Source organism: Phacochoerus africanus, chromosome 7 (assembly GCF_016906955.1).
Source record: "Phacochoerus africanus isolate WHEZ1 chromosome 7, ROS_Pafr_v1, whole genome shotgun sequence".
NCBI classification, from domain to species: Eukaryota; Metazoa; Chordata; class Mammalia; order Artiodactyla; family Suidae; genus Phacochoerus; species Phacochoerus africanus.
Genome location: NC_062550.1, coordinates 3,418,890 through 3,549,711, shown reverse-complemented (window position 1 = coordinate 3,549,711; position 130,822 = coordinate 3,418,890). Strand labels below are relative to the sequence as shown.

General features: G+C 60.0%; 1 protein-coding gene and 2 long non-coding RNA genes across 4 annotated transcripts; all 3 read right to left on the bottom strand.

Moving 5' to 3' along the window:
- Positions 1–14,762: 14,762 nt before the first annotated feature.
- On the bottom strand, positions 14,763–65,302 carry WNT7B (Wnt family member 7B). 2 transcript variants are annotated; one of them, XM_047785987.1, is made up of 4 exons: positions 65,174–65,302; positions 38,716–38,938; positions 22,797–23,068; positions 14,763–17,511 (listed from the first exon to the last, which is right to left on the bottom strand). In XM_047785987.1, the coding sequence occupies exons 1-4, from the start codon at positions 65,267–65,269 to the stop codon at positions 17,032–17,034; spliced, it is 1,071 nt and encodes a 356-aa protein (XP_047641943.1). In that variant the 5' UTR covers positions 65,270–65,302; the 3' UTR covers positions 14,763–17,031. The 2 variants fall into 2 exon arrangements, with proteins under 2 accessions (XP_047641943.1, XP_047641944.1); XM_047785988.1 differs by having other exon boundaries at positions 38,712–38,938; positions 65,174–65,287.
- Positions 65,303–93,499: 28,197 nt separating this feature from the next.
- On the bottom strand, positions 93,500–96,518 carry LOC125131639 (uncharacterized). Its single transcript, XR_007135997.1, has 2 exons — positions 96,447–96,518; positions 93,500–94,008 (listed from the first exon to the last, which is right to left on the bottom strand). It is a non-coding gene; the product is annotated as an uncharacterized LOC125131639 (long non-coding RNA).
- Positions 96,519–124,275: 27,757 nt separating this feature from the next.
- Positions 124,276–124,788, bottom strand: LOC125130539 (uncharacterized). The gene is made up of 2 exons (XR_007135727.1): positions 124,634–124,788; positions 124,276–124,529 (listed from the first exon to the last, which is right to left on the bottom strand). It is a non-coding gene; the product is annotated as an uncharacterized LOC125130539 (long non-coding RNA).
- Positions 124,789–130,822: the final 6,034 nt, after the last annotated feature.

Here is a 130,822-nt window from a genome sequence, read left to right as displayed (position 1 = left end):
CATCTTCTTTCCTGTTTTCTCTGCCTCCCTTCTTTCCTGGTTTTGTTTTCTTTCTTTGTAGGGCCGCACCCGCAGCATATGGAGGTTCCCAGGCTAGGGTGGAATCAGAGCTGCAGCTGCCGGCCTACACCACAGCCGCAGCAACGCGGGATGCGAGCTGCATCTGTGACCTACACCACAGCTCCCGGCAACGCGGGATCCTTAACCCACTGAGCGAGGCCAGGGATCGAACTATGTCCACATGGATGAGTTCTTAGCCTGCTGAGCCACAGGGGGAACTCCTTTCTTCCCTGTTTCCCCCCTCCTTCTTTCCCCTTCCCCCTCCCCTCCCCCCTTTCCCCCCTCCCCACTTCCTCCTTCCTGCCTCTGTTCACTGATAACCTCCCAGTTCCTCGGAGCCAGCCCCCTCCTCCTGCTCACATGCCAAATCTGTGGAAAAGCTCGGCCGGCTCTTGGCCGTCCTTGAGTGCCTGCCGTGCGCTGGCCCTGTGCTGGGCCCCGAGTCCTTGGATGGGACTCTCCCCCTGCCCAGGGACGGAAGAGGACAGGGACCAGTTGGAGAGCTAGGCTTTGCAGCCAGCCAGGCCACCTGCTCTGAGGGCCACAGGGGGGGTTCTTGCCCTGGGGGCTGGTCTCCGAGAGGCTCGGCCAGTCCTGCCCCAGGAGGAGGAGTTGTCTGGGGTCGGGAGGGGGTGTCGCCTGTGTGGGGGCCTGCCAGGCAGAGGGGGCCAGCCCCGGCAAAGGTCCAGGGCCCTCTGTGGCCGGAATGTGGCCACAGGAAAGCGTGCCTCTGTGGTGGCGAGGGCTCCAGGGGGACCAGCCAGGGCGGCTCAACCGGGCTCCGAGGGGCAAGGAGGGAGGGACCAGGGGCTGAGCAGAGGGCCTGGTGGGGCAGGGAGATCAGAGGGCAAGCTGAGTCCCCGCTGGGTTCCCACGCTGGACAGCAGGGCAGGTGTGGCCTCGGGGTCAGCGAACGGCGGGAGGCTGGGGAAAGCCGGGTGTCTGGCCGGGGCGGGTGGCAGGAGCATCAGCCAATTAGCCTGCCATCGCCCAGGGAGATGCTAAGAGGATTTGCCTTTTGTCCGGCTAATTATCCTGCATCTCCGCTTTTCCTTTCCCGGGGGCGCTCAGGCCTCTGCAGAACTTTAATTAAAAGGAAGCCGCTTTCTCAATTACCCCAAGGGGCGGGGCAACCAGTGAAAACCCCAGGGGTCACCTCCCTGGGCCCAAGCGGAGGGTCTGGGGCGTCTTCCCAGGGCCTGGGATTATCAGGCCACAGACGAGGAAGCTGAGGCCCCAGAAGGGACCGTCTGTGCTAAGGCCAGGGCCCCCCAGCGCCAGCTCTCCTGCCTGGCTCCCCACGGCCCCACGTCCCCCCCCGCCCCCGAGCTCCGAGGCATCCCCGGGAAAAGGCAGGAGCCCCAACCGCTCATCCGAGTGGGGTCCTGGCTGGGATGTGGCTGTGACGGCCGTGAGGTCCCACGGAGAGGACCCAGGGGACTCCTCGGGCCCAGGACAATAAGGCCACTTCCTGGCCCCAACCAGAGCCGGGGGGTGTGGGGCAGGAGTGGGTCCAGCCTGTGAGCCTCCCACACGCCATCCGCAGCCCTACTGTCACCAGGAAAGGTCAGCGAATGTCACTGTTCACAGGGAATGATACAAGGCCATGGAGATCAAACCACTCTCCCTTCTGCTGACTGTGACAGCAGCCACCACCGTGGGCACCTGGGACCTCATGGGCCCGTGACATCACCCTGCAGGGCAGGTGCAAGTCCCACTGAACAGGTGAAGAAAAGGCCCAGGCGGTAGAGGAACCACCCAGGGTCCGGCCTGTCCTGTGTCCCCCCGGGGTTTCCAGCGGGCACCAGGCTGACCGTGAGCGCCCCCTGCAACCCCAGGGGCTCAGGCCCGGGTGAGGCAGGCACTGTGGTGCTGAGTGCAGCGGGTCTGGGGCTGGGAGGAGGAAGATGCTTTTGACCGGCAGCCTCTTGTCCCGAGCGGCGCGTGGCTCTCTCGCACCCTGGAGGTGGGTTTCTGGGTTCACTGGCCGCTCTCAGCAGCAAACACCAGGCCGAGCGCCTTCTATGTACCTGACACTGCGCCCTCTAATCCTCACGGAGGAGAAACCCCCACTTTACAGAGAGGAAACCGAAGTCCAGAGAGGCAGGCGGCGGGGCCTCAGCCCCAGGCGGTGACAGGGGAGCAGCCCGGGATGGAGGCCACGCGCTCCCACGGGCCAGGCCCCTCGCCCCACCTGTCCGGCTGGGCGTGGCAAGAGCCCTGGGAACCAGTGTGACAGGAGGATGGCGTAGCCCCTCACGGCCGCTGGGATGGGTCAGCAGCCTCGTCTGCGCAGCACCCGAGGCTTCCTGGAGGAGGTGAAGCGGGAACTTCTCTCCAAGGATACGCAGTGCACCCAGCAGAGGGGACCGGAGGCTCCCCTTGCGGAAGGAAAGGTGAGCCCCCAGGGCTGAGGGACCAGTGGTGCCAGGGAAGGGAGGGGCCTGAACCCTGAGGGGTTGAGGGTGGGCCACTCGGGCCGCGTTCATGGGTCCTGCGGAACCCTAGGAACCACTGGGCTGTTCAAAGACCTACTGGCCATCAGCTATCGAGGCCCTGGGGCCGGGGGCCAGGGCTGACCCCCATCTGGCCGCCCAGCATGGTCCTGCCTGGGCGTGTGCCCCCCGCCCCACTCAGGCGGTCGGCTCTGTGGCCAGGGCTTCTGCTCGTGGGTTTGCTCTTCCTCAGATGATCCCTGGCTTGCTCCTTCCTTCCTTCCTCTCTGATGCTTTCAGCGTCTCCTTCATTCGCTCACTCATCCTTCTGTCCATCCATCCTGTAGCTCATTCTTTTACTTCCTGCCTTTAGGAGTCCTGGGACAGGGGCTGGGCGCGGGCCCAGGAGGAGCGAGCTTCCTGATGACATTGGCAACCATCAGTGACAAACACCCCGAGAGCCTGTCCCTTGGATTGGACCCCAGACGTCACCAGGCCCTGCCAGGGGGCTGCCACGCTTTTGGGATGGGAGCAGAGTTGGTGCTTTCAAGCCCTGCGCACCCTGGACTGACCCTGCTGGCCTCCCAGGGCTCCCCGTGGCCCCTGTGGCCACCCAGACACTCAGCGGCCCTGGAGCTCCCTGGGCTTTCCTGCACAGGGCTTTGGCTCCTGAAGTCCCACCCTGTCGCCACCAGTTGGATCTGGAAAGTTGAATTAGGCCATAGGAGGCCGAGGGTGGCTGGTCCTGGGACTCCTGGCACCCTGTCTCCCCCTGGATGCTTTTCTCTGGCTCTGTGTCCAGTCTCCTTGCTGGGCATCTCCTTCTGGCTCTTTCTCACCCCACAAGGTCCAAGCAGGAGTGCTATAGTCGCGGTGGTGTTGGCTGGTGGGCTGCACTGTCCCCTCATGAGATCAGTCAGTGCCGAGGCCCCCACCCACCCATGGGGCACAGGGGGACTCCGCCCGTGTGCCCAGCTCTGGCTGGAGGACCTCCCCTCTGCAGAGGCAGACAGCCAACAGAGGACAGCAGCGGCCAGACCTCCTGGGAAATGGCAGGGGGTCATGCCCAGAAGCCCAGGTAAGCCGACCTGCACCAGGGAACAAGGCTTCCTTGTGCCACCTGCCCTGACCCACATCCTCAGTGACTAATTAGCATGCCCAAAGGCTCTCCAAGCATTTCTGGAACTTGTCTTTCTCTTAGGAACATTCAAGCACAGAACCTCCTGGCTTTGGTTTCCCACCAGGACCTTCCCCCAGGGTCCCCGGCTGAGTGTGGGGTGATGGGACCAGTGCGGGGCTGCTCTGTCCCAGGCCACCCCCGTGGGTTTGCAGAAGCTGGGAGGCCAGCTGCAGGGAGCCCGTGCTTGGCGGGGAGCCCCTGGGTTCTGGCAGATGGGGGCCAGGGGACCAGTGCAGCTGTCTGGCCCATGGAGCTCCAGGGCCGGTGAGTGTCTCGGCGGCCACAGGGGCCATGGGAAGGCTTGGGAGGCCAGGGGACCAGGGCTCCCCTCTCTGAGCCTCACATACCTTCCATGAAACTGCGGGGTTGGGCTTCCTTCGTGGTTTTCAAACATTTCTAATGGCAGAGACCTTTCTCATACGGAGTCTCCTGGGGAACCCCAACTTGGAAAACTCACTTGAGAGCTGCTCTGCAGAGGGGGGTCGGAGGGCCCGAAACCCCTTCCCCGAGCAGCACCTGGACCCCTGCCCTGAGCCCCGGGCCACAGGGGACACACCCCCAAGGTCTGCCCCTCGCTACCCCCTTCTGGAAATAAGGTCCGGGCGGGAAAGCGCTGCTGGTTCTGTGCCCGCCGCCCAAGTTGGCCACGCCTGTGATTCCACGCCCCAGGCCCTTCTCCCTGCACACACGCTGGCCGTGAGGTGGAAGAGGGTTTAGGATTTTAATCACTGAGGACACATCTCGGAGTTCTGCCTGCCTGTGTGCACGACGATGGCGGGGTCTCGTCTCGACCTTCTGTTTGATCTGGTTTGAAAAACAAGGCGTTCCCCGGTGGCCTCGTGGTGAAAGAATCTGATGTTGTCACTGCGGTGGCACAGGCTTGGGTCACTGCGGTGGCACGGGCTCGATCCCTGGCCTGGGAACTTCCACATGCTGCAAAAAAAAGCCCAGCCAAGAAAAGAGAACCAAAAACAGCCCTGAGCCCTGTGGTGTCCTTGGCCCCAGGACACGGCGGGAGATGGCCAGCCTCACATCCTTCTCCAGAAAGATCTCTTGGGCCCTCGGGATGGGTTTAGGACCTCGTCAGGGTCTCCCACCCCGGGAGAGTCCCTGGACCTGGCACTCAGGACAGGGCAGTCTTGGCATACAGTGGCGCTCAAGAGATGCACTCACTGGACCAAAGCTCCACCTGGGCTCCTGATCGTGTAGTTATCTGGCCCCAGCCAGGACCGTGGGCCCAGGGGGCGGGGCATACAGTGTTCCCAGGGTTTCTGGAGTCTGGCTGGCTCCTCTGTTAGCCCCCCTTGCGGTTTTGGTTTTGTTTTTACGAGTTGTTGTTTTCTGGTATTTACGGCATTTTCTCATTGAACCAACGTCTGGAAAATATCCATCCACTGATTGGGTCAACAAAACATGGTCCTAGTCCTGCTGTGCCCTGGGCCCTGTCCCTGGGCCTCCGTGATGACAAGCCAGCCATGGGCCTTCCAGATACATGCTTGTGGAAGCAACCAGAACCCTGGGATAGGAGCTCAGTGAGAGCCAGCTCTGTGGACATGGCCTCTGCAGTTGGGGGCCCGGGAGGGTCTCTCTGAGCAGGTGACCACTCAGCAGGAGGACAGGCAGATGGGGGACAGGAGGGATTCCAGAGGGCCCGGGCAGACCCTGACCAAGTCAGAGGTGAGCCCGACAGAGATGGGCAGGAGGGGCTGGCTGGGGACAGAGCAGAGTCAGGAAAGTATTTAAAGCCTCTGTTTATTGGAGGTTCACTCCCCACCAGCACCGAGGAGGGCCCTTGGCACCCGACCGGCCTCAGGTAAGTTCTCCCCTGCACACAGCCTGCGAGTGTGAGCCGAGGCGGAGCAGACCTGCACCTGGGGGTGCAGCCACGAGCTCTGCATTGCTCCCCCAAACCCCAATTCTGGAGACAGCGGCTGCCCTCTGCCATGTGGAGCACCCCAGCTTTGCCCTCTTCTCAAAAGGAGCTGCCTCTGGGGGGCTCTGGGGAGTCTGCCAGCCAAAGCTGTCTGGAGGAGGCTGAATAATGGCCTCGGAGACATCCAAGGGCTAATGCTGAGCTTGGATGTGCTTCCTTATAAGGTTTGTGTGATGCAGGTAAGGATATTGAGATGGGAGGTCATCCCGGGTTATCTGTGGGCCCCCAAGGCCAGCACAGGTGTCCTTCTGAGATGGAGGAGCCGGCCATGTGACAATGGGGCAGAGAGAGGTTGGAAGATACTAGCCTCCAAGCCTGGTGTGATGCAGCCACAAGTCCAGGATGCTGGCAGCCACCAGGAGCTGGAACAGACAGGAAGGCTCGTTCCCTAGAATCTTCAAGGGAGGCGCCCCTGCCCACACCTTGACATTGGACTTCTGGCCTCAGAAGCGTGAGAGGAAATGTCTGCTGTGTCAAGCCGCCCAGCCGTGGTCCTTTGTCAGCGCAGCCGTGGGAAGGAGCTCCCGTCCCCCTTGCCCAGCACCCGGGGAAGCTGGGCTGCACCCTCACTGCGGCAGGGCCGTTCCTGTGCCCCGCCCCCTGAGGGCTGACCTCCCCCGGGTATCTTCCTCGTAAAGGATGCCATGCATCAGCCAACAGGGGCAGTCACGGTGGCACCCCCAAATAGGGCATGTCTGCACCCCACAGGGCTGACAGATGGCCAGTCCGAGGGCAACAGGGGATCCCGAGCAGGGGGGATGTCCTGGGAGCCTGGGGTCTCTGTGGCTGCTCCAGGGGGTGGGGCAAGGTGCCTGGGCAGGAGGCAGGAAGCTGCCTGCTCACTCCGCGGTTCTGGTTCCCCAGGGGACAGCACTGGTGGGTGGGGACCTGGGAGGCAGGGTGGGGGCCTCGGGAGGGAGCACTGGCTGGGGCGTGTGGGGACAGGCGAGCCTCCTCTGAGCCAGCGTGGCCCAGCCAAGCGTGCGCTGCAGGCCCCAAACCCGCCACTCGAGCCCTTTTAAGAATAAAAACAAATATTTGTGTTGCATGTATGTGTTGGGGTTTAGTTTTCTTCTCCAGGCTAAAAATAGGCGCATCTGGGTCCCTGCGGGGATCCCTGCCCCACCCGCCCGGCGGGCCTAGCCTGGCGCTCCGGGTCTCCTGCCAAGTTTTGACTTAACTGCCGGTGACAGGAGCACGAAGGTATCAGAAAATGATTATGGGATTAAGGTGCCCATTACGGCTGCGCGGGAGGCACGTCAGCGCTGGGCTGGCAGGCCAGGGGCACGTCGGGGGTGGGGGGCACCAGGAGGGGCTTGGATACTGTCCTGGCCCCCCCCCCCCGCAACCAGATAGTAATCGTAACCCCTCCCCCACTAACAAGCAGACAGCAGTCACACAGCCAGGGTGGGGGTGACACAGACGGGGTGCCCTGAAGGAGCCTCGTCCCAGCTGAGGGGTGACCAGGAGCCAGTAGGGGAGGGGGAGCATCAGGAGGGCGGGGGATGGAGCGGGGCACAGGTGGAGGGCGAGGTAAGGACGCGTGACCAGCTCCAGGAGGGTCTGAGGAGTCAGGGAGGGGTGCTGCCAGGTGGCCTGGTCCCACCACGGGCCGGGGTGCCCTGGCAGCACGGGGCAGCATTCTGGGTGGATCTGAGGCTTCCCAGTGAGGGAGGTTGGCCAGGCTGTTGGGGGGTTGTCCCGGGAAACGGCCCTGGGGAGTCCCCTGGGAGGGAAGGGCCCTTTGGGGACATGCCGGGTGCTGCCCGCAGGAGCCCGTGGGTCAAAGACGTCAATGACCACTTGGCCAGGGAGGCAGAGTTGGCATCACAGCTGGCCCCATGGCCATGAGACACCTGTGAGGCACACAGGAGGGGGCCGTCCACAGGAGAGAAGCCCCCAGGAGCAACCAGAGACCGGAAGGGCACCAGCTGAGGGGACCCCGAGGGCAAGGGACAGGTCGGGACCTGGGGCTCTTGGCCCGGAGGCTGAGCCAGATATGCTAATGAGGAGCCAGGTACACTGGGAAGTCGTGGGACACCAGGGCCAGGCTCTTGTCTTTCCAAGGCCTGTGGGGGGGTGGGGGGGGTGCAGGCGGAGGCTGGCAAGGGCTCTGTTCACAGGCAGAGCTCCCCAGGGAGACAGCGCTGCTCTCACGAGCGGGAGGGGGAGGGGATGCCCACCCCTACGGCACCCTCTTTACAGCCCCTAGACGGGCCCTCACGTCCTAGCTTACAGAGGGGACCTGGGGCACAGCGGGCGAGGACACCAAGACAGGTAAAGAAGGACCCAGAGGCCCTGTGGTCTGCCTGCTCCTGGGCTCGGCCGCCACTGCTCCATCCGCAGGCTCCCCAGGCTCTGAGCAGAAGGCAGGCCCGCGTCCTGGTCCCTCCCCAACCCCGCGTGCCCTGGAGGGAGTCCCACCTGGGCCACTTCCGGCCTTCGCCTCCCTGGGGTTCCTGTCCAGGGCCTGGTCACCTACGGAATCGGCCAGGTCTCCCACCTGTCTGCTTACCTGTCTCCTTGCTTCCGCCCCGCCCCCTACGTTTCCCACGAGGGCCTAGTCCATCCTTCTGGAGATAAAGGCACTGATCACGGCAACCGTGCAGCACCTGTCACTGGGGAGGAAAGCCCCCCCACCCCGCCCCGGCCCCGCACAGGGGCTCATGCACCCCAGCCTGCCGCCCGTCCACCCAGCCGTCCTTGCCCTCCTGCCCTCACTCTGTCCCAGCCATGTCAGCCTCCTGCAGCCCCCGCAGCCCACAGCCCTTCTCTCTCCTCGAGGCCACTGGTCTGCCTGGTCCCTCGGCCTAGAAGATTCTCTGCCGCTTCCTCTCCTGTCCCCCTGACCCTGCTCCCCGCAGCTCAGGCTGACCACCCGCCCATCTTACACATCACTTTCCTTAGCCCCGAGGGCCTTCTCCCACGCCCAACGCTGTAGGGTTGATGATGTTTAGTACGTGATTTTGGTCACGCCCGTGACATGCAGAAGTTCCCAGACCAGGAACCGAACCCGCACCACAGCAGCAAGAACACAGGATCCTTTGTTTCTTTTCTTTTTTTTCTTTTCTTGTTCCCAGGCTAGGGGTCAAATTGGAGTTGTAGCCACCAGCCTACACCACCCTTATAGCAACAACAGATCGAAGCCACGTCTGCAACCTACACTGAAGCTCGCGGCAATGCCGGATCTTTAACCCACGGAGCGAGGCCAGGGATTGACCCTGCATCCTCATGGATTCTAGTCAGGTTTGTTACCACTGAGCCACAACAGGAACCCTCAATAACACGAGATCCTTAACTGGCTGAGCCGCCAGGGAACTCCTACATTTCTAATAGATGCTTGCTGTCTTACACTATCTCCAGACTGTCAGCTCCCATTAAGCAGGGGTTTCGCTGCATCCCCAGTGCCTGACCCAGGCGAGGCACTCAGGAATATTTGTCAAACAAATGAATCAGGGTGAGACAAAGCACTTCTCGCCTCCAGAGGACACTCCGGGGTCAAGGACAGGAGAAGGGGACCTGGGCCAGGCGGCCTTCCCAGAGCCCCACACCCCCATCACCACTGCACCCGGGCCCTGGCCCAGAACTCAGACCTCTTCCAACCACAGAACCAGGGCTCCAGGAAGCCCAGACAGAAAGTGCAGACTCCCAGGGGGTTCCCGTCGTGGCTCAGCAGTAACGAACCCAACTAGCATCCGTGAGGATGCAGGTTTGATCCCTGGCCTTGCTAGTGGGTTGAGGATCCGGTGTTGCTGTGGCTATGGTGTAGGCCGGCAGCTGCAGCTCTGATCCGACCCTTGGCCTGGGAACCTCCACATGCCACAGGTGTGACCCTAAAAATACAAGAAAAAGAAGAGGAAAAGCACAGACCCTCAGCCTCTGAGACTCACAAATCAGAGCACCTTGGGGGCTGCCCACCTCCTTCTCCATCACACAGCGATCAAACCGTGCTTGAATTCTTCCATCGACAGGCAGCTCCCTCCTTCCAGTAGCTCGGGCAGCGAGAAAGTCCTAACGTGGCCTGAGGCCCGTCCCCCACTGGACCTTCGAGGGCTGCCCCAGAGTCTCCTCTGTGAGCGGTGCTGGCAGAGCACAGTGACCCGGAGGCCTTTCCACACGGTGGGGCAGCGGGGATCAGGGAGTGCCCCTCCCGCAGTGGGCACGCCCCCAGCCTCTGCAGACAGTCCTGGTGACTCAGATCTGCCACCACCCGCCAGCTGCCCTCCCTCCCCTAGAGTGTTTGCTGTTGAGATTTAATCGATATGTCTTCCTGGGAACCCAGGAGGGGAAGAAGGCGTGAGTCCCCCTGTCTGTGTCAGGACCCGGAGACCAGGCCACCCCCGCTTCCTCAGCAGGCAAGGTGCCCCCTCCCCAGACGAGTGGACAAGGAGAAGCTCAAAGTCCCGGCATTGACCTTGGTAGCTCAAAGTGGGAGGCCTGTGGAGCCCAGGCGGCCTGATCAGTGACCACCAAGTCGGGGCCATCCTGGGTCTGAGAAGGATCCTGGGAGCAGCCAGCCACATAGGGCAACTGGGCAGCCCTGGCGAGAGGGGTGGAGCAGCTTCAGGGCCCAGGCCTCATCTGCACACCCCTCCCAGCCCGGGGCTCTTGTTTGGGAGATTTTTCTATGCATTCGGGGGGCTATAGATAGCAGGTGCCAGGGAAGCCAGCTGGCTTTGCCCAGGAGGCGCGGGACCTCGTTGGCCCTGGGGAAACGAAGAGGGGGCAGTGAGAATTCCTGACACCTGCTGGAAAAGCTGAGGCTCAAGGGCAAGCTTCCCTTCTGTCATTCCAGAAGCTTCCAGAGCCTCGTCTCCACTCTTCCCACTGCCCAGTCCCCGCACACTCCACGTCCCTCCAGCTCATCGCAGGGTCACCCCAGACCCTCATGCACCTCCGATCCTGGGCCCGAAGCGTCTCTCTTCCTCCGGCCTCCCTCCGCGTCTCTTCCATCCTTTCCTTTCCTCCGAGGCCTCAGCCAGACGCCTGCTCCTCCAGGAAGCTTTGCTGACAGCCCTGTGTCCCCCCAAGGCAGGCATCCAGCCCCTCCTCTGTCCACCCCAGCCTTGGGAATGGTGGGTGGGGTGCGGCGGGGCCAGCGAGTCGTTATTCGGACCCCCCTCCCGGCCTGGGGCTGTTGAGGGAGGACCTCATTCCAAACCCAGCTCCAGGACCCTCCAGGCCCAGGCCCAGCCAAGCTCCAGGCCCTGGGGACATAGCAGTGACGAGGAATGAACGGAGGGAAGTGGGGATGGAGGATGCACTGTCCCACCCTGCCTGGGCGAGAGGAGAGGCTGGGCTGCCAGAGTGAGGCTCTGAGCCAGAAACCAGGGGAGGGATCTGGGCAAAGCCCCCCAGGCCTCTCTGGGGCTGTGGGGGGGAGGCACATGGCGGAGCAGCAGGATGGCCCCGGCGGTGGCCCAGCCCCGCCGGCCCAGGCAGGGGTTTCCAGAGCTGCAGACACCTGCAGGGGCCTCCAAGCGGTCCTGCCCAGTGCTGCCAGCAGGACCCCACACTGGGCGAGTCTGGAAGGTCTGGAGTCCTAGAGGCCACCCTCGGGCCTCAGGGTGGGTGGGCTGGCCACCCACAGGGGACGAGCGAGCCCACCTGTGTCCAGCACCTGGAGGGTGGCCCAGCCCTGGCTGCCCTGCCGGCCACTGGCCTCTGCCTGCAGGTGGAGTAAGAGGACTCCCAATCTGGGGCCTGCTCGGTCTGCATCTGGGCGGCCTCCTTGCGAGGCCGTGCAAGTTTTCTGTTCTACAGCGTCCCAGGGGGCTGCAAGATGCTGATGGTGCTCAGAGAGGCAGGGAGACCAGGCCACCAGAGGACAGGCCAGCCGGGGGAGCTGGCCAAGCTGGCCTGGCCTGGGCATTGCTCACCTCTGGCACCCTAGGAGCAGTGCCCACCTCCCAGGCAGCTGCAGGTGGGCCCCTAAACGTCCCCACCAGTGCATTTGGCCAACCCCCTGTCAACCTCCAGGCCTCTGCCGGGCACTGCTGTGGGTACCAGGCCTGTGACTTCCAGGCCCTCTAAGACCTACAAGTTCTGATTCCCCAGAGTCTGGGGAGGCCCAAGCACCTGATGAGCAGACCAGCGGCATCACAGACAAGGGAGGTGGCAGCAAGCTGGGACTGGGGGCGGGGCTACAGCAGGTGAGATTCCAGCTGACATTCAGCCCGGCCTCCTGGCTCGGGGTAGGGGGGACCAGCCCCAGGGCCCTACTTCCCAGGGGCAGCTCCCGCTGCTCTGCTCAGCCGACCTCACCCCCTTCCCTGTTTCTCCCACTCACCCCTCCCCCTCCTGGGCCCCTCCCTCCCCCTGGGCCACAGCTCTGTCCCCCCACAATCCACCCAGCCCTCTGCCCTCCTGACCCCTACCCTCTTCCGGGCTCTGGGAGTTGGAAAGTTCACCCAGGGGTCTAACCCAGGTCCTGCTTACTGCTTTTTAGCCCAGCCTTCCCTGTACTGTCCTTGGTGATGAGAGGGTGTTGCTGTCATCCCCTCCCTCCCTGAAACAGCCTTAGACAAGGTCCTGGGGCCCTGGGGCATGTGAGTTAGGTAGAGGGAAGATTCCAGAAGGCCTGAATTCAAAGCCTAGTTCTGCCTCTCCCCCACTGTGTGACTTTGGACACATCCCGTTATTCTCTGTGCCTCGGTTTCCCCCTCTATAAAAAAGTTAGTGCTGAGCTCTCTGGGGAAGGGGCGTCGTCAAGGTTGAAGGTACCATGGACCAGACCCGGTGGCCGGCGATGTTCAGTGTCTCACACAGCTGCTCCCTTCCCTGGGCCCTCAGCCTGCCCAGGCGGGTGGGGAGGGCAAGGCCGTCCCCGCAATGAGACCTGTGCCCTTAGGGACGAGAGCTGGGACAGAGGGCAACCGGAGCCCCACGGGCTTGCTGGGGAAGGTGGCGTTGTGGGATCCAGGGCTGTGGGCGAGGGATGGGAGAAGAAAGATTAGGAAGCCCAGCTGGAGCAGAGGCCGGGCAGGAGGCTGATGGGCAGCAGGGCCGGGGGCTTGGCGTGGGTGTGGGGTAGGGGTTAGCTGTGAGAGATGAGGCGGAGGCTCAGGGAGGCCTTCGAAGGCCACAGCGAGGAGAGAGTCTCTGCCCACCACGGCCACAGGGCTCCCTGTGGGCTCAGCCACCAGATGGCCTGGGTAGGCCTGTGGGGAGACAGTGGGTAAACCCCATGCAAAAGCTCGGCCTGGGAGCAAAGTGTGGGCAGGGGTGTCCTCCAGACAACAGAAGACAGAACTCTGCCCTGGCCGGACCGAGCTGGCTCCCCTGGGTCCATTCTACAGAGGGGGACACTGAGGCTTGGCAGGGCGGGGGACAGAGCCAGTCCAAAGCCCTTTCCTGTCTCCCAGGCTGCCTCGGTCCGCAGTTGCACCCCTAGAATGGGGTTGCACCACTTACGGCAGCAGCGGAACAAAGATCTAGAGCCCCTGGAGGTCAAGGCCAGGTGTGAGCCACTGCTGTCCCTGGGGCCAGATCAGGGCCTGGCCTCCCGCAAGGCTGAATGAGAGAAAGAGCAAGCGAATGAATGAATGAATGAATTGACAGGTGGCAGAGATGCGACCCGGCACCTCCAGGCTCCCCCTGCTCGTGTCCCTGGTCCTACCCAGGGAAGCCCATATGACCCGCTCCTGCCCTGGTGACTCTGAGAGCAGCGGGCAGACAGGCCTGCAGAAGGCCCCTCCTGAGCAAATGCAGAGGCAGGAAGGCAGCTGGCTTGCCCCGGGCCAGCTGAGAGAGAGGGGCCAAAGCTGGGGGGCACAGGTGTCACTCAGAGTGCCACAAGCCACCGCACTGGGGGTGCGGGGGGCTTCCAAGATATCAGCCTGGGGGTGGGGGTCAGGGGGCCCCCAGGTGGGGCCAGGCAGTGTGGGCCTGACGCTTCAGGCAAGGCCCCTTGGAGGATGTGCTGGGCGGCCCTGGGAGGCCGGGGCTGGGGTTGAACCGTGGCCAAGAAATAAGTATAGTCTGGGCACCGGGGCCGGGGCATTCTCTGCGCTCTTTCCTCATTCCTGGCCCTGTGGGAGTAGCCGGACCCTGACGCTCGGCTGCAGCCACCGCTGCGGATTCGCTTACCGTCTCGCGGGGAACGGGGCCTCCTGCCAAACTCCCCGGCCCGGGCCTGGCTCGGGTCCCACAGATCCCATCAACCACAGAGTCCTGGCCCTGGCCACCTCCGGCCCTCAGATGGGGAAACTGAGGCCATATGTATGGGGAGGGCCATGCCAGAGGCTGCCGTGCCTGGGGGGCTGGGAGGGGCAGGACTTGGACCAAGAGCCAAGGAGAGCCAGGTCCAAGGCTCTCTCCTGAGTGCCCCCCTCCACGCCCTGAAAGGGCGTGTCCTCCTCCCAAAGCCCACCTGATGGCCCCTCCGCTGGGATCTGGGTTTGAGGCCAGGCTCCGTGGGTGCCCAGGCAGACGGGGGCTGTTTGATCAGCGGTTCCGCCTGATGCCAGGCTGCTGGGACAGCGGGCAGTGGCCAAACCGGCCCCGCCGCATGCCTTCCGGCCCTCGGCAGGAATGCCATTCATCCCCCCTGCTCACACGGTTACCGCAGGCGGAGGCCGGGCCTCTGGGGAGAAGCAGCAGGGCCGGGTGGCCAGCCAGGGGCCGCTGAGCTCCCAGGAGCCCCGGGCGGCCTTCCCACACCTGGAGGGGGCGAGGACGGCCCCAGGGGGACACTTGGGTCAAAATCCACCAGACTGGACAACTGGAAAGACACATGGGGACCTCCCTGGGGTCAGAAGGGGAAGGGAGGCGCCGAGGGAGACAGATGGGCCCTCCTGGCTGCCGCTTCTCCTGAGAGCAGCCCCCACCCGGCCCCATAAGCCGCCCTGGCACCAGGCCATGGCCCTCCTGTCCCTGCACTGACCCAGGCTGTCCAGAGAGCCCTCAGAATCTGTGTCCAGTCCCCACCAGCGGCCTTTGCTAGACGGGGACAGACCTAAGGGTCCCTGGAGGCAGGCCTGCCAGGGCCCCTACCCTGCACCATGGGACCTGGGCAAGTTGTGGGGGACGGTGGGGGAAGGACCGCCAGCCCAGACCCCGGAGAGGGGCCAGGAAGTCAGGTGGGGGCCACCAGGGGGTGGAGGGGGATCCGGGGCAAGCGCCGCAGAGACGTCACGGGGCTCGACACACTCAATTCTCTGATTCCAGCTTTATTGGAGCTGAGCGCTCCCCTCCTGGGGAGGCCAGACACAGCCCGTGAGAAACCCGCCAGCTCTCCTGAAGTGGGGACACTGCGGGAACACACAGTGCCCTGGCCACCCCCGTCCCTGCCTGGGCCACACTGACCCCCCCACGCCCACCCAAGGGAAGGGCTGCGGCTGACATACCATCAGAGGAGGGTGGGGTCTCGGTGGGGGGGGCACCTGGTGGCCGAGGGACAGTGCGCAAGACTTGGTGGCATGGGGGGCCCCAAGGGTCCAAGGGTCTGTTTCAAGCAGAAGGAGGAGCCTGACTCGGGGACAGCACGGCCATCCCCCCGCCCCCCAGTACCCAGTGTAGGTCATAATAATTTAAAAGACACTATAGACATTTTGACACTATATAACAATATAAGTTAACCAGGTTCCTTGGCAGAGGACGCTAAGCCTGTGGACTCAGGGGTGTCCCGGGACCCGGGACAGGGAAAGGGGACCAGGGGGCATTCACAGTGGCCTGGAAGCGCCCAGGACAGCAGCTGTTGGAGTGTTCTGGCATCATCAGGACAGACAGGGTGGACGCCAGGCCAGGGCCCAGTGTCACTCACCCCAGGCTAATGTCCAGCCCACTTGGCTGCTCGGTAGCCTGAAGACACATGTCCATGGGTTTCTGCGAGAGAAGACCCTAGATCCAGGGCAGGGATGAGCACGTGGGCAGTGGGGGGCACCAGAAGCCGTCCGCACACCACCCTATCTGGCCCCAGACCGTCGCTCCCTCCGTGCCAGTTTCCCCAAGGAGGGTGGCAGCATCAGCAGAGGACACGTCCAGCCCCGAGTCCCAGGCTCCCAGGCAATCCCACCCCACACACAGTTGAGGACCGAGCAGAACCCTTTCCATTCCTGTCTCCCAGGTTTCGGGACGATCCGGGCTTCCAGGGAGGGTCTGCCTGGGGACCATGGGGGAGGGTCCAGAGGGCAGACAGCTGCTGGGACAGCAGGTGGGACCCTGGCAGAGCAACACCCTGGGTCCGAGTTGTCTCGGCATAGGGGTCGGGGCGAAGGACGAGGCCTGGGCAAGGAGACCACCAGAGAAACTCTCAAAGGCACCTCGAGGGGAGCGTGCACCCCAGTGAGGCTGGCAGCGGGGGAAGGGCGCAGCCAGGTTTTTCAAGGCAGCGGGGTACCTCTCACCCTGGGCATCGCCAGAGCATGTGTGTCAGGGTCAGGAGTCCTAGGATGGGGGTTCAGAAGCCTCCACTCACAGCCTTGGGGTCTCCAGACTTGTGCTTGAGCCATTCTGGGCCTCAGGGTCCCCAGTAAAGCAAACACCCCCTAAACTATCCCTTGTCCTACCAGCCTGCCCCGGGCACAGCACTGTCCTGGGGGTCCAGCTGGCTCCAAGGTGGGAGGGGGCTCCGTAAACGAGGGGGTGCCAGGCTGGTGGGGGGCTGGAAGGGCAGCTGCGTTAGGGAGGGGACGCAGCCCTCCTGGAAGCTGACATGGGTGACATTTCGATTGGCTAGATATGATCTTCAAAAGGAAGGAGAGAGGGGGTCCGAGGTCCCTGTCCATGGCTCTCCTCAGAGGCCATCTTGGGCCATGGCCGCCACCAAGCCCAGCTCACATGGGGACAACATGCACCGCCACATCCCCCGGGACAGGGCCATGTACAGGGATGCTCTCAGGGCGTACCCAGAGGCCAGAAGAGGAAGCAGAGGGCGGCAAGAGGGGATGTGCTAACACAGAGTACAGAGTTAGGACCGGCTATGCCTTAGTGCTAAAATCCTCTTCTGATACTAAGAAAACATAAATAATTTTTGTCAACATCTGTCCAGGCTGCCCCTGAGCCCAGTGACAGATGCGGCCTGGGAAAGAGTCCTTCAGTGTCCACACCACCAGGAGGGGGAGGAGGACACTCCGTGTCTTGTCATTTTGCTTTCCAGGAGATGTGTCTGTCCTTGAGGTTCACTTTCCCGGAGAAAAGAAAGGGAATTCACTGGTCGGTCCAGGACACCCATGTCATTGACCTAGGCCAGGTGATGGCCACTGTTCTGCCACGGGAGGGGACAGGAATGGCAGGAGGGAGCCCCTGGGGGGCAGGGAGAGGGTGACCCCCCCCTCCCCCGTGGGAGCCCTCCTGCGCCAGGCGCTCCCACCTGCTCCACCCACTCTGCACACAGCCGGAGCAGATGTGCAAAGGGCCGCGGGGCGGGGCCGCGGGGCGGGGTGGGCGGGGCCTCGGGGCGGGGCGGGGTGGGGCGGAGCCGCTCACTTGCAGGTGAAGACCTCAGTGCGCTCGCTGCACGTGTTGCACTTGACGAAGCAGCACCAGTGGAACTTGCAGTTGCACTGCCAGACCTTGGTGTACTGGTGGGTGTTGTACCCGCGGCCGCAGCACATGGTGTCGCAGCCGTCAGCCCCGGGCGAGGTGCGGTTGCACAGGCGGCCCTGCGTGCCCACGCTGCCCGTGGCCGCGTCCTCCTCGCAGTAGTTGGGCGACTTCTCGATGTACACCAGGTCCGTCTCCATGGGCTTCTGGTAGCTGCGCAGCTGCTTGATGCGCAGGAAGGTGGGCTGCCGCAGGCGGCTGGCGCGCACTACCTCCACCTGCACCGCCACGTTGTACTTCTCCTTGAGCAAGTGGCCCACCTCGCGGAACTTGGGCAGCGTGGTCCAGCACGTCTTGGTGGTGCACGAGCCCGACACGCCGTGGCACTTGCACTCCAGCTTCATGCGCTCCTCCAGGACCTGCGGGCCACAGGGGCGGGCTCAGTGTGGGCGGGGCCTGGGGCCTCCCAGCCGCCGCCCGCCACGCCCCCTCCACCTGACGTGGCACTGGCTCCGCACTTCCCGCTGTGGGACCCCTCGTCTGGGTTCTTTTCTCTCCGAGCCTCAGTCTCCTCATCTGCTAAACGGGGCTGCTGAGGGGAGGTCCCTACCACAGAGGACCTTGCAAGGGTCCCACGAGAACAGTCAGAACTAGGCAGGGCGTGGTGTACCTTTTCCAAACTGTACGGCTAAATTCTCGCAACCCTTCAGGGAGCTGCCGGCAGATGTGCTGATGAGGACACTGAGGCGCAGGGGGCCGTGGGACTTGCTGCAGGTCACAGAGCAGCGGGTGGAGAGGTCAGTGGCTGCACCTATCCAGGCTGGGGGAGGCACCTCTTGGTGGTACCAGGTCCAGCCTCAGCAGGTGCCTAATAGGTGTGGATTCTCCACTCCTGTCTCCCCCACTGCCCACCCTCATGCCTGGCATGTAGTTGGCGCTTAATAAAGGGCTGTAGAGGGAAAGCCTGGTATGCACATGGATCTCTGTATGCCTTTGCTGAAGGACGGAGTGGGGCGGGCACAAGGCGAGTGCACGGATCAGTGAGACCAGGCGTGCCGTCTGCTGGGAAGCCGCTCTCGGAGGGGTGTTGTTCTTTCTCCCCAGCTCCTCCGAGGGCCCGAAATGGGTGCAGCCGTGTGTTTTCCTTGGGCCTCCCTCCTTGGCCCCGGAAGGCCAATTCCCAGAGCCAGCCCTGACCCCAGGCACTCATTTACCCGGATCGAAAGAGCCCTGCCAGCCAGGCCTGATTAAAGATGGAGAATCATTAGCTGCCGCCCCACCGCTGCTCAAGGGCCATTTGTCAGCTGTCCTGGCACCCGCTGGCCTCACTTTGACAGCCCAGCCTACAGGGTCTTGGCCACCCTGTGCCCCCTGGGCCAGAACCCCAGCCCTGACCCTCAGTGAATGAATGAGGGAAGGAAGGAAGGAAGGAAAAGAGAGAGAGAAACATCCCACGAGGTTGGCTACTGCTGCAATCAGTTTCCCTGCCCAACCACACGGGGCTCTGGACCAAGGCGAGGAGCTCCGGGGCTCAGAGTCCAGGTGGGAAACAGACGGAAACTGAGACACAGAGCAGCGAAGGGCAGGGCCCGTGAGAGCCTGTCTCTTGCCTGGGGAGAGGGTGCTGCCTGCAGGGACGGGGCTTCCTGGAGGAGGCGGTGCCTGCACCAGGTGTTGCTGGAGGGGTGAAGGATTGTTCCAGGAGAAGGGGCAGCGCAGCCAAGGTCTGGGGCGCTGTCACCATCACCAGGAAGGGACAGTCCGGCCCACATGGGCATGACATGAGCGCTGGGTGGGCCCTGAGGCTGGCCGTCTGGGGTTTGGAAGGTGAGGTTCTTGGCCAGCTAGCAGTGGGGGAAGCCGTGGCAGGGAGCACCCCAATTCCGGGGGAGGGGCTGGGGGTCAGGTCTGGGGAATACTCAGAACTGGAATTGCAGGGCTTGGTGACTGTGTCCTGGGGTGTTTGGATCGAAGGCACTGGCCAGAAGCCTGGTCTGGGGGTCTGCGTGAAGGGCGGAACCCTCTCACCCCAGAAAAGTCCATCGGGGCCCCTTCTCGGCTCCCTGTCCCTCTCCCCCCACTCTTGTCCATCCCATAGGACCTCTCCTTCCCCTCCCCCACCCCAACCCCGTGTTCATTTTTGCTTGGACATCCCCTCCCCCATAGCCCCTCCCCCCACCCATCTGCCCTTCAAGGCTGGGAAGCTTCTCCCCCCCTGGCCATGGATGCCCTCAGCCCAGGGAGCAGTTCAGCTCTCCCCATGCTGCTGGCCCAGGAGGTTCCTCCTCAGATGGGCAGTCATGGCCAGGGACCTGACAGGAGTGTCCAGGCCAGCATTTGTGCAGGCCGGGTGGCCCAGGCTTCATTGCCACCTCTGCGCCCACTTCAGCCTGCTGAACAGCTGTCCCCACACCTCGCCCCGAACCCCTTCCCTTCACGCGCAGATCCTGTGTGACCAGGCCAGGGACAGCGGGCAGATGACGTCGATTGGGTAGCCGTTTGCAGAGCAAGGGGCTGAATCCTCGCTTGGCTGGCTCCCCTAGGCCCGAGCCTCTTCTGAGAAGTGATCACAGGATTTAAGAATGTGCTGTTTCTGTCCCCAGCGCCCTCACGATAAGGGCGACAGCGGCGGTGGCGCCAGCCCCTCTGCTCCCAGAGACCACCTGGGAGGGTGCAGTGTGACCCACCTTGCCCAGGGGAGCTGGTGGCTGAGCAGGGCCCCTCCCCTGGGCCTCACCCCCACCCCCCAGGCCTAGGTAGTCAGGGGTGGGTAGGGGCGCTCTAGAAAGGGCTGATGGGGTTCTTTCCAGAATAAGGGATGGCCCACGATCTGGGGACAGTGTTCAGTTACAGCCAAGGTCCGGGGAGTCCCAGGGTTGGCGAACCGCCGTCCCGAGGGAGTCTGGACTTGAGCAGGTCTCCCCGCCCCACCTGTCTGACCCTGGCCACCAGGACTGCTAGTCTGGGGTGGGCTGAAGGATGTCCCCCAGAGATCCGGGTCCATGCAGAACCTCAGAATGCAACCTTATCTGGAAACAGGGACTTTGCAGGTGTAACTAAGGCGAGACTCATCCTAGATCAGGATGGGCCCCAACCCAAGGACACGTGTCCTTACAAGAGACAGAGGAGGAAGGAGCACAGACACAGAAGGGGCCTCTGAAGACGAAGGCTGAGACCCCAAGAGGCGGCCATGAGCCCAGGAGCGCCCAGCCCCCAGGAGCTGGAAGAGGCAGGAAGGCTCCGGAACCCTCGGAGGGAGCTCGGCCCTGCCCACATCTTGAGTCAGGACTTCCGCTCTATGAAGGCATACAGTTCTCTCCCGTTCAGCCACCCTGTGTGCGGGACTTCGTGGCAGCAGCCTTGGCTTCCTCTCCATCAGGGATGCCGAAGCCCAGGGCCCTGGGCAAGTGGGAGGGGGTTGGGGGTGGGCCCGGCTGCTCAATCATGGGGCCAGGGCGCCCCAGGATGAGAGGGGGTCTCTGAAGGTCTGGACTCAGTTCTCTAAAGCCACATCCACGCCACCTCCACCCTGCACTCCTGGATGGACCCCGGCCCGCAGCGTCACTGTGCAGCCACACCCATTGGCCTCTTCCCAGGGCTCAGACCCCACATGTGCTGCACAGCTCCATGGGGTCGGGGCTATTGGGGGGAAGTGGGGGGAGGGGTACCAGGTGCACCCCTCCGACAGTGCCAATGAGGGGATTGACTCAGCAGAGGGACAGGGCCAGCCAGGGCCTCAGAGACAGCTGGGGACAGCGCTGGCGGGAGAACCCTGGCTGCTGGCCATTCCTGTGGCCGCCCTGTCCCTGACCCTGCTCACCTGCTCCCTTGGCCCCAACGGTCTGCTTCTCCCCAATTCACGGCTTCACCTGAGTCCCAGACCCCCAGCGTGCTGAGCCTCCTCCATCCTTATCCCCCTGAACAGGTCGGGCCCCACCCCCAAGCTCCTTGTTCTCCTGCCTCCCGACTCCCCCAGGGCCCAGCTCTGCTTGCCTACATTTCCTTACGCCTTTTACCACCTATTAACTGCCAGACACCCCACCCACGCAGCCACCCACCCTCTGAGTCCCCAAGTGTAAAGCAGGGACAGTGAGCCTGTCCTCCTGGAGATGTGGGAAACCTCAGGACCTAAGCCGCTGCAGGGCCATGGAGCAGTTCAGAGAGAGGCAGCGCCTCCTCCAGGGAGCCCTCCTGGTTTCTCCCTGTCACCGAATCTCTCCTTCCCCTGCCCTCCCGGACACAGACCACCATTTGCTTCTGCCGAGAGAGTGGGGTCTAGGTGCTCCCTGCAAGCTCCTTGGAGGCAAAGACAGGCACTCATTTCTTCACTCACGTGTTGGCTGGACAATAGTTTAATAACCACCTGCTGCGTGGCAACCTCCACGTCTACAAAATGAAGTCGCACCCTGGGCCTGGCATTCAAGGCTCACTCCAGGCCAGCCCCTGCTTACTTCTCAAGCCCCGTCTCACCCCCACCTCGTGCTCCCACCATCCTGAAACATTTGCAGCTCTCCTCCTACCCCTGCTCCCCTGTCCCTGCTCTCCCCAGTCCTGGCACGTCCTTCAAGGCCCCACTTGGACACCACTGCCCCCAGGAAGCTACTTCCTCAGGTCCCTGGCTCTCACTGTCTCTGGGCACGGTCCCTGCTCCCCTGGTGTGGACTCCATCGGGGCTTGGGAGCTCCCACACCCAGGGTCATGTCTCACTCCTCCCTGGTCCCTGTGCCCGGCATTACGCTTGGCACACAGGAGGGGCAGGGAGCAGTGTTTGAGTGAAGGAGCTTAGCTACGGGCCCTGGGGCAGAGGGCAGCTCTTTGCCTGGAGAGGCAAGTCTGCCCCGGGTCTGCTGGAGCCCCACGGCCCTGGCGCCCTGGGTGCAGCCCCCCGGCTGCAGAGCCAGATCCGAGGCGTTCCGCTTGGCTGGCTGCCCTATCTCGGGCCATCTCGCCGCCATGGCGGCCGCTCCTCCCAGCCCAGTATCTGGGGCCCTCATCTCCCTGAGGCGGGGCTGGACTCGCCCTGACTTCTTCCCCAGTGCGTCCCGACTTGCATGTCCTCGTTTATCACCCACTGCGCCGCGTCCCACCCCACGCGTGAAGCTGGCTGCTCCGCAAGAGCCCCCAACTCACTTTCCGCCCTTCCTCAGCCTGCTCCTGCTTCCCGGGCACACCCCTCCCTCGAGTCTCCCATGGCAATCTGAGCCAAAGGCCGTCTCCTCCGGGAAGTCTTTTCGGATGTATTAGCATGCTCCCTCTAGGAGCAGGTCAGGGACATGGACTGTGGCCCAGGGGTCTCCCCCACCCTTGGGTTCCCCGCCGGCCCGGCTCCCACCTTGTGTGCAAAGAGGGTCCCTGTCTCATCCCTGCCGCCCACCAGCTGGGGGCGACGGGCTCATCACTTCATCACTCCCGGACTCAGTTTTCAAACCTCAATAATGGGAACAGTAAGGTCCACCTCTTAGGGCTGCTGAGAAGGACAGAGTGACGGCCTGTGCTCAGCACTACCCACCTAGCACCTTCGGGGTTCAGTGGACCCATTCCCTCTGCTGGGAGAGGCGCCCAAATCTCCGAGAGGTCCAGGCCCTACCTGGGAGATGCCGCGGTCACGCCTGACTCAGGCCTGCCCCGCCCCGCCAGCCCCGCCCTCTGATCGCCCCGCCCCCTCTGTTCGCCCCGCCCCCTCTCCCCAGCGCCCCCCGCCTACCTTCCTGCCCGCCTCGTTGTTGTGCAGGTTCATGAGGCGCCGGGCGTTTTTCTTGATCTCGCGGGCGTCCACGAAGCGCCGGGAGAAGTCGATGCCGTAGCGCACGTCGGCAGAGCAGCCGCCCCACTTCCAGCCCTCGGCCTGGTTGTAGTAACCCTGCTTCTCGCGGTCGCACCCGCAGTTGCTCAGGTTGCCCTGGCTGCAGGCGGCGGTGACAGCGTGGGCCACGCCGGCGGCGGTGATGGCATACGTGAAGGCGGCCTCACGGCTCCCTGCGTGGAGGAGACGAGTGCAGACGGTGAAGCCCCTCGGGCGCCCGGTGGGCTCAGGGGACCCAGTGTCTGGCCCTGGTCCTGCTCCCGGCAGGCGGTGTGACCTGGGCTCAGCCCTTGCCCTCGCTGAGCTTCTGACTCAGCCAAATGGGACTGATGGAAGGCACCCTTGCAGGGTTCTGGTGAGCACAGTACACAGTGGGCGCTCAGTGCATGCCGCGGCCGTGCCCCCAGCACGTAGGACACTCCTCTTCCTGTCCTAGGAGCCTGGGGTGGAGGGGCCCAGGGTCCTCCTGGGAGACAGCAGTGAGGGGATCCTGGGGGGTGCCTAGGGTCTGCACCTCTGCCAGCGTCCCAGCGCTGCTCTTCGGGAGCCAGCTCTGATCCCAGGCCATGCTGATCCCTTTGGGGGCACCCCACCCCACCAGCCAGGAGCCAGGCAGAATGCCCCCAGCTCAGCGGACCCCCGTTCTCCATTGCCAGCTCTCTCTTTCTAACCACTGTCATCCCATCACCAGGCCCAGGGCTCTGGAATCTCTCTTCTCCAACACCCCTGCCTGCTTCAGGGGCCCCAAAGTGCCAGACTTGAATGCCAGGCTTTCCTGCCTCCCTCACCCCCCAGACACCATCCAGGTTGGCACAAAGTGTAGTTCTGCACACATATGCACCACACGCACACACACATGCACCGCACGCACACACACACACACACACACACACACACACACACACCCCTTCTCCCTCTCCTCAGCCTGACCTGGGAAGGGGAGGCCTGCAGGCCAAGCCTGAAAGTCATGCCCAGATGGACCCCCCAGCCCCCTCTCCCCATCCTCTACCCAAAACAACAGCTCAAATTCTGGTGCTGCTCTCATGCTCCTGGAGCTTTCCTGGTCTTTGTGATGGAATCACCTTCCCTTCATGCCCCAGTTTGAACAACTTTCCAAAGCCAGTCACAGAGTCTTCTCCTCCAGGCAGCCTTCCCAGACCACCAGCCAGACCCCGCCTCAGTGTAGTCCCTGTTCCCTGAGGGGCTCGCTTCTCTGGGGTCCCTGTTCCCTGGGGTTTCTCTCCCATTCAGAGTGAGGACAAGGGTGAGACCCACTGGAGGGCAGAGGAGGTGGCCTCTGCCGTTACAGAGGGGATTATAGCTTCCTGGAAACTTCTAACGTCTGGGAAGAGCTGAGAGGAGGTTGGTGTCCCGTGTCCCTCCCCCCCCACACACACACCCAGAAAGATCAGCGTCTGCAAAGCGCACAGAGCGGCCCTGCCCTCCAGGGCCCTGCTGCCCGTCCAGTGTTCCCCCCTCCCCGGGGGGCAAGGGTGGGAGGGGGCCTTCCTGCCCACACGTTCCAACTGGAGGACTGCTTCATGAGAAGCTATCTCGGCACAGTGACTGCCTCTTAGAGGAGCACCCAGGAGCCCTGGTCCCCTGTCCTGGTCCCTGCACTGTCGAGGCCACCAGCCAGGAGCCCCAGACAGACACAGGGACAGAGAGAGGATGGTGTGACGTGGCTTACTGACTTCCTTGCTGCTGGCGTTGATCTTGCCCCAGCCCAGCAGGGCCTGCCGACGAGCTCACACACGGGCATGCGCAGGCAGAGGAGGCAGCGGAGAACTGGTCAGGGGTCCCAGAAGGGGAGGTGACCGGAGCTCCGAGGGCAGGGGCACAGGGAACCATGGCACCTCAAAGGATGCCTTGACCTGCCTCTCTGGGGGTGGGGTGGGTTGGGGGGGTGGAGTCAGGGAAGGCTTCCTATAGGGGGTGACATCTTAAATGGTCTTAATGAGAAATATGAGTTAATCCCTGCGGGGCCCGTGAGTGTGTGTGTGTCTGAGTATGTGAGTGTGTGTGCACAGTGTATGTTGTGTGGGGGTGTGTGGCAGGTGTGCACTCCTGGTGCACAAAAGGGCAGGGACAGAAGTGTGAAACAGCTTGGTGCTGCTGGTGCTGGAAGCACGAGATCTAGAGTAATAAGAGGTGGCCAAGGACCAAGGGAGCCAGAGATGTCCCTTGAGCAGATGGCACTTTCTGCGCAGGTGCGGGGGTGGGCGAGAGGCTGTAGGACTTGGATCTGAGAGCTCACTCTGGCAACACGAGGGATGGGGGCCGTGTGCTTGCGTCATCATCACCGCAACACTCAGCTGCTCTGGTCGCGCCAGCGCCCCTCTATCCCCTAGCACGTGCTCTCATCCAAACTTGACAATCGTGCCAGAGGTTTCCTTCTTATTCCCATCTCACAGGTGAGGACACCGAGGCACACAGAAGATATGAAACTAGGTGTTAGTGGCTGAAGCAGGATTTGAACCCAGGCAATGGAATCAAAGACCAGCGAGGCAGAGGGAGGGACTCAGGGCCTGGGGCGCGGGTCAGCGGAGGCCACCCTGCCCCCAGCTTGGCCCCTTTTGCAGCTAAGTAACCTTGGGCAGGAGGCCAGGAGAAGAAGCATCCCTCCTTGCGGAGGGGGATGCAGGGTTGGGACCACCTGTGGGCTAAGGCGTGGGGGGGGGGGCGGTGCTCGCCCTCTGTGAACGCTGATTGGACGCTGAGGGCCGAGGGGGCGGAGCTAGCCTCGGAGTGGGCGTGTCACAAGCTAGGCGCCCCGCAGAGGCTTAGAAACCCCCGGGGTTGTGTAATCACACCTAGAGGCCAGGCTGTCAGAGTTAAAAGTCCTACCACCAAGCCCTGCCTGAGCTAGGATGAGGTGGGCGTGCCCTCGGAGGCCCTGGACCCACCGCAGCCCTCGACTTCCTTCTTCCCCAAATGCCCTTCCCCAACAGCGGCCAGGCCAGATCGGGACCTCCCACGTCCTCCACCCGAAAGCCCCCAGGCTGGCAAGCAGCGCCGAGGCCAGGCCTGTGTGTTTGGAGGGCATTCCCCCAAACCCTCCCTTCCCGCCGTGCTTTCTGCTCCCGCCTGCCTTCTGCCCGGGCCCAGCTCAGACCCAGTTACTCATCAGTTACTCACCAGGCTGCCACTCCCGCTAATTCCTTTTTTATTTGGTTTTAATGAGCCAAACCCTCTCATCTCACCATGGAGACAAGGGGGAGGTGAGCAGGGAGAGAGTCCTAGTGCAGTTTGGGAGAATTAAGGGGGATGGCCTGGAGTCCTGGATGGAGGGGTCCCCCCGCGCCGGCACCCAGCCCGGAGGCCCCATTTCATGGCGCCGGCTCGGAGGGCTTCCCAATGTGCCCCCCAGGGTCACGGTGCACTGGGGAATGAGAGAGGGAGGAGCCAGTTCCCTCCCCAAATCACCACTGGGGCCTTCCTGCAGTCCCAGTGAGCCACCTGCTTGTCCTCTAGGGTGCGACCGAGCAAGTGCTTAGATTTAGAAAGAAGCCCCTTGAAACTGCGAGCCTTGCCCAGCAAACACTGATGGCTCCCCGGGCCTCTGAGATGCCCTCAAGCCCACTCGTCTCACCCACCCCTCCCTGAAGCCCCGCTTGGCCAGGTCCAGCAGTCTGTCTGCCTGTGGGCAGGTGCAGCTGCCTCCTGCGCACACGTTTCTGGAATAGAGAGCAGCCTGGTTCCCCCCTGCCTGCCCTGGGGGGCGCAGGCCCCCTTTCTGCTGGCATTCCCAAATGTCTGCCACTCGCCCAGGCCTGGGAGGCCCCCTACACCCAGAAGCCCCACCCGGTGAAGCCCTCTCTTCTGGGCTTCTGCCAGGTGCCCCAGGGGCTGTGGAGGGGAGAGGGTAGGATCCCTGTCCGATTCTTTGGTGTACCCCCACCTGCGGCATTATTCCCTGAGCCTGCAGGTTGAGCGGGGCTGGGGCTGGACCCACGACACCCATCACCTTCTTTTTTCTCCTTGACCACCCCATGGGATAGATCCTCTTGATGAGACCCATCTCACAGATGAAAACACTGAGCCTCAGAGACAGGAAGTGCTTTGCTCCACAGAGTAGCAGTAATGGCATCTGAGCAGAGCGGCTGCTGCAGATGCGTCTGGGAAGGGGGTGGGAGTTGGGGAAAGGCAGCGTGGACAATCTATTTGGGCCAGCAGCTGTCCTGGGGTACACTTTGGTCTTGGGAAGCCCCTAAGGGGTCCCTCTTGGGATCCAGAGCCCATGCCAGCATGGATCTGCACCCTCGGACACCCCAGAGCCCCCAGCAGTGTCCTGCAGTCTGTGTCTGATGGCTGGCAGGTCAAGGTGGGCTCCATTAGCCATGCAGGGCCTCTGGCCCGAGGTCTTGGGAAGGCAGAGAAGAAGGTACTGGGAGACTTGGGGCGGGGCAGGCAGGAAAGCCCTGGACTCAGTCTTGCACCAGGCAAGTCACTAACCCTCTGGGAGCCCATGTCCCCATTTGCCCTAGGGCCCCAGGAGCAGCTCTAAGAGCAAACAAGACAAATGGGCAACGGTCTCACCATCACCAAATGCGGAGCGGGCCAGGGTGGGCCAGTGGATGACCAGGCCCTGCAGGGCTCCGAGGACAGGCCCTGGCACTTCTCTCTGCTGTCCCAGAGTATCCTCCTAGTCAGCCTACCCAGCTGCCCCTTCTGTGCGTATTCTGGATAAATCCCAACCAGCTCCGCCCTCCGAGACCACTGCCCCATGGGAAACTGAGGCGCTGGCCACTCAGGGATCACCCAGCTCTGCTCCCTGTCTCCTACTGGTGATTCAGTCTTAAGCCCCCCACTGGGCACAGCCCCACCCCACCCCTGCTCCATGGCCTCAGTGAGGCCAGCCAGACTGGACACACAGGGAGAGAGGGTCTGCCTGGGTCAGCAGGGCCTGGCGCACCCTGCTGTCCCCTCACTCTGCCCCTGAGGAGGATGCTGGGGACCAGGCAGGTCTTTGCGTGCAGTTACTGGAGGGGAGCGATGTGGCTCCTGAGTAATGGGGGCCTGGGCAGAAGAGCACCCCTCACGCTCCCAGGAAAGAGCTGGGCTATGCCCATCCTCCCCAGACACAGGCACACGACCCCCCCCCCGCCCCCCACCCCCGCATCACTGTCCACTCAAAGCTACCTGCCACTTCCGGCATCCCCAGGGGGCTGGCACGCTATCTTTAGAAAGTCACAAAAAGCCTTAATTGAGCTTGTAATGACCTGATTAGCCGCAGGCCCTTAGCAGGGGAGGCAAGGTGAGTAAGGCACTTGCTTCTCTCTGAGAAGGGGAGCTGGGATTCTGGAACCTCAGTGCTGGGAAGGGAAGAACTTGAGGGGGGCGCTCGGGACCATCTGGGGCCACCCCACAAGAAGCCTGAGGCCCAGAGAGGGGCAGCATGCTGCCCAAGGTCACACAGGGGCTCAGGCAGTAGGGGAGCCCAGACCTGACATTCTGAAATGATAGGGTGAGGTCAAAGGTCTGGGGGCCGGAGAAGGGGCTCAGAGGCTGAGACCTTGAGTTCAAGTACAGACCCTAAAATTGGTCAGTTGGGTGAGCTTGGACCAATCAAGGGAGCTTTTGGTGTCTCGGCGCCCCTACCTGGCAAAATGAGGGTAATTGCCCTGCCATGCCAGAGGACCCCCTGTCCCCGTCCCCAGAGGAGCCGTCCTTGGGGTCAGGCCAGCACAGAGAGGGTTGCTGAGCTTCATGCTCACACGTGTGGCAGACACCATGCAAGGCTCTCCGCGGGTGTGCACAGGACGGCATCCACGTGCCCGTGCCTCCACACGCGTCCCCAGGTTCGAGTCCCTGGGCCTTTACCTGGACTTATGCACAAATGCAGTTCCCAGGACGGTGAGCCAGTGTGTGCACCGGTACAGACGCCCCTGCTCGTGGCCAGCGCAGCCCAATTCTGTCAAAGGCTGCCTCTCTGCCAACTGGTGCTTGCCCCTCTTAAAAAAACACAGAGGGAGCTCCCGTTGTGACTCAGCCTAGTATCCCCGAAGATGCGTGTTTGAACCCTGGCCTTGCTCAGTGGGTTAAGATCTGGTCGCAAGCTGTGGTGGAGGTCGCAGGTGCATCTCGGATCTGGTGCTGCCATGGCTGTGGCGTAGGCCGGCAGCCACGGCTCTTAATTCGACCAGTAGCCTGGGAACTTCCCTATGCTACAGGTGCAGCCCTAAACAAACAAACAAACAAACAAAATCCATAATTATTATTATTATTCTACAATTGAATAATGAAAAGACAACCAAATTAAAAATGGGCAAAGACCTAAATAGCCATTTCTCCAAAGAAGGTATAAAAATGGCCATTAATGGGAGTTCCCATTGCGGTGCAGCAGAAACAAATCTGACTAGAATCCATGAGGATGTGGGTTCCATCCCTGGCCTTGCTCAGCGGGTTAAGGATCCAGCATTGCAGTGAGCTGTGGTGTCTCGGACATGGCTTGGATCCTGTGTTGCTGTGGCTGTGGTGTAGGCTGGCAGCTGCAGCTCCAATTCAACCCCTGACCTGGGAACTTCCATACGCCACGGGAGCAGCCTATAAAAAAAAAAAAAAAAAAAGCCATTAAGCACTTTTAAAGATGCTCCGCATCCTTAGCTGTCAAGGAAATGCAGATCAAAACCACAATGAGAGAACGCTTGACACCCACTGGGATGGCTAAAATAAAAAGAGGGACAATAGCAAGTGTTGACAAGGATGTGGGGATATCCGAACCACCAGTGGGAACGGAAAGCGGTGCAGCCACTGCGGAAACCATGCGGTGGTTCCTCAAAAGGTTAAGTACAGAGGAGCTGGATTTTTTGTTTTGTTTTTGTCTTTTTGCCTTTTCTAGGGCTGCTTCCACAGCATATGGAGGTTCCCAGGCTGGGGGTCAAATCGGAGCTGTAGCCGCTGGCCTACACCACAGCCACAGCAATGTGGGGTCCAAGCCACATCTGTGACCTACACCACAGCTCAAGGCAACGCCGGATCCTTAACCCACTGAGCAAGTCCAGGGATCGAACCCGCAGCCTCATGGTTCCTCGTTAGATTCGTTAACCACTGCGCCACGATGGGAACTCCTTTTTTTTTTTTTTTTTCAGAGTATCTGTTTAACCCAGTGAGCCCCCTCCTTGACCTGGACCCAAGAGAAATGAACAGGTGTCCACACAAGAACTTGCATGTTGCGTTAGTCACAGTAGCCAAAACGTGGAAGGAAACAACCCCAATGCCCATCAAAGGAGGGGTGCATAAGGCAAATGCGGCCCTCTTCAGCCCTATAAGGACCTCAGGGCTGGCGCACCGATAAACCTTGAAAACATCACACTCAGTGAAAGACACCGGGCGCAAAAGACTGCATAGTGTGTGATTCCACGATAGAGAGTGTCCAGGACAGGTAAATCCACAGAGAGGGGAAGCAGGTAAGGGTTGCCAAAAAAGTGCTTGGAGGATGACGGCTAAGAGGGACGGGCTTTCTCTTTGGAGGGATGAAAATGTTCTCAAATGGACAATGGAGATGGGTGCACAGCTAGGACAATGTGAAAACTCACTGAATTGTGCACTGCATTTTTTTACTTATTTATTTTTCATCTTTCTAGGGCCGCACTCGCAGCATATGGAGGTTCCTAGGCTAGGGGTCAAACTGGAGCTGCAGCTGCTGGCTACACCACAGCCACAGTAACACTGGATCCGAGCTCCTACACCACAGCTCATGGCAATGCTGGATCCTTAGCACACTGAGCGAGGCCAGGGATCGAACCTTGTCCTCATGGATACAAGTCGGATTCATTTCCATTGCATCACAATGGGAACTCCGAATTGTGCACTTTTTAATTTTTTTTTAAATTATTGTTATTATTATTATTATTTTGCTTTTTAGGGCTACACTTGTGGCGTATGGAGGTTCCCAGGCTAGGGGTCTGATTGGAGCCATAGCTGCAGGCCTACACCACAGCCACAGCAACGAGGATTCGAGCCATGGCTCACCAGCTGCCTGAGCTGCACCCCAGCACACACGGGGGTCCTGGGCAAGGCAGGGAGTGGAGGCGGGGCAGGTAGGTGAGTCCAGAGATGCCTTGGGGCCCCGATTCCCTCTTGGTGCCCTTGAAGAGTCAGAAGCCAGGGGCCGCGCCCAGCCAGGCCCCCAGTCCCACCCCCACCCCCCCACCCCCCCCCCGCCGCCAGCCTCATCTCTGGTTCCGGGACGGGGCCCTGGACCACCTGGGTCCCATCCACGCTCTGCTGAGCGCTGACTGGACAGGCTGGCCCACAGCCCCGGGCCTGTTTCCCTACCTGCAGGAGGGAGGTAATAGCATCACCCGCCTCATGGGTCCAGCGCAGCGAGAGGGGGCAGAGCAGCAGGGATACGGGCCGTGCTCAACATGCACAGTGGCCTGGACCCTGGGCCTGCGGCGGCCAGCGGGTGGGCAAAAGCCAGCGCTGGCACTGTGTGTGCGGTGCACCTGGGCGGAGCTGTCCCCTCCTGCGTGTCTCTGTCCTTCCCTCTGTTTCTGTCTCTCTATATCCCTCTGTCCCCCTGGCTCCCTCCCGCCCACCCCGGCCCCCACCCCGGCTGGGCCCCGGCTGAGTCAGTGTCTCCACGCTAAGCTCTTCCCTGCCGTTGTCATAAACAGAGCCTGGAAACAGCCCTGCCAGGTCCCAACACGCCGGCACACCCGTGCCCGCGGCAGCCCTCCGGGTGGGTCACACTCCAGCTGGGCATGAGGGCCTGGGCCAGGGCAGCACATCCAGAGCCCAGGGGCCCGCGTCCCCAGCCAGGCTGGCCTTCCAGCCGCTCCCGCCCTGCCCCGCAGCCTGGGCACGGCCTGTCCTGCAGCCTCTGGGGAGGGAGGCCAGCCCCCCGGCCTGCCTGCCCTCGGAAGCAGCAACTGCCCAAGAGGGGGACATGGTGGAAACAGAGCCACCCTTCCCGCCTCCGTCCCCGGCCCAGCCCCCGCAGCTGCCCTCCGTCCCCCAATCCTGGCACTTGGACTCCCACTGGGGCACAGGGCTGAGCTGTGGGTTGAGATCCGTGCTTCTTACGTCTGAGACCGGCTGCAAGCCTCAGTCGCCCCATTATGCTGTGTGGGGCCAGGAGGTGATGGCGGGGACAGGGCCCGGCCGCAGCCACCTTGGGAAAAACGGTGCTCCCACAGTGACGGCAGGAGGGGTCCCATGTGGAGACAGGCTGAGGTCCAGGCCAGGCCTTGGAGGCCGAGGGTGGAGGCCACCCACCCTGTGATCTGGGTCCTACTGGGAGGGCCAGAGCCCCAGAGTCCTGGACCCCCGTCCATGAAGGCCTTGGGCAGAACCCAGGTGTAGGCCTGAGGAAGCAGAGGGCCCCCCCCCTATTTTGAGAAGAGCCCGCGCAAGGCCTGGTAGAGTTGGGGGCCCAGACAGAGCCCTGGCCCAGAGTGTGCGGCTGAGCCCAGGGCTACGTGGTGGGACCCGGGCAGCCAGCCCTGTAGGGTCTGCACCCCACAGGGTCCTCTCCCCTGCCAGCCCCCTCCCCAGCCCTCGGCCTGTCCTGTCTGCTCCGGCCCTGCAGAGAAGGATGGAAATTTCCTGTCCTGGGTGAGTTCCAGAAGGACCTCAAGGAGCCACGGGGAAGGACACTGCCACCTAGCCAGAGCCCCCAGCAGGTCACCACAGGGTCCAGAGCCAGCTCCCTCAGGAACCACGGCACCCAGGGGGCAAGCTGGCTCCGGTGTGGGGGCCAGAGCAGGGCCACCTGGAGGGACCCGGGCCTCATTACATCCTGAGCCAGGCACGGCTTGGGGAGCTCTGCCTCTAGCAAAGCTCGATGACTCTGATATCCGAGACCCCAGTGGTCCCCAGTGTCCTGGCTGCTTTTGTCCCTAGTGTCCTGGCTGCCTGGACCCAGAGCTCGAGGCTTCAAAATGTATGTTCTGCAGCTGCCACTCAGGCTGGTCCCCTGGGATGGGGGTGGGGGTCGGGAGTGACCGGGACAGACAGAACCGAGATGGGTATCCCCCCAGAGCTGGGGCCTGCGGGCCAAGAGGGCACTCCTGGTGCAAGGCTGGGGCCCAGCCAGGCCTCCCAGCCCCCTCCATCAGCTCATCCTGGGTGCAAGGCTCCAGGAGCGGGCCCAGATGGCCTTCTCTCCTGCCCCAGGCCTGACATACAACAGGCACTCAATGCATGCAGGCTGAACAGTAACAGGGGCTGCCAAAGGGAGCCACCCTCACACCTCCGCTACCCCAGGAACCAGACGGTCAGGGACCCACTGCCCTCAACCAAGCTGGGGGACGGTGTCCTGGGAGGAGGAGTTAGATCTGGGTTCAAACGTCCACTCTACCCCTGACCAGGGTGACCCCTCCCCCCCCTTAAAGCAGTGCCACCAACAGAAGTCTCACATGAGTCATACAGGTCTTTTTAGTCGGCCACGCCCGTGGCACTTGGATGTGGGATCAAACCCATGCCACAGCAGTGACCTGAGCCCACAGCAGTGACCACACCAGGTCCTTAACCCACTGAGTCCCGAAAGAACTCACAGGGTCATTTCGAATTTTCTAGTTGCCGGAGTTTCCCCTGTGTTATAGCAGGTTAAGGATCCGGCGTTGCTGCAGCTGTGGCACAGGTCACAACTGTGGCTCAGATTCCATCCCTACCCCAGGGAACTTCCACCTGCCGAGGGTTCAGCCAAAAAAAAAAAAAAAAACCCACCACATTTTCAAGGTGCCGCATAAAGAAAAAGGATTTAATTTGGGGAACATTTGATTTAGCCAGTGTATTAAACATCACCCTCTCAATATCTTACTGTAAAGATCATTAGATATCTTACTTGACTTCTTCTTTCAAAGTCTTTGAAATCTGCCGCATCATCTCACACTTACTGCATGTCTGCTGCACGCACTCTATTTCAAGGGCTCCCCTGCCAGCTGTGGCCTGTGCCCCCAGAGTGGACAGTGCCACCCTGGAGCCCCAGGCAGGGGCCAAGCAGGCAGTAGGAGCTTCCCTTTTTCCTCCAAGGCCCCTGCCAGCAGCAGACAGAAGCCTCCAGACCCTCGCCTCACAGACATGTGGAATAAGTCTCTCTGCTCCCTCTGATGGTCCAGAAACAGACGGGTCCTCGCTGAGCCCCTACGGCCTGCAGCTGGTAGGCTCAGGGCTTGCTCTCAATGCAAACCCCACCCACAAGGCAGGTGGGAGCAGACACAGCCCGGGTGCCACGTGAGGCAGGATTAGGGGTGGCCCTATGCCTGGTCATGTCCGAGTGGCACATGATGGGCGGGACTCAGTGTTCCATGGCAGCTTGCGGTGCGGGCGGGGCCAAGTACACACAGCCTTGGCCCGCACGCCCCGTGCCCAGGGGGTCCCAAGGGCTCTGGGCTCAGGCGGGGCTGGGGCAGTGGGTGGAAGGAAGCCCCTCTCCTCCTCTGGGCCTTCCAGAAGCATCTGTGCCTTCCAGGCCTTCACAGCCCTCCGGCCCCAGCCCGTCCTCCAGCCCCGGCCCTCCGCACCCTCGGGTCTGCTCTGGGCACTCCCACAGCTCCTGGAAAATACCACCCACTTTCCGGCCTCTGGGCTGTGGCACCTGCTGTTCCCTCCACCCGGAGCCCCCTTCCCTGCTCTCATCTTCAGTCTGGTCTGGGTCACTCTGATCCCCCCTAGGTCTCAGCTGACACATCACACCTTCAAGGAAGCCTCACCAACAGCCCTGACTCCATTATGCCGCCTGTTAGAAACGCGCTGCCTTGCTCCGGGGGGGGGGCCCTGGGGCCCTGAGTTTCGAAGGGGTGTCTGCGGAATATGAGGTTCAGCCTGATTCTCCTGTCTTCCTGTCCTCCTCCTGCACCTCATGGAAGAAGACAGCTGAGCTGGACACAGCCACGTGCCCCACCCCCACAAACCCGCTTCCAGTTTGTCTGCTTTTCGCCTTTTAGGGCCCCACCCGTGGCAGATGGAGGTTCCCAGGCTAGGGGTCCAGTTGGAGCTGTAGCCGCCGGCCTACGCCAGAGCCACAGCCACGCAGGATCCCAGCCGCGTCTGCGACCTACACCACAGCTCACGGCAACGCCGGATCCTTAACCACGGAGCGAGACCAGCGATCGAACCTGCGTCCTCACAGATACTATGTCGGGTTCTTAATCCGCTGAGCCAACAAGAACTCCCTCAGTTCCAGTAAAGAGAAGGGACAGGTTGCAGGGGTCAGGGTGGGCCAGCCCCACGCTGGGATGAGGAGCAGGACTGGGGTGAGCTCTGGTGGCCAGAGAGTGGAGGTCAGGCACGAGGGGAGGCCATGCTGGTGGAGGGTGCCTGAGGGTGGGCTTCGACTCCCCAAAGGAAGCAGAGCAATGGGCACCCAGAGGGCCCCAGGGCAAAGCTGGCATAGGGTCATCCTAGGAAAACTCTGTCTTATGTGGAGGGGTGAGCTCCCCATCCCTGGAGACACACAAGCAGAAGCACCGTGTGCGGGGAGACTTTGGAACTCTGCATGGGGGTTGATTTGCACCTTGAAAGGGTTTCCCTTCAGCTCTCAAGATTGAGACATGGCCCAAGGTCACCGGCAAGGCCTGAAGCGGGCCTGTCCCACCCACCCAGGCCATCCCCCCGCTCAGGGCCAATCATTAATTGGCACCGCTCGAGTGGCTGCTCCCACGAGTGCCCCCGGCTGCCTGCCAGCTCATGGCCCAGCTCCCATCCCATGCCCGGGCCACCCGCATGCCTCTGACGTGGGCCGGCCCCTCAGCCTGGCCCCTCTTCCTGCCTGTGATTCCCAGCAGCCGAGCCCCGGGAGGAGCAAGGTGCCTGCTCAGACCCCCATCACAGCACCCGCGGGGTTGGGGGGGTGTTCCTGCTGCCTGTGGGACTCCGCCCCGCTTGGCCGGCAGCCAGAGCCCTCCTGGGCGAGGGCAGGGCCTTCCTCAGAGCAGCGAGGAGTCAGGGAGGGCGAAAGGCCTGTGGGGAGGCAGCCTGGGCCTTAGGAAGCCTACCTCCCGGAGCCTTAGCTGGTCCAGGGCTGAGAGATGCTGGGAGGATGGAGGAGGAAGAGCTAGGGAGGGTGAAAAGGGGGAAGTCAGACGCGAATGAGCAGAGCGGAGGGGACGGGCCTCCAGCGTGAGGAGGAAGAGAAGGATGCCCAGAGCAAGTTTCCAGAAGGGATAGGGGCCGGCGGCAGGGGGAGCTCGGGCAGGGGCTGCTCAGACTGCAAGCTGAAAAGTGAACTTTGTCCCGGGCAGCAGGGAGCTTCTGCAGGTTTTGGAGGAAGGGAGTGGCATGGCACGGCCGGCGCTGGGCAGGAGGCAGAGGGAGGAACTGACCGCCGCCAGAGAGGCAGGCCCTGCAGTGACCACGGGGCAGAAGGCAGGGATGGACCGAAGGGGCGCCACCAGATTTCTGCCGAGATGACTGGGTGGTCAGGCCAGTGGCGGGGGGTGTTGAGCATGGAGACTTAAGCCACAGGGTGCTGGGGTGCCCAGCAGTCAGCCTCGCCGTGCAATGTGCGGGTCCTGACCCCCTGGGGTGGAGGGCTGGCTGGGGCGGGGCTGGGAGGGAGCCACCAGAGTCAAGAGGAAGCCCAGGCTGCCTGGGCCCAGCCTAGGAAGGGGGTCAGTCGGCCACACGAAGGTCACGAATGGCCTGGACGGGGTGGTGGGAGTGAGAGAACGTGAGCCCGAGAGCTGGGTGCAGGTGTGGGCATCTCTGCCAAAATGTTTGCCTCTGAAGCAGGTGAAAGTGAGAGAGGGCCTTAGGTGGGCTCCCTAGAAGTAGAGCCTGAGATGCCTGGTCCTACGGGGAGCTCAGGGCGTGAAGAACTTTGCAGAGCAGCCCCACCTGCACAGGGTCTATGTATCCTGGCATCAGCCCGCCCCTGGCGTAGCCAGCCCTCTTGGTGGGCAGAGGGCTAGTTTCCGAGGAGGAAGAGCTGTGAGCTGAAAGCCGCCATCCTTATAGGACCAAGGGAATGTGTGACTCTCAGGAGAAGTGATCTGTGTCCACTAAGAAGGCCAGTCGCTGGCAAGGCGGTAAGCACTGCTCCTCTGGGCTTTGCAGGATGCATAAGAGCCTGGCATTTACAAGGTGCTGTTGATGCACCTGTTGCCTGGGGGCCCCGAGGAGAGGCTCAGAGTGGCTGGGTCTGGAGGACCTCCATGAAGGGCAAGCTTCCACCTCCCTCCAGGCCGAGGGACCACTTCCACTGCCCACCCCCCTTTGCCCAGCACGGCCGGGAGGACCACGGGAAAGCCGGGAGGAGGCTGGATCTGAATCCAGCTCCACCGTGTGGCCACAGCAGCTGCACAGCCTCCCCTGGCCTCCGTGTCCTCAGCTGTACAGTAGTGATGCTCACGGCTTCCTCAGAGCCCAGAGTCTCAGGGGTCAGGGTTGGGGGCCAGGCAGGCAAGTGGGTGCCTGGCATGAAGCGGGCACCGGTGTTGACACCTCCTAACTGCGGTGGCTGGGGAAGGCAGCCCCGCCCTCTCCTGCTGGCACCTGGAGGGAGGAAGCTGCACTTGGGTGGTGGGGCCCTAGGGAGGGGGCGGTGCCACCCACACGCTGCTCACCACAAAGGGGCCCCCGGAGGCTTTCCCTGTGCCTCCCCCTGCCCCACGCAGGCGTTCCAAGCTCTGCAGAGCTCAGCTCTGGCCTGGGTCCCGGCAGCTGTGGCTCGGCTCGGCAGGCCCAGGCTCCTCGGCCCTCTGGGAACGGAAAGACACCTTATACTCACAGGTAGAGTCCCACCTGTGCCTGCAGGCCAGGGTCCAGGCTAACAGGGCCCCCTACACACCTGGTGCTGTGCCCCCATTATCACGCTCTGCCCTCTGACACTCACAGCAGCCTGGAGGGGCCGGTCTCACCATTCCCCCCCCCCGCACCTTGTTCAACAGCTGTTTATTAAGCACCTACTGCACGCAGGCACCAGGCAAGGCACTGGGGGTCCCAGATAAGGGCCTGCTTGATCTGAGCTCATGTTACACGTGAGGACACGGAGGCCCTGATGCCCCAAGTGCCAGGCTCAAGGTCACAGCTATCTTCAGATCAGGTCAGATTCCACCAGTCCCATTTTTCCCTTTAACTCCTCAGTCTCCTTCCCTGTAAAGTGGGCACAGTGGAGTCTCATGCAAAGCCATGAGGACAGGGAGCAGAGCGAGTGGGCCGGGGACTGGGAAAGGCTCAGTCGGGCACGGCCGGCAGAAATCTGGTCCCCCCTGCCTGTGCTTTGGTGGCAGCCACTGCCCGCGGAGTGGGAGGCCCACCTCTTTCCCCCAGCCTCCTCCCCACTCCCCTGGGCAACCCCGCCAGCCGGCCTCCTCCCTGCCCCCACATGTCACCCTGTAGTGGTCTGCTCGCTCATACTGTTCCCTCTGCCTAGTATCCCTTCCACTCACAGGTACCATAGCCCTTTATCCAGCCCCTCCTGCGGGCCCGGCACTTTTTGCATCAAGCCCCCCACCAAGCATCCGCGGCAGGAACTACTGCTGTCGTCGCGTTTTAGACACAACACGCAGACACAGAGACACGGGCCTCTTGCCTAGGTCCACACAGCTGTTGCACACCACCAGCCCACTGGCTCACATCCACCCTGGGATGGTGTTCCCCAGCCTGACAGCCTGGAGCGAGGGCGCCTATCAAACCTCCCTTGTCCCAGAAGTGGCAGTGCCCCAGAGGGCCGGGCAGGTCGGGAACTCCTGGGGTCCTGAGCCTCCAGCAGGCCAAGCCCAGAGAAGGGCTGTTACGGCCAAGAAACGGGCCAGTAGGTGTGGAAAAGCGGCCTGGACTGGTCTTCCGTGCGTGGGAGAGGGTGGCCTGGGTCCCAGGCACCCAAAGGCCCTGGCAGGGTCCCCGCGAGCCCAGAGGCACCCTTACCTACTCGGAGCTCTTGCCCGAAGACCGTCTTCTCGCCGAGGGCGGAGCAGTTCCAGCGTCCGAAGCGGAACTGGTACTGGCACTCGTTGATGCCCATCTGTGCCCCCTCCCCGATCACGATGATGGCATCGGGCCGGCTCTGGCAGATGGCGCGCTGCCGCGGGGCCAAGCCAGGGATCTTGTTGCAGATGATGTTGGCTCCCAGGGCCACGACGGATGACAGCGCTCTGCGGAGAGGGGTGGACACGGGGAAGGTGAGACCCTGGCGGGGCCCCTCCAACCCCCCCCCCCACACCCGGTCTCTCGGCCGGAGAACGTGTTCCAGGAGCCACTCCACCCTCCACCCCATGCCAAGCTCTGCCCACTGGGCACAAAGCCCAGACCCCTGCCCTCAAGGGGCCACTTCCACTGACCCACTCGCGGGATTCTAGCTTGAAAAGGCACACACCCCAGGGCCCTCTTAGCCTCAAAGTCACAAGAAGGGGAGTCCCAAGTCCCACGGCACGCAGGAGCCACAGTTCTCCACGCCTCGGAGTCAGACACACAGACCCCGCTGGGATTTGACAGCCATGACCTTGGGACGGTCCACAGCTGCCTTCCGGCAGCAAACCCCAGCTCCCAGATACAGGCTTTCGCATCATGAGTAGACCCTCCCCAGGGAGCCTGCGCCAGGCAGGCTGCTAAGTGGGTCACCCAGGCCAGGAGCCAAGCCCACGGAGTCCTGACTCCAATCACAGGACCTTGGAAAGACACGCTGCCTGTCCGAGCCTCAGGTTTCACACCCATGACATGGAGTATAAAACACCGGATCCCACCAGCACCACGCAGGTTCAGAACAGAGACCCACAGGGAGAGATTCGGCACCTGTGAAGAGGACCTGCCATTCGTCCCTCTGGACCACTGGGTGCGCTTGGAGGAGAAACAGGAGCAATGTGAACTGAGCACCTACTGAGTGCTGGGCCCAGCAGGTGCCTCACGGCAGCGTGGTACCCCGAGGGTGCCTTATAATTGAGCCACTGGCACCTGCCAGGAACAGAGGCTCGAGATGGGAGGGCACCTTGGCTGGGCTCAGGTTTTTTTTTGCTTGGGTGTTTTCAGAGGGACTATTCATCTGTTTGTTTAATGAGGTGCAATTCACAGAGCAGAAATTTAACCTTTTTTTTTTTTTTTTTGGTCTTCTTAGGGCCACACCCTCAGCATAGGTACATTCCCAGGCTATGGGTCGAATTAGAGCTACAGCTGCCCGGCCTACACCACAGCCACAGCAACACCAAATCCAAGCCACGCCTGCAACCTACACCACAGCTGACGGCAATGCCAGGTCTTAGACCAGTGATCGAGGCCAGGGATCAAACCTGCATCCTCCTGGATACTATTCCAGTTCAGAACCCACTGAGCCACAGTGGGAACACCCCCTTGGCCCAGTGCTAAACTGGGTTGTCTTCCTGTTGAGTGGCAGGAGCTCTTTGGGACATAGGCCTTGAGAATTTGCTCATCTTCATTCATTCAGCCATTCCACAAACACTCATGGCCGGCTTCGTGGGGCAGCCCCCGAGGCCCCAGGGTCGCTCAGACCTGGCACGGCCCTCAAGGTGCCTTCAGGCTGGTAAGGAAGCCGGGGGTGAAAACTATGACCCCGAGACCGGGGGTGAGGCTGGTGCTCCAGAGGCAAGTGGGAGCTGTGTGTGTCCGCAGCGCCCGGGGCCAAGGGGTTCAAGCCCGGTGGGGCTTGCACGCGGGCCTGGGAGGGAAGGAGAGTTTGCCAGACAGAAAAGGGAGGAGAAGAGCATCCCTGGTCCCTGGACCAGCACAGGCCAATGTGGCCAGTCCTTGGAGGCCCATCCCAGGAGACCTCCGGTTCTGGGGAGGGAGCCGGGGAGGTGTGGGGAGGCGCTGAGCACATGGTCAGATGGGGAGTGAGGCTGGGCTAGGATGCTCTGTGTCTGCCCCCAGGTCCCACCGGGGTCCCCCAAGTGCACTCCCATTAGTCTGAATGCCTGCTGCCAGGAGTGGGGAGGCTCTTTCTGGGGGCAGCGGGGCCTGTGCAGCCCTGAGCCTTCTGGAAGAATTGGGGAGTGTGCTTTCAGCGGCCAGCCGGGCTCCGACCCGAGGCCTGGAGGCCGCTGCCCGGCAGGGTTCCCATCCGTCTCATTTCCCCAGCTCGGTTTTCTGAGCAGCTACAATTACTTGGGGCTGAATTCCCCAAATTCCAGCCCGCTCCCAGCCCCACCCGCCCAGATGCGCTTCCTCCACGCCAGCCCTGGGCATTTCTGCCCATTGTGCCCGTGGGAGACCCAGGGGGGTCTTGGCCAGATTAGGGGGCGGGGCGGGCGGGCCACGGGGATTGAGTGTCGCCGGGCATCCTGGTCACAACACGTGCTGTGGGCTCACGCCACACGGGGAGTTTCCCAGCTGGCTGGGGGTGCCCAGCTGTCCTGGAAAAACACTGACTCGTTTCTCTCAAGAAAGGGGCTGGCAGGCCGTGGGCAGAAGGGGGGAACGCACAGTGCCAGGAGGCCAGGGCCTGGGCATCAGCTCTGGGGAGCCCCTTGTGGCCACCCTGCCCCCATGTCCTGCCCCCCAGGCTATTGTCTAGAAGCCACACACTGTCCTTAAACCCAGCCGGGGCCCGTAGTTCTGCCGAAACAGCCCCCTTCTTTCTGCTGGCTGCGCCTTCTCCTCCGGGTGCCCCAAACCAAACAGTTGGCGCAGCTTCTGTGGGAAACGGTCTGCCGGTTCCTCCACAAAGCCAAACAAGTGCCCCTGTGACCCAGCAATTCCACTCCGAGGTACATGCCCCGAAGAATAGAGAACAGGGATGCAAACAAAAACGTGTGCGCACACGTTCAGAAGAGCTCCGTTTACGACGGCAGAAAAAACCCAAGCATCCGCCAAGGGTGAAAAACGATACGCAGAGTGTGGTTTCGGCCCAGTGGAATATTACATGGTCATAACACGACGGACGTGCCGACTGGGGCCACGGCGAGGACAGACCTCGGGTGCATCAACGCCCACGGAGGAAGCTGGACACAGAAGGTCACGTCCTGCAGGAGCCCCTCCGTAGCCGAAGTCCGGGACCGGCACACCCACAGGCACAGAAAGCAGGGGAGTGGTGGCCCGAGGCTCAGGGAGGGGGGGTGGGGAGGGACTGCTCAGCAGAGGGGGTTTGGGGGACGGTGACAGCGCCTTGAACTTGGGAGAGGGGCTGGTTGAATGACTTCGGGGGTGCACTCAACGCCGCACAACTTTAAAATGGTTAAATTGCTGGAGTTCCCATAGCGGCTCAGCAGGTTAAGAATGTGACTGGTATCCATGAGCATGTGGATTCGATCCCTGGCCTAACTGGGGAACTTCCCTATGCCGCAGGTGTGGCCCCCAAAGTAAACAACAACAAACAAACAAACAAAAAACTGGGAGTTCCGTCATGATGCCATGGAAATGAATCCGACTAGGAAATATGAGGTTTTGGGTTCGATCCCTGGGTCTTGCTCAGTGGGTTAGGGATCTGGTGTTGCCATGATCTGGGGTATAGGTTGCAGACGCGGCTCGGATCCTGCGTTGCTGTGGCTGTGGCATAAGCTGGCAGCTGTAGCTCCGACTGGACCCCTAGCCTGGGAAGCTCCATATACCACAGGTGCGGGCCTGAGAAGCAAAAAAAAAAAAAAAAAATGAGCGAAGGACTTAGACACTTAGACATTTCTCCAGGGGGAGATCAATGGCCAGTGCGCCCGTGAAAAGATTCTGAGCATCACTCATCATTAGGGAGAAGCCAGTCAGATCCACAGCGTGGTGCCACTTCCTCCCCGGCCAGGATCGCTGGGAGCAGGACAACAGAAAATAGCCCGAGTGGCCGAGCCTGTGGGGACATTGGCACCTTTGCACGTTGCTGGTAGGGAGGTAAACTGGTGCAGCCACTGTGGACAGCAGTCGGGAAGTTCCTTGAAAAGTTATGACCACAGCCCCCAGCAATTCCAGTCCTAGGTGTATATCCAGCAGAATATAGAAGACGTGTGTTTAAACAAAAACTTGTGCGTGAATGTTCCCAGCAGTGCCCATCACGAGAGCCAAAGGAGGGAATAACCCAGCTGACGGATGGATGGACGGAATGTGGTTTTTTCAGACAGTGGAATATTATGTGGCCATAAAAAGGAATGGGCAGATAGATGCTCCAGGATGGACCTCAGAAACAGAATGTTAAGTGAAAGAAGTCAGGCCACCTGTTGTAGGATTCCTTTTCTAGAAAATGTTCCACAAAGGTAAATCCAGAGACAGAAGGAGGCTGGTGGCTGCCAGAGGTTGGGGGAAGGGGAATGCAGAGTCACAGCTCATAGGTGTGGAATTTCCATCCGGTGCGATGGAAAAGTTACAGAACTAGAGAGAGGCGAAGGTTACACAATATTGTGTATGTACAAAAGGCCACGGAATTTTACACTTTAACGTCATTAGAGTGGAAAAGTTTATGTTAAATGAATTTTAAGCATAATTTTACCTTTTGTTCTTTTGGCCACACCTGCGGCATGTGGAAGTTCCTGGGCCAGGGATCAAACCCTCGCCACGGCAGTGACAATGCAGATCCTTTAACTGCTAGGCCACCAGGAAACTCCAAACACAATTTTAAGGGACTATATCTATATGCAGGATTTCCACAGCCCCTGCCATAGGTGGGACCCGTGGGAGGGGACAACAGGGGACTTGCCCAGCTGGTAACCCTGCTTGCCCTTGCCTATATGCTTGCAGGGCAAGGGGCACTGAGGGAGTAGGGGGCCTCGAGCCCCCAGCCGTCCCCCCAGCATGTCAGTGCCCGGATTTGAGATGCAACAAAGGCTTCAGAGAAGAGAGTTGCACGGTAGAGGCCAGGAGCGCAAATCATCAGACGTGGCTGATACTTCAGAAACGATTTCAAAATCATCCCCTGAGAAGGCAGAGACTTTTTTCCCCCTAAAGATATTAAATCCTCCCATTCTGAGCACTGGTCTTGACCCACACAGGCATCTGCAGAGCCTCCTTCCTCCCTTCGCCAGGTGGGCCTCGCCAACCCCCTGTTACCGGTGTGCAGGCTGGAGCTCAGAGAGGCTAGGGGACCTGGGTGTGGCCACACAGCCAGGTCTCTGCTTCCAGAACTCAGGTGGAGGCAGCACTGTGGCTCCGAGCACACAATAAGTGCATCATTTAGAAAGAAGATGGCCTTTCTTCTTAGTGTAGAAATTTCTTCGTAATACAGAAAGAAGGAGCTGGGAACCACGCCCCCTCTTCCCCCTCAAAACACAGCTTACATCCTTCCCTTGCTGAAATGCCTCCCGGCCACTCGTGAATTCTTCCGGCTTCTGTTGCTAGGGTTCAAGGCCTGGCAACCCATCGCGGCACCGTGTGCATCCCCACAGTGCCCACGGGCCCCGCCAGCCTGGCTGGGCCACACCCCAGGACCTGCCTGCATGGTACCTTCCGCCTGGAGGGGAGGGGGCTGCAGCCGGGAGATGCTGGCCAGCATCAAGAAACCGTCGGCGTGCAGGGCACGAAAGGGGCCAAAATACATCATCAGGAGACAGCTGGTGCTCTGCGGGCGGGAGGAGAGTGGACGCAGGCAGGTTCTGAGATAACCAGCGGTTTGGGGGTGAGAACATGCTTGCGGCTCCCTCAGCCAGATGCCCCACAGGGTGGGCCCAGCTCTTCCCTCAAAGCAGAAAGAACTGCCAGGAGGCTGCCCGCCCAGGTGCCCCCAGAGGGGCTGGCTCTGGGTGGCCCCGAGCACAGAGAAGCCGGGCGGGGCACTCGCGTTTCAGTCGCTGCCCTTTCCATGGAAAGTTCTGCTCCGGGCTCATCCCCCTGTGCTATTCAGGGGCCTCCGGACATGGGCAAGATGCCAGGAGCAGTGGGCAAAGCTGAGAGTCTGGAACTTTCCTCACCCCTGGCCTGGACAAGCCTTGAGAAGGGAGCTTGGGGGAGGAGGTTTCCAGGCCCTGCAGACGAGAAGCCCTCTGCTGTCCTCGGGGCAGTGGGCAGCGCTCTCAGGTCTCAGACCAGAGGGCTGACAGGAAGGGCTTCCTGCTTCCTAGTGCTGGGTTTGAGCCTGGTGATGTGCGAGGAGGGGCTGCCGCAGAACAGGAGGAAGGGTCTTTTACCTGCCAGAGCAGTCAGGGCAGAGGGGGCTGCCTCTAGCCCCAGGGGCTTCCAGTCGGGGGGGGCAGGGGCGCAGGTGACCACTGTCAGGTGATGGATGGGCAGACACATGGCCAAGGGGGTGGGAGCTTTGCTATGTCGCTATGTACCAGGCACCCACCTGGCAGCCCTGTGGGGAGGGCTTAGGAACATGAGTGCTGGTGTGAACCAGCTTGGCTGGCTCTGCCCTTGCCTAGCTCTGAGACCTCAGGCAAGTTTCTTAACCTCTCTGGGCCTCAGTTTCCACATCTGTAAAGTGGGAATGATAACAGCCATGATACACCCCAGAGCTGCCGGCTTGTACAGGGTTCTAGGCACACAGCACTTTGTAACTGGCCTGTGGTGAGAGGGCATCGCAACGCTCGCAGCCTGAGACTGGAGACCCTCAGACTCGCCAGGATCCGGGTCCCCTGTAGGGACCCGGGAAGGACCGCTGGGTCCATCTGGGGGACCAATGCTTAAATCGGCAACTCTGAAGCCAGGGGGTGTCCACATCAGCCGCTGCATCCATCCATCCATCACCAAGGGGTTCATTCCTGGACCAGCCCTTCCCCCTAAGCCAGCAATTTCAGCCTGGGGTCTATAACCCAAGCGAGGCCAGCGCTTCTATCTGCCAAAGGACAGGCACCTGTATCTCCTGCTCAAACTGGAACAACAGCATCCGTCCCCAGGAGAAAGGCAGAAACACTGTGGTTATTCCCGCTGCAGGATGCCACCCGCTTGACAGAGACCCCCCAGACTCCCTGTGGAGTGAACGACACGAGAACAAGGATGCTCCCCATCCAAGAAGCCCCAGCAGGACTCAGCTTCAAGAGGGACGTCAGAGGAGCGTTACCCGGGGGTGGGAGGGGGAAGGGGGAGCCGGCTGGGGGCCAGAAACGTTGTCTGTCCTGAGCCGCTCAGTCACTGGTGACACAGGGGTCCGCGTCCGTAAAAATGCCTCAAACACTCCACTTGAGATTTCTGCACTTTATGGAGGTTATGCCTCAACAAAACCCTAAACTGTTGCAATACGAATCTTTACAGGGCTGGCAAGAAGAAGGCAAGAAAACTCCAAGTATCCTTACGAAAGTCAAAGATAGCACCCTTAAGAACATGTGAACATTAAAAATGCTTCCTGTGTGCTTTGCAGGTCCAGCCTTGGGAGGTGTTAACCCCTCGTACAGCACAGGCTCATGGGGTTCGCTGCGGACGGGCCCCCCCTCCTACACGCAGAGCTGGGGTGGCTGAGCACAGCCCAAAGCCAGGCTCCCGGGGGCCCCAGGATCCAAAGGCACCCCAGCCTGGCACTGCTGAGGGCCGCCCATTTGCCACCCTCTGACCCTGCCTGGACTCCATCCACAGATGTCCCTAGGCTGTCCCCACAGGCCCTGGGTCCTCTGGGAACACGGAGTTAGGGAGTCAGGGAGTTCCTGCAGCGGTACACGGGATGGTGGCATCTCTGCCGCGCTGGGACGCAGGTTTGATCCCGAGCCCAGCACAGTGGGTCAAGGGTCTAGTGTTGCCGCAGCTATGCTGTCCCGGAAACTCCCGGGGAAAATGAGAGAGGGCATCAGGCTGCCTTAGCAGCTGCGGGGGCAGTGAGGAGGGTGCACACAGGAGACCCTGAGGACTGTGGGGGCAGAGGGTGTGCTTCGTGGGCAGGGGCCGCAGCAGGCAGCGCCTCCTGCTCTTAGCCTGAGCCCAGTCCAGCACTTGGGGCCAGTGGGCAGCACTGCCCACCTGCTAGCTGTCCTCTCCCCAGAGGAGCTGAGCCCACCAGTGGGGCCAGGCCCCATTGGGCAGCCTAAGTCCTCCCAGTGCTGCCTGAGCCCGGAGGGGACAGAGCTCTGGGCCGCGGCCACTCCAGCTAAGACCCCCCGTCTGGGCCAAGCCCCACTCCAGCCAAGGCCCACCCTGGGACTCCCTCAGGGCAGCACTGGGGCCACCTTAGAGTCAGGGAGCCAACCTGAGAGGTCAGCAGGGGGGGCCAGGATCTCAACCACACCAAAGCCTGGAGCCATCCCGCCCGTCTCTGCAAGGGACACCCCTGCTTCATTCAGGAGCTAACCTCCTCCAAAGCCAGTCCAGCAGCTGGGGGTCTAACTTAAAGCCCACGTGCTGCTGGGCTCAAGGCGGTGAGAGCACCTACTGTGTGCTGGATTCTGGGCTTGGGAGGCTCTCGGTGAGGAGGCAGATGTTATAAGAATAGGAATAATAATTATTGTTGTTGTTATTCCTCAGAACAAGAGCTGAAAGTTCCAGAAGGTCCGGATACCTGCCAAGTAGCTTAGGGAGGGAGGGAGCAGAGCTCAGGACCCGTAGCTCCTGGCCCCAGACCCCTCAGAGTCTCATCACCCCTGTCCCCACCCCTCAAAACAGCTGGAGGGGTCACGGGTCCATGTGGAGACTCATTCTCCCCCATCGGTCCCTGGGGGCAGGGCCGCACTGGGGGGCCTCCCAGGGGGCTGCTGAAGGAAGCCCCCGACCTGTGCCAGGCCTGGAGCATGACCGGAGTCCCTGGGCCCTCCCGGTGCTGCTCCAGAACAGCGAGCCCGTCTCTTTCCCCACCGTGCACTCCGCCCGGCATGGCCCAGGCCTGGCTGACCCTCAGCGGTCACCGTGGAATGGCCAAATGAATGACGGATGTCACGCATCTGCCAGGGCCTTCCAGGGCCGGTGACCCCGCTCCTGAGGAGAGCAGGACAGCGCTGCTGGGACATCGTCAGTGGGGCTGGGGACACAGGCACTGCCCATTTTCTCGGAGACTGTTACACGTATAAAGCAGCTTTTTTTTTTTTTTTTTTTTTCACATGGCCACACCCGCCGCATATGGAGGTTCCCAGGCTAGGGCTTGAATCAGAGCTGCAGCCGCCCGCCTGCACCACAGCCACAGCAGCACCAGATCCTTAACCCACTGAGCGAGGCCAGGGATGGAACCCAGGTCCTCATGGATACTAGTCAGGTTCTTAACCCACTGGGTCGCAACCGGAACTCCTAAAAAAGCAGCTCTTACCCCCCCTCACGCATTATTGAGAAAATAGCCTCCACACATGGGCCGGGCATGTCAAGTCCCAGAGGTGGGTAGGACTGGCACGAAGGGGTTGAACCCACCCTGAAGTGCCCTCCATTGGGCATGGACGCAGGGGCATCACCAGTGACAGGACAAGCTGTATCTTTCCGCTTAAAAAGCCAGACAGAAGTGGAGCCATTGCCAGCCCCGGTCCACGGGACAGAACAGCCTCGCAGACGCGGAGGAAGCCTCGAGCCACCTGCTCTGTCCACGGAGCCTTAAAACTAGGGCCACGGCTGCAGCCACAGGAGTGAGGCACCCCCCACCTCAGCATCTGGTTTATCCTACAAATTCCCCAGCCGCCGACCCCACCAACCACAGCTTGCGATGGAGATGGCCCAGCCGAGGGCAAACGGCCCCCCCACCCGGCCTGGTCCCAAGGGTTCTCCTGCTCTGTGCCCACTCACTGGACTGTGCGCCAGCGCTAATGCAGCCTCCCCACCCCAGACTCTGGGTTGGAGCAGCCCCTGCCCTATCCAACCACAGAACCCCGGGAACGCTCGCGAGGCTAGGACTGGGGCAGCACGCCGTGGGGGAGACTAGGATCCAAGTACTCTCAGGACTGAGCCTGCTGGGCACCACACCCCAGACTCCTCCCAGAGACACAGGAGCTGGGAGGGAGGGGGTCGCTGGGGGGCACCTGACCCCTGCTGTCTGGGGAGGAAGCTTGTGCCCCGCCTTGGGAAGGTGAGCAGTGATGAGAAAGGACTTCCCCGCAGAGAGCCCACTGGTCCCCTCTGGGGCCACCCTCCCGTCCCCCAACCTTGCCTTTGCCCCCGCCCCCAGCACCAGCAGGGCGTGGCCTCAGCGTGAGCCAGTCCTCCCGCCCCGCCCCAGGCTGTTCCTCATTGGCCCGAGCTGGGTGTCAGTCATAAGGCTGGCCTCAGGCACGCCCCTTATCCCTTGGTCTCACTCTGGGCTCCCTGTCTGCGCCTTCGCCCGCCAGGGCCTCTTCCCAGCTCAGAAAACCTCCTTCGAGAGGCTCCCCCGAGGGAGCCAGGGCTCTGTGCTTGACGCCCTTGGACTTTTCCTGATGCCATTTAGGGGCAGCGTCTGTGCACCACGGCCAGCTGGGGGATCCCCAGCCCCCGCATCGCCCATCCCCTAGCCGGGCCCTGAGCTGGCCTTGGCTGTGAGCCCCCAGCCCCCACCCCAGCCCCAGCTTCTTGGGAGGCGGGGACAGGCTGGCTGAGCTAGGCCGGATCCCCAGCCTCCCTCCAGGCCCCCATCCCTGGCCTGGCCCTGGCGGCCCAGCTGCCCGGAGCACCTCCAGCCCACGCTCCTGGCCTGGGGCATTCTGTAATCCTTCCTTCTCGTGCATCCTCTGGCAAAATATTTGAAGAATGTTCTAATTATCTGCGATCAGCCAGGGAGGCGAGCCTGGGTTCACTTGTCCAGGAAGTAACTGGGCAAACACCTGGGAGGGTGGCCCCTGGACCTCATGCCCACCCAAGGCTGCCTCAGGGGGGCAGGGGCTGGCCCAGGGCTTTCCAGCCTCAGATGGACCAGAAGAGGCTCTTCTGTGGCTCTGGAACCAGTAGGGTCCTGGGGGGCAGAGGGGGTGCCAGGGGCTAATGGTGGCCTCAGTGCCCCTGCCTGTCAACTGGGGAGAAGAACTCTTCTGCGGACCCCCTGGGCCACCTTGGCTGTGCCAGAGCTTGGTGCCAGCAGCGTCCCCACAGCCTTCCTCCTTCAGATGGGTCAGGACAGAAGGGAGCAGAAGCGGGAGGACCTGGAGCAGCGGGTGCGACGGCCTGGTGGCACACAGGCCACTTGTGCCTGCCCTGATCTTCCTTGAATCTGCTCATCTCCTTCCCCCAGGGCTTCTGGGCCAGCCGGGGGGAGCACGGAGTGTGAAGTCATGGCCAGACCTCAGGAAGGCTGTTCCGAGACTCAGTTTCCTCATCTGGAAGTGGGGCACAATCAGCCCTCTGTGGGAAAAGGGCTTCTCCCTCTATGGGGTCAGAAAGTACCTGAAGGCCTTGGGGCAGTGGGGCGGGCATGTGCAGAGGGCAGACCTGCCCCTCACCCGCCCAATCACAGGGCCTGCCCCTGCAGGCGACAACGAGCCAAAAAGCAGGGTCCCCCACCCTGTTCCACTTCAACCCCATGTGGGCTTTTCAGGGTGGGCCTTGCCAGCCCCCTTTACAGATGAGGCTTAGAGAGGACGCCCGAAGGGAGCTCCATGGTGGGGGACAGGGAGGAGCATCTCCAAGTGGCCTGGAGAGAGGCCTAGAGGCAGGACGGGGCCCCGCTGGGAAATGAGGCTGTCCCCTGGGCCCTCGTGGCCCACCCTGGCCTGTTTCCCCTCCGCGGGGTGAGGGGCTGAGGGGACATCTAGGTGCCTGCAGCTGCACTTTGAGCAGGTTCTCTGGCTTTGGGGCCCTGGGTTCGAGCTCTGCCCTGCTGGCTCTCACTGGCCTCTGGGAGCCTCGCTTGCCCGTCTGTGTGATGCGCGGAACGGCCCCTGCTCGTGGGCCGGCTCCCTGCACCACCGTCCGCCTGCTGCAATCTTTCCAGACCACTGCCCCGCTCAGCTTACTGCCCGCAGTGTTCCCGGGCAAGGGAGCAGAGCGTCCGCCTGCTCCCTCGCGCCCCCGGCGGGCGGCTGCCCGCCCGCCCTCCCCACATAGCTGGCATTCCTGGCCTGGCATCCTGGGACCCCACCCTGGAGAGAAACCTGGGCATCCTGGGAGAAAGCAGGTGGCAGGCAGGGGGTCTGGGCAGGGTGTGGCCGCCAGAGGTGGGCGGGCCCAGCCCCAGGGTTCTCCCGGACCCCTCCCTGGCACAGGGAGTTCACGGCTGAGGGAGCACAGGGGGCTGGAGGACCGGCACAGTCAGAATCTCATTCAGTCAGTGTGACCTTAAAACCGCAGGGCACTGACTTCTGACCTCAGAAACTTCCAGACTTCTGCCAGGCCATGAGGCCCATCATGACACTCCTGGGTTCTAGCCACAGTGGACCAGCAATTCGCCCTCCAGGGCCACCCTGCTCCCTCCAGCAGCCAGGCAAGATCCAAGGCCCAGATTGGTGTCTCCTCCTCCAAGAAGCCCACTCAGATCCTCCTCCGTTCTCCCCCCCGCCCCCCAGCACCGTCCCAGGTCCCGAGGAGGCCGCTGGAACTGACGCTCAGCAACACCTGTCTGGCTAAGCCATGACCACACTTCTGCATCCTCTGCTGTGCCCCAGCCCTCCCCTCGGCCTTACCCTTGACCTTTCTCCTTGCTTCCCATCGTACAGGGGGGACACCAACCCCTCAAGGAGACCCCTGCCCTGGCCTTGGCCTAGGCTTCAGCCCTGAGCTGTCAGATGCGGAGTCACCTTGCAGGCTTGAGCGACCAGGATGCCTGTGCGAAACCTCAGGACAGACGGATGGACGAACAGGCAGGCGGAACAGGTGGGAAGAAGCTGGCAGGCCCCGCTGGCCCATGGCCAGGCTGGGAGTCTGGGCTCCCAGCAGCTTGGCCAGAGCCTCGGCCTTCCCGACCACTCTGGACACAGTCTGAGCAGCAGGTCTGGGGACCAAGTCCCTGGGACAGTGGACAGTGAGCCACCACCTCTGTGCCGACTGCCGGGCCAGGCGGACTGAGCCTCGAGCAGGCATCCTGGAGGAAGGACCCCTCTTCTGGGAAGAGGGGGCGGGGACCTGCCTGGGCCACTGGGCCCCTCAGAGCAGAGTGTGAGCCTGAGTGGAGCCCGGCCCCAACCAGGCTCCCCCCAACCCCCTTGCCCCTGTCCCATGCCATGGCCCCGCTCTGCTCTCACCGAGGCCAGATGTCCCCCGTACACAGTGGCCTCACCACCCCACCCACCTCTCTTTTCAAGCAGCCCACTGTTCAGGGCTGCTCCCTGCAAGAATTCCTGGGCCACCAGGCCTTCCTCAACCCAATGCCTTGGCTTGAATGCCTTTCGGGATGGGGCGCTCCCTCTCCCCGGAAGCAGGTCCCCCTCCCCCTGCCTGGCTGTGATGATCAGAAGGATTGGTCGGTGTTCCCCGGGGGACCAGCCCCTTCAGAACACCTTCCCAGGCTCGGGGGTCCCCAGGCACCACCCTGGACTTCCACAGCCTGTCCCCTGGTTAAAGGAGAGGGGCCGTGCCTCATCCCCAGCCCCGCGGCCACCTGGCAGGGATTTGGTATCAGAGCCAAGAGCAGGACAAGGTTTAGCAGCCTTGCTCTGCCCCAGGCCCTGTCTCCTCAGCCTCCTGCCTCCACTGCCACCGCAGTCCGCCTGCCTGCCCCTCTCCGTCCCCTCTTCCCCTGGCGGGAGTCACCAGCACCGACGGAAGGCCAGGGGTCGGCTCTGGGCTCATGCTCAGACTTGGCGCAAACCCTGCTTGCCACGCCTCCCTGGGACAGACTGGGAAACACGCAGGTGGGGGCCCTGGGGTCAGCCAGAGCCTCCCCTCCGACGCCCGCTCCTCAGGGCGGCAGCGAGAGTTCAAGGAGGACCTCCCCCGGCAGTGGAGTCACCGGCCCTCACACCCCGCCAGGCCCCTGGAGCTGCAGGGAAGGAAATAAAGGAGCAGGGCCAGGGTCAGGGGTCCACTGGGACCGACAGCTCTGGGAGCGAAGCCCTGCCCAGCCACACAGCGCTTCCAGGCCAGTGTCCCTGCATGTTCTTACTGGGAACAGAGTGAAGGACCACAGGCCAGAGGTGCCGATTCCCTGGCCGGTGCACCATGACACCAGCCTGCATGGCCAGCCCTGGGCTCCCGGCCCTGCCACCCCTGCGCACACTCCTCGAGCCTCCCCGTGGGCTGGCCGCCTGGCATTCCAGCCTATTTCATGGACTGAGGCGCAGGAGCATCTCCCTGGGAAAGCAGGTGTGCTTCACCCTGGGCTCCATCCCGCAGGCAGTCATGCTCCTGACGGGGCCGTGCCCGGAGCTTGGACCCTGGGACCAGCGAAGCCAGCACTTCAACCTGCTGCAGAGCCCAACCTGGGCGGATGTGGCCCAGAGGACACAGGACAGGCCCAGGAAGATGGGGGGCAAGGGGATGGGTCTGGCTGCTCCTGGAGGGGGCGTGTCAGCAGCATCTGGCAGTGCCCAGCATTCGCAGCCAGTCACCTCGGAAAGACTGGAATCTGGGGGAGCCTGGAAGTCATCCAGCCCCCAGACCAACCCCTGTGCCCACCTGTGTGGAAACACCTGGGGTGTGAGGCCTCTGCCACCCCTGGGCAGCGAGCCCTGATCAAGTCAGTGGACCTCGCTGGGCCCCAGACACACGAGTGGCCATCTGACCAGCAGACATGCATTTACTGGGAATCAGCTGAGAGCTGAGTGCTGTGCTGGGCGCTAGGGGGGCAGCGGTCAATGCCACAACCACAGGCCCAGCCTCTTGGAGCTTGGGTGCTGACAGGGCTTGTCTCCCACACTCTGCCTCCCATCAGCCCTGCAGATCCGTGCCCTCCTGCCCCCAGCACCCCCTCCACTCCAGGCGGCAAGACCAGCCTCCTCCCCTCCCCCTCCCCTGCCATCTGCCCCACCCACTCTCAGGCGTTTCCTTAGTTCTGGACAAATCTGCCCATCCCCCGCCCCGCTTAAACCCTCCCCATCCCCCAGGGCCCCCACCCCCGCCACTGCCCCACCCCACTCTAATCTCCAGCACCCCCATCCCTCCACCAGGAACCCCTTTACCCTCCCCCCACCCCACATTCTTTAGGAGCCAAGTCAGAGGCCATCTTCTATGAGAGGTCTCCCCTGGTACCCCATCACTGCAGATGGATTGGGTTCCTGCTGTGGGTACCATGGCGCTTTGAGTCATGATGGGAAGAAGGGGCCTTCCCAATTACACCTGCACACACAGCCAGTCCGCTTCTCCTGGCACAGGGGCTGCTGCTGGTGTGAAAAGCCAGCTCAGACGGCTGGGGAGGGCTGGCGGGTGGGAGGCGGGCACCAGAGGGCCCCCGAACACCGAGGTCCATCACCCAGATGGGGAAACTGAGGTCCAGAAAAGGGGGGCATTGCCCACAAGGTTGCCTCAAGTCCATGGCACCTGGCACCATACTCACGCTGACCCAACAGAGGTCACAAGCCGGCCAGCGGGGACCACCGTCTCTCTCTGCTCAAGCTGCCCTCAGAGGAGGTCAGGACTCAAGGCAGGGAGGGACCAGGGACAGGAATCTGAGTGCCCCTTGGCTCCCCTGCACCCACTAGGAAAGCTGCCCCGCTGGCCCCAAATCTAAAGTGGAGAAAGCCCTCACTCAGAGCCTCCTGACTCCTGGTCAACGGACAGTTCTAACCCGCCGGAGTAATTGGGTCTCCCTCCATATGAGGTTACAGCAGCGAATTCGAGGCCAATGGAGTTTGCAAGAGGCAAGAAATCTGCATCAGCAGGACGCCCTGAGAAGCAACACAGACCTAAGATTCAGGCAGACCCAGGTTCGAATCTGGGTTCACTCCCCTTGAGAAGGACCTGGCGGGTTATCTGATGCTCTGACCTTCACGCCCCTCACTCGCCACTTCCTGCAGGTGGCGCCTCTTTTCCCGCAGCCCAGAAGGAGAGAGAGTGAGAGCAGACCCCGGACATGTGCTCACATCCCCTGTGGGCGAAAACTCTCCCAGAGAACCTGGACCCACGGACAAGGAATGCAAAGCCCCATGTCCCCAGCCAGGGGCCCCGGGGGCAGGTAATAACGTTCTGGAGGAATGACCACAAGAAAGGGTTTCTCATCTTTTTTTCCGACTTGGGGCAGCCAGGGCCTAAGTCTCAGCTCTGGAGCCCTCAGCAGCCGGCCCTCAGCAGCCTACGTGCTACAGCAGGGCAAGCCGAGCCACCACTCATCCCGCCCAAGGCTCCTGCCCTCTGGGGCCCCCTTCAAGGTGCCAGCTGTGCAGGGCCTTTCTAGCACAAGGGACGCCTCTGGTCTGGGGGCACGTGGAGAAGGGTCAGGAACAAGGATGGCCATGGGGGAAGGTTCTGGAAAGCGATGGAGGCCCACAGGTGTCACTGGGGTGAAACTGCCAAGGCCTGCTGACTTGGGCTCTTCCAGACCACAGTTCATGCCAGGGAACTGCTTGCTGGAGGGTGGGGTTCCCATCCCTAGGGGGTCCCACTCGGTCAGCTGGCAGGCTTTAGGGTCTGCAGCAACAGTGGCTACTTGGGGGCTGCAGAACTGTGGTGTCTCAGTCCTAGCCTCAGCTGGAGCCCTTCTGTCGTCCCCAGGGCCTCAGGCCAGCTGGTCCACCCCGAGGCTTGGGAGAGGCGCTGGTGGGCAGGGTTCCAAGCCCTGCTCTGTGCTCTGCTGCTGAGGCTGTGGGATGTCGTGCCCGGGGCCTCAGCATCCTCATGCGTGGAGCAGACCCAGCACACCACGCAGCGGCCTCGCACAGAGGACCGTGAGGGCCGGATGGCTTCCTTCCGGGCAAGGCCTCCCCCACCATGCCTGGCCCTCACTCCTGCATCTGCTTGTATGCCTCCAGGGCCGGAGAGCTCACTACCTCCCTGCCAACAGCAGGGCTGACCCAGGCCCCAGGCTCCCCACTCAGAGCGTGAGGTTGCCCTGGGCAGGCTGGAGGCAGGACTGGGAGGGGTCTAGGCCAGCAGAGCGGCTCTGCGATGGAGAAGGGAGATGGAGAAAGGGATGAGGGAGCACACCTGTGCCCACCCCCACCCGCCGGCTAGCCCGAGGGGAGGCCCCAGCCCCGAGCCCGAGAAGGAGGACAAATGGTGGTTTTGTCCTTGGCCAGCGGGCGGCCTACGCCGCACAATGACCCTTTCATCAGGCTGAGGGAGCCCTGGGCTGGGATTTCATCTGACAAGGGAGGGCGCCGGCCTCCTGTCCCCTTGCTGGGGGAGTGGGGCGGGGGGGGCCTATCTGAGCCGGACCCAGGGCCACGCAAAATGGAGGCCTCAGGGGAGCCAGCTGAAGCCCTCCATCTGTCCCAAGAGGTGAGGGGGCTGCCAGAGCCACACGGAGGGGCCCTGTTCTGAGGACCCCCCCCTCCCCACAATCCTGAGCTCACAGGAGGGCCTGTGACTCTGCAGTCAAAATCTCCATCCCCTGCCTGCCACCACCCTCAGGCTCTGCCCAGGGTAGTCAGAGGGCATCGCTGGTCCAGGTCCCAGCAGCAGTTCTGGGCTTCCCGCAGGCTGGGCCTCCCTGACCCTTGCTCTCCAAGGCTGGCATGAGACTCCAGGGGACATGGTGGGGAGGGACAGAGGCAGGGAGTGCAGTGTCCCCAGAGAAGCCGGATAAAACAATATGAAATCAGGGCCTCAACACCCACCTCGCTCTGTGGTGGTCTCCCCTCTCCAAGGGCGCCTCCAACTGCTGCCTGTACCACCCGGAGACCCCAAGACCCCAGGACTCCTCCCTGCAACATGGGCCATTACCCTGGGCTCTGAGGGACCTCAGGAAAGGGCCTGACGGACCCTGGCATTCTGTCTGGCCACCCGGTGCTGCGAGGCTCCCTGGAGAAGGACGCTAGGTGAGTATGTTTGAGGGCAAGTATTGTTCCTTGTTCTAGGCGTCTCATGCTCCTAGGTGGTCTGGGCAACTCCTATCCATCCTTCAAAACCCTGCCTAGGAAACAGGTTTCCTCCTCCTCCTCCTCCTCCTCCAGGAGCTGCGAGCGACCCCATCTTCTGAGCACTTAGTGGACACAAGCACCCAGGTAAGCACATCTCTACATTCATTGGTCGAAGTCTCGCATGCCCTCTAGAAGGTTCATGTTCCTAGGTGCCCATTGTACAGAGGACACGGCTGAGGTCACGGGCTGCCCCCAGGCGGTAACAGAGATGAGAACCCAGTAGCTGGGTCACTATCAGGCCCCTTGGCCTCACAAGGACCGAAAACGGGCCCTTCTCCCACGGGCCTCCATACAAACCCGCAGAGCCTTCAGCAGCCCCAGGAGGGAGCATATGGGGACCCGCCTGGCCCTCCCACCCCAAGCACAGGGGGTCCAAGGAGTCACGTCCAAGGGCGCCTCCCCCTTTAACTAGTGGTTGATGAGCCTCGCTCACAGGCCAGTGATGTCCCCAAGTTCTCTGTCATTAGAACAGCTCTACTTGTACCTCTTGAGCAGGGCCTGGGGGGGCCTGGGGGCTAAGGTTTTGTCCGTTTCCCCCGCCCTGGTGGCCTCTCCACTCCACGGAGCCACACGCGCTTTAGAAGCCCATGTGTGGGGGCCTGACCTGAGCCTGCAGTAGAAGATTTCATCCCCAAGAGACCAGAAGAGACTGCGGCCCAGAGAGGCCTACCGACCTGCTCGAGGCCACACAGCAGGGCTCTTCCCACACCTGGACAGACACAGTCTCTTAGGCTGGGAGCTGTTCCTCCCAGGCGCGACCTGTCCACGCCTGAACCGGTGGCCCCGTTCCACCCCCACTTGGGCTGTGGTGCCATATGGGAGGGGGCCTGATTCAGCACCCTCCCCTCCCCCCCAGGGTCATGCCCACAGCGCTTCTGGGCCTGCGGTTGGCACCACCAATAAAGCCACAGCGGCAGAGCCGGGAAGAGGCCCAGCCTTGGCAGGGCAGTGGTGAGCGCCCCTCACCCCCCACAGCCAGGTGGTCGGTGAGTAACTCTGCCCTGTCACCATGACTCACTCGGCTCCCCAGAGCGGGCGGTCACCATGAGAAACTCCTACCGGAAGATCTGGGGGGATCACTGCAGCCAGCCCCCACATCTGGGAGAGGGAGGCCGAGACGGGAAGGGACCTGCCCAGGTCAGCAAGCCAGCCTCGCCCGGGCACAGGGCCTCGGCCAGGCCCGGGCACCAGCTGACCCCGGCCGTCTGACACCTGCCCTCCCTCAGGCCCTCGCTGACAACGGGGGAGAGCAGCGCTGGCCAGAACTGCCTCCAGAGGCCGGCTGGGCCCAGCGCAGAGTCCAGCAGGGGCTCAGGGCGCTTCCAGGCCAGCACACCCGTCCGACCAGATCAGCGGCAGGGGCCCAGGCAGGCATGTGGGATTCCCTGTGACCGGACCGCAGCCCAGGATGAGGAGCTGGGAGAGCAGCCCAGGTGAAAGGGGTGGATCAATTGACTGCCAGTGTTTGTGATCCCAGCAATAGAGGCTTTCTGGAAAGTTCTCTGGAGCGGAAAGCAGCCTCCGCCCAGAACTCCCCCACCCCAGCCGGTCCCCCGGCATCTTCAGATCCCACAGGGCCAAACTCCTCGAATATTCATTCTGAGGTGGCTGAGGTGGGCTTACCATGGACCCCCAACTGTGATCAACACACTTGGCGCCGGCTGCATTTGGGCCTCAGTTCAGAGATGCCCACAGTGTCTTCTCACCGCACTCACATTCATCTACGTCCTGGGCTCCAGCTACCCATGGCATCTCACATGCCCTGCGCCCACCAGAGGCAGGGAAACCCAGAGCTGCCTGTGCCTCCCTCCCTCGCTCTCGGAACATCTGCTTTCTTTTCTGCTCGGGGAAAGCCTGGCAACAGCACTTTCTCCCCCTGCCCCCCACCCAGGGGCTGAAGGCCAGGCTGGGCTGTTCCTGGGGCAGGGGGTGCTGAAGGCAGGGCAGGGGCAGAGCCCTTGCCGCCCGCCTCACCATCCACTCCAGACCCCAGCCCTGGCCTAGGAACGTTGTGGAAAGCCATCGCCTTGGGAGAATTTCTGCCAACAAAGCTGGCAGTGCACACTCGGGGAGTGAGCCTATGTGGGCACAGATGGTAGTCACCGGCAGGCCTGGAGTTGGGGTGCCAGCCCCAAGGGAAAGCTTAGGGCCTGTGGAGGTTATGCTGGCCACCACCTGCCCCAGAGGGGCTTCAGCTGCCGCCCTGGCAGCCCACTCAGAGGCCCACCTTCTCCTTTCAGGTTCTTACTCCAAACCACCCTGGGGAGGGGGGGGGGACTCCTGATTTCCCACCCGGGACACCTCCCCATTAGCGCCAAACCTCAGCCAGCTGGCTCCAAGAGTGATTTCTTGAGCAGAGAAGCTGCCAGTTCTCTAGCAAGGCTTCAGCTTGAGATGCTCAGGAGTGGGGGCGAGGGTGGGGGTGGGTCACCTCCTCCACCTCCGACCTCTGAGAACCCGAGGCTGGAGATGTCCAGACCTCCTGGATGGCTCCATTTCCCAGGAGGAACGCCAGGCGCAGGACTCTCTGGTCCGGCACTTTCCCAGCCCGAGTCCCCAACGATCAGGCGTTCCCCACCCGGCTCCGCGCCCTGCCCGGGGCGGCCAGCACCCCCCCCCCCCCAACCCCAGGCGATGCCTCCGCAGCAGCCGGGGCTGCCCGCCGGGCCTGGAGCGCTCTCTGCGCCCGGACCTTGTAATTATGTCCCACAGCCCGGGAAACCGCGGGCCTCGCAGCATCTGGCTGCGGTTGCGAACTTTTGTTTCAAGATGCGCGACTATTTATAGAAGGAAAACTGGTAGGATAGTAATTTCCTAGGAGCTGGAGAAGAAATTGGCTGCGTCTCTGTTAAAAGGGGGTGGGGGCGCGGCGATTTATTAGGACTGCGGCCGCGCTGGGGGGAGGGGGTGGCGCAGGGAGCGCGAAGGCGGCGGCTGCCCCCTCTGGCCGCGTTAGGCGACCCCGGACGTGGCCCGCGTGTAAAGGAGGGGGAGGGGGAGGGGAGGAGAGAAGGGGAGGGAGAACTGGCTCTGAGGTTTAATCAGTAGCATCCAGCTTAAATTCCCCCAAACGGCGGTTCCATAAATCAAACTTCTTTTTAAATCGGAGGCCAGAGCATATGCGTCCCATTAGGAATCCGGCGAAGCCACCGCTGCGCCGACGCGCCCCTCGGCTCCCTGGGCAGAGTCGGGCCCTGCCCGGAGCTTCCCGGAGCCCGCCGGGCCCTGCCGGGCCGGGCGCACCCGCGCTCCCACTCTCCTCGCGCTGCCTTGGAGCAGACACCTGGGCGCGCCTCCGCCGGCCGCAGGCGCGCAGTGCGCGCGCCACCAGCCTCCGCCCCCCCCCCACTGCCCCAGGGGAGCAATCGGCTGCGGCTGGGGTCAGGCCGCTCGGCGGGGCAGGAAGGCGCGCAAAGCGACAGCGATCTCGGAGGACGGCTTGGGTGCTGTCTGGTGGGACGCAGCGTGCACGTGTGTGTGCCAGTGTGTACGCGGGGCAGCAGTTGTGTGCGTGAGGCTCTCTCGAGTGTGGCACGGCCGGGCGGGCTGCGTGTATTTATATGGGGCGGGGGATCCGGTTGGTCCAGGCGCGGCTGGGATGCGCAGGGAATCTCCGCGCTGTCCGCGCGCCCTCCGGCCCTCGTGCTCGGTGCGCGCAGCCAGGTCTACCCGAGCCATCAGGCCTCTAGCCGGCCACCGCTTTTCTGACTTCAAAGCAGAACTCACTGCCTCAGCTCCCCCCACCCCGCCCCCGATTCCTCAACCTCGGCCGCTCAGGCCGGCAAGGAGACCCAAAGTTCCCCCGCTCCCTCGCGCGCCGGGCACCAGGCGCCCCGCCCAGGGACCTCGCTGCCCGGTTCCCTGCTCGCCCACTTCCAGGGCTGTAGGCCGGGGAGGAGGGCCCCCCGCCCGCCCACCGCGCGCGCGGCCCGCGGCACTCACAGGTAGCTGCCGCTGGACAGGATGAGAAAGATCTGCGGGCAATAGATGGAGAGGAGCGCGCTGCGCGGCGACAGCAGGAGCATGGTGGGCCCGCGCTCCTGGCGGGGCTGGGCAGGCCCCGCGAGCAGAGCGCGTGGGCCAGCTGAGGCTGGGGTCTCCGCGGCCCTCCCCCAGGTAGGGCAGCGGCACAGGGCGCTAGGGACCACAGGGCGCTAGGGACCGGGGCGCGCGGGCCCCGGCGCGGTGGTCGCCTGTGCCCCGCCGCCAGGGCCGCGCATCTCGCTGGGGCTGGGGTTGGGGCTGGAGTGCCAGGAGAGGGAGCGGGCAGTGGGCAGCGGGTCCGTCTCCGCCGCAGTCTGGCCCTCCGTCCGTCGATCGGTCGGAACCAGCTCTGTCGCTCGCTCTGGCTCACGTCTTCCAGTCTCCCGAGGCGCGCAGCTGCCATTGGACGGGCCACCCCTACATCCGCCTCCTCCGCGGGCGGGTTTTTTAAAGGGGAGGCTGACCGAAGCGTGCGGCGGGAGCCGCCTCCAGGGCTTGCCCAAACTGCCTTGGCTCCCACAACCCCCCCCACCCCCACCCCGCCACCAACATCAGCGAGGCAAACGGCTCCAGCCTGCTCCGGAGGGTGCACCTCGGGGGGCGGGGGGGGGGGGGCGGGGAGAGAGAGGCACCGCGGGATAACCGTGCGGGGGTGTGCGCTTCTCTTGGGGGTTGTGCTGGGCAGTGTGTGTTCCTGTGTGCATGCACGTGCCTTGCATATGCCTGTGTGTGCCTGCGGGAGCGTGGGCGCTCTGTGAGGGCGCAGGGTGTGCGCCCGAATGCCCCCTGTGCGCTGCGTCTGTGCCTTCGCGCCCCTAGGTTTGGTGAGACTGGCCGCTGCCGCAGCCAACCAGGCCCAGCGTGGTTGGGCTCACCTGTGCGCAAGCGCACTGGCCTCTGCAGGGTCCTGCCTCAAGTCTCTTTAGAGACGCGAACCGTGGGAACGCGCCCCCAACAAGTGCACAGCAGCCCCCAACTCTGGCCTGCCCTACCTCACTTCTTTCGTTCTCCTTTGAGGAGTTGGTTGGCATAGGTGTGGGGAGATCGCAAGAACACACTTTTCTTTCTTTCTTTTCTTTTTTCTTTTTTTTGGGGGGTGTCTTTTTAGCGCCGCAGCCACAGCATATGGAGGTTCCCAGGCTAGGGGCCGAATCGGAGCTGTAGCTGCCAGTCTACACCACAGCCACAGCAACGCGGGATCAAAGCTGTGTCTGCGACCTACACCACAGCTTATGGTAACGCTGGATCCTTAACCCACTGAGCGAGGCCAGGGATTGAACCCACGTCCTCATGGATGGTAGTCAGATTCATTTCCATTGAGCCACAACAGGAACTCCCGAAGAACACACCTTTCTGAACATCCTCCTTCCAGGGATTTTTTTTTTTTTTTTTTTAAGCCCAAGTCACATTTTTGAGTCCCACCTCCTATTGTCTGCCCAGCCTGGCTACATAAGAATATGAATGTCCCTCTAGACAGCAGTGCAGACCCCTTAAGCAGGAGAGAGAAGATGACCACGAACAAGTCTGTGCAGTGGTCTCCAAGGAAGTGGATTCCCTGGCTTCTCGGCCTGGCCTGGAGATTCTTCCAGAGCTTCCTGGGGGAGGTGGCCGCCTCCCCCACCTTCATCCCCCTGGGGCGGGGCCTCTCAGGTCCCTGAGGGCCCTTCTACCTCTCCTGACCCCAAGAGTGGGAGGCAGGTGTGGAGCAAGGCTGGTCCTGGAACTTCATGACCTCCGTTCTGGGGGGGCCAGACTTCAGATGCCTCCTGCTGGCCCTGACTCAGAGTCCTCCAGGGCCACCGCTTGGAGGCGGCTCAGCTCCAAAGTGAGGAGCAGAAACTCCTCAAAGCCATGTGTTTCCAAATCGCCCTGAAACCAAGGCGCATCTGCTTTCGAAGCCCTGATCTGCCAAAGAGTCTCAGGGGCTGAGGGCTCCATGCCTGCCGGCCCAGGGGCTCCCCTGGGGGCTGCACATCTGCACCAGCACCCAGGCTGGGGGCATGGGGCTGTGGGGAGGGGAGCAGCCCCTGAACACCCATAAGCATGGGCGACTGGGCTGGGGTGGGGGGTAGAGCTATAATCACGGAAAAGTCCCCCAACACCTACAATCTCAGATACTTTCTTAAAACTTTTGTGACCCTAAAATCCCAACCCCTGGAATCCAGGTGGCCCAGAATCCGCTCTCTGGAGGAGTCCCTGGGTTCCTGCCATGGCAGGGACCTCACTAACAATATGAAAGGGTTGATTTCATGGGGACACCGTCCACCCCACCCGCGGAGCACAGGCCCCCAGGACTAAATTCAGCATCCAGTGAAAGAGGTGCTACTGTTACTTCGTGTTCCCAGCGAACAAAGGTGGGCTGGGAGAATAGAGAGCTCACCTGAGGCCACCCAGCAAGGAGTGACAGGGAGGATGGGTCCCCAAACCTTGTCCTTGAGGCACTAGGCTTCCGGGTCATTTAACCCCTTAGGTCACATCCAGGCCGAGCACACTCCCACCCTGTGTAGCCAAGATGGGCTGCAAAGAAAGCAGGCCCACTTCCCCCTCCCCCATGCAGGCACCTCAGTGTGATGGTGGCAGGGGCTGAGCCCCCTCCCTGCCCTGCCCTCCCCTCTGCAGACCCCAGGGTGGCTCTCTGGCTTTCCCGGCTGTGGTTTCACAGGGATACCTAGGAGTGAGAGGGTGTGTGTTTTAGGGGCCGCCAAGGGGAGGCCTTTCCTTCCCCAGGGCTCCTTGGCAGGGACAGAGGAAAGAACCAGGGCCACCACCTGGCGGGTCTCACGCGGTCCCAGGGAGGCTGGCACAGGCGCCTGGGCACACAGGCTGGGTCTTGCCTCATTAGATTCTCTCTACATAGACACTAGCCACCACCCTCCCCAGGGCGGTCAGAGCTGCAGTCCCACATACAGGCGGGAACCGGGCTCAAGGAGGAGCGGGGAGGGGGCGCCTGCCCGTGGTCTCGGCAACCTGGAGCCCTGGGAGTCCAGCCTAGGCATCACCTTCGGCTTCTCCTACTGGCGGAGACCGGGGAGATGGGGCTGGATCCATAGAGCTCTCCCCACGGCTGGAAGCGCACGCGGGTGCTCCCCGATGACTCCTGCTGAGGAGCTGGTGTTCGGAAGAGCAGCCGGTGGTGGAAGTCCCAGCTCTGCCACTTACTCTTGTGGACAGTCACTTGGCCTCCCCTGCCCCATCCCTTCCCAGTCCTTAAAACGAGAAAATTGAAAGCACTTACCTCCAGGGTTGCCTGGAGGCAACAAGGCCTCAGTTCGAGAACCAGGTGGCGGAGAGTAAGCCTCCTTGGGGGCTGCCCATTACTTTAGGGGGCACAGGGGGCGAAATCGTAACCTCAGGGGCTGCTGAAGAGTCTGGAAACCCATGCCTCCCTCCCCAATCCCCCCCAGCGCCCCACCTCCCCAGCAGACTCAGCACAGGGCACCCTCACCTCCCATAAACAAACACCCAGGGACACAGCCTACACACAGACCCACAACAAACAGAGCCACCAGCCGCCGCAGACACGCCCGCCCAGGCCTGCAGAGCTGAGGCTAGGACAGGGAGCTTCCAGCCCTGCCTTTGCCTGGCCTCGGTCTCTGCGGGCCTGGGCCTCAGTTTCTCCTTCTGTAAAATGGTGGAGAGGGCCATGGAGGGAGGGGCGGTGGATGAAATTATTCTCCGGTCGGCTTCTGCCTCTCCGCCCGGGAGGCGAGGCCGTGACTCCGGCCCTCCCTCGGGGCTGTTCCCCAGCTCTGCCCGCCGCCGGGACCCGGCCTGCCTTCCCGTGGTTGGCAGCGCACAGTAGGCGCGCAGGGCGCGTGGTCGGGGCGCGGAGCCGTGGGCGCCCAGGGCGAGGGGCCCCGCACCCCCTCATGGTCACATCGCCCCCCACCCCCACTTCGAGCGAGGCCGAGACAGATTCTGTCTAAAGGAGATCGCAGCTCAACAGGTAAGGACTCGGCTGGGTTCAGGAATGTGGAAATACGACTCGGAGCAGCTACTGCAGCGAGCAGCGAGCGCGGCCCGCCGGGCGCCCGCCCGCCCGCCCTCCGGGCCGCGCGAGGGGGAGCGCGGCGAGAGGGGGCCGGGCAGAGGGCCCCCGGCGGGCGGGGGCGCCGGGCCGGGACCGAGCCCGAGGCGGCCCGGCCGCCCGCGCGGCCCATCCCGAGCCAGCCGGACGAGTTGTCAAGGTAATTTCAACACGTCCGGGTGATGGATAGAGACGAAGGGCCGTGGCGAGTGCCCAGGCCTGCGCGCTCGCTGCCGGGGTGCGCGTCCCCCGCCCGCCCGCCCGCCCGCCCGGGGCCCTCGGCCGCCCGAAGCCCCCCGCCCCCCGCCCCGGCGCGCCCTCCAGGCGGCGAGCGCTCGGCCTGGGCTCGGCGCCCGGCGCAGCCCGGGGGAGGGAAGGCGCGTCCCACCCCCGGGGCCTGGAGCCCAAACAGGTGAAAGTACGCGCCGGGCACGCTCGCCGCTACCCGCGAGCCGGGCCGCCCGCGCGTCCTGCTCTCCCTCCTCCAGCCCTGGGCCGGGCGCCCCTCGGGAGTGCCCAGGGCTCGAAGGGCTTGGCTGCATCTCTGCCGGGCCGGGACGAGGGTCCAACACTCAGGCCAGCCTCGGATCCCCGAGAGCCGCTATGCCCCACTCCTGTCCCCATGGCCCCCTGGGGGACCCTACGGAGGCGGCTCCTGCAGGCTGCTCAGATCCCGGGCAGCGGCCCCTGCCCACTGGGCTACTCACCCAAGCTTCACGTAGAGAACGCCAAAGCAGAGAAACACGTAGAAAATCCACTTGCGAAAGTTTCTGTGCATGATCCAGGGAGGGGGGCTGCGCCATAGACAGCGGCGGCCGGAGGGGACGCGCGGGCCGGGCGAGGATCGGGCGGGAGCGGGGGGCGGGGGGGGGCGGCTTCGGTGGACAGCTCTCAGCCGGCGCTGCGGCTCCGGCGGCCGGCGACGCGCGGGCACTCGGCGCGCGCTGCCACCATGGTGAGCCCGGGCCGCCGCCGCGTGCGCCTCGGGGAGTGACCTGGGCCGGGGGCCGTCACCTCGGAGCCGGGCGGAGTGACCACAGGGCCCCACGGGCGCCGGCTGGGGCCGAGGCGCGAGCGCAGCGGGCGGGCGGGCTCTGCCGCCACTGGGGGCAGCCGCCTGGGGCCGTGCGCGCCTCGCTGAGCGCTGCGGCGGCCAATGTGTCCGCACTTGTCGGCCTCCCCAGGTGACTCGCGCCCCGGCAAGCGAGCTGCGAGCGAGCCCCAGGTAGGAGGATCCGCCTCCCGCCCGCCCTCCTCGCTCGCCGTGCGCTCTCTCTCCCTTGCTCCCGGGCTCTCCCTCCCTTTTCTCCTCCCTTCCCGTGACACACAAACGCATCTATCCCCCGGAACCCCCTCCCCAGGCCGGCTCCCTTCCGATTGCCCTCCCGGGACTCAGGGCGGGGGGGGGGGGTTGGGTGCTTAGAGGCGGGGGGCGGGGGGAGGGTGCGGCCGGGAAAAGACACCTGCGGAGGGCCCCGCCGCTCCTGTGCACCCGTGGGGGTGGGGACCGGGGGGAAGGGCCGACTCAGGTTGTGGTAGCCATTTGGCTTCAGTGTTTAGTGGAGGGGGGGGAGAGACCACCCACCCCCATCGCGTTCTGGGCGCGCTTCTCCTTCCCCCAGCAATTCTTTACATGGGGTCCCCCAGGGCCACACCCTTAGCCAGCCCCACAGACTTGGATCAGAGCCCTCCTCCAGCGCCCAGAGTCCCCCCACACCTGTCGATCCTGCTGTTAGTGGCGCTTAATCAGAGTAGGAACAAGGAAGGAACAGAGAGATAGGCCTGGCCAGATGCAGGAGGATGGCTCAGATGACCTGCTATGGCAGCCACTTGGCTGAGCACCATGACGGAGGAGGATGTAGAGGGGTTCCCTGGCTCTGTGAGAGGCTCCTACCCCAAGGATCCCTGCTGGCTTTCCCGGCCACCCTTGTTCCCCTCTGTCTGCTGTGTCTCCTCTGCAGCGCTGGGCTCAGTATTCATGTTCAGCGCCCAGAGCTTGGGACCGGAACCACCACCCAGCCTCGCACACTGGAGGGGTCTGATTTGGCTCCGTGCCCCGGGAGTGGGTACCGAGCAGCAGACCCTGCCGCTGGGCAGAACCCCTGTCTGTTCTGAGAGGGCAGAATGGTGAGCCTCTGCCTCATCGCCATCCTGGCCAGGCTCCTGCCCTGCTCCGCGGGTTTACAGACCTGGACGCCTTCCAAGGTGCCACTCCTGGGCAAGTGAATGGAACTGGGAAGCGCTTGGTCACCGAGGACCAGCCAAGACTCGAGACTTGCTGGGGTGAGAGTATGAGCACCAGAGGTGGGGGCGGGGGGTAGAAGGAGTGCTTCCAGCCACCCTTGGCCCCACCTAGCCCAGGCCCAGCCCAGCCGGGACTTTAACTCAGAGCCCACCTTCCGCCCCCCCACAGTCCCTCTCGACCCCCTGCTCCTGATCCCCTCTTAATCCTTCCAAATCCCCTGAACCTTTGCCACGACCCTGGCGCGGGCCATTCCTCGGCCCCTGGATCAGAGGCGGGGCCGGTGCAGCTGTGCGGAGCGGGGCGGATAAGGAGCGTTTACAGATGAAAGGGAGTGGGAGACAATCGCAGGCAGGGAGGTTGAGGCACAGAAAGAAGTGAAATGACAATAGAGGCTTCATCCTCGAGGGTCCCCTGTGTCCCAGCACCCCAGATGTCACCCCGTTCCACAGAACAGGAAGCTGAGTCCTGGAAACGGGAGGGTCGGGGGCCGAGCCCTCGCAGCGGGTGGCTGGAGCGGGACGGACTGGGAGGTGGGAGTCGCGGGAGGAGCTGGGGCGCGCGAGACGATGCTGCCACCCGGCGGTGACACGGCGGATGCTCCGACGCGAGGCGGCGGGCGCGCCAAGACCGGGGTGGGAGAGGGCTGTTGCGGGCCGCTTGGGCCACGCCAGGTCCCGGGACTGCGAGGCGGGCAGTGTGCCCCGTCCTGGCACAGATTCTGGGAGCCGCCTCGCCTAGTACCGCCACCAGCCTCGGTCTCCGCCTCCGATAATGGGGCGAATCCTCGGGACTGTGGAGTGTGGCGGGACTTAAATAATAGCCCCTACAGTGGCTGCCTCCTCCCCGCCCGGGGCCTCGGTGACGCCCCCTGGACCTCATGCCTCATGGACACCCCACCCCCCCTACCCCTAATCCGATCCCGGAGCCGAGGTCGAGTAGGCTCCTGGACCAGCGGGGTGTGGTGGGGCCAGGAGAGGAGAGGGCTGCGGCCAGCCGGCGGGGCGCCAAGCTTAGTTCACTCACTCTGCCTGCTGCTCGGTGCCTCAGTTTCCCAGGGAGGACGCGATGCACGTCCTTGGGTCTCCGGACACGGCGTGTGGAGGGACACAACGGCGCAGCGTCCTGCTGCCCCCTGCCGGCCGCCTGGGGAGGCGGCTCCGGGGAGAAAGGGCCCCGGAGCAGGTACAGAGGGGCGAAGTTTGAGGACTGGCTGCCTGACCTGCAGCAGCCTGCTCCCCGACCTCTGGCTTCTTGGCATCTCCAAGGGGGTTGTGGGTGGCTTTAAGGTTGGGGAAGATCTGGAGTAGAAGAGCTCTAAGAATCCTCTGTGTGTGTGTGTGTGTGTGTGTGTGTGTGTGTGTGTCTATGTGTGTGTACACAGCAGGCCAGAGGTTCCTCCCCAGCCTGGGTCCCAGAGCTGATTCCAGGGCTCTGAGATCTGCTGACAGTCACCCCACCCCCACACCATCCCTCCTCCGGAAAGGACTGCAGGTCCAGTCGTCCTGATAGGGCCAGGGTCGACCCCAAGAGTCCCCCATCTGTTTGGGGTGGGGGAACGACTGGATAGGAAGAAGCAGAGGGGGTGCTTCTGCTGGGAATGGGGTTCTGGTATTCAATAAATATGACCTGCCAATACCCAGGGGCAGAAGTCTGGGTCCCCTAGGGACCCCAGATGGGTCTTGGGCCACCTTGGGGCTCCGTGGGGCTCAACGACCCCAGCCACTTCTTCCCTGCATGACCTCAGAACTTGAAAGCTCTGCTACCTGGGTTTCCTCATTGCTACGTGGGGGAAACAACAACACCTACACCCCGTGGCTTCTGATACTTGAATGCATTAACCCACATGAAGGTGTTTGGATGGTGCCTGGTGCGTGGTGGCACTCGGTCAGTGCAGGCTCAGCCTGACGCCTTCTGGCCCCTTCCTGGCTCTCCACCTCATCACACACATGGGAACCCTTGTTCTTTTCTCCCTTGTCTTTCCTTCTGTTACTTGAACCCATCAAGCCAGTTCTGCCCCAGGGCCTTTGCACATGCTGCCCTTTCTGACACAGTGCTCTCCCCTGGTCCTGTGTGGCCTCGGCATAAGTGTCTCACATCAGAGGGACTCAGATTCCTCCCCCCAAACAAACTCACGGCTGTTCTCTATGATAACACTGCTGTTCCCTTTGTGGCCCAGAGGCCAATGTCATCATTTTTTTCCTGTGTACCACCAGCCTACAAACTCCATGGGGAGAATTGCCACATCCACTTTGGTTCCTGCTCTATTCCCAGGATACGACAGAGCGTGGTGCAGGGTAAGGGCTCAGGAGGCACGCCTGGACTGGTTTTCCAGGCGGCAGTGGCATCTGTGTCTGCAGGGCTGCAAGCTGTGGAGAGCAAGGACCTTGGACCCTTGAGTTGAAGCTCAACCACCCTCTCCAGCATCAACCACACCCCATTCTTGCTGCCTTTCTCCTGGCCTTGCAGTGAAGTGTCTCCTGAACCCCAGCAATTCCTACTGCAGGTCCACTTGTGAAATAGTGCTACCAGATGAGGAAACTGAGATGGGGAAAGAAGCGCTGGGCCAAAGCCACACCGTTGGTGGAGCCCAGGCCCAGAGCTTAGCATGTCTCAGCATCTGGGGGGGGGGAGGGTCCGTGCCTTGTGGAGTGGAGCACAAAGGGTCAACACTCTACATCCCCTGCTGGGAGCCCCAGTTCACTGGCGGGGGGGACACCAGCAGCCATGAGGAAGGTGCTGATGGCACTTGGAAAACCCCAGGGCAAGTGAGGTGCCTGAGGGGGACCTGGAAAGAAGGGAAGTTTGGGTGGACCCCAAGGTGTCCTGCCCTGATCCCAGAGACAGGCTACGATGCGACACCATGTCCATGCTTTGGTTCCCTTGTGTGGCGAAAGATGTGATGCGTTTACTATTTCTCCAGCTTCTGGCCAAAGGGGCAGTCAGAGGGATATGAAGCATGGGAAGGATTTGTCCTCCCATTGGGAGCTTTGAAGGGAAGCTCGTGGCGAGGAATCCAGGTGACCTCTAAGAGCTGAGCGCTCTTAGAGAAAGGATGGAGGCGGATGCCCCCATTTACTGGAGGAAGCTGGATGGGGTGGAGATGAGGTGGAGAGGCATGGGGCCATGACTTTCGAGGTTGGGGCCAGGACGGAGTCGGGAGGACACTTGGGCTGATCCTTGGAGGGTTACATGGACGTGACCCACCTCATGGAAGTTCATCTGGTGTCTGGAAATAACTACCATTCAGGAGAAGGCCACGTCCTTGCCCACTTGGCAAGCAACGGTCTTGGCTTCGCCCGGGACACAGGAGGTCCCCAGGATGAGAGGTTTCCAGTGCTAACCAGATAGTCCCAGGCGAACTAGGTTGGTGGCCTAGATAGAAGAGCTCTTTTTCTCATTGCTATGGAGGAAGAACCTTCTATCAGCAGCGGCAAGGACCTGATCCATGAATTTTCTAGTGGAAGGATGTCGCCTATGACCCAGGATATTTTTTTTCTTTTCACGGACACATCTGCAGCATATGGAAGTTCCCAGGCTAGGGATCGAATCAGAGCTACAGGTGCCGGCCTACACCACAGCCACAGCAATGCAGGATCCAAGCCATGTCTGCGACCTACACCTCAGCTCATGGCAATGCTGCATCTTTAACCCACTGAGCAAGGCCAGGGATCCAACCTGCATCCTCAGGGACACTGTACCGGGTTCTCAACCCACTGAGTCACAATGGGACCTCCAAGACCCAGGACTTTTCACTTTTTATCTAGTTTTCCCTGTGCAAACACTTTCTCCTCCTTCTCTTCAAAGATCCATAATACTCAGAAGCCCCTTGAGACAGAGGGGGCAGAGATGGACAGTGAGTATGAAAGGGAAAGCTTCCATATCAGCACTTGGGTGGAAACAGTGGGAAAAAATAACCTCCACTGTAATACACACCACAATTTGCAGAAGGCAGTCAAAGCCTTACTCAGAGGCAAATGCATTGCCTTGAGATTAAGAATTTTTATGGAGTTCTCTTGTAGGCAGTGGGTGAAGGATCTGGTGTTGTCACTACAGTGATTATATCACTTCTGTGGCACACATCCGATCCCTGTCCCAGGAACTTCCACATGCCATAGGCATGGCCAAAAGAAGAGAATTTTTATAAGTAATGTATTAGTTCAGGATTCAGCAAACTTTTACGGAAAAGTGCCAAATACGTATTTTAGGCTTTGCCAGGCCACGTGCAGTCTCTACCATGTAGTCTTTTTTGATGATGACTTTTTAAATTTTTTTGACAACTCTTTAAACATGTAAAATCCATTTTTAGCTTGGGGGTTTGGCTCTTGGCCGTAACTTGCTGACCCTGGTATTAGTCAGGACTTTTTCCATTGCCAATGCCAGGAGCCAAGCTGTAAGCAATAAAAAAGAGAAACAGTTGAGTCACATAACTGAAGAGTCCATGGGCGGTGTAGCTTCAGGCATAGCTGGATCTAGGACTCAGATAAAATAACCAGTGATTTCTGTCTCTCCTTCTGTCAATTCTGTCTACCTAGAAGTTAGTCTCAGTCCCAGGCAGGCCCTCTCCATGCACTGACCACTCACTGCTCCAGGCTTCCTCCATGCAGCTTGACAACCAAAGAAAATGACTCTCTTTCCCAGGTTCCAACACGGTTGCAAGATTGACTGTCATTGCCTTTGACTGGCCTGGCTTGGGTCACATGCCTCTCCTTTCACTGGTCACTCTGGCTGGAGAGGGAGCCCTGGCCTGGGACTTTGAAGCAGGTTGGGGTCATTCCATTTCTCAATGCATTCAGATGGCATGGACTGAGAAAGGCGCAGAAGGGGCACCGTGAGGAAAATGGAAGAAGGGGGTGAATGGTGGGCAGGAAGAGTAACCAGTGTCCACACACACTTAAAGTTCTGTGTTTAACAAACACTCGGATAGACAGCCACTGTTCATTAATCCATTTACTCCTCACGACAGCCCTGGGGGGGGAGGGGTGGTATTATCACCTCCGTATACAGTTGAGGGAACCGAGGCATAGAGGCTTAGGGTCTTACTCAGGGACCTGAGAGCGATCCAGTCTTGGAAACTGACTTTAGCCTGTTCCATCAGTAGGCCAAAAGAGAAAGGCCACAGGCTCATCTCCAAAGACGCCAAAAAGACAGTGAAAAAACAATTGAAGATTCCTTCCTGATTTGAAAAAAAAAGACCCTGTATCGAGTCACTTATGATGGAACATGATGGAGGCTAATGTGAGAAAAATACATATGTGTGTGTGACACAGTGGGTCACTTGGCTGGGCAGTAAAAATTGGTAGAACACTGTGAACCAACTATAATGGAAAAAACTAAAATCACTTAAAAAAATTTTTTTTAAGGAAAAAACCAAACCTATAACAAACAGAAACTTAGAAAACCTGGACCAGAGCCTGCTTCCTTAGCATGACAGGGAGTTCCCGGACTTCACCGTCGCCCTCTCCCCAAAGCCAGCTTTCCGGCCCTTCGCATTCTGGTCCCTTGACATGTGCTCTTAGCGCCATTCAGCCTGGAGCCCAGGCGAGAGTCTGCCGTCAATGATTTGGTCCTACCTCTGTGCCTTTTCCGTGCTGTTCCATGCTGTTCCCCATCCAGGATTCCCTTCCCTTTCCTTTCCACTACTAATGACAGCCCGACTCTGACCACTGATCTCTTGAGCCCTTAAGCTAGATCAGGCCACAAGGGCACCAAAAGCCAGCTCAAGACCTCAGACCTTGTCCTAGGCAAGGGCCAAAGCCTGTGCGCTTGGTTGCCTGAGTGAGCTGGGGTTTCTCAACAGTGGCACCATGGACACTCAGGGCTGGTCCGTTCTGGGGGTGGGGGTGTGCTGGGCACTGTAGGATGCTCGGCAGTGTCCCTGCCCTCCACTAGAGGCTGGGAGCACCTCCCGCCATTGTGGCAACCCTACGCGTTTCCAGAGGTTCTAATGAGAACCAGGGCTCTGAGCTGCAAGGTGCGCACCTTTGGGTGTGGAGGATGCGGGTTCGGCCCATTCTTTGCTTGGACAATCCCAGGACGTGGGCTATAATGGTCCAGGCTCAAGCTGGGTCACAGACATGTTTGAGCTCCTACTTGGTGGAAGTAGAAGAGTCCAAATAAGCAATGTCCTTTATTTATTTATTTATTTATTTATTGAGTCTTTTGAGGGCTGCCTGGTGGCATATGGAGGTTCCTAGGCTAGGGGTCTAACTGGAGCTGTAGCTGCCGGCCTACACCACAGCCACAGCAACGCGGGATCCAAGCCATGTCTGCGACCTACACCACAGCTCACGGCAACGCTGGATCCTTAACCCACTGAGTGAGGCCAGGGATCGAACCTGCGTCCTCATGGATCCTAAGTCAGATTTGGATCCGCTGTGCCAAGACAGGAACTCCGCAATGTCCTTTTAAACCAGTGATGCGGCATCTGCGTTCTCTCTGCCCACCTTCCACAGACGCTGGCCGGGCCCATGGCCACACTCAGCTACAAGCACTGGGGACCCTGACTGGGGCCTGGGTGTTGCTGGGGTCGGCTTCCACTTTATAGGACAGGTGGGTACACAGACCAGAGCAGGGGGGAAGGGAACAGTGGGTTTGGGGGGCAATTGGCAGTCCCTCTCAGGCCTTTAGTTATTATCATTTTTCATGCCTCTTAAGCCAAGTGTATTCTTTAGAAAACTGGGCTGAGTCACTCGCTTTCCCAGCCTCTCTGGGAGTGACCGGCCCGTCATTTGGGGGAGGGGAAGCTCCTTTCTGAACCAGGGACTCATCCTTAAGATCCTGGATTAACTGTCTGAACTGTAATTGCATCCGCAGCCACAGTAGGCAGAAGTTCCTGTTCCAGGGATCAAACCTGCACCACAACAGCGACCCAAGCCACCACAGCAGCCGGATCCTTAATCTGCTGAGCCACCAGGGAGCTCCCATAACCCTTTAGACTCTGGTCCCAGCCATGCTCCTCTCCAAACCCACTGCATGACATCCTCGCACCCTACCCATCCGGTTCCTATGGGCCCCTCTAGGCTGTTGGTCTAGGCGGTGCAGTCCCAGCCCCTTAGCTCAGTGCAGGTGACCTTGAACCCAGGGTCAGGTCCTGCAGGACCTGGCTAGTCATCCACTGGTCCTACGTACGCCACTCAAAACACACACAGTCCTTCAGGCCAATCACTGCTCTGGTTTCCATGTCCTTTCTTCTTCAAAAGCTTTTCTCCCCCACTACAGCGGCCCCGATTAGGTGTGACAGCTGATTAGGGCAAAACTCAAAAAGTGCCGTGCTCCAACAAAATTAATGTGTATTTTTCTTTCCCATAAAAGAAGTCTAGAAGCAGGCAAACCAAGATGATGTATATTATCTAGGACTCAGAGTCCTACCAGCTCACTGCTCTGCCTTCCTGAGCATGCATTCCTTTACTTTAGACTCCAGAATGGCTGCTGGAGCCCTGCCATCACATCTGCTTTCCAGGCTGTGAGATGGGAAGAGGGCCAAAGAAGAGCAGGCCCCTCCCTCTTCTCAATTCCCATTGGCCAGAACTTGGTCACATGGTCAGACCTGGCTGCAAGGGAAGTGGGAAATGTAGTCTTTTGGCTGGGCTGCAGGAGGCCCAGGTAAACCTGGTGCTCGGTTACCAAGGCAGACGGGGAGGTGGATACTGGAGCACAGCATCACTGACTTCTCCCCACCCCGTGGTCTACTCAGATGGCCTCATCCTGGATCCACTGAGCCTGTGGGCCACTGATTGTCCCAATAATCCTCCCGAGGGGCTCACGTGGGTCCCAGCTTGCAGCTGGATCCAGAAAGTGTGTGCTGAAGGGAAAAGGAGCGAGTACCCCCGCACACCCCCCCAGCCACCCCTGTTCCCAAGGAGGGTGTTGAGACAGACCCACTTCAGGCTGATCGGGCAGAGCCGCCGACACAGGGCCGGGAGGTGCAGGCGAGGCCTCGGTGTCTAAGGCAAACACCTTCATGTCTCCTCGTCGTCACTCCGCCACAGCCTTTCAGGTCGTGCATTTTTCATGCCACTTAAGCCAAGTGTATTCTTTAGAAAACTGGGCTGAGTCACCCGCTTTCCCAGCCTCTCTGGGAGTGACTGGCCCGCCATTTGGGGGAGGGGAAGCTCCTTTCTGAACCAGGGACTCATCCTTAAGAACCTGGATTAACTGTCTGAACTGTAATTGCATCCGCAGCCAGAATCCTATTTGCCAGGTTGGTCTCCTAAAAGCAACGGGGCATTTGTTCTTTGTCTTGGGCACCAAGAGCCACGGCCCCAGGGCCTGACCACTGACCTCAGGGACGCCTGGGAACCTGCATTCGTGCCCCACGTCCCTGTGACTCATTCACACAGACGTTGACTCATTGCTTTAAGGGTGGGAAGGCCGAGGCTCAGAGGGGAAGGGACAGCCAGGGCCACCCAGTGACCCAGCAAAGACTGGAGCACCCAGCACCCAAGGCCTCTCAGCTCTCACTGACCAGGGCCTCTTGCGCTGCCCCCACTCCTGTGTCTGCAGCTAGCAGAGCCAGCCTCCCACCCAGGGGCTTCGGGTCCCGGCCCGATCACCCGGACTTCCTTGCCCTCACCCGTCCCACTGCGCAGGGCCCGGCAGACCCAGATGCCACAGACGCCCCTCATCTGCCCTCAGACCACCAGAGGGCAGCACTCGGAGGGTCAGGGCAGTCTCCCGAGCCAGCGCAGTAAACACCTTGGTATCTGGAAAGCCTCAGGCCTCTGTTTGCTCAGCTGTGAAATGGGAGGTGGTCACCAAGGCTGAAGCCCTGAGCAGCCCTGGTGCCCTGTGACCTCCTTATCACTGGTGGCGTCCCCGACATGGGGAGTGGGTGACTGAATGAATGAACCAATGAAAGAGGTGATGGACCTGCCTGGGGATTCTCAGCTCTGCTTCCCTCCTGGGCACCTGTCACACGCCCCCACCACCACCCCCGCCTCCACTCCAGGTCTCAGGGAGGGAGACACTTGCACAGTGTGCTTGTTCAGACCTGGGGGCACCTGGAGGCTCCCAGCTGGAGAACTGGCTTGGACCCGGCTCCCCAGGGATCCCCCGGAACTCCCCAAGGCGTCATGCCCAAAGGGGCATCAGGAGAGGGAGGTCACAGAGGCTTAAAGAGACACATGTCGGCTGCACCTGAAACAGGGGCCGTGGCTGGGTGGCCGGAGGGTCCCTCATAGCTGGCTCTTCGGTTCACGGTGAGCAAGTAGAAAGTGCTGGAGATGCGGGCTGTGGGCACCAGGCTCTGTGATCGGAGCCTCAGCCTCACAATTCCCTGGTGGCCTAGTGGTTAAGGGCCCAGCATTGTCACTGCTGTGGCTCACGTTCAATCCCTAGCCTGGGAACTTCCACATGCCTTGGGTACAGCCGAAAAAAAAAAAGATTGGTATGAGCTTCAGCCTCCTTACCCATGAAATGCCACTGCCTCATTTGACCCCCCGAGCGGGGCCTAGCGCACACTAAGTGCCCCAGGAAACGAGAGGCATCTGGCCTGTGAGTGGCACTCACTGCAAACACTAGGGCTCTTCCGGGGTGCTTGTGACACGGAAGCTGCTCTGCTCTGCGACCCCTCCCCTTTCAAGGATCTGTGCCCAGAAGAGGGAGCAGGTGGCACATGGGGATGGCAGACCCGCCCCCACCCTCTTCCCCCAGGCAGGCAGCTGGACCCCTGTGGAGGCGCAGCGGGGGATCCAAGCCAGGGTCCAAGACCGCGGGACCCCCACCCGCACCCTTGCTGAGACCGTGGGGGGAACTTGGCTCCTCGGTCCCACTGCATGTCCCTTTGCACCACTTCCCTGACTCTTGAGCCACCCCTCAGCCCCCTGCCCTCCTGGCCTGGTGGGCAGTGGACATAAACAGGCCGCCAGGGGGGGCTGGGCTTGGGGGCCACGCTCAGTCTCCCCCCCCCACCTCTGCACATTGCACCTGTGCCACGCAGACCCCTCTGCCTGGAAGACTGGTTCCTTGACTGAATGCCTGGCTCCTTCTTCACGGCTGCCCTCCTCCAGGAAGCCTTCCCTGAACGCCTGCATCTGATGCCAGCCTCCTGGAGCTCCCACAACCCTCGGCTTCTGTCTGTTTCTGGAGCATCTGCCCTGGAGCTCAGGGCCACCCGATTTCTTCCTCGGGGGCTGGGACTCTTGCAACATCCCCCTCAGGAACTGCAGACAACCCGGGAAAGATTGTAGGGGGCGGGAGTCAGCCTGGGCCAATGAACATGCCTCAAACTCACACATCTGTGTCCTGGCTGGTGGAAGAGTCTGAACACCGTCTTCTCTCGGGGCTGGGCCCGGAGGAACTGAAGCCTGACCCAGGAGAGGAGAGGGCCCACAGCTCACGGTGGCGGCTGGGTGGACTCGAAACTGACTCACACCGGGTCTTCGGTCCTGCCCACGAGAATAGAGGGGGCCCTGCGGGCCGCCAGGTGAGCAAAGCGAGTATATTCCTGGGATGGTTTGACACACAGGGTCCACCTGGCACACACATCTTTCTCTGGCCCACAAAAGGAACTCTTCTGATCGAATATTTTTTTCTTTCTTTTATTTATGTATTTAAAATTTCTTTGACGTTTTAATTCTTTTTTAAAAAATAGCTTTAGTAACTTAGAAGTCACGGACCATACAATTCACTCTTTTTTTTTTCTTTTGGCCTGTGGCATGCAGAATGTTCCTAGGCGAACCCATGCCACAGCAGCGACACCACCAGATCCTTAACCACTAGGCCACCAGGGAACTCCTGGTCGAATATTTTCTTTTCTCTTTCTTCTTTTGAGGGCCGCACCTGCCGCATAAGGAAGTTCCCAGGCTAGGGGTAAAATCAGAGCTGCAGCTGCCAGCCTACACCACAGCCACAGCAACATGGGATCCTTAACCCACTAAGAAGGGCCAGGGATCGAACCCACATCCTCAGGGATCCTAGTCAGGTTTGTTAACTGCTGAGTCACAACGGGAACTCCTGGTCAAAATTTAAGAGCCCAGAGAAATGGGCGCAGACTTGATGAGGCCCTGGCACTCCCACTACGCCCCTGGAACCCGGGGCCGAGGTCGGACACGCATGGAGAAGACCAGAGTCAGGGCGCGAGCAAAGGAGCCTGCTCTTCTGTCCCAGCAGAGAGGCTGTGGGCCAGTTTGCAGCCTCTCTGGACACGTGTCCTCACTCATCTGGGACAGAGGCTCATTCATGGGCACTGGTGACAGCAAGAGAAGAAGGGGAACCCCTGACTGTGTTTGATGGGCTGGCCCTGCTGCCCAGGCCCTGGGCCCAGAAGGAAACTGGGTGTTCTGTGCTCCAGGACACGTGCCCCAGAAACTGACAAGAGCCTGGGGCCGTGGGAGCTTCGGGGAGGCCTGCACCTGACAGGGGTGTTCAGGGAAGGCTTCCTGGAGGAGGGCAGCCATTGCTGAGCCCTGGAGGACAAGACCACAGACTGTCCAAGAAACGATCTCAGAGACCAGCCTGAGTGAAGGCTCGGAGATAATGCAGGCACCTGCCTGCTCAGCAGAACGCAGAGGCCAAAGACCGGACCTCCACTCCGGCACTGGGCAAGTGGCTTCCATTCAAAACTTCACTGGCTTGGGAGTGCCTGTCATGCCTCAGAGGTAATGAACCTACCACCATCCATGAGGACACGGGTTCAATCCCTGGCCTCGCTCCGTGGGTTAAGGATCCGGCATCGCTGTGAGCTGTGGTGTAAGTCGCAGGCACAGCCCGGATCCCACATAGCTGTGGCTGTGGTGTAGGCCAGCAGCTACAGCTCTGACTCGACCCCTGGCCTGGGAACTTCCATATGCCTCGGGTGTGGCCCTAAAAAAAAAAAAAAAAAAAAAAAGTTCTGGGGGTTTGATCTGCAAAATGGGGTGACAATGTGACAATGCCTGCCCACCCCCAAGGGAGCCTGCATGTACCCCACCCTCACCAAACCTACTTGCCCTCAGCCCCTAACCCCAGCTCCCACCACCCCCTCCAGCCACACAGACCACCCTAGGAGACCCCTCATGCTCTATTTTAGGCATTGCCTAGGTCTCCCGCCCTCAAACCTTCACCAGAAGTCTCCTGAAACCCCTCTTCACCCCAGTGAAGGGACTAGCACCTCCTCCAGGGCGCCCTCCAGGTTGTCCCAGAAAGCCTTAGATGCTCCCCTCTCCCACCGGTCCCCACAGCCCCTTTGCCCTCCCATTTCACCTAGGTGGCACCGCGCTGTCTGTCTCTGGCCCTCCAGGAGAAGCCTCTGGGCAGATCCTGGATGAGGACTTGTCTGCACTTGTTGAGTCCGGAGGGGTGCCTTGGCCATGACCACGTGGCCGGGACTCCTGTGGGCTGCCCAGCGATGGCCACTGAGCAGGCTGCCCTGGCCAGTGGGGGTGTGGGGGTGACGGTGCTGTGATGATCATGGAGCCGATGGCGGGGTCCTTCAGGGAATAAAAGGAAGGGAAATCTCTTCTCCGCACGCAGGGTCCAGTTTTGAACTTGGATTTGTCCACTCACTTTACTGTCTCCGCACGAGCTCCGCCCACTTCCGCCTCATGCTCCCAGGCGGTAATGGGGGAGGTTGAGGGGGGTGTTGGGGGCTGTTAGGTGACCCAGTTATTCTGGAAGCGTTCTGCCCCCGATTCTGACGGGGGCACTTCTTTCCCCAGCAAGCGGTTGGATGTCCCACAGTTCAAGTCACTGCTGGCACGGTCTACCCAGAGGTGACATCGGAGCCCACAAGTGAGGGGGCCCCCACCCTACGAGACCACCCCACCCTACCAGTTGCAAGTCCAGGTTGTCACCAGCGCTTGATCTGCTGGCTCTAGGTCCGAGGTTCCAACCACACCCTCCTCCTTGGGCGGGATGAATTTGCTAGAGCAGCTCGCAGAAAACCCTTCAGCTGCTCGATCACGGGTTGAAATAAAAGGACCCAACTCGAGAACATCGGATGGAAGAGGGGCCCGGGCGCGGTGTGGGGGAGGGCCGGGGGGGGGCTTCGTCAGCCCAGTTCTCGGACCCTATCCTTTCTGGGTTCCTGGGGAGGCACTAAGACTTCGGCATGGTTGCTTAATGGCAACGATTAAATTATTGGCCACTGACAGCGGATTCAACCTCCAGCCTCCCTTCCCTCCCTGCAGGTGGGATGGGGTGGAGGTGGGACTGGTACTTCTCTTCGCTCATTTGATTGGTTCATCTGGTGACCAGCCCCCATCCTCAGGTGCTCTCCCCAAGGTCCTCTCATTAACATCACAAAAGACCCTCTTTGAAAATTCCAAAAGGTTTTGGAGCGCTTTGCCGCCAGTGAGGATGAGACAAAGACCAAACATACCTTTCTTTTTTTTAAATTTGTTTATTAAAGTCTCCTTGATTTACAGCGTTCTGTCTAACAGATATTTCTCATCATACATCTCAAATCGCCCCTCCCAGCTCCACCTGAGCCCTGGGGCCCCTTTGCTCTGTGCTGGAGGGAAGGGGTCTCCCCTCTGGGGCGGGTGGAGAGGTGGGAGGCCCTGAGCCCTGTAGGCGACCCCAGCCCGCCCGCCCCCAGGGCGCCCTGGCCGAGGACGGCCTGGCCTGAAGACAGAAGTGAGCGGGAGGAGATGGGGTCCTGGGGTCGGAGGCCTGGGGACATCTCCCTCCCTGGCCTCGGGGTCCCATCGGTGACTGTGGGGACGGTAACAAAGTCCGGGAGAAGTCAGAGGTCTCCGCCCCTCCCCCACCCCGCCCACTGTGCTTCCCGCCCTTGTCCCCCAGGACTCACGTGGCCAGGTCTCTGAACCCAGGCAGCCCCCGGTCCCCCCAGGTCTGGGTGCCTCCTGAGTCCCGACCATCCTCAGCAGTTCCACCAGAGGGCGCTTTGCGACCAGGAAAGGATGTGGCCGTGGTACCCGCGGTGCGGAAGTAAGACACTGGAGGGAGAGACACATGGAGGCCTGTGACCCCGGCAGGTCCCCCCGAAGAGGACCTGGGGGGCTGCGGGGAGGATGCTTGAGAGCCTGGGGAGGGCTTGGGTGCATCACCCCAGGCGGGGAGACCTAGGTCCGACGGCCCCGGGGAGAGATGAGGAAAGGATTTGAGTGTAGGGTCCCCAGGGGCCTCAGAGGCCACTTACGGCCTCAGAATTGCCGTCTGGGCGGTTGGGGGTGGGGGCACAGAACGGGCCACAGCAGAGGCCAGCCCAGGCCAGGGGCTGGGTAGGCGTGGTGGGCGGGTCACCCTTGTGCTTTTCCATTCTCGCCTGGCGGACGGCGGAGTTTCCGTTTGCCGCCAAGGGACCGGCTGCTGTGGCCGTGGGCGTGGGCCTCGGCCCTGCTCTCTGTGTCCTGGGAAACGCCCCGCAGGGGGCCTGCAGGTCACAGACCATGCCTGGCTTTGAGGACACCAAACTGCTGTCCACAGCGACCGGTAAGGTCACCCCATCGCCAGGGCCCCAGTCTCTCCTCTCCTGCTATTTTCCCTTCGGCTTTATTATTATGAGTCCTTTAGCCTCCTGGTGGCCTGACGGGATGTCTCACGCTTCACGTCTTTCGATGGCGAATATACCCTGAGCTCTGCCCTTTGAGGAGCTCAGCGTCGGGGGAGACAGCCCAGAGCCAACCTACACCCCCGGTGTCAAGGGCAGCCACAGAGGCAGCGGGTAGGGAGAAACGGGTACCTCCAGGAAGCTTCCAGAGGCGTGAGGGCCAGGGTGAGCTGGCCAGCAGAGCAGGTGCGGGGTCTAACGTGCTCCAGAGTAGGGGGGCGCCCAGGCAGGGTGGCCCCCCCAGACACTCACACAGAGACACGTCCACACACACAAACTCAGACACACAGAGACACACACGGAAACACACAAACACAGACGCGCACTAAGACATACAAACTCAGACACGCAGAGACACACTCACACAGAAACAAACACAGACATACTCAGACACACACACAAGCTCAGATACACACTCAGACATAGACACCCAGAGACACACACTCAGACACACACCCAGAGACACACACACACACACACCCTCACTCTCTGAGGACTGGGGACTGTGCTATGTCCCAGCTCACTCACTCAGCCGTCCTATGTAGCCACATCATGAGGCCGTCTAGGTACCAGCGTCCCCACTGAAAGTTTCTCGGAGCTACAGGAATAAGCAGAAACGTAGCACCTTTCCCTTGGCAAAAAAACCCCAAACATGAAGCCAAATCTGGCAGGAGACAAACGCCAGGGGAGCTGCACACACCGCCCCATGCAGGTGGGAGGCAAAGTCTCAGAGCCAGAGAGTCCCGGGGAGCTTCCCGAGGCAGCGCTGCCCGCCAAGTGAGCCAGGACCCTGGGGAGCTGTGTGGCTGGGCCTGGGCGGGTGCTGAGGCCTGGGGACCGCAGGCAGGGGGCTGAGCCTGGGGGCCTGAGGGGTGGTCTGTGCACGGAGCTGGGTTCGGGAGGGGCAGCTCCGCTCTCTGAACCCTGAGTCTCTGACTTTCGGCTCCTCCCATCGGCTCAGTGGCAGCCTCCTGGCCCGCAGGCCTCGTGGCTGGGCCGGGTCCTTTTGGGGAGCCAGGCCTGGGGTCCCAGAGGCGGGGGGCCATCAGTGGCTTTGACCTCCACCCATCACTGGCATGCCCTGCCCCCAGCTGCCAGGGCCCCGACTCCAGAGAGAGCAGAGGGGTCTGTGGGCTGGCCCCCAGGTATCCACCTGGAGAGCTGTCGCCTACGGCCCAAGCTAGGACACAGCCGGGCTCCTGAGGTGGCCCTGCCTTCCTGCAGGGGTTGGTTCCAGGGCTGGGAAACCACGGAGATGAGGGCATCGGGGTGCGGCTTCACAGAGGCGCACAGACAGGGGGTCAGGGGCTGGGGGACGCGAGAGCAGAGCCCGGAGCGAGCGGGGTGGGGGGCTCTGGGGAGCACGTCCACGGTCCCACTGGATCCAGCAGGGACCCCATCAGGCAGGTCCCAGCACAGGTTCGAGCCTGTTGGGGCGGGAGGACAGCAGGTGAACCCCCAACAGAGTGGCCGCCGTGGAAGGCCGCCGGCGCTGAGACCAGGAGGAAGCGGCCTTGCAGGGGCCTGGAGGCGAGCAGCCGGCAGAGGGCACAGCCAGTGCCAAGGCCCGGCAGTAGGCAGCCGCTGTGCAGGGCCGAGGGCAAGGGCTGCAGGAGAGGGCAGGCAGGAGGCTGAGATCCTCTGACGTCCCCCAGCCCACCTCCCAGGCAGGGGCCAAGGGCCTCTCGTCATTTTAAGGCTGAAAGGAATCAGTCTGTTTCAGCTGGAGGCACCTCCTCTGGGAATCTGGCGCCTAAATCACAGCGGCTGGCGGCGGGTTCATTCCAGGACACGCTCTCTTCTGAGTTCCGGCTTCCTGTGTGGCTGAGATGGGAGGGGGGGGTCTGGCCCGGGGCCACCCTTCCCCACGCCAGCGCATTGTCTGCCCCGCGGCCGGCCGGAAGCGGCTCCTGCCCAGGCAGGCGGGGCCTTGGGGACCGTGAACCCGGCTCCACAGCTGCGCAGAGGCCGCCCAGGCCCCCACACACCCGCCTCCGCCTCCACCCACGGCTCACAGCCCTGGATGGTGGGATTGGGAGAGGGCAAGGCACCAGCCCCCAGCCCTGCCCCAGGGCCACCCCGATCCTAAAGCGAGGGGGCTGGACCCACCCAGGCTGGGGCCCCCTCCCTGTCCTTCTGGCCACTCAGCTGTCCCCATAATCACCTCTTCAACCAGCGGGGGAGTGACAACCCCACTGCCTGGTCCCCTCTCAGCCTGGACAGAGGGGAGAAAGCTAAGACCCCACCGACAAGTGAGGTGACTCCAAGGTGGCCACAGCCCCCCCCCCCCCCGCCCCCCCCCCGGAGGAGAATGGTCCAGCTCTCAGGTACCCAGCTCTGGGCCCAAGGGACCTTGGACCTTAGACACCAAGCGCAGGGGCTGGTGGGTGGGCCAGTGCAGAGGTCAGACCTGGGAACACGTAGTGTCCCCTGGTCCCCATGGCACGCACCCTGGGCTGCAGCTGCAAGGGCCAAGAGGCCCCCTCCTCCAGGCAGCCTCTCCTGATGCACCTCTTTCCCCCCAAGGCTCTCACAGCCCCCAGACTTTTTCCATCATCCTGCCTCCTGCCTAGACTGACTTCCTTGGGACAGAAGCCTGGGGTGCCTGCAGGGCACTGTCTCTGAAAAGAGGCGAAAGCTTAGCAGTGGGGGTGCGTGAGTACTTTTGCCATGCGCTTCCTGCCTTCTGCGCTCAGAAGCCTGGGGACCAGGCCAAGAATCAGATCAGGAGGAGAAACAGAAGTGACACCGGCCGCCGCCCCTGTGCTGCGTGCTGGGTCTTCCATCCTGCAGCCTCTCACGATGCTCTGACCTCCAAGGCAACAAGCCCATGGGTGGAGGGGCAGCCTTGACACCGCCCATGAGAGGGGAGCCTTGACACCGCCATGAGATGAGGAGCAGGGATTTGGGCCCAAGCCAAGGGCGTGAGCATCCCAGGCCCTGCTGGCCTGTTTCCCAAGGACAGAATTCCATATCATTGAGGGGTGGGGACATCTAAAGGGCTGTGGGGCTGAGAAGCCCAAAGGAGGGAATCAGGGGTCACTTGCCCAGAAGGGATTGGGGGTACAACAGAGATGCCACAGGACATGGCATTAAATGTGGAGGTGAAAGAAGGGAAGGCAAGGGCAGGAAGGAGGTTCCAAGTGGAGCCAGGGATGAGCTCGCAGCTTTCGTTCAAAGCTCCCCAGCAGCCAAGGCAAAAAGGGAAAGTGGCAATTTATGCAAGTAACTCCTCTATGCTTAGAGTCAGAGGGTGTCAGATTTTTTTGTTTGTTTGTTTTTGTCTTTTTGCCATTTCTTGGGCTGCTCCTGCGGCATATGGAGGTTCCCAGGCTAGGGGTCGAATCGGAGCTGTAGCTGCCAGCCTATGCCAGAGCCACAGCAACGCAGGATCCGAGCCGTGTCTGCGACCTACACCACAGCTCAAGGCAACGCCAGATCGTTAACCCACTGAGCAAGGGCAGGGACTAAACCCGCAACCTCATGGTTCCTAGTCGGATTCGTTAACCACTGCGCCATGACGGGAACTCCAGGGTGTCAGGTCTTAATCCAGGACTCCCTCCTGGTGTCATGGGACTCAGGGTCTGTGTGACTTTCCTTCCGTCCTATACACGTTCTGAGCAACCACTTGGGCCAGACCTGGCCTAGGCTTTGGGGCTTCTGGGTGAAAGGTCAGGCTGCTGGGGTGTGGTGGCCCCTGCCAGGCCCACAGCCTTGCTGGTCCGTGTACCTTGATGCACCTGACGGTAGCCCAGTCCAGCACCCGTCACTCCCCCCACCGCATAAACAGGGAGGCAAAGGAGAGAGGCGAGTCCTCCCGCATGCTCGGGCAGGTCTGAGTGTCTCTGGGATGCAGTCCTGCAGCTTCGGACGCTGATTTCAGCCCGTAGCCCTGTGTGCTCGCTCTTCTCTGGCGACCCCCTGATCCTGTGAGCCCTGGGCTGTGGCCTCGTCGCCCCATCATCCCAGCGGGGTGCCTTGGATGCTGGGCCCGGGCTGGAGGACTTGCCTGACCCCGGGGCGCTGCCACCTCGGTCCCCCCATCCCACCCCCGGCCACTGCCCAGGCCAGGGCCTGCTCCCTGCAGGTCAGAAGGTGTCACTGGGAGAGAAGGTGGCAGTTCAGCACTGCGGTCCAAGGGACCTCGCAAAGATGCCAGGGCCAACCTGTGACCTTTGTTCCAGGTGCTGGTTAGCTGCTGACATGTCCCCCCGAAAGACAGAGGCTTCTCATGGCCATTTATTACCCTCAGGGACTCCCGGGGCCCAGGGTTCGAATCAGACACACGGAACTCCTCGCTGGAGGTGGCCCAGGGGCTGGGATCTGGAATTTTTTGCAGGTGCCTGGCTCACGGGGTGCCGGCTGTGGGCTGTTACCCCTCCACACAGCTGCCCCTCCTCCGCTGGGCCCTGGAGCCAGCGCCCAAGGAGCCAGGCAGAGGCTCGGGCATCATAGCCCAGTCCCTGAACTCACCCGGTGCCCCCCACACCTTCTACCCACACAGGCCAGGCCCGGGGGCAGGGGAATCGGAGCCGCAGTGGGAGAGCACCACAAGGCTCCAAAAAACACCGTCCTTTCGTTTGGCAGCAGGTGGCAAAGTGCGTCTGTGGCAGGAAAGTATGTGGCCGCTCCCACCCCCACCCCTGACGAGGGACCTTCCAGATCCACAGTCTCCCTTCTCTGGGCACTTTGCTGCCCGCTTTCCTTTTGCCTTTGCGGACCCCGCTCGCCACTGGCTCCAGCTGCCCGGAGCAGACCGAGCTGGACAGAGGGACACGTCTCCGGGCACCCTGAGTGCTGGCAGGAGGCCCTCGGGCCTCTCCCACAGGCCGCCCCAGGCTGGGGACACACACCATTCCTCGCCCCTCTGCCACCAGCCCCAGGGAACTGCCTATGCCCGGCAGCTTGTCCCCAGTGCTCTTAGATGCTCCTCAAATGCCCCAAACCAAGCATGCTCTCTGCCTCCTGCTCACAGGGACCTCATCCCACAGAAGCCCCGGGGAGCGTGCTCCTGCTCCGAGAGGGTGGCCCCTGATCCCGCGGGCCCCACGGGGCCCAGGCCAAGGGCCAGGCCTCCTCTCGCTGGCTTGGCCCACGAGCCTCCCACGGAGACATCCTGCTTTGAGCAGGTCCCTGCCCAATGGTGGGGACAGGGCTGAGGGCTTTAACTCCAGAAAGGCCAGGCCCCCGGTGGAGGGGGGGGACCCGGCGCCAGCTCAAACAGCTGAGTACACAGCCACCGTCACGTGTCCAGGCCCCCTGCAGCCTGGCCGCCCCCGCAGGCTGGAGGCCACTCAAAGCCAAGAGGGAGCTGTGTCCCCCCCACCCCAACCCCCCTTTCCCAGCTTCTGGGTCCCCCAGCAGGTGCCCCTGTCTGCTGGACAGTGGGAGGAAGTGAGGGTTGGCTGCCCCAATGGGGGTTCATCCCCTGCCCTCCATACCCGGGTCTGCCCCTCTTGCCCTGAAACCTTCTGAGCCGCGCTGGTCTACAGAATGGACGCAAACACTCCCTTGTGTCACACGGCAAAGGAGGCAGTGGGTGTCAAAGGCCACGGAATTGGGGTGCAGGGTGGGGCCCAGGCTGGGGGAGTCTTGAGGGGCACTGTGAGGTCTTTCTAAGCGGGGGGAGCCATGACCGGGCCCAACCAGGGCTCACAGGGGACTCTAAGAAGCCGGCTCAGGCGGTGGACAGACGGAGGACGAGGGCAGGTCAGGGAGGCCCCGGGAGGCCGTGCAGGGCTGGGCCGACCCCGCGCGGAGCCAGGGTGGTGCCTTTGTGGGAGGCGGAGAAGCTTGAACTTGAACTTGGAAGGTGGGGTGCGTTCCAGCTGTGGCCTGGGAGGCAGGGGCACCCTCACTGTCATCTTTCCTCATGTCCCTGGAATTCAGGGACCCACTCCCTGGTGCCCAAGGGCACAGCATGAGAACCCACCCTTGTGGCATCCTGGAGAGACCAGTTTCCATTCAACCCCAGATAATAAGGTCTCGGCACCCCCGGCCTGGACCTCGGAAGGGAGACGCTGCCCTCAGGGGTGATGGGAGCCGGGTGCCTCCTGTCTGTACCAGGCCCCATGGCAGAGCTCACCTCGGCCTGGCCCACAGGGACAATATGGCCATCGTCACAAGGATGGACAGGTGGCTTTTCCAGCCATTGGCCAGAGGGCCACTCACGGCGCAAACTCAGACCTTCTAGGGCCTGCCTCCCTGACCTGTCCCTGCGCCCCCAGCCTCCTGCACCCCCGCCCCAGCCCCTCTGCCTGGGTAGCTGCTCCGCCTCCTCAAGGCCGGGCCAGCCTCTCCCACCGTCCTTGTGGCCCCCTCTCCTGCCCCAGGCCGCCTGGAGGGTGATGTCAGCCCATTTCCTGCCTCCAGGAGTTCCCGCGGTGGCTCAGCGGGTGAAGAACCTGATGAGGATCCATGAAGATGCGGGTTCAACCGCTGGCCTCGCTCAGGGCATTAAGGATCTGGTGTGGCTGTGGCTGTGGGGTGGGCTGGCAGCTGCAGCTCCAATTCAACCCCTAGCCTGGGAACCTCCATATGCTGCAGGTGCAGCCCTGAGAAGGACCAAAAAAAAAAAAGTTTCTGTCTTCAGACTCAGAGACCCCAGGAGCGGGGCCACCTCTCGTTCCCTTCTAAATCCCCGGCCCAGATCCATTCAGCAAAAACATCACCTGAGCTCAGCTCAGGGTCACTTGCCCCGGGTGCGGTAGCATCTTCTATGTGTTGTTTGTTCCCTGCGCTTTGTGACGTGAGTACTGTCATTACCCCCCATGGCACAGAGAGGTTGAATAAGCTGCCCAGTGACACACAGCCAGAGAGGCAGGGCCTGGAGGAAGCAAGACCCTCTGGGCCGGACCTCCGCCTCCCCTTCCTGCCCCTACTGGGGTCAGGCCAAACCTCACACCAGCCCACGTCCCCAGTCACATGGGCCCAGTGGGGCATGTTCCCGCTTCCTGTTCCTGTGCAAAACTTGGGGAGATGGGGCGGCAGGAGTGGGGGCTTGGGAGATGCCACCTGTCCTCTGCCCCCACTGTGCCCCTGGGACTCCGTTCCGCAGACATGGGGCCAGTGATGGGAACCCCCTGGACCCCGACTCTGGTCCCACCCATCCTGGGCCTGGTCAAGCCCTTCCTCTACCTGGGCCTCAGCTTCCCCAGGGGCCAAAGTTGACTCTTGGGCTCAGTGGATGATGGCTCTTCCCACCCTGAAACCATCTGGCCCTGCTGGGTCCCTGTCTTGTGCCCAGCCTGGCGCCAGCATCATGCTCACTGTCACGGGGTCCAGGCAGGGCCCGGGAACCGGGGGTGGGCAGGCCTGGAATCTGGCTGAAGAGCCCAATAAGGATGTTAGACGTTATCAGGCAGAGGGGCGCCCCCGTGAGCAAGGCCCTGAAGAGAGGGGGGCCCCCAGCACCGTCCTAGCTGCTGACCCATCAGCCCTCCCAGCTCCCATCCTGATGATGCTCTCAGAAAGGTGGGCCTTAAAAAAAAAGAAAAAAATTGAAAGGCGTTCCGTCACGGCGCAGTGAAAACAACCTCAGGTTGCAGGTTGCAGGTTCGATCCCTGTCCTTGCTCTGTGGGTTAAGGATCCGGCATTGCTGTGAGCTGTAGTGTAGGTCGCAGATGAGGCTCAGATCCTGCATTGCTGCGGCCATGGTGTAGGCTGGCAGCTGAAGCTCAGATTCGACCCCTAGCCTGGGAACCTCCATACGCGGCAGGTGCGGCCCTAAAAAGCTTAAAAAAAAAAAAGAAAGAAAGAAAGAAATGCAGGCCTTACAGAGCCCACCGCTACAGCCACCACGTGGCCTCAGGCAGGTTTCTGGACCTCTCTGAGCGCATCTCCCTCCCCCACGAAAGCCCTGGGTGACCAGGACAGGCCTGGGGGAGGGGCGTGCAGCCCCTGGGCTGAGAGCTGACCCGGGGCGGGGACTCAGTGAGTGCAGAGCCTGGCCCTGGAGGCTAAAAGCCAGAGCAGATGATGCTGATGGCTCTGGGGACTCCAGGTGTGGTTGTGGGACGTGTCTCCCCTTGGCCCCCAAGGCTGGAGGCCTCAGGATGGTGGCACCACCACACTCCTGGCCCTGCACCCGGAGCCCTGGGAGAGCGTCCCAGACACACACCTTCCTGTTCCCATGACCCGGGCCCTTCTCTTCCTCTATCAGGGCATCCCACCCCCATAGAACCGTGAGCCCAGCCTCCCCTCCCCTCCCCCCTCCCCCAGCCTCAAGGCCCCGTGGCTGCTGATTGGGGTGGGGGGCGCTTTTCCACTCCAGGTGTCCGATGGCAACCATCACCAGCCACAGGGCCCACCCATCGGGCCCCCTGACTCCCAGAACCTTAGAGTCTCCATCTGCAAAGGGGACTCTCAAAAAAGCCGGGTCCATGGGAAAATAGGAAGAAGCAGTGAAATAACCGAGGTGGTTGATAACACAGGTGATGCTCTTAGCAGGGCTCCGAGTGAGGGCACCTGTGTCTCTGTGGGCGCGCCGGCTTGTGGGTACCCACAAAATTTTGTGGGTGTCCCTGGGTCTGTCCTGTGCCTGGCCCCGCAGTGCCAGGGATTTGGGGATTGGGCCGCCATGTGTCCCTTCAGCCACCAGAGGGCAGCAGAGGGGAGCAGTTCCAACCCGGGGAGCTGGAGGTGGCCCTCCCAGCACAGGGGCTGGTGCTTTGTGCAGGGAAAGCGGGTGGGAGCCCTAGGAGGCCCAGCTGGGTCACTCGGGGCCAGCAGAGGGGTCTGGGCTAGGATCCTGGCCCGGTGGCTAACTCCCGCACGACCCGGGCCTGCCAGGCCTTCCTCTGTGCATGGGGCGCTGCCCTGCCATCTCTGGGTCTCTTCCAACCCGGAAATTCAAGGCGAGGCCCAGAGAGAGGCTTCCCCCACACAGCTGCGGTCCTGGTCCTGGGCCGTCAGGCCTGGGGGGCTCCTGGCGGCCTGCTGAGCCCCACCCCCCACCGCCTCCAGTCTGCAGATGGGGAAATGGAGGCCCAGCCAGGAGCCAGCCGGGCCTGCAGAAGCCAAGGCCTGCCCTGCTCCCTGGGCACAACCACCAGCATCCCGTGGCCTCCTACCGGGCCCACCCTCTGAGGACGTGACCCTTCTCTGGCTCCCAGGTCCCAGGGAGGACGCGATGAGGCCTCGCGGGGCTGCTGTGCCAGGGCAATTTCACACCTTAGTGCCTTCCGCCCCCTGGGAGGTCCCAGGGCTGCTGGGTCCTGCTGGCTCCTGTGGCCTCTGCCACCCAGCAGCGCAGGGCCGGGGGGAGGGAGGTGAGTCGCTCCTTGGGCCACTTCCCTGCTCTGTTCCCATCTCTCTCTGGCTCCCCCTGGGCAGGTTCCACCTGCAGGGGAGCCTGATGAGAGCCCCAGGAAGGGAGAGGTGCCAGGCTTTCTAGGGAAGGGGGCCCCGGCCTCGCAGGGGGCCAGAGGCGGCCTGAGGGGGTCGCAGGCGGACAGCCCTAGCCACCCTGTGCTCCGCAGCCGCCAGCCTGGCGTTTCCGTCTGGCCCCGGCACAGGAAGGCGGGCGGCCTCGAGCTCTCAGCTCTGTGGCCGGAAAAGATTCGTGTTCCAGGAATAAGCAGCTTGGCAGGTCGGAGCGAGCAAGCAGAGCGGTTCCCGGAGCCGACGGCCCTGCGGGGCCTCCCTCACGGCCCAGCATCCACTCCCACCCAGCCCTGGGCCCAGGGATCCAGGCTCAGAGTGAGGATGCGGCCAAGGCTGGGTCTGGGGGCCACACGGTCGGGGCCAGGAGATGGGTGGATGCCTGAGGTCCCCCCTGGTGCCCCAGAGCGAGCTGCCAAGCTCCCGGGCCCAGCGTCCTCTCCCTGCTTGGCAGCTCAGGGCGGGCAGGCCCGGAGGCCGCGAGCAGCCACCTTCCAGGCGAACTGGGGCCAGGCCAGCAGCGTTTCCCGTGGCCTCCTCCCTCGTTCCAAGCGGCATTACCTCATCGGGAAGCCATTCCGGAAAGAGCTGCAGAGCCCCTGGGAGTGGGAGTGGAAGGAGATTTCCAAGGGCCCCCCTGGCAGCCTCCCGCCCGTGCCAGAGCAGGGCAGGCATCACGCCTCCGGGTGTCTGCCTGCCGAGCGACCCCTGGGAGGGCAGCTGGCTTTTGTCAGCTTTTCGGGGCGACCGGGCTAGGCTGGAGCAGGCAGGCAGCAGGGCACGGGCCCTGGCGGGCTGGCTCCCCAGCGACCAGAGGATGGCTTCTGAGAGCCAGATCCGAACGGCTGGCCGGGCCCGGGCTAGAAGCAGAAGCCAAGCCCTCTCCATTTCCGGGCCTCAGTTTCCCTCCAGCCCAGCACCCCTCCCCTTCCTGTGGCCACTGGGAGAACGGGGCATGAGTGAGCACGTGAGCATGCTCCCTGCTACCTGCTGATCTAAACCAGAGGCCTGGCTGCCTGCAGCTGGCTCTGATTGGGCCTTTCTGGGCCATGTGGTCAGAACCGAGGGGGGTGGGGGAGGGCGAGGGCAGTGGGGTGCTGGGGACAGAGGGAAGGGCTTCCTGCCCCACCTGAGGCAGGTCCCAAGGGATGGGGGTGGGGGGCAGACCACAGGAGCCCCTGGCCCTGCTCTGAGCCCTCCCACCCAGCCAAGATCCCAGAGAAACCTCTCAGAGCCTGTTTTCTCACCTGTGAAATGGGCTGACCATGTGTCTGCCTACCCCAGAGAAGGCTTGGAAGGACTCCAGAAACTACACAGAACAGAGGACTGGAGGCGCAGGCAGACAGGCTCTTGTCAGAAGCCTATGGGCCGGCACCAGTACCACCGCCTCCTGGGCCAGCTTCTGGTCCTCACACTCTGGGGCCAGAAGAGTCCTCCTAAGACACAGTTCTCTTTGGCGCATGTCTCTGCTCAAAGCTCCTTGCCCCAGGCTAAGGGAAACTGTCCTCCGGCCACACCTGACCGTGCAGGTGCCCCAGCTCACCACAGCTTCTTTCAGACTCTGTCTGAAGAACTCCTACTCATCCTGCAAAACCCCAGCTGAGATGCCCCCTCCAATGACACGTCTCCCAGGGTTGCTCTGAGAACCAAAAAAACATACACCTGTGGACACGTGGGCAAAGCAAGGGGCTTCATGCTCACAGCTGTCCTTGTTGTGCGTTAGAAAGAGATCACATAACCAAGAGCTACGAAAGTGCTACTGGGGAGAGGAGTGAGCAGGAGGGTTTTCTGGCGGGGGATTGAAGTGCAGCCCTGGCAGATGATAGAGTTTTCAAAGAGAAGAGGAAGGAGCTGGAGGCTGCGACTAGGCAGCAGTTCAGCAGTTTGAAATACAAACTGCAAAGTCCCTGATGCGCCTTCTCCCGTTGAGAGGCAGGGTCTACGTCCTCTCTTGAATCTGGGCAGGCCCCTGACTCGTTCAAGCGGCAAAGCGTGGCAGCAACGCTGCTGGGTAACTTCCAAGGCTGAGTCAGGAAAGGCCACAGAGCTGCCACCCTGGAGTCCTGAGTCACACGTCCGAAGGCCGTTCAGCTGCCCTGAGGTCTCCATGCTGCAGGGAAGCCCGGGCTCCCTGGACATGTGTGGGGTGCCTGTTCCAGCCTTCGAGTTGTCCTGGCCCAAGCACCAGGCATCGCAGAGCAGAGCTGTCCCCACTGCGCCCTTTTGGAAGATCCGACCCACAGCACGCAGGAGCAGAATAAAACAGCTGCAGCTTCATGTGGGTCGCTGTGTTGGGGGGCTTTGTTACACAGCCCTAGCTGACTAGAACAGGTGAGAAGCTCAGAACACGACCCTCCAAGCCAGCCACATGGCCCCAGGAAGCAAGGTTGTCCTCACCCCAGAATCTGGTCCTGGAACAGATTCTCCCCAAGTGCTCGTGGCATCCCTCGGCCCAGCCTGGTGTGTAACCAGGGCCTGGGGAAGCTCACCGAACACCTGACTAAAGTCCAGCCTCACGGCAGCCTCATCCACAGAGCTGTTCCTGAGTGACTCCCAAAATCTGGAAAAGGGCCTCCCCTCCTTGGAACTCCCAGGGTCTTGGCAACTTGGGTGACCGTGGACCCAGAAACCCCGGGGGGGTCACCAGCTTCCATGTGGCATGTTTGTCCCCCACGCAGAGCCAGGGCCCTGACCTCAATCTCTGTGGTGCCCCTGGGCTCCCAGGCTGTCCGACTGGGGGCAGAGCACGTCTCCCCCAGATCCTCTCACCCACATGACGCTGCCCCCACGAAGGGAGGGACCAAGATTCCATCGCCGCATCACCTGCTCAGCAACTGGCCCCGGGGTGGGCCTCACTGGGGTTTCCTGAATGAGTGAGTGTGAATTCATGAGAGAAGGGACTCATCCCACACTCATTCATTCAGTCAGTTCATTTTCCCCACACAGACCCAGGATTCCCTTACAGCAGCTTCAGGGCTCTACTCTTGCATGTCTCACGTGACGGGGAGGTCACCACCTTTCAAGGTAGCCCGCTTCATCTCGGGGGCAGCTCTGATCAAAGAGCACTTCGGAGCTGGCCTCCCTCCTGGGCTGGAGGAGGAGGGAAGGGGCCGAGGACCGAGAAGCCCGGTCCTCAGAGCCTGCATCTGACGAGTGCTGGGAGCAGCGAGGGACCCCAGAGCTTTCTCTGCGCCAGCCCAGCGGCGGTCCCGGGTGGGCGGGGGCCAGGCCGGGGAGGGCCGTTCTGCCCGGAGCCCAGCTGGGGCAGGGCCAGCACGCCAGGAGGTCTGCAGAGACGAAGAAAGCCACTGGGCAGAGCAGAGCCGGGGCGGGACAGGTGGTCTGTGTCGTTTCCATGGCTTCAGGGCTTCTGCCTGCCCAGCCTGGCCTGGGAAAAACAAGCTGGGCACGGAGCGTGCGGCGCCTGTGACCAAAGGGACAAAGACTGGCTGTGAGGCGCCCATGGCAGCCAACCGGGCCTGGCTGGCGGAACATCGGTTTAGACCAGGCCAGTCGGGGCCGAGCTGCCAGCCCACAGCCCCCTCTTTGGGCCCCGGGGGAGCGGGCTGGGGCTGGGGGCGGGGCAGGGGCGGCAGCAAGGGTGGGGGACAGCCCCCCCCCCCAGCAGGCGGTTCCCTGGCCCAGGCTCTCCGGAGACAGGACAGCACGAGCTCCTTGGTCGAAGGACTAGGGATTCCCTCCAGCTCTGGATGAGGAGCCAGGAGACGAGGGGGTGGGTGACGCCACAGCAGTGGACCCCCAGCCCAGAGGGGCACCCCCCGCAGAGCGTGGACAGATGCCGCCGCTGCCGCCGTCTCTGGCCCCGAGCCGGGCAAACCCCACGGTGGCAGACTGCCCCTCGGTCGGGGTCACCAAGCCACGCTCTGCTCAGCCCCCAGCCCTCCCCGAGGGCCTCAGGGTGCTTGCTTGATGCCACCCGCTGTGTTAGCTGTGTCTCCTCCCTGTCACGCTTTCCAACACCCTGCTCGCATCTCCTGGGGTCCCCTCCCAAGGGAGCCAGGCTCCCAGGCACTAACGGGGGCTTCAGGGCCAGCTCTGGGAAGATGCAGAGGGAACCAGGAGCTCACAGAAGGGTGTCTACCAGCATTTCAGTTACAGGGGCTTCGCCGTCCCAGGGGTGCAGGGCTGTACCTAGGGGAACGGGGCTTTGGTGGTGGGGAGATGGGGGAGGGGCTGGGAGCCAGGGATCTGGCCAGATAGCCGCTCTCAGGCTGCAGAAGCCCCTGGCTACCCCCTCATCTGTGCCTCCACGGGGGAAGGTGGAGTTCCCTTTACCCCTTGCCTGCCTTTCCCCACAGAGCGGGCTGCTTGCCTGCCAGGGTCTTAGCCCACTGAGAAGGGGCGGGTGTGGGCTCCCGTGAGGCCGCTCTGAGGCAGGCTGAGGGAGCAGGATCTCAGGGAGGACCGGGGGTCACCTCTGTGGCCGAGAGGGAAGGGTGCAGGCCTGGGCAGAGGCCTGACCCTGAAGGAACCCTACAGCTGGCCAGCGGGGCCACCAGAGCTGGCCTGAGTCAGGTGGAATCAGCCAGGCCTATACTCCTGCCTGCATCCATCACAGGATGTGGCCAGCCCAGGGAGGCCGTGACCTTGAGCCAGGAGGGTGTCTACACCTCGGGGCCAATCCTGAACTGGCTAGGGGTGTGTGCGGTGGAGGGACCCCTGCCATGGGAGAAGGGGAGACTCAGCACCCAGACACAGCTGCTGCCTTGGGGCCTCTATTGTGTCCAGCTGCCCTGCACGTCCCTCCAGACCCTAACCGTCAGCTTCTTCCTGCCTCTGTGTGGGGGTCTGGGTGAAGCCGCACTTTCATGGTGCCAGCCTGGCACTCACCACGCCTCCCTACCTCTCCAACCTCACCCTTAACTCAAAGACCCCCCAGCCTCCACTCTTCCAGGCCCCCAGCCTCCACTCCACCCCCCAGCCTCCACTCTGCCAGCCTCCACTCCCCCAGCCTCCATTCCACTCCCCAGCCTCCAGGCCCCCAGCCTCCACTCCACCCCCCAGCCTCCAGGCCCCCAGCCTCCACTCCACCCCCCAGCCTCCACTCTGCCAACCTTCATGCCCCCAGCCTCCATTCCACTCCCCAGCCTCCACCTTTCCAAGCACAGTCCCCACTCTGGGTGTCCTCTATTCACACCCCGCCTTTGGCCACCGCGTGGCCTGGAGCGCTGGACCGTGCATTCCACTCCCCTCCCGCTTTGCCTCCTAAGCCCCGCCCTCGCCCTTTCCCGAGTCACCCCTCTGCTCTTGACCGAGGTCTTGGGAGGCCTGCCCCAGCTCTCGGTCCCGGCACAGGAATCTCAGCTTTGAACAGAACTCCTGGGAGCAGGGTGGTGTCTGCCCCTTTTGTGCGGTGTCCCAGGGCCCCACATGGGGCCTGGGGCCCAGCGGACCTGCAGTGAACCCACGGAAAGAAGGAAGCCAGGGAGGGACACGTGAAACACGTGGCCGTGTGAGTGACATTGGGGTGACCGTGGCCTGGCTTGATCACAGTGGACGCGGTGAAGGAGTCCCCTTAGAGCCCAAGCGGGGCGAGCTCCGAGCTCCGAGGCCATGGGACCATCCCAGAAAATGGCTTGGACCTCTGGGAGGAAGAAGCCACCCTTCCCTGGGACCGAGGGGCACTCTGGAACGGGCCCAGGAAAGGGTGCCCCGGGGCAGGGCCGTCTCTCCGGAACCCCTTCCTCACCCCAGCGGCGGCCCTGCTGAGTCAGGGCCTGAGTCAGCCTCCGCCTCCCACCTGCTCCCGCGGGGGCGTCTGCTGGGATCTGCGTGCCTGGCATCCTGGCGCTGGCCGAGACCTGCCGCCCCGGGCACCCGGCAGCCCACGCCGCCACTCACCAGAGCTGTGTGTTGGAACTTGTACGTTTCTGAACTCAGACTTCCTTCCAGCTGCCTTCCCACGGTGCTGCCACCGCCCATCATCAGACTGTCACGTGGATAAGTCATCGTTCCGGGTGCTGGGCGGGCGAGGGTGGGAAAAGCAGTCCCTTGACCTGCGGCGAGTCACTGCCTCGCCCACCTGCTTCTTGGTGGCCTTTGCTCGCCATCCTGCCACCAAACCCGATGTGCAGAGTCCACGCCCTTCCCTCTGCGTCCCCACCTGCTCACCCAGGCCCCGGCCCGTTCCCTCTGCCTCTTTGGCAACCGCTTTCTATCTCTGCGGCATCTGCCACTGCTTCCTGCTTCCAGCAGGCTCAGCCCTCTCCATCCCTCGGGGGAAAAGCACCCAGATGCCCCACCCCCCTCAGCCACCCCCATCACATCCCCCGGCACGCCTCTCAGCCCCCTTCGGTCCCAAGCTGTCCCCACCCGCCACTGACACTGCTCTTGGAGACAACGAGGAGCTCCATCTTGCCGAAGCCAAGGTCACCAACATGTGACGCAGCCAACACACCTCCCCCTGGAAACGCTTGTCCTCGGGCCCGCGCCGGCTCCCACCTCACTGGCTGCTCCTTCTCGGCACCGGGGCTGGCCAGCCTCCTAGGTGGCCTTAACCACGGCCAGACCCCAAAGCCCGAAACACCCCAAGACTTCCCACATCCACTCCTTTGGTGCTGCCCCCCGTGCCCGTTCCCCTCCGCGGTTTCTGCAGGGCCAGCCCGGAGGAGACGGTTGGGTGCGCTGCAGCGAGGCCTGGACCACAAGGTCCCTCACGCCACGAGATGCTACTGCACACGCAGGCGGCTCTGGCTAGCGCTTGTCGTGTGGTGAGCAGGGCTTCCTACCTCTGGCCCCCTGTGGTTCCACCCCTCTCCATGCTCCAGCAAACCTGGTGGCTATGGTTAGATCTCCGGTGCCTCCCCGATGCCATAACCTGCACCATCAGGGCTTTTTGGACCTGGACCAGGGCACCAACCAGTTCTGGGCCTGGAGCTCCCCCCACCCCCCACCCTCTACCTGTGACTTCTGACCTCAGACTCACTCTGGGGCTTGAGGACACTGAGTTTCTCCTTCAGGCCCCAGGTAGGGACAGGTGTCAGCCCCCAGGAGTGTCACAGACCTCAGCCAGACGCCCCAAGTCACCTGAACATCTCAGGGCATTATTTCTGTTACCACCCAGACCCAAGCGAGGTCATTTCCTCGCCTGGGCCACTGCCGATGTCCCCCACAGTCCATTCCCACCCCCAAAGCCAGAAGATCTTTCTAAGATGTTCAGACCTCACAGGTAAGTCTGCCCCTAGCCGGCCCCTCCCCCCACAGCAATGACCGTGCTCTCAAGCCAGTACGAACCGGCTGTGGATGAAAAGTGATAAACGGAAGTTCCCGTCACAGCGTGGTGGAAACGAATCCAACTAGGAACCATGAGGCTGCGGGTTCCAACCCTGGACCCGCTCCGTGGGTTAAGGATCCAGCGTTGCCGTGAGCTGCGGTGTAGGTTGCAGATACGGCTCGGATCTGGTGTTGCTGTGACTGTGATACAGGCTGGCAGCTACAGCTCCGATTCGACCCCTAACCTGGGAACCTCCATATGCTGCGGGTGCGGCCCTAAAAAGCAAAAAAAAAAAAAAAAAAAAAAAAAGAGAGGGAGAGAAAAAAAGAAAAATGATACGGATGTTGTAAGTTTACTTTCTCTGACAATTGATGAGGTTACGTTTCGGTTTAACAATTTTGCTCGTTTTTAATGAGATTTGTGTCTTTGTTATGTATGGGGTTCTTTTACTACTTATCTTATGAACACCAATTCTTGCAGATAAAGAGTGATTTTTAAAGAGGTTCGAGCATGATTCTTGGCGAATAGAAAATGAACACATCCAAGATTTTACACTTTTACTCACTGATTAATAAGGAAACCAGGAGTTCCCTAGTGGCCTAGCGTGTTAAGACTCTGGCTGGAATTCCCATCGTGACCCAGCGGTTAACAACCCCGACTCGTATCCATGAGGACTCGGGTTCGATCCCTGGCCTGGCTCATTGGGTTAAGGATCCGGTGTCGCTGTGAGCTGTGGTGTAGGTTGCAGACACGGCTCAGATCCCGTGTTGTTGTGGCTGTGGCACAGACCAGCGGCTACAGTTCCAATTCAAACCCTAGCCTGGGAATGTGCATATGCCTTGGGTGTGGCCCTAAAAAGACAAAAAAAAAAAAAAAGACATTGGCGTGGTCACTGCTGTGGGGCGGGTTCTGTCCCTGGCCCAGGAACTCCCACATGCCATGGGCATAGCAAAAAAAAAAAGAAGAAGAAAATGTATATATAGCCAGTAAGATGTAAAAAACCATTCAAAGGGGAAATTAAATAAAAACATGTGTAGGCAATCAGAAATGCTGAAATGAATTTGCTTACAGGTGCAAAATTGGTTAATGTCCTATGAACATCCATATGCCACAAATACGGCCCTAAGAAGACCAAAAAAAAAAAAAAAAAGGAGTTCCCATTGTGGCTCGGTGGAAGTGAATCTGACTAGTATTCATGAGGATGCAGGTTCAATCCCTGGCCTTGCCATGAAATGTACAGTTTGGGATTATCTTTACTTTATTTTATTTTTGTCTTTTGTCTTTTTAGGGCCACACCGGCAGCATACGGAGGTTCCCAGGCTAGGGGTCGAATTGGAGATGTAGCTGCCAGCCTATGTCACAGCCACAGCAACACCAGATCCGAGCCACATCTGCGACCTACACCACAGCTCACGGCAATGCCGGATCCTTCACCCACTGAGCGAGGCCAGGGATTGAACTTGCATCCTCATGAATACTTGTCAGATTCGTTTCCTGCTGTGCCATGACAGGAACTCCTGGGATTATCTTTACTATGAGACAGAATTCAATTCTATCTCTACAGTAAAAAAATGAATTTGCATTGTCACCGACAAGAATTGTGTGCCCTATAATCTATTTTCTACAGCTTAACTTCTGCTCTGATGGCGCTGGCACTTATAAATTTTTAAGTGCTTTTTGTAATATATACTATGTTGTCGTCTTTCTATAATTATAAAACCTAGTAGTACAGTGATTTATGATTTTTTATAATTTCAGAATTTTTTCCCTCTCTCCTGGATGTTCTGAAATTCCGCGATGAGCTTCGGTGTGGAACGGGAATATTTTTCCTTTTGTTCATTTGCTTGTTGGTGCTCATTGAGCATTTCCAATCTGAGCACTCACTTCTTCCCCCAGTTTTAGGAAATTACTCTTTCGTACGTGACTAAATATTAATTATCTTCCCTTCTCACTAATATCTAATCTTGAGACTCTTAATAGATAAAGGAGGCATTTGTCCCTTTGTTTCTTAATAGATAAAGGAGGCATTTGTCCCTTTATATATTGACTATATCATGGTTCCCCTGCATGGAACAAGTAGGCTGTGTGTTGTTGTTGTTTTTGTTTTTGTTGTTTTTGGCAGCACCTACAGCAGAAGTTCTCAGACCAGACCAGGGGTCAAACCTGAACCATAGGAGTTCCCATCATAGCTCAGTGGTAATGAATCCAACTAGTATCCATGAGGATGGGAATTCCATCCCTGGCCTTGCTCAGTGGATTAAGGATCCAGCATTGCCGTGAGCTGTGGTGTAGGTCACAGACATAGCTTAGATCCTGCATTGCTATGGCTGTGGGTAAGTGGGCAGCTACACCTCTGATTCAACCCCTAGCCTAAGAACTTCCATATGCCACAAATACGGCCCTAAGAAGACCAAAAAAAAAAAAAAAAAGGAGTTCCCATTGTGGCTCGGTGGAAATGAATCTGACTAGTATTCATGAGGATGCAGGTTCAATCCCTGCCTTTGCTCAGTGGGTTAAGGATCTGGTGTTGCTGTGAGCTGTGGTGTAGGTCACAGACACAGCTCAGATCCCGCATTGATGTGGCTGCAGCATAGGTCAGCAGCTACAGCGCCAATTCGACCCTTAGCCGGGAACCTCCACATGCTGCGGAAGAGGCCCTAAAAAGACGGCAACAACAACAACAACAACCAAAAGCCACAGTAGTGACAACACCAAATCCCTAACCACTAAGCCACCAGGGAACTCCATAAAAATTAGGGATTTTCCTCCAAACTTTTCAAGGTTTTCCCTTTTACTCTGGCTGAAGTTCCCTTCTACTCTGAAGAATTTGAGTATGACTTGCCTAGAAGTGTTTTCACTTGTGTTTGCCCTGCTTGGGGTTTGTTGAGCTTCTTAGATCTGTAAGTTCACGTCTTCCATCAATATTGAGAAGCTTTCAATCATTATTTCCTCAATATGTTTCTGTCTCTCTCTACCTCACCTCTCCTTCTGGGACTTCCATGACATGCATTTAGATCACTCATCTTATCTTTCAGGTCTGTTCTTTTTTCCTGTTCTTTTTTCCTCCAATCTTATTTTTCTCCGCTCTTTGTGTTGACTACTTTCTGAGGATTTATCTTCAGGTGTACTGATCCCTTCGTCTGCCATCTCCAGAACTGGAGCTCATCTAGGGAGTGTTTTATACTTCAATGGCTGTCCTTTTCAACCCTAGAAGTTCCACTGTTTTCATTTGTCTGTGGGGATTCCTGATCTGTTCACTCATGGACACCATATTTTCATTGAACTCCTTGAACACGGTTTCCTCTAAATACATTTTCCTTTAATTCTTTGAACATATTTAGAGAGTGTGACAGCTAAATCTGAAATCTGGGCCCACCCACACGGTCCTCTCTGTTGACTTCCTTGATGAGGTGCACTTGCCTGTTTCTTGGAGGGTCTAACAGTTTGGGGTTGAAACCTGTCTCTTGGAGAAAATACATGATAGCAGCTCTGGGATCAGAGGTTGAGTTGGGAAAGATGAGCAGGGGCCAGAGCATGCCTGGAATCACCGGGAGGCTGGGAAACAGTCCAAGACTTCATCAGACTGTTCACCTTGTCATTTCCTCTGCCCAGAACACTTTTCCTCTCTGTTCTCCTCACAAAACCCTTCCCATCATCTGAGACTTGGCTACAGAAGCACCCCCTTAGGGAGAGTCTTCCCCCTCATCCTGACCAGGTGAAGACCCCTTGTTAAACACATTTATAAGTACGTTCTACAACTGCAGTAATTATGAACTTGTTTGTGTACTTTCTCCTTTCGTGTCTGTCTCCCCCACTGCACCGAAAGAGAAATGAGAGCAAGGAGGAGCAGGGTGTTGCTCCCACGTGCCTGGCACTCAGAGAAGCTCCGTAAATATTTGTTTAATGAACAAATGCTGCCCACTTTGCCTCCAGGCATTTTCCCCATTTGCTGTCTCGCCGGCAACACAGATTTTTTTCATTCCCTGATACTTACACTCTTCTGTAAGGACTGGCTTTCATCTTTTTTAGACGACTTTCGGATTGAAGACTTGATCTTGAAAATGTTATCTTAGATTAATTGGCATCCTTTGACATTAAACCCTTTTCATGGAGGTGGTGGAAATTTGAGCCTTGTCTTCTATAAGTTTTCTTTCCATGTCTTTGCAGATATTTGGTCTTGTTGATTTGCAAGGGAATTTTTGTATATTGAGTGAGAACTATGGTTTGCCTTTCAGCTCTGTTTATACTGTTTTTTTTCCCCCCACATGGAAATGTTTATTTTTATATAGCAAAAAAACTCTATTATTTCCTTTATGGCTCCTAATGTGGGTATCATTGCTTAGGAAGATTTTTTTTTTTTTTTGCTTTTTAGGGCCACTCCTGTGGCATATGGAAGTTCCCAGGCTAGGGGTCGAATCAGAGCTGCAGCTGCCGACCTACGCCACAGCCACAGCAACACCAGAACTGAGCTGCGTCTGCCACCTTCACCACAGCTCACAGCAACACCGGATCCTTAACACACTGAGTAGAGCCAGGGATCGAACCCACATCCTCATGGATACTAGTTGGGCTCGTGACCCCTGAGCCACAACAGGAACTTCTTTAGGAAGATTTTCATCCACCTCAAAATTACATAAGTCATTTCCTCCCAGTGTATTTATGGTCTCATTTTTTACCTTAAGACTCTTAATCCATCTCCAGTTTATTTTAGTGCAAGAAGAGGAACATGGCTGTCCTATCAGGTCATTTTTCAGAGAGGTCGCCAATTGTCCCATCCTCAATTAAAAAAAAAAACAAAATTATACATAGACAGGGAAACTGTGTTCCCTACCTTCATCTCTTTCTAGATTTTCTATTCTTCTCCTTTTTTTTTTTAATGTCTTAAAACAACCAGTTTATTTGCTCACAAGTCTATGGGTCTCGAAGTTAGGAAATTTTCCTTTTTTTTCTTTTTAGGGCTACACACGCAGCATATGGACGTTCCCAGGCTAGGGATGGAATCGGAGTTACAGGCACCAGCCTACACCACAGCCACAGCAACACGGAATCTGAGCCACGTCTGTGACCTACACCACAGCTCACAGCAACGCCAGATCCCTAACCCACTGAGGGAGGCCAGGGATCGAACCCGCAACCTCATGGTTCCTAGTCGGATTCGTTAATCGCTGAGCCACGACGGGAACTCCAAGTCAATGCTTTTTAATGTTTGTTTTATAGTATCTTTTAGAGACATTAAATCCCACTTGAATTTTTTTTCTTTCTTCTACTATTTATGGAAGTCCTATTTGAAGTCTGGCACTGTCCTAGGTACTGAAAATACAACGATGACCAACACAGACAAGACTTCTGTTTTCATGGAACTTTCATTCTGTTTGGACACTCGCTGCGCCCTTCCAAACCTGGTGAGTGGTAAGTGGAAGTACTTTCAAGGTCAGAGGGTGGGAGGGAACCTCGGCCACTTGGCACTGTGTCCCCCATGTTAAGAATACATTGCTCCCAGGAGTTCCTACTGTGGCTTAGTGGTCACGAACCCAATTAGTATCCATGAGACGCAGGTTCGATCCCTGGCCTCACTCAGTGGGTTAAGGATCCGAGGTTGCTGTGGCTGCGGTATAGGCCGGCAGCTGCAGCTCCTATTCAACCCCTAGCCTGGGAACCTCCATATGCCACCGGAATGGACCTAAAAAGAAAAAAGAAAAAAAAATTGGTCCAGGAACCAAAGTGCATACATTGGGCCAGCAAGTAAGATGGGCTCCTTTCCCATCCCCACCAGCCCCGCATGGGGCTCTCACACGGGAGGTCCTGGCTGCCACAGGGGGATTCTTCCACCAGCAGACACACTAAAGATTCCACAGATCTTGAGGCCTCAGCTATCTATTGGCCATTGGGCCTCTTCTCACGCCAGGGTCCCAGCAGACAAAATATACGAGCAGGAGGAGCTAGGCTTGGGGGGCAGGCAGGAGTATTTCTCAGAACAAGAGAATTCCCGGGAAGCAGTGCCTCTTGTTACACCCACAGTGGTAATAAGAGTGAACAGACAGCCAGCACAGGCCAGCAAGGGCGAGGCTACGAAGGGCTCGGCGCCCTCAGTGATGAAGCTTAGGTCCCCTCACTGGCCAGGGACCTGGACCCGCTGAGATGCCCGTCTGGCATTTGTGATGCAGGGTGGAGGGGGTGGGTGACAACCACGGCCGCAGGCCTGCTGCAGGGGTGGAGCCTGTGTCTTGCCCCACGAGCAACCTGGTTTTTAGGCCTTGTAGAGCCTGCTGCTGGCCATCAATTCGAAGGGACCTCCGAGGCAGGCTAGACTTGATCAAAAGCACAAGCAGGAGTTCCCGCTGTGGCACAAAGGGATCGGTGGCATCTCTGCAGCTCTAGGACGCAGGTTCGATTCCCGGCCCGGCACAACGGGTTAAAGGATCCAGGGCTGATGCCGCTGAGGCATAGGTCACACTTGCAACTCGGTCTGATCCCTGGCCCGGAGACCTCCATATGCCGAGGGGCAGCCAAAAAAGAAACAGAAGGGAAAAAAAGCACAGCAGATAGGAGCAGTGCAAGGGGTGGGCTGTATTGACGCCACCGGTGGACGGTTTCAGGGTCCCTGTAACCCCACCTCTCACTCAGCCACTGCAGCAGGCTTCCCAGGGCCTTCAGCCAGCCTTGGGCAGGTACAGTCAGATAGTACCTTATCTTGGGCCCGTGCTGGATGGCCATTGCTTCCTGCTCTGGCGTTTGTCTGAGAGTGAGACTTAGGGACCTGCCTGCCCCCAGGAGAGCTGGGAAGTCAAGACTCACAGAACCATCCTGGACCAGTGGTGAGCAGGAGCAGGTGGCTGCTGGGTGGACAGAGCTGCGATATAATTCCTAAATGCCGCAGAAGCTCCCATAGGATTGAGAATCTGCTCCCGGGGCAGCGATGAAGCCAATAAAGCATCCTTTTTGGATTTGCCCTCCGATCTCACTCCCAGCTCCGCTGCCACCAGGTACAAGGCACACGCCAGGGCAGAGAGACAGATTACAACAAAATAAACTCACAAAATCAAATAGATACCAGAGTCATGAAGAAATAACACAGCATGGTGAGATGGGGGTTGTGACTCTTTTTTCTTTTCATTTTTTTGGTCTGTTTGTTTGATTTTCTTTCTTTTTACAGCCTCACCTGTGGCATATGGAAGTTCCCAGGCTTGGGGTCAAATCAGGGCTGTAGCTGCCAACCTATGCCACAGCCACAGCCACACCAGATCGGAGCCACAACTGTGCCCTGCGCCACAGCTTGGGGCAATGCCGGATCCTTAACCCACTGAACAAGGCTAGGGGTCGAACCACTTCCTCATGGATTCTAGTCAGGTTCTCAATCCACTGAGCCCCAACAGGAACTCCAGAGTTGTGACTCTGGATCCATGCTGTCCAGCACCGTAGCCCCTACCCACACACAAGTGACGATTTCCAATGATTATAATTATTTTTTGGCCATGCACGTGCAAGTTCCCGGCCAGGGATCAAACCCGCACCAGAGCAGTGACCAGAGCCACAGCCGTGACAACCCTGGATCCCTAACCTGCCAAGCCACTGGGGAACTCCTACAGTCCCATTTGCATTAAATTAAATGAAATAAAGTTAAAAAGTCAGCCCCTCGCACAGTTCAAGAACTCAAGCATCACACGCGGCTTGTGGCTACCGTAGTGGGCAGTCCAGACAGACAGACAAGTGGAACACCACGGAAAGTTCTGTCGGACCCTTTCTCTGGGTTATTTGCCTGGTGTGTGTTGCGTTGGGCTAGACCGTTCATATGGAAACGATGGGTCATATCTGTTCAGGTTTACTCTCTATTTCCAGCAGTCAGCACAGGAGTGGGCACAGAAACGAATGAAGCTGAGAAAGGAGGATGGAAGGACAGATGGAAGGAAGGAAGGATGGATGATGGAAGCAGGAAGGGAGGGGAAGGGAGGGACCGGAGCGTGATTTCCTGCCAGTCCTTTGGGACCAAAGCTTTCCTCTGCCGCCTCCCTCGAGGCCCCGACGTCACTCAATGAAGCTGCCAGCTTTGGGGTCTGAGTCCATTTGTCCCCTAGGGCCTGAACCCCTTTTTCCGACAGGCTGCAACAGAGTGGCCCTGCCCAGCAAGCTTTGCCTGGACGCCCATGACAGGTGTCGGAGCTCCTTCCACGCGGAGCCGTCTGGGACCAGAGCTGACAGGGCTCCATGTCAGGGTGCAGGATGGCGGGAATCCATGCCCCTAAGAAACTCTGGCATTTACTGAACTCTCACCACGTGCCAGGCGCCAAGCTGGGGCTGCTCTCTGATTTCACAGAGGGGGACACCGAGGCCCGGGGAGACAACGCAGCCTGTGTCCTGAGGGCACAGGACCGGGAAGCGGCAAAGCCAGGGTCAGGTCCAGGCAGGCCGGCTCCGTGATCGCCCAGGGCAAGAGCAGGCCTTGCCCCCCTCGGGCCAGCCCCCCGCCAGCTCAGCCAGCTGCCCACCCGGATCCCCTCCCACAGCAGTGACCCAGCCCCAGAGGAGATGTCTCACCGCCGCTGGGGGCTTCAGGGGTGGTTTCACACAGGAGCCCCACCCACAATGTCAACACTGCCAAAGGGTCCTGTTCACTGCCCCTCCCCCCGCCCCCGGGGTGACATCTGCCAGCTCCTCTCTCTGCACAGGATCCAGGGGGACCCACCACGTCCCAGGTGCTCACGAGGAGCCAGGACGGAAAATATGACTCTCTTCTTCCCCCGCGTGGGATCGCTTTTCCATTGCTAATTTCCGAGGAATCTGGTGAAGTAGTGGAAAGACCTGGAAGGCGGGAGACCTGGTTCTCCCCACGGCCCGGCCTGTCTGGGCGTCACACAAGCACCCCCAGGGCCTGAGTCTCCCCTCCGGTGGGCCAGGAACCAGCGGCTGTGATGCTGGGCCCTGTCCGGGGCAGATTCGCCAGGATGCCCAGGTGTCGGCGAGGCCCCGGGGGCTCAGGGGCAGCAGCCGGCGGACAGCTGGGGCTCGCCGCCCCTCGGGGTTTTGCTTGTTTTCCTACGTGTCTCTGGGAGCAAAGAACAGTTGACCGTGACTTACCAATTTCATTTCAGAAACCCTATTTCACTATGAGGAGCACAAAGCACTTGAAATTCATCTGTGGCTCCCCCAGCCCCCAGCCACCCTCTGGGCATCTCAGCTTTGTCCTGGAGCAGCCAGATTTTCAGCCAACTGAGCAGGCAGAGGACATATCTTTCACCCCGGGGCCTGCTGTGCGCCAGGCTCACTTTCATCCCTGCCCACCCTGGAGGGGTCGTACCCATGTTGTCGCCATTCTACCTCCCTTCACCACCATTTCCTCCTCCAGGAAGTCTTCCCTGACGCCCAAGCCCTGCCCACGCCCCCTGCCAGCAACCTCCAGCCGAGAGGACCAAGCCACCCCACGTATGTCCCATTGCGTCAAGACTTCCTCTCCCCTCCCAGCTGTGCCCACGCTGATGGCCACAGCCCTGGCACCTGGCACCTCACCCCGTGCTTGTTGGGGGTGCAGGGGCGAGGTGAAGGCCAGGTGCTCACTTTCAGGGACACAGCAAACTGCCAGTCTCCCAGGCGCACAGCTGCTTCTCAGCACCCCGAACCTTTGGCTCCAAGGGCAAGAGGGGCCCCACCTGTGACTCCTCCGGGATCCAAGGAATTTTTCACTCAGCTCTCCCCTCCTCATCTCGGTCCTCTGCCCTGACACCTCCCTTAGCTAGGCAGATTCCTAGATTTTTAAAATTTTGGTGTTTCTAGTTCTTTTGGCCACCCAGGAGGCAGAGTGTACAAATGCAAATAGAAGATTTTGCCCAAGGAAGGGATTTCCCTAGAGTGCTTTTTTTTTTTTTTTTTTCTTTCTTTGAAGTATAGTTGAGTTCCCGTCATGGTGCAGTGGAAACAAATCAGACCAGGAACCCTGAGGTTGCGGGTTCGATCCCTGGCCTCGCTCAGTGGGTTAAGGATCCAGCGTTGCCATGAGCTATGGTGCAGGTTGCAGACGCGGCTTGAATCCTGCATTGCTATGGCTGTGGTGTAGGCCGGGGGCTACAGCTCCAATTAGACCCCTAGCCTGGGAACTTCCACAGGCCTCAGGTGTGGCCCGCAAAAGACCAAAAAAAAAAGTATAGTTGATTTACAATGTTGTGCCAATTTCTGCTGTACAGCAAAAAGCGACTCAGAAAAAAAAAATATGTATATGCATATATTCTTGTTTAATATTCTTTTCCATTACGGTATCCCAGAAGATTGGATATAGGTCCCTCTGCCATACAGCAGGGCCTTGTTGTTTATCCATTCTAAAATGTAATAGTTTGCATCTGCTAACCCCAAACTCCCCGTCCATCCCACGCCCTTCATCCCCCCTCCCCCCCAGCCCCTTGGCAACCACTAGTCTGTTCTCCACGTCTGTGAGTCTGTCTCTATTTTGTAGACAGGTTCATTTGTGCCATATTTTATATTCCACGTATAAGTGATATCATGTGGTATTTATCTCTCTTTCTGACTTATTTCACTTAGTATGAGAATCTCTAGCTGCATCCACATTGCTGCGAATGGCATTAGAGCGCTTTTCTTTTTTAATTTTTATTTGCTTTTTAGGGCCACACCCACAGCATGTGGAGGTTCCTGAGCTAGGGATCCAATCGGAGCTGCTGCTGCCTGCCTACGCCACAGCCATAGCCACAGCAACGCCAGATCTGAGCCGCGTCTTCAACCTACACCACATCTCACAGCAACGCCGGATCCTGAACCCGCTGAGCGAGGCCACGGATCGAAGCCACAACCTCATGGTTCCCAGTTGGATTTGTTTCCGCTGCGCCACAATGGGAACCCCTAGAGTGCATTTTTAATGTCCTCTACCTCTGCCTGGAAGGTTCCATGCATGTCCTATGAGGTCCCTCTGCTCACAATTTTCCCTCCATGAAGTGCTTGCCGCTCTTTTCTGATGAGAAGCTGCTCATTTTCCTGAAGACTTAGCTCAGGCAGCCGAGCGCCTTCCTAGACCGCCCCCCCACACCCCCCAAGGCTTCTGGCATTCCTCCCCACGCCCACCACCCACCAAGCTTCCTCCTTCACCACCTTCACTGTCTGCTACCTTATCCGCCTCTTCCCACCCCTCCAACCAGGCTTTGAGGTCCTCAAGGGCGAAGACAGGGTCTCATGTCCTTTGGGGCCTGTCCCAGCATCCAGACCAAAGAGGCCTCAGCTAGAACTAATAACACCAGCCTGTTCAGGAGCCTGGCGGTCAAGCGTGCGGGCCTGTGCTCCGTTCCCATCCTCTAAAAAGATGCAGATACAGTCCTCTTGCATCTAAGAAAGCAGGAATGACCTAGAGACCCTCTCTGCAAAGCCTCGCCTATCGTCGGGGAAGCCGAGGTCCAAGGAGAAAATGTCTTACCAGGGTCACCTGGCCACCTGCGCCCAAAGCTCTCTCAGCAGCACTGAGCTCCCCGGCTGACGCCTGGGTGGACCGGACTCGTGCTCACTGCCCTTCGCCCCCGCCACAGAGCCGCCCTCACACCCTGGCGGCCTCCTGCACCCATAGGATCGGCCCTCACACCCACTGCCTCTGTGAGATGGGCAAGCAGGCACCAGACCTCCGAGTCCCGGGAGATGAAGGCACCTATCAGTCACCAGCCAGGTTCAGGGAGGGAACCTCTAACTCCGGGCTGGGCCTCTGTCTGCCACCGTGAATGCGTCCAATTCAAATTAAGCGAAGATGCTAGAACCACCTGGTGGTGCGCATGTGTGTAAAATCCAGCTTAAGCTCCCCCACGTGGTCCATGTGCTTTCTGAGGTGCTGCTTCTTGCCGGCTTAGTCCAGTAATAAGGACACTATCCAGGCCAGTGAGGACAGATGCTGTGGCACCCACACTTTGGAGCGATGGGCGCCTCTGGGCTCAATTTAGCAACTTGTAATTTAGCCCCGCAAGAGGCGGTCCCCACCCCCCAGGCTTTCCCTTCCGAAGGGCTCCTTAAAGCCGTTTTCCCTGTAATGGGGACACCCAGGTGGCAGGGACTGCAGCCCTGCCAGGGGGCAAAGGACACTGTTCAGCCTTTAACGGAGCCATTGCGGGTAGGTGTTCAGGACAAAAGAAAATGGCCAGTGACACAGGCAAGGTGCTGGGCTGAAAGAGGTCACCGCGGGCGAGGAGCAGGAAAACGCCCCCAGGAGAGGGAATAGGGCGGGACCCCACCAGCTCCCTCTGGGCGAGACGGTTCTTGGGGCCATCTTTATCTTGTTCCCCATCATTTGGAGGACTTAAGAAAATCAATAAGGGAAAGACGGAAAGGACAGGAGCGGAGGAGACGGTCCCCTAAGAGCCTGGGTCCCCAGGACGGCACAGAGGCCGCGGGCGCCGGGGGCGCGGGGTCGTCTCGCCCGCCCCCGCCCCCGCCCCCGGCGCCCGCGGGCCCGCGCCTCCCGCCGCCCGGGTGGATCCGAATTGGCATTCCGCGCCGCGCCGCCGGGTGCGTGCCCGCGCCGTTCCCAGCCCGCGGCTCCGCGCGGGGACAGTGGCGCATTGTTCGCCCGGACACCCCGGGCGGCGCAGCGCCCTCGGGGCTTGGCGCGGCCCCGCCGCGATTTGCATGCGCTCCAGTCACAAAGGTTCAAGGTCAGGAGCGCGGGGCGGCCGAGCCCCGCCCGGCCCAGGCGCTATTCTTCGCCCCGGCGGCGGGAATTCCTCGCCGCCCGCGCCCGGGCCGCCCCTGCGCGTGAATGGCCGAGCGCCGCCGCCGTCTGAGGCGCTTTGTGTCTCGGCCCGGCCAGCTGGGCCCGCGGGGGACGTGCCAGCTCGTCCGGCGGAGCCCCCGCGCCAGCGCCCCTCGCCCATGCTAATCAGCCTGGCAGCGCGACCTGGCGGGCCGCCCCGGTGGGAGCCCCCCGCGTTCCCTGCCAGGAGTCCCCCAGCCTCCTCCTGCTGCCGGGAGGCCCCCAGGTCCCATGCCAGGGGTCCCCCACGGCGCACTCTCGGTCAGGTGCCCTCCATCTCCTTCCACTCCACCCCTCCTGCCAGGAGCACCCCCTACCCCTGTGGGAAAGGCAGGGCCACACAGTGAGGGGAGTGGCCGGCCAGGGAGCAGAGGGAGGCCCAGGACTCTGCCCTTGCTCTGACCCATTCTGGTGCCACCTGGAGCATCCTCTCTGGGCCTCGGTTTCCCTGGAACCGTGGGCCAGGTTGCCCTGGATGGTCTCCAGACGCCCATCTGGACCTGGCCAGGTCTTCCAGCAGGTGCGGGGGAATGGGGCAGTTGGGCAGCCCTGCCCCAGAATCTGGGCTCTTCAGCAGCCCTCCCACCCTGGCAGCCTGGCGGCCGCCTGGGTCAGATGCCCCTTCCTCAAGTCTGAGATATCGCGAGGACTGACCATGTGGCTCTGAGGGAGATGCCCTCTTGAGCATCCTTATCATAGCTCTGCGTCACGAGGTTACCCCCATCGAGGCTCTGGTCACACGGTGCTCTAACTGTCCCCCTCCAGACTGGGAGCTTCTTTTTTAATTTTATTTTATTGTAGCTGATTTACAATGTTCTGTCAAGGTCTGCTGTAAAGCAAAGTGACCCAGTATGCAGTTATATATATATATTTTTTCCTGTATATATATATATTCTTTTTCCCTTCTATCAAGTTCTACCAAAAGTGATGGATATAGTTCCCTGTGCTGTGCAGCAGATCTCATTGCTTGTCCGCTCCAAATGCAATAGCTTTGCATCTTCTAACCCCAAACTCCTGACGGGAGCGTCCTATGGGCAGCAATGCTCCATCCCCACAGCACAGCAGCACCGTGGACTCAGGTATTAACTTCATAATCTGGTGGGTGGATGCCAGCCAGCGTGGGTTACACTGTGCAGTACACTGGCTTTTGGCATCTACAGTATTCGGAAGGGGGCACAGAGCCTTCTTTCGTGGTGTCAGCCCCACTGTTCCCCAGGAGTGTCCCTACCTCTGATCCTCTGGGGAGGCTCAGAAGCCGTCACTCTGCAGGAGGTTGTGGCCTGGCACTCACTGCCCCGCTGGGGTGCCCATGGCGAGATCTGGAGGCTGGTGCTGCCAAATGGGCATCCTCGGCTTTCTGCATGGTCTTGTCCTCGGGGCACCGGAGGAAGCCTGCAGGTTGGAAGGCATCATGCCTTTGCAGGTGTTTCCCTGGGGCTCCAGCAACAGCCAGGGCTGAGCTGAGCTCCCATCTGGTCTGCCCCTGCCAGCCCTATGCCCAGGAGGGAGGGACTGGGTCCCTAGAGAGGGGACTCTCAGCCCCAAACAGGCCCTCAGGTGGTGGAGAGGCTGGCCTTGGGGGTCAGGCAGACCCAGGTTCAAGTCCCTTCCCCAGCGTTCACTCACAGTGGCCCCGGTTCCTCCTCTCTGAGCCTATGAAATGGGTCTCATTATGTTTTCGTCGCTGCTCCAGCAAGACCCGCTGCTCTGAGCAAGACCCAGGACCCTGGGGTTAGACTCTCCAGCTTCCCTAACCTGCTCCCTGCTCAGCCCATCCCTCTACTAGCTGTTTTCAACCAACCCTGCTTCCCAGAATGCAATGCCCTCTCCACCTGTCCCCCGGCCCCTTGTCCGCTTGTCCCCTTGTCCCCTGGCTCAGGTGTAAGGTTTGGTTCAGATACCCCTTTCTCCGGAAAGCTGCCCCTGACCCATTCCTCTTCACCGCCTTCTCCCTCCTCCCACCTTCCTGCACTTTCCATGCCGCAGTATGGAGTTTGGCGCCAAACCCAAGGGTACCAGGCAGCCACTGCAGGTTTTAAATACACAGTAGCCACTCTTGCTGGTGGCCTCAACAGGGAGCATGCCGGAAGGGGTTCCCAGACAGCTGGAACTCCCAAACCAGTCAAACTTCATAGGAAATGTTGCAGATCCACGCGACTTTGCCAACTTTCTATTTTCCCAAGTTGGGACGTCTGGAAAAATAACTCATTATACTTTCGTTTTTGGAAAGGATTTTTTTTATTAACTTTATTTTATTTTATTTTATGTATTTATTTTGTCTTTTTGCCATTGCTTGGGCCGCTCCCGCGGCATATGGAGGTTCCCGGGCTAGGGGTCGAATCGGAGCTGTAGCCACCGGCCTACGCCAGAGCCACAGCAACGCGGGATCCTTAACCCACTGAGCAAGGGCAGGGACCAAACCCGCAACCTCATGGTTCCTAGTCGGATTCGTTAACCACTGCGCCACGACGGGAACTCCGGAAAGGATATTTTTAAACAAACAAAAAAAAAAAAAAAAAAAATAGGAAGATGATCTCAAGAGAAAGGCCATCCCTGCAGGCCCAACAAGGTGGCAGGTTGTGAATAACCTGCCACCTTGGGCTCACATCTGCCCCTTCACCTCAGCACCTGCAGCCTCGATCAGAGCTGGGCCGTCACCCAGATGGGTCCTCCTCACGGCATTTTTTCCCTCTTGGGACCATGGCTTTCCTGACCCCACTGGACCGGGGGGTGGGGGTGGGGGGGGTCTCATGATGATCCCTGACTCCACTGGGGTCCTCTGACACCGTGGACCCGTCAATCAGTGCGACACATCGAGCCACGCCAGGAGTCTCCAGGGGCAGCCTGCAGCTGCGACGCAAGTCTCTCAGACCACAAAAACAGAGGACATTTACGAGGACAGAGGAGAAGGTGCGAAGCAGAGATGCCCTCCCCACACCGCCTGTCTGTCCCCTGCTGGGAGGCAAGGACCGAGCAAATGTGAGTGTCAGAAGGCACACAGATGGCCTTCCTGCCACAGGCTGGGGGGCCCCAACAACTTGAGGGGGAGGGGAGGGCACGGCCGCCACAAATGAAACAGCTGCGCTTAACCCTGTGGAATGTTCTAGAAGGCAGTTCATCCTCCCCTCCAGGCACAGGCTGCACCATGGACCTTTTGCTGATGGCAGGGGGCGGGGGACCCGTGGTAATGAGCATTGAAATCCTGCCCCCAGCCTTAGAGCTGGGAGGCCTGGCGTGGTCACTGAGGGCCGAGGCCCAGAGAGGGGCAGATCTTGCCCAGGGCCACATTGCAGGGTTACAGTGGAAAACCAACTGCTCTCTTAGGTGACATAAACTTGTAATCTCGTTTCCAGATTTCCTTTGTCTTTCTCTGCCAAGAACAAATTTCAAGCTTCCCTGTTTCTAGATGGCTGTGCGTCTGAAACTAGATGGTCTGAATTAATTTCTCACCAGCGCTGCTCAGCGCACGAGTGCTCAGTTGCTAATTTTGACAGGCCGTGCTGCCCTGGACTTGCTGCCGCGAAAAGAATGGGACTCGACGCCTGGCACAGGCCCTGGGTTGGGTGCAGGGGCAGGAGAGACGCAAGTCCTTGCTCTCTGGACACTCCTAGCCTGGAGGGCTCCAAGGCAAGAGGATGTGGAGCTTGGCAACTGAAGAGCCAGACACTTCAGGAGGGGCGGGGCCTAGCCCGGGGATGCACCCCAGAAAGCTTCCTGGAGGAGGTGGCAGCCGCACTGAGCCTTGTCCGTGGTATAAGCATAACCTCCACTAAGGGTAGTTGCTCTCATTGTTCACAGTCAGAGTAAGACGAAGGGGAGCTGGGAAGGCGACATGGGTGGATGGGAAGAAAGGTCGAGGGGGGCTCCGGATGCAGCGCAGTGGAAACGAACCCGACTAGGATCCATGAGGTGGCGGGTTCGATCCCTGGTCTTGCTCAGTGGGTTAAGGATTTGGCATTGCCCTGACTTGTGGTGTAGGTCACAGACGCGGCTTGGATCCTGTGTTGCTGTGACTGAGGCATAGGCCGGCGGCTGCAGCTCCGATTCAACCCCTGGCCTGGGAACCTCCATAGGCCGTGGGTGTGGCCCTAAACAGCAAAAAAAAAAAAAAAAAAAAGGGCAGAGGGAACAGCACGTGAGAAAAGGCAGGCAGTTCTCTCTGGCGGGAGAAGGGGGCCAGTGTTGGGGAGAGGGTGGGAGGTAAGGCTGGAGAGAGAAGCAGGGAACCCCTTGCACCTTCTAGAGAAGGGCAGGGACAGGAGCTATGTGTTTGGGGAACCACGCTGGCCACTTCACTAGAGGAGGCGCCAGCAGTAAAGGGGTGACTCTCCGGATAAGGGAGGGTTGAGGCCCTAGAAAGGGAGGCTGGGCTGATGACGGGGTCTCGGAGGAAGGATGGCCATGGCTTTGGACTGCTAGTGTCCCTGGGGCCTTGCTCAGAACTAGCTGGACAGGCATGGAGGGGATGTCTCAGGCCAGCCCTGGGTTTAGGCTGAGCCCCTGTGTGACCGTGTGAGAGTCACACAAGACACCTTTTGTTGCCATGGTGGGGGCCTGATGGAGGGAGGCTGCAGGGGGGCGGGGGGCTGACCGCTTGGGTGGATCCTGCTTCGAACCAGAGATGTGTCTAAACCATTGGCTCCATGCGGGAGGGTGCTGTGTTCCAAGCCACCATGAAGAGCTTGGGGGGGGCGGGGGGCTCATGGGAAGTTGAAGGCCTTTCCACACCCATCCTGGGGAAACGGCCCAAGGGGTCCTCACGGTGCCAGCAAACAAGCAGGGAAAGGAATCAGTGGCCTCTAGGGGTCGTGGGTTCAGGTGCCATGGATTCAGGGCTGTTGCCCCAGCAGCGCTCAGAGGCCTGGCCCTTTCTGCCTGCCTCCTTGAGATGGTTCAGGGAACAGCAATGTTCCCGCTCTGACAGACCCCCTGCCGGGTAGAACTAAGGTTCTCCCTCTGTAAAAAGCACACCCTCAAACTCTCATGTGCTCTTGGTGCTGGAAGAACCTGTTCAGCCTTCCTGGAGGGCCAGTGGTCATAAGAGCCTTTAAACAGCAAGTCCTCTGGGAGTTCCCCGCTGGCGCAGTGGGTTAAGGATCTAGCGTTGTCACTGCAGTGGCTCGGCTTCGATCTCTGGCCCAGGAACATTCACAGGCCACAAACATGGCCAAACCAAAAAAAAAAAAAGAGTGGGCCATAGGAACATGTTTAAAGACCGAGAGAGTTGTTCATTGTATGTTCGTGAAAGTGCAGGTTATAAAACATGATCTAGGACTGTGATGATTTTAGGTGTGTGTTATGAACAGAGACGAAGGGCTGGTCAAATACACTCGAACGTCAACTGTGGTTTCTCTGAGGTCGGATTTCCATGTACGGTTATTTTCTCACGTGTGCTTTTCGGTGTTTGTTGATGACAATAGACGTGTATTTTTTTAACTTACGGCTGCACCCAAGGCATATGGAAGTTCCCGGGCCAGGGATGACATCTGAGCCGCAGCTGCAACCTACACCCCAGCTGCGGCAATGCCAGATCCTTTAACCCATGGGGCTGGGCCGGGTATCCAACCTGCCCCTCCTAGGGGACCCAAGCCACTTCAGTTGGATTCTTAACCCACTTCGCCACCACAGGAATGCTGACAATAAATGTGTATTATATTTACAGTCAAGACAAAGAGAGGGGTGTGTGTGTGTGTGTGTGTGTGTGTGTAGTAAAATATACCTAAAATTGACCATTTACCATTTCGGTGGCATTAAGTATTCACATCTGTTGTGCAAGCATCATGCTGTCCATTCCAGAACCTCTCAGCATCCCACACAGAAACTCCGTGCCTATGAAATAAGAACTGCCTGTTCTTCCACCAGCCCCTGGCAACCGCCACTCCATGTTCAGTCTCTATGAATCTGACGGCTCCAGGCGATCACACCGTATCCGGCCTTTTGTATCTGAGTTATTTCCCTGAGCGTAATGTCTTTGAGGTTCGAGTGTATTGTAGCACATATCAGAATTCCCTTCCTTTTTCAGGCTGAATAATGTTCCGGCTTCTGTATTTACACATTTTGTTTACCCGTTCATCTGTCAGTGGACACTTGGGTTGTTTCACCTTTGGGTTGTTGTGAATAGAGCTGCTGTGAACGTGGATGTGTATTGATTTGCACTTCCCTAATGACGAGTAATGTCAAGCTGATTTTTTTTTTTTTTCTTTTTCGACCCCACCCACAGCATATGGAAGTTCCTAGGCCAGGGATAGAATCCTAGTTGGAGCTGCAGGTTGCAGCAACACCGGATCCTTAACCCACTACACCGAGCCAGGGATTGAACCTGTGCCTCCACAGAGACAAGCCAGACTATTGACCCACTGCATCACAGGGAGAACGCCTGTCGAGCATCTTTTCGTGTGTTTATTGGCCATTGGTATATCATCTTTGCAGAAATGTCTATTCAAGTCGTTTGTCTGCTTTTGAATCAGGTTTGTTGTTGAGCTGTAGGGTTTTTTTCATATATTTTGGATATGAGATCCTTTTTTGCATATACAGTATTCTTGGGTCATATCACTTGTTAAAACATTCGCTTATTACTTTTTAAATTTGGAAAACACATCAAGAAAAAAACAGGGGTACAAGAAGCATTACTGATTCTTCTCTGACTCAGCAAGTCCACATCTAGGGATTTGTCAAAGGGATTCTTGTGAACATGCACAAAGATTTAGCTACAAGGATAATTATCACAGAAGGAGGAACCAAGGATTAATGTCCAATCATAGCCTATAGGTTAAATAAAACATTGTAGATAAACACTCCATGATGTGAGAACATTTATAATTAGCCGTGAGTTAGAGGAGAAAGTTGCAAAACAGTATTTACTGCACGTTCCCAGTTTTGTTTCAAATGTGTGTAATTCTCTAAAGACGGAGGAAAAATGCCACGTTAGTATTGGTGATCTCGTGTGGTGGAATATCAGGTTATTGCTATTTTCTTCTTTGTATTTTTCGAATTTTCCAAAATTTCTGCAATAAAATGTATGGCTCTACAGTTAAAAAAAAAATCAGTTATTTTTAGGGCATCCACAAATGTATGCATAGTGTTACCCTGATAATGTGAAAATCTATATACTGACAAGAAAAAAAAGGGACTCAAGACGGGAGTCCACGCCGAACCCTGGTCCACCGTGCTCTGAAGCTGTGACATTCTGAGATTTCTCAATTTCATTTGATTCTCCCACGTTTTCCAAATTTTCTACTGTCTAGCTGTTTTGTGATCTGGTTAGGGAAGGAGAAACGCAAAGAAAATTGTTAAATTTTTAAAAATGAAAATCTAAAGTAAACGAAAACCTGCCTTTGATGAAACTTAGCTCAAATACCTCGGGACACGCGACCGAAAGCCAGGCCAGAGACAGGAGGCGGGACGCAGAAACTGACCCACCAGCCCCGCAGCCGCTATGAGGCCCCGCCCCCGGCCGCGCCACGCCACGCCACGCCCAGGCCTCGCCCGCTTGACCGCGACGCTACTGGCTGTTTGGAGACGGCCTCGCGGAGGCCCCGCCCCCAGCAGCGTAGAGGCCACGCCCCAGCTCCCACCCCGCCCCCTCGGCTGCGCCGCTGCGTTCGCAACGCCCGCCCGCGGCGCCCTCCCCCGGGCTTCCGGAGCCGGCCGCGCAGAGGCCACGCCCCGGGGACGTAGGGCCACGCCCCTCGCCCCCACGCTGCGTCCGCGCCGCCCGTCGCGCCCGTCTTGGCTTCCGGAGCGGGACGGAAGGGCGGGCGGCGGGCAAGGCCAAGGCTGCCAGGCCCCGCCACGGAAGGGCGCGGTTCCCCGAGGAGCTCCGCGCGCACTTCCTCCTGTCCCGCTCGTTTCTGTCCCCGCCTGCCCCCAGGTGCGCGGGACACGGAGGCCGCACAGCCAGGGGCAGAGATCAAAGAGGGGCGGGCCGACGGGGCCCGGGCCGCGCGCTGCAGGCCGGGCGGACTGGGAGGGAAAGCGGGCGGATCAAAGCGCGCCGGGCCGGGGCTGGCCCGGCCCTTCCGAGCGGCTGTCGGCTTGGGCAGGACGCAGGCTATGGTGTCTGCAGGGAGGAGGCCAGGCCCAGCCTGGCGATGTAATCTGCCCGGGGCGGCAGAGCCCTCCCTCTAGGCTGGCTGGAACTCAGGCCAGGCCTCGGCTGCGTGAGCAGAGGCTGAGTTTACAGGGTCACTTCAAAGCTGGGAGGCCCAGCAGTCGTAATAGCAGCTGCCATTTATTGAAAACCGGTGCCAGGCAGGCCTGGGCGTATGCCTTTGTGCCAACTCATTACTCCCCATAACAGCTCCATTAAGTGCTGGTAAGTCAGTCACCTGCTTTCACACAGATGAGGGGCTGAGATCAGAGAGGAGGCTTGTCCCCGGCCTCTCAGGAGGAGGGGCACAGCCTGCATGGGGGCCCAGGTCCCTGATGGTGGGTCTCAGGCTATTGCACTTTTTGCTAACCTGACTCCTGTGGTAAGTTTCCTTACAGTGGGCACAGTAGGCTTCCTGCTCTGTTACTTACCTGAGCTCACTGCTACCTCGTCCCCAACAAGAAGACTCTCCTACCCAGAGCTAAGCCCCTCTCTCCACTCTGAAAGTGTACAGCACCCATGATGCAGCCCCTGGAGCCTGGAGCTCCTGTCCAAGTTAACGCCCACCTGTTTGACCAGGTCCCTTTGCTCAGGTGTTGGGAAAGAAATCCTCTGTCCAGCATCTGAGAAGAGAGTGACAAAGCAGGTGGTTCCAGGATGGTGGGTTGGTTGGACCAGGTCAGCCGTGCTAGTGGCCCAAAGCCAGGAAATGTGGGTGAGAGCACCCCAGAATAGTCACATGCAGAGATGGGTGTTGAGGAAACCAACCCTGGGCTACACCAGGGTGCCTGCCTCTCCCACCTCCACCCATCCCTTCCTGGGAGATGCTGGGGGGGTGTTTTGTTTTCCACATGGCTTTCTAGGTTGATATACGAGTAACCACGTGATGCTGGACATTGGCAGGAGATAGGACACGAGGTCCCAGCTCAAGGCCTAGCTGGGCACACCCGCAGCAATCCAGTTTTTCCAGCCTCCAAGTGTACCTCAGAGAGGAAGCTGCACATTTGCCTTTTTTTTTTTTTTTTTGGCTCCATATTAAAGAACAAAGCATGGGAACTGGACAGGCCCCTTTGTAAACAGAAAACACATGTTTTCTGGGAGAATGGGCTCTTCCTTTCCTGGTTTCTTCTCCCTTGGACAAAGGCCCTCTTAGGCTCTTGGCTTCAAGAGCAGGGAGGCCTCAGACCCTGGGTTGAGAGAAGATGATTATTTTTTGCCATAACTCGGTACGGCACCCACGCTCTTAAATGAGGGTGGGAACCGTGTGTTAAGGGGTGCCCTCAGCCATGGGGTGAGCCTAGGGTGTGGTCCCAGGAAGGAAGTCCTCAGGAACCTGATAGGATCTGGGTGAGGGGAGGGGCCTAGAACCTTCGTATCCTCCAAGCACCTGAGAATCAATCTGGGTTCTATTTGAGCTAGCTCCAGACAGGCATATGTTTCTTGGCACCTGCTAGCCACCTACAGAGGGGCGGAGACCACTCTTAACTCACAAGAGAGGCTGGGGCTTGATGTCTGCAAAGAGTAGGCACACTGAGACCCAGTGCGCACTGCTGTGTGACCTCAGGCAAGTTTCTTACCCTCTCTGAACCTTAGCTTGCTTATGTGTAAAATGAGAATAGCAGTATGTGGTTGGTGAGGATTAACTAAGACCATGGTTTAGCCCTGCCAAACACAAACAACCAATTAATAAGAGAAAGAAACTACATGTTGTCTCAGGGTCCATGGTGAGTGATTTGCACAGCCCCCAGAGTGGCCTGAGAACCCTTTAGAAACACCCAGGATTCCCATACTGCACAGGGCACCCCCACATCCCTGTCCCCCACTGGGCACCAGGTGAGGGCCAGGGCTCAGCTACCCCCAGACCAGCTGTGACACCTCTTTGGAAGCAGTTTCATCTCAAGAACAGATCGTCATTTCATGAAGGTCACCCACGCTGAGCAACACCCCAGCAGCCTAATCTTTGTCCTCGGGGGAGGTTTGATTTTTGGGGAAATAACCAGATGTCCTCTGGGCCAAGTCGGCTGAGTGGATGTGCACAAGCCCAGCCAGAGCTCCCTGTAGGGCGCCAGAATGTGCCGCAGCTGCAAAGTCAGGAGGCCCCGTGGCTCCCGCCCCAAAGGCAGTTTGGAAGGAGAATCTGGACCAGCCCCCGCCGCTGGTGTCGGTGGATGTATGAAGAGTGAGATGGTCCCAAACACCCAAGCCTGGTGGGTGAACCACACCAAAGCCAGATTGATTAACACGAGGCTGCTTTCATCCCTCGGCTCACAATTCGATTTCCATGGAAATCTTTGAGGGAAAATTCCGAGCCTTTCTGACACAAGCACGTGCGTGAGAGTGAGGCAGGAAGCTGTTCTGGAAGAGTACGGGGGCCTAGAGGTTGGGGTTTCCTCCCAGCTCTGTGGCCTCTGGCTGGTCATTTCATCTCTCCAGCCCTCAGTTTTCCCATCCGAGCAATGGGGATCACGAGCCCTATCCTTAAAGTGAGACGCACAAGGCGGTGATATGGATATGAACACCCCCCGAAGTCCTGACCTCATGCGGAGTGGACACCCTTTGACCTAAATACTCGGGCTTCTGGGACTTTACCCTCGGGAAAGCGGCAGAGCCACGTAGGAAAGCATCCGTGTAAAGATATTCCAGGAGTTCCCATGGTAGCTCAGCAGGTTAAGAACTCAACATGGTGTCCGTGAGGATGCAGCTTCGATCCCTGGCCTCAGTGGGTTAAGGATCTGGCATCGCCATGCGCTGCAGTATAGGTCACAGATGCAGCTTGGATCTGATGTGGCTGCGGCTGTGCCTGGCAGCTGTAGCTCCGATTGGACCCCTAGCCTGGGAACCTCCATGTGCCGCGGGTGTGGCCCCAAAATGAAAAAAAAAAAAAACCCCACACCAAACAAAAATAAGAATAATAATAAATTAGCGTTCACCAAGTTCTATTCGCAATAGCCAAAACCCTAGAACCCAATTCTCCCAATTCTCCACCAACAGCCACCCAGATAAACAAGCTGCGACAGGCACACAGTGAGTTTAGGAAACAACAAGCAGGAATGAGCCGTGGATCACACACGGATAGGCACAGATGAAGGTCACTCACGCCGAGCAAGCGCACCCTCCGTGATCTCATTTCTACAAAATGACAGGTCACGCTAACCTATACAGAGTGACAGTCTTTAGATTCGTGGTTGCCTGGGGCTTCGGAGGCAGAGACCACCTGCCAGGGGGACTAAGGGGTATTTTGTGGGGAAGGTATTTTCCCTCTTGATGGTGGTACAGGGGTGAGCGCGTTTGTCACAACTCATCGAACGGCGCACGTGAGAGAGGTCCCATTGCGTGGAAATTCTGCCTCCACAAAGTTGATTTTTAGAATGAATGGCTATTTAGATTTTCTTTTTCCAATCCTGAAGAGAATAATATTTAACACCATAAGATGCTCCCAACATATCAGACCCCCAAAATTCTAAAATAACCTAGAGTGTGATCACACACACACACACCTTGGAGATACGTATATGGTTTGGAAAGCACATATGTATTTGGTTTGGAAAAGATGCCAGAAGGGCTTTCAGCACAAGGTACCTGGTAATTATCTCTTGCGTAATTGTGTGTGTGTGTGTGTGTTTGTGTGTGTGTTTCTGTATCTCCACATTGTCTATAACAAACTCTTTTCTTTTTATAAACAAATTAAGTGAAAACGAACATGTCTCCTTTCCTTGCTCCCAGCTGCAGCAGGCCGGGACGCGGGGCTGGGCTCTGGGCTGCTGCCGGCTCCAGCGGAAGGGAGCTGCCTGGGAGGCGGTAGCGGGTGATGGCAGTGCGAGGCTGGGGCCCCTGCCCAGGTCCTTTGGCCCAGTTTCTGTGCTGGGTTTTTCGCCAGGGCTGCCGGGCCCACTGGCCACTGCCAGTGCCGGGGGTCGGGGCGGGGGGGAGCGGGGGCCCACTGTCCCTGGGCCCGCTTGGGTGGCGGGGAAGGCAGACCCCCGCCCCATGGCTCCAAGCCCCTCTCTCCAAAGGTGCCCGTCCCCCCTGCTGCCCTGGGCAAGCGGGTGTGCAGGTTCTGTTCTTGGCCCCAGGGCCACTTTCCCTACTGCAAGGGGCCTCCTCTGTGATATCTTCATGGCCTGGTGGGGAAAAGGGGTGGCCGACCTCATGACCTCATGCCAGGAACAGAGCTTAGTGTGTCGCTGGCCGAAGGCTCTGTAAGGTAGGAGCTACAGTTTATCACTGCCACTCCCTCCGAATCTGGGGAAACCGAGCAGAGAAGTGACTTGCCCAGAGTCACCCAGCCAGTGGCCGGGGGCGGGGGGGGGGGCTCAGACTTGACCCCCATGCCTGGATTCTCACTGCCTGCAATCCTCAATTCCCGGGAGGTTCTGGGCCCCAAAGAGCTCATTAATGCAGCAGGGGCGCGGGGGTCAGGGCCCGTGTGTCTCCTGTGCCTGTTGTCTGCTCTGGGTGATAGATTGTGTGGTTCAAAATCTACCTCCCATTCGGTGGTCCCATCAGCCGGGCTTAGCGACTAAACATGAGCTTCCCCGAGATCAGGGCTCTGCCTCTGTTCAGAGCTGCGGGGACCTGGACATTGCAGCCCCCCCTCCCCTCGGGCCCCTTCCCTCCAACCAGCTGGCCTCTCAGAGGTGCCGAGGAGGCGACACCACTCACAGGGTATCTTTCCCCCCGCCCCGCTGAGCAGATTCTTTGACAGACGGTGCAAATGAAAAATAAGAGCCCGAAACTGTTGAAAACTATTTTCTTTCACCAAGTCGCAAATGGGAAAGAAGAGGCAGGTGCAGGTTAAGGACGTTTTGTGATGTAGAGTGTTCATCACCGCCACACATACAAAAATGTACAAAGGAAAAAAATTTTAACTTTAAAAATGAAATTAAAAAAATTTAAATGTCATCATTTATGGTCCCTGGGAACAGGTGGCCGCAAGGACTTTGAGCTTAAACCTGTGTGTGAAACTGCGGCCGCAGGGAGGTCAGCCCGGGGTTCGTTCCAGATGTGGGTGTCATTAGTCTTGCTCAGATTCTCCAGTGGGCACCCACCAGGGTTCCCACTGAAAAGTAAGTTGATGGGGTAAAAGAACAAAGTTTGTGAAACAAGATGTATTTGTATGTCTATTTATATAAAGAAATAAACTGGGAGTTCCCGTCATGGCTCAGGGGTTAACAAATCCGACTAGGAACCACAAAGTTGCGGGTTCGATCCCTGGCCTCAATCAGTGGGTTAAGGATCTGGCGTTGCCGTGAGCTGTGGTGTAGGTTGCAGACGCATCTCGGATCCCGCATTGCTGTGGCTGCGGCGTAGGTAGGCAGCTACAGCTCCGATTAGACCCCTAGCCTGGGAATCTCCATATGCCGAGGGTGTGGCCCTGGAAAAAGACAAAAATAAATAAATAAATAAAAACAAAAAAAAAATCTGTAATGTGACAGGCCAAAGGTGGCTTTGGAGTTAAAGGACTAAAAGACACAGGCTTGCTTTTTTTCTCTCTCTTGATATATAGCTATATCTATAGATCTGTGTCGCCAAACTTTCTACAACAGTGTGGTGTGTGTGTGTGTTACTTTGATAACGAGAGGGGACAAAATACACTCATTAAAAGTGGTCAGACTGCACCTGAGCCTTCATGCCAAATGAGACAATGTAACAATCAAGGGTATTTTTACTGCATATCTGGTATATGCCAGGTGTCGTGCCCAACTCTCCCACCGTCCTAGCTCCTCAGGGCACCCTACAGGTGGACGCATCTGCCCCCCTGCCCAGGAGCCGAGGCCCCGAGTCGGCTGGTACACAACGCCCGCCCAGCAGAGCTGGGGGCTGAACGTGGATGACTCGACAGCTCTCGCAGCTGCACTATTTCCATAACAACTTCCTGCCTCTTCGAGGTGAACGTTTTTCCTAAACACAATGATCTTCAATTAAGTATCTTATCTTGTTTAGACAGAATCTGAAGTTACTTCTGTAAATAGAATTTCATAAATGAAATATAAAAAGAGAGATACCTGCTGTGGTGCAACGGGATTGGCAGCATCTCTGGAGCGCTGGGGCACGGGTTCCGTCCCCGGAAGGGCACAGCGGGTTAAGGATCCAGCCTGGGAACTCCATTTGCCACGGGGTGGCCAAAAGAGAAGGAAAAAAAAAAGAAAAAGAAAAAGAAAAAGAACATCATAATTTTAAAAAGAAATATGAAAAGAAAACATAAGAAAAAAAGAAACGTCAACTCATGGTGGTTGGTTTTTTTTTTTTTAACTTTACGACGCTGTTAACCAGCAGCCAAACTAGGACACAGCTCAGGGCCTAATGCAAAATGAAAGCGCAGGGCCCCTCGTTCAAAAAGGATTAAGAATTTTAAGACAGGGACAGCAGGGCCCAGAGCGAGGGGCGACGGCGCAGGCTCCCGGCCCATAAAGCCAGGCCGAACAAGGTCTTGGCAGTTTTGATGGAGCAAGGGGACATCCCATCTGGTGACAACTTGGGCACCAGTGATCACGCATCAGAAAGCACTTGGGTTGAGCGTTCAGGAAGACAGCTCCGGATGCATTTTTCAGTCCTAGAAATACAAAGCGACCGCAGCCCAGGAATGGAGTTCCCGTGAGGGGGCTGTGGGAGAAAGCCAGCAGCTTCCCTTCCATGGAAGGGGCCCGGCCTCTGATCAAGGGCCGCTTGGGTCAACGAGGGTTCCCTCCCGCAGGGCAAACGTGCTTAAGCTGACAAACACCTGAGGCTCTGAACGCCCGCTCCACCCACCACCCCGCCTGACCTGCCCACCTCCGGCCACCTCTAGGTCCTCAGCCTCATGGCAAGTTCGGAAGCTCCCAGGTGGGTGGAGGGCGACAACCTCAGGTGCCCCCAGGGTGTGGCCTCTTCCACGAACTCTGCCTGGCCCTCCGGGACTGACTCTAGAAAGAATCGCCATGCAGAAAGCACTGGACGGACAAACAGCCACTGAAGGGAGAGGCTCTCCAGCACTTTGAAGCTCTGCCCACTTCTGTAAGACAAATGACAACATATCCCCCGCCCCCCCAACCTGCCCTCCATGGCACCCTCGCTCATTTCTCTTTAAAACACAAACCAACAGCCCCATTCTCCTAGCTTTTCACAGAGCTCTGGACTAGCAGGCCTGTGTCAGTTTTCTCCATAAACACGTCTTGCAGGAAGGACAGACAAACGGATGAACAGGGCAGGGCAGGGGTGTCCCAAGGTCGAGTGACAGCTGGTGCCCCATGCCTCTCAGCTCCTGGTCCAGTGCTCAGATGGCCCTGGGAGGGACTGGGCTTGGCCACTGTGCAGGTTCCTGGGCCTGGGGCCCCTCGGCTGCCTCCTCCAGCCCAGACATGTCCCCAGGACGCTGCCAAGAGGGCAGAGAATGGTGCCAGCAGCCAGGGAGCTCCAGGGAAGAGGAGGCCTGAGCTTAGGTTTAGGGCAAGGCCCGTGAATCCTTCTGCCTCCCACAGGGAGCAGCACCCTAAAGCACAAGGACTCGGTTCTATGTTTACTATGGGCGCCAGTGCAGGCTGGGCACAGGGGGCCCTGGGCCCTGGACCCTGTATGGAGTCCAGGGCTTTTCCTGGACACCAGGGGTCCCAGCTGTCCCTCTGCTCACAGGACAGAAACACAGGGGATCTGCTTGCAGTGGCCGACAAACGGGTGTACCAAGGGGACAGTTCAAGAGGGAGCCCCTCTGAGCCCAGGCCTGCCCCTCCTGCATGGGGTCCACCATCTTTCAGCATCTTGTGCCCACTTCATGCCCCCTCCCCCCAAATTCTGCCCAAGACCCTTTGGAGAGGGATATCAAACAGGCAGGTGCTGGAGGAAGGTGCCCCAGCCAGCCGTGGGAAGCAGACACCAGGAAGGGCTCCATCCTGAGTCGGGGTGGCTGTTTACCACTTAAGAAGAAACGACCAAAAAAAGCTTCTGGGTGGAATTTCAAGTTCTGGAGACTTCTTAGTAGCCGGGCCGCTCTCCATGTCTTTTTTCTTTCCTCCCTCTCCAGGCCTGCTTTCCCTCTTTGTTGCCAAGCTCAGACGTCGCTGCTGAAACCCAGCCCAGCGCCCGCGAAGCCCGGAAACTTCCAGCTCCGCGACTGTGCGGAAAGTTGGGGTCGCGGGACCGAAGTGACAGCGGCGCCGCGGGGCCGGCGGCGGCGGTGACCCGGGGCCGGCGGCCTCCCGCGGCCTCGCTCTGCCCGGCTGCGCCCAGACCTCGGACAGTCCGCGGGCCGGACGTGAACTTGACACCGGCGGGACCGCGGGGGAACCCGGGGATGACCTGGTAAGCGGCGCCCGTTCCCCCGCCCTCGCCCTCGCCCTCGGCGCCCCCCGCAGCCCGCTGGGCCCGGGCGGGGGCGGGGGAGGACCCGGGATGGGGGCCGGGGGCCGGGCCGGGAGGGGGCGCCGCCGGGGGGGATGGAGGGGGGGCGCCGCCGCCGCCGCCGCCGCCGTGGCCGTGGCCGCCATGGAGCGCACGGCCGAGCCCGCGGCCCTCCGCCCAGCGAAGCCCGCCCGCCCCGGCCTCCTCCCGAACAAAGACCCGGGAAGTTCGGAAGGGAATCTTTCCCGACATTTTCCGTCCCCAGCCGCCGGGTCTGGGCGGCGGCCATCAGGCTCTTAAAGGGGAAAGAAGCCCGCCCTGGTCTCCTTCTCTCCCTTCCGTCTTGCACGCCCCCCACCCCCCTGGGCTGGAAGGAAGAAGGAGTGGCATCGGTGCCACTCCGGAGTTCAGGGGTTAACCCCCTCCCCAGGCCGGGGCCTGCCAGGGGCTGCACCCGCGGGTCGGGCCTGTGCGGTGGGGGGACCCCCCGCCCCCAGCTCAGGGGGAGGCAGCCCCGGCCCACCTGCAGAGCTGCCCCCTGGCCACTGCAATGCCAGCAGGTCCTGGCGCTCTGGGGGGTATTGCGCCTTATCCTCCCCCTCTGCCTGAGGGGCTTCCCAGTGGCCACCCTGGGTGACTGTCCCGAGCAGGACCCCCCCCCCCAGCCACCACCACCCTCTCTGCTCTGCCTGGGGCAGCTGCGCCAAGACAGCCTCAGTGCCAAGCTGCCATGGCAGGCGTGGGGAACACAACATGGCAGCTGTGATCAGGGCCTGGGGAGGAGGGGGAGGGGCAGCCTGGGCCCTGTGGGGCCTTGTCCCTGGGGAGCAGGGCTGGGCATGGTGTGCCTCCACTCACCTCTGCCCACAGGCCCAGGCCCCCCTCTGGCTGGTTTCCCTGCACCTTCTCCCTTTGCCTGAGACAAGGCCTCCTGTCAGTGGCCTGAGCCCTTGGGAGGGGGGGCACCTATGGGGTGGGCAGTGGCAGGGTCTTGGAGGCTTCCAGAGCTGAGCCCTGGGCTCTGAGTTTGACTCAACGCACCCCCCCGCCCCAGCCCCACCACATCCCAGGCCCCAACCCCCCCCAACCACAGCAGGGAGTGCCCAGCTGGGCCTGCTCACAGTGGCAGGCAGGTTCCCACCCTTCCAGAGGCCACTCTTAACCTCACCTCCAAACCCAGAGCTCCCAGACCCCAAAGTCCTCCTCAGTGAAAGGCTACAGGGCAATGGATGGGAGAAGGCCTGGGCCACCCCCCTCTGTACCCCAGACGCTCCAGCAGGGGCCTCGAACCGACAGCCTGCTGGCGTCGAGTGGGGTGCCGTGGAGAGTCCTGGGGGCTGTGGGATCAGAGAGCCCAGGCCTGCCCTAAGGCCTTCTGCCAGTTGCTGCTGAGAGGATAAAGGCCTGGGGTTCCAGAGCTTCTGGCTCTTCAGGAGAGGAAAATGCAGATTTGTACATAGAATGCCCCACATTTCAAAAACCCCCAGGCAGGATTGAACCTAGTCTGTGCCGTTGCCCACACCCGGCCCAGGCTGCAACCCCCATGTCCACGTGGGTTAAAAGGGAGGGCAGGTTTCTTGGTGACCCTGGCCCAGCCCAAGCTGCAACAGGGAAGCGCTATAAATCTGGGGCACAGGGAGGGAGGGGAGTTTGCGCCTCATTCACCCCTCATCACAAATGAATCTCAGGGAGCCGTTGGCCTCCACATACCGAGTCCTTCAGGTGGCAGAAGCTGGCTTGGCTCCAAAAGACCTGATCTGCTTCATGGAGCTGATTGGAAGTAAAATCTCTCTAAAAACAAGGTCGACCTACCCTGCCCCCAAATCCTCTGGGGAACCTCCGTGTCCACTCAGGCTGTGCCCGCTGTGCTCAGCCAGGAGAGACAGGATCCAGAAAGTGAACTTGAACTTGAACTTGAATCTTCCCGTCCCAGGCAGTAGAAAGCCTGGGCTTGTCGTTGCAGGGAAGAGTGGACTCTCCCATGAGCCAGGCCCATGCACAAGCCCTTGCCGTGTGATAGCTGGGTGGCCCTGGGCCAGTAACCTCACCTCTCTGAGCCTCCACTTCCTTATTCATAAGATGGGCTTGATAATAGTTCTGACCCGGTGGAGTCTTGGAGGCTTAATGTGACACTTGCCCTGCTGTTTTACTGTTGGAGAGGTGGATGGTGGCTTCTGACCCCTCTAGCACATGGCCTGCGTCTGGGGCAGCTTAGGCATTTCTCGAATCTCCCTTCAACTCTCAGCTGCTTCCCTCTCCCCACGTTTTTCTGTCTGTTCTTATCCCCAAAGACACCGTCCCGGAGCCGGTCCTCTGTGTTTAGAGCCCTGGGCTGAGCAGTGGGGGTCGAGAGAGGAGTCTGACATGGGGGCGGGGTGGGGTGGACCTGCCTTGCTGGATGCCCCAGTAGCATTATAACACCAGGGTGAGGCTCTCTGAGCCAACTTTCCGTCCAGAGAAGGTGTTTCCTGCACCGCGCTCCTGCTGCCAGCCGTGCAGTTTTGTTGAATGCCCCCAGAGGTGAGCAGCTCACCACCTCTCTGGCAGTGTTTCTGCAGAAGCTGTAGGAGGAAGCCCCCCCAGGCCTCCCTGAGCCTTCGCTGGTAGGGCCAGATGTGGGACGGGACTGCAGCCGTGGTTCTGGGTGGGAGGCATCTGTTTCCCCAGGGAGAATGGACACCCGGGAAGGAGGTCCTAAAATCTCCATGAGGTACTGATTTCTGTCTGCAGGGAAAGCATTGCGAACAAGGGAGGCGTGTTTTTCCAAGACAGCCCCATTTCCCATTTTGGCCAACAGTCCACGTAGCAGGGAGAAGCCGCAGAGAAGGGGCCACAGAGTGAGAAATAAGACGAACCGAGTACGAAAAGCTGGCTGCTGCACTCAGGAAACTGGAAAGCAAGATCCAAGGGCCCGGGGCCCCTTGCTGGGACTGGCTACATCAGTGCAGAACCCAGTGCAAAATTAAAATGGGGCCCTTCTTCAAACGTTTATTAAGAATTTCAGGACAGCGGCGGCAGAACATTAAAGCAAGCGTGGGCCTTTCTGAGTGCTGGGCTTTGCTGAGCACGGGGCCTTGTGTGCAGTTGGCCTGGCTCCCTGCACGTGTTCCTGCCGCGTGCCGAGGGCCGGGGAGGACCCACAAGCAGCTCCATTGAAGGAGCAGGGCTCTTCTCCTGCATCGATTTTTTTTTTCCCCCATCACTGATGTTACATGCTAATTTTAGAACACTTTGAATCCTCATAAAAGAAAAAAAAGGTTTCAATCACCTGTGAAACCACTCTCAGAAATAGCCAGTGGCAACACTTCACATAGCTTCTGTTAAAAACGTAGAAGTTTTTAGAGTTTTATGTTTTGGGAACTCCCAAACATAGAAGTTTGGGGAGTTCCCTTGTGGCTCAGCAGGTTAAGGATCTGGTGTTGTCACTGAGGTGGCTCGGATTGCTGCTACGGCGCAGGTTCGATCTCTGGCCCGGGAACTTCCAAATGCCCAGGCAAGTGAGGCCAAAAAAAAAAAAAAAGGCACACCAAAAAACAAAACAACCTCCCCACACCCCGCCCCGTGATGGTAAGCAAAATTAGCATCTTAGCACCTTATTATATGTATCATTTTATCTTCTGCTTGTTTCACTAAATTTTATCACAATGCATTCCCTAAGTCAGAAGATACTCTTCTACAAGTTGATTTTTTAACGACTATTTAATATCCCACTTGTCCTTAACTAACCCCTTGTTGTTGGACACTTAGGTTATTCACAATTATTTCTGATTTCCCCGCTTGTAAACAACACTTTGAGAAATGTCTGTGCACATTTCTGCTTATTTCCTAAGGGACTGAAGGCTGTTAGGAGAGACCTTTAGGTCGCCCCGAGCCTTTGGAGG

Bases quoted from the DNA above. Each gene is read 5' to 3' on its own strand.
- WNT7B (XM_047785987.1), bottom strand. From the start codon at position 65,269: ATGGCGCAGCCCCCCTCCCTGGATCATGCACAGAAACTTTCGCAAGTG. The intron at 23,069-38,715 runs GTAGGTAAGGGT...TCCTCCACGCAG, and splicing joins TCTTCGGGCAAGAGCTCCGA to GGAGCCGTGAGGCCGCCTTC. The intron at 17,512-22,796 runs GTAGGCGGGGGG...TGTGGCCCGCAG, and splicing joins ACAACGAGGCGGGCAGGAAG to GTCCTGGAGGAGCGCATGAA.